Source organism: Anomaloglossus baeobatrachus, chromosome 2 (assembly GCF_048569485.1).
Source record: "Anomaloglossus baeobatrachus isolate aAnoBae1 chromosome 2, aAnoBae1.hap1, whole genome shotgun sequence".
In the NCBI taxonomy this organism is placed as follows: Eukaryota; Metazoa; Chordata; class Amphibia; order Anura; family Aromobatidae; genus Anomaloglossus; species Anomaloglossus baeobatrachus.
This window is the reverse complement of record NC_134354.1, coordinates 222314868-222459046: the sequence shown is the minus strand read 5'-3', so window position 1 is coordinate 222459046 and position 144179 is coordinate 222314868.

The following is a 144179-nucleotide window of genomic DNA, read 5'->3' as shown; positions in this document are numbered from 1 at the left end:
AATGCTTATTAAAAATCGTTCATTTACACGTTAAGAACAATACTTCCAGCTCTTTGCTATAATGCTTAAGACATACTTTATTGGTGTGTTTGTCAGCAGTCGGACCCGTCCTTGATCTAAGAACATTGATGCTTTTGGGTGTGATTAGGAAAATCACGCTGACCTTGTATTTGTTATAGAACAAAACATTCTGCATATAATATTTCTTTTATGCTTATTCACATGGTTTCTATTTTCATAGCACAAAGGTATAAATTAGGAAATAGCAATGTAAGCACACACTGCTTGGTTCTTTTGTCTGGTATGGCAGAAGAAAGAAATGGAAGAAATGTATGATTGGCATTTTCAAAAATCGCTACAACTATTTTGTTTTTTTTTGTAAGTTCAACTTTTTAGAAGTTCTATTTCTCCTCTAAGGTCACATAGGTAATATTTTAAGATTAATGATAATGATGATTTCTTACCATCGGAAACATCAATTATTCATTTTTTTAAATAAGTATTTTGCAGGAAATAGGGCAGGGATGAATGCTGAGCAATGGTAGGTGAGTATCTAACATTAATCCCTTCACCCGTGAGCTTGTTTTCACCTTCCTGACCAGGTCAAATTTTTCAGTTCTAACCAGTGTCACTTTATGCGGTAATAACTCTAGAACACGTCAACATATCCAAGTGATTCTGTGAATATTGTTTCGTGACACTTTGTATGCCATGTTAGTGGTAAGTTTTGGTCAATATTATTTGCGTTTGTGAAAATATCTAAAATTTGACAAAAAAATAAAAAATGTAGCAATTTTCAGATTTTTAATTTTCATGCCCTTAACCCCTTCAAGCCCCCCACTTTGGTGATTTTAAACTTTTTGCTTTTGTTTTTTTCCTCTCCTTCGCCAAAGAGCCATATTATTTTATTTTTCCATCTCCATAGCCATATGAGGGCTTGTTTTTCGCAGGACAAGTTGTACTTTTGAATGAAACCATTCATTCTGCCCCAAATTGTACTGGAAGATGGGAAAAAAATTCAAGTGCAATGAAATTGCAAAAAAAATTTTTTAATCACTATATGATAAAACTGGCCTGGCATTATGACTACTCAGGTCAGTATGAGTTCGTAGATAATAAACATGTATAATTTTACTTTTATCTAAGTGATAAAAAAAAATTTCTAAAGTTTCTAAAAAAACCCCCCCAAAAAAACAGAATAGCACTTTTGTTGCCATTTTCCGAGACCCGTAGCATTCTCAGCATTTTTTGGATTTGTGACTGAGTGATAGCTTATTTTTTTGCGTCTTGAGCTGGCATTTTTAAGTATACCAATTTGTTTGGATGCAATGTTTTGACCATCTGTTATTGTATTTTAATGCAATGTTGTGGTGAGTAAAACAAAACTTAATTTTGGCATTTAGATTTTTTTTCTCACTATGCCCTTTACCGATCAGATTAATTAATTTTACTTTTTTATTGATTTTACTAGTCCCTTTAAGGGGTTTTATGACTGCACTGTCTGATCATTTCTCCTGATCATATGCTTCAGCATCGCTCTGATCTGGAGAAATGTTGTGTTCCTGCCGGTGCTCTCCCAACATTCACAGGAAGTGAGTCATGACAGCGACATGGGTCATCATCTGATCCCACACTGTCATTGCAACCCATTGGCGCCCAGATTTTGACAGCGCAATCTAAGGAGTTAACAGGTATGAGTGGATCTGTAGTCACACATGTCTACTGATTAGATAAGTAGAAATGCATGGGCATACCCAGAGGGAGGCAACCTAGGACCTATACAGTGCGAGAAATAAGTATTTGATCCCTTGCTGATTTTGTAAGTTTTCCCACTGACAAACACATGAACAGTCTATAATTGTAGTGAGAGATAGAATATCAAAAATAAAATCCAGAAAATCACATTGTATAAATTTTATATAAATGTATTTGCATTTTGCATAGAGAAATAAGTATTGCATCCCCTACCAACCATTAAGAGTTCTGGCTCCTGCAGACCAGTTAAAAACTCTTAATCAACTCCTTACCTGTATTAAAGGCAGCTGCCTTAAATTTTTACCTGTATAAAAGACTCCTGTCCACAGACTCAATTGATCAGTCAGACTCGAACCTCTACAACATGAGCAAGACCAAAGAGCTTTCTAAGGATGTCAGAGACAAGATCACAGACCTTCACAAGGCTGCAATGGGCTACAAAACCATAAGCAATGCAATGAGAGAGAAGGAGACAACTGTTGGTGCAATAGAAAGAAAATGGAAGTAATACAAAATAACTGTCAATCGACATCGATCTGGGGCTCCATGCAAAATCTCACCTCATGGGGTATCCAGGATCATGAGGAAGGGGAGTGATCAGCCTAAAACTACAATGGTGGGAACTCGTAAATGATCTCAAGGCAGCTGGAACCACTGTAACCAAGAAAGCCATTGGTAACACATTACATCCTAAGGGCTTAAACTCCTGCAGTGCCTGCAAAGTCGCACTGCTCAAGAAGGCACATGTGCAGGCCCATCTGAAGTTTGCTAATGAACAACTGGATGATTCTGAGAGTGATTGGGAGAAGGTGCTGTGTAGAGTTGAGCGCGGTTCGCGGTTCGAGGTTCTCCAGTTCGTGGCTCGAGTGATTTTGGGGCTGTTCTAGATAGAACTAGAACTCGAGCTTTTTGCTAAAGCTCGATAGTTCTAGATACGTTCGAGAACGGTTCTAGCAGCAAAAAGACCAGCTAATTAGTAGCTGGCTTTCCGCTGTAATAGTGTAAGTCACTCTGTGACTCACACTATTATGAAATTTCAGTGTATACTGTGCGGGAACAGCGCATTCCGATCACTGCTGTATGGATAATGGCGATCGCCATTTTTTTTTTCCTTGTCTTCCTTCCCTAAGCGCGCGCGTGTAGTGGGGCGGGCCAGCATGTCAGCCAATCCCAGACACACACACAGCTAAGTGGACTTTTAGCCAGAGAAGCAACGGCATGTGTGATAGGATGTCCATGTCACATGTCCCTGCATTATAAAACCGGACATTTTCCTCCAGCACGCCATTATCTGCCTTCTGCGTCCTTGGTGTCAGTCATCACTGGCGCAGCTCCTATCGCCGATACTGCTGTGTACGCTCCATACACAGCGCTGTACAACATAGGGATAGAACTTTCTATCAGTCCTTTTAAGGGCTCATACCGGCAGGGTCAGAGCCATAAGTGACAGGTCCGTGAAAACAGAGTTTAACAGCTACACAAGATGACAGCGTCTGTGTAGCTAAGGTCAGGGATTTCCTCGCTGCATTTCCCCCTTAGGAGGGATAGAAAGGCAGGCTTCCTTTCCTCTACCCAGAGACCCACAACCCTGCCACTGTACCCTCCTGCCCTTTGCACACTAAAACTCATTGTTACTAAGCCATTATACTAGTAAACACTGAGTGAACTTAGTGGCATCCTAAACGTGGCTGTTGGACTGCTGTATTGCCCCAGTAGTGCAAAGATATTTGCAGCACGTCTGCCTGCATTGCACACTAAAACTCATTGTTACTAAGCCATTATACTAGCAAACACTGAGTGAACTTAGTGGCATCCTAAACGTGGCTCTTGGACTTCTGTATTGTCCCACTAGTGCAAAGATATTTGCAGCACGTCTGCCTGCATTGCACACTCAAACTGATAGTTACTAAGCCATTATACTAGCAAACACTGAGTGAACTTAGTGGCATCCTAAACGTGGCTGTTGGACTTCTGTATTGTCCCACTAGTGCCAAGCTATTTCTAGCACCTGTGCATGACACCCTCCTGCTCTGTTTTTAATAAGCTATAATGATAGCAAAAAATACTGCCATTTAGTGGCATACAAGAACTGGCTGTTGTACTCCATTAATGCCCCACTGGTGCAAATCTATGTGCAGAACCTCTGCATGGCACCCGCATGCACATTTTGCTACGCTAATTTTATAGCAAACTCAGGGAATTCCTTGCTGCATTTGATCATTCGGAGGGATAGAAAGTGAGGCTTCCTTTACTGTCCTGGTACCCACAGAACACGGCCACTGTACCCACTTGTCCACTTTTGCCATGCTATTTAATTTGCCCAAAGAGCTGACTCTTTTTCTGCCTTCCTAAAATTGTCTGTAATACTAAGTTAGTGTTCCTTTGCTGCCAAGCAAGGTACAACACATGTGCATTCTACACTCCTTTCCATTTCTGGAATGCAATTATTAACTGCAGGTAGTCCAGCCAATCTGTGACGAAGGTGCAGGCGTGGATATAATGTTGCCTTCATCCAATAGTGGTTCTCTCGATGTCTGACAGCTCAATAATACCATCTGTTTCCACTTCCAAAACAAGTGATGACTTGCCAATTACACTCCCGCTTAATTGTAAAAGGGTGGAAGTTCACTGTGAAAAAGCATGGTCCCCACAGTCACAGAGGATGAAGAGCACGCAGATGCACTTGATGGGGCAGGCGGTGGTTGCACAGCCCTGCTAGGCCGCATTGTAGCACAGTGAAATTCCCATTACGACTTATGCTTCATTTTAAGTCTTGTACTTGGTGGGCTCCACAGTATGCAGCAAAACCACGCAACAGGAAAAGGACTCTAGGCAGTTGGGTTGATAAATGATTGTTTAACTTTCCCAAAACAAACAATAAGAACCATGCATAAAATTGAAATAATAGAACAATCTATTCAGTTGCCTACTACCTGCTAGTCCCAGACTAGGCAAGGCTTAAAGCCCATGTGACCTGCATAGCCAACATGACTTATGCTCAGAGGCAGAGTTGTGGCCGAGGATTCAGTTGTTGATGTGCTTCCAGTACTTTGTCTGTGTCCATGAAGACACAATGTAAACTCGTCGTCAGTAGCATCGTCCTCCACCTCCTCTGCTGACGTCATCGACTGGCTGACTTTGGTTTGGCAGTAAGTGGGGTCTCCGACCTCACCATCACCCTGTGTTTTTCATTCCCCTTGTCCTGAGTCCTCCGTGACAACCTCTTCCTGCCTGACCGAATAGCAAAGTTGTCGTTACAATCAGGTATCTGAATCTCCTCATCATGTCCTGGATCCGACTCACCAAGCTTCTGGTTATCTGTGCAAATCATTTCCCCTGTCTCCTGTAACTCGCTGCATCAACACGTCAGATTATCTGCTACACCCGCAAGCTTCAAACGGAAACTGAAAACTCATCTGTTCAGAAATGACTATAACCTTCAATGACCCCCACACCATGCGTAGCTGCCGCCCAACCTACACCCCACCTACTGTCTCCTCCCCAAAATCCTTTACAATATATTCCTGCAAGGGCAGGGCCCTCTTCCCTCTGTACCAGTCTGTCTATTGTTACTTGTATATGTATTCTGTATGTAACCCCCTTCTCATGTACAGCACCATGGAATCAATGGTGCCTATTAGTGATGAGCGAGTACTAAAAAGCTCGGGTGCTCGAAGCTCGGGCCGAGCCTCCCAAGATACTCGTGTACTCGGCCCGAGCACCGAGCCCAATGTTATCCTATGGGAGACCCGAGTATTTTTGTGAAATGACCCCCCGGCAGCATGTAGAAACCCTAAAAATGTCACAAAAGTCTCAGAAGAGTGCTCAAATGACATGGCATCAGCATGGGGAAGACCCCTTGAAGCATTTATCACTCAAAAGTCACAGCTGTGAACAATTTTGTCCAAGTTTTACGCCATTTTTACGGACTCACCAGAAAACCTTCCAAAATGACACCAAAATGAATTTTCATGGCGGAAATGTTAAGGGCACATACCCAATAGTGAGATAGAGCTGGTGTATGTTACTTTTTGAGATTAATACATGAAAGATTTTACATGAAAACCTTGTGTGGCACTCCGATGTCCAAAACGCACGTTTTGTGCTTTTTACTAGCGATGTCGGTCATTTTTTTTTTTTTTATTCTATCTCCCTCAGTCCGTCGGTCTGTCTCTCTCTGTCTTGTCTGTCCCCCTCTCACAGTCTGTCGGTCAGTTCCCCCCCCTCTCTCTTACTTACCGTTCCCCGATCACTGCCGCGGCGCTGCACAGCTGTTCAAACTCCGGTGGCTTTTCCTCTTTTGAAAAAGCCGGCCGCTCATTAATCAATCTCCTATTCCCTGCTTTCCTGCTTTTCGGCGCCTATGATTGGTTGCAGTGAGACACGCTCCCACACTGAGTGACAGCTGTCTCACTGCACCCAATCACAGCAGCCGGTGTGTGTATACTGTGCAGTGAAATAAATAATTAAATAATTAAAAAAAACGGCGTGCGGTCCCCCCAATTTTAATACCAGCCAGATAAAGCCATACGGCTGAAGGCTGGTATTCTCAGGATGGGGAGCTCCACGTTATGGGGAGCCCCCCACCCTAACAATATCAGTCAGCAGCCGCCCAGAATTGCCGCATACATTATATGCGACAGTTCTGGGGCTGTACCCGGCTCTTCCCGATTTACCCTAGTGCGTTGGCAAATCGGGGTAATAAGGAGTTAATGGCAGCCCATAGCTGCCACTAAATCCTAGATTAATCATGTCAGGTGTCTCCCCGAGATTCCTTCCATGATTAATCTGTAAATTACAGTTAAAAAACACACACACCCGAAAAATCCTTTATTAGAAATAAAAAACACTAACAAAGTCCCTCATTACCAATTTATTAACCCCGACAAACCCTCCATGTCCGGCGTACTCCACAGTCCTCCAGCGTCGCGTCCAGCTCTGCTGCATGGAAGTGACAGGAGCTGCAGAATACACCGCCGCTCCGGTCACCTCCACGCAGCTAATGAGATGAGTATAGCGATCAGCTGAGCTGTCACTGAGGTTACCTGGATCCAGCGGTGGATGCAGCGGTGGCCGCGGGTAACCTCAGTGACAGCTCAGCTGATCGCGCTACTCACCGCCGCTCCAGTCAGCTCCATGCACCAACTGAGGTGAGTATAGCGATCAGCTGCTGTCACTGAGGTTAATCGCGGCCACCGCTGGATCCAGCGGTGGCCGGGAGTTACCTGACTGACAGCAGCTGATCGCGCTATTCCCTTCATTAGCTGCGTGGAGGTGACCGGAGCGGCGGTGTCTTCTGCAGCTCCTGTCACTTCCATGCAGCAGAGCTGGACGCGACGCCGGAGTCCGTGGAGTACGCCGGACATGGAGGGTTTGTCGGGGTTAATAAATTGGTAATGAGGGACTTTGTTAGTGTTTTTTATTTCTAATAAAGGATTTTTCGGGTGTGTGTGTTTTTTAACTGTAATTTACAGATTAATCATGGAAGGAATCTCGGGGAGACGCCTGACATGATTAATCTAGGATTTAGTGGCAGCTATGGGCTGCCATTAACTCCTTATTACCCCGATTTGCCAACGCACTAGGGTAAATCGGGAAGAGCCGGGTACAGCCCCAGAACTGTCGCATATAATGTATGCTATAATTCTGGGCAGCTGCTGACTGATATTGTTAGGGTGGGGGGCTCCCCATAACGTGGAGCTCCCCATCCTGAGAATACCAGCCTTCAGCTGTATGGCTTTATCTGGCTGGTATTAAAATTGGGGGGACCGCACGCCGTTTTTTTTAATTATTTATTTATTTATTTTACTGCACAGTATAGACCCGCCCACCGGCTGCTGTGATTGGGTGCAGTGTGACACCTGTCACTCAGCGTGGGGGCGTGTCTCACTGCAACCAATCATAGGCGCCTGTGGGCGTGGAAAGCAGGGAATATGAGATGGCTGTGTACAGAGCACAGCGCGCCGGCCGGTATAAAGGCTCGGTCACGCTGTGCAGGCCGGCCAATCACTGCAATTCCACAACTAACAGGGCTGTGGCATTGCAGTGGTCTGCCAGCCAATCCCTGCATGAGGGCTGGCTCTCAAAAGAGCGCCAACATGCAGGGATGAAGACCACGAGTAAAGCACGAGTATTGCAAAATTACTCGGTACCCGCCGAGTAGCCCGAGTACAGTGATACTCGTGCGAGTACCGAGTAGTAACAAGCATGCTCGCTCATCACTAGTGTCTATAAATAAATAAATAATAATAATAATAATAACTTCTTTGTCTGTACTCACTGCAGCTTTGGAGCAGACCTCTGATTCCCAAGCTATAGTGTGACTGAACAGCTCTGCAGACTCAACCATCTCTGTTACCCCATACTCAGCAGGGCTGGTAGAAACTTGAGAGCTGTTATGAAGCAAGTGCGATTGGGTTGACACCACAGTGGAATGGAATATTTGTGATATTGAACTTGAGGTGGAGGAGAGGCCACTTTATGGCGCACTTGAGATCCATTGAAGCAGATGCTGTTTTGGTGCCTCATCCACTTTTGTTAGCGATGGTCATGTCCGTGAAAAAAGGATTATATCAGATTATCCACGTGAAGAAGTACACCTGTTATTTTTGCTGTTATTTGTTGTTACGAATTGGTGCCGCCGTAAACGCAAGCAACCTGCTGCGGTTCCAGTTGCACCCAGGCGTCTGCTGCCATTTAGGGCTGTGCCTCGGGTTGTCAAGCTGGCTGCTTTCTCTTCCACGTCTAAGTGTAGAGAGGCGGCTAGTGCGCATGCGTGTGCCAATTTACCCCAGCCGCAGCCTAACTCCAGTGTTTCACCTAGTGAGTATGCTCAGCCTGACTGTGCCATTCCTGAGGCTAAGTCTTCATTTTGAAATACAGCACATGCTCTCACACTTTGTGCGAAAAGCCTCTTTGCACAGGTACTTGCACAGGTTCTGGCCGGGTCTAAGTCCTGTGTTGTGCCTAGACAGCATGCTGAAGCTGATAGTCTTTTTTCGGAGACTGTATTTCATGCTACTGAGCATGCTCAGGCACTTACTGCATCAGAGGCTAGGTCCGGTAATGAACTCTTTGGCCCTGCCCCTGATGTGGGGGGCCCATATAGACCACAGGGCATCAGGTGTCCTGACGATGTGGCCAGGCAACTCCCAACTGGCTTGTAGAGGCCCACCCCTATGACTTGTCACCTCATTATTGTTGGTCAGATGATGGCTGGTGAGGTGTTTGGGTCGTGGCTGCCATGAGGTCATCCTTGAAGCTGCAGTTCCGAATAGGACGCTAGTTATGCCACTCTTGACGTGTCACTCTGCTTTTGTCTCCATGAGGTGCATTGTGGTCCACCTTGGTTTGGGGCGTACCCAGGTTAGAAAAGGGTCTGGAGCCAACAAGGAGGTGTGCAGTCTTCTATTATTCTCCGAAAGAGCACACCTCCATGTGTTGAACCCATTGCGGATTTAGGACAGAGGTAGGCAGGGATAGGGCATCGATGCAGGCCGCCACCACAGTTGGTAATGCAGAACGGTTAAGACCAGCTCCTGTCCTACCAGTCCTGCTAGTGCAGCCCAGTGGCATTAACAGGCCTGCTGCTGATGATGCACCTGCTGTCCACAGGTGTGTCACCTATGCACACGGACAGTGTACCCAATGGCCCCAGTGTTGTTAACAGGGAGTTCCTGGGCTGGGTGGGCGTGTGGACCCTGTGACGCTAACAGGGCTCCCAGTCTCCAGATCAGAGTGGCGTCTAACTAGGTTTAGGCTACTATTAGTTTCATAGTCACCCAGCTCTGTATTATCCACCTAACCTTCCAGTTGACAACCTCTCCTTTTCCATCTGGGAGCACGGTGGACACCGACTGGCGATGGGGATATATACCCTTCTCTTTCTTTTCTTCTTAGTTTTTTTATATAGCGGTAACATAGTATATACCACCTTATCCAAATCTGCCAGTCCCACCATAACAGATGTTGTTTCTTCAGAAAATGTTACTGTTGCTTAACCACCAAACCCACGGACAAAAACGTTTTTCCCCTTTCCAACACACCTGTTCCCCTTTCCACCAGATTCTGTCCTTTTTCAACTCATTTTGTATATGACCAAAAGTGCAACTCTGCAGGGACACCGTACTCAATGCCATCTCAGCACAGCAGCCAGCCCTCGGTCCCTCAGATGTGGACAAGTAAAAGACCATTTCCTCCTATCCATTACAAAGCGTTGAGATTCACTCTGTGCAGCACTGGTGTTTACTGATAAAAGCAGATCTAAGAATCCGTACCACCTTCTGCAGATACTCCTGTATACGTGCGTCCCTTTCTATGGCAGGAATTATTTAGCCAAATTTGGTCTTGTACCGATGATCTAACAGTGTGGCAACCCAGTAGTTAGCATTACTTTGAATTCGTACAATCCGAGGGTCATGTTGTAGGTAGTGCAGCAAGAAGGCGCTCATTTGTCTTGTGCATCCAGGAGGACCAAGTCCTTGGTTTGTTGGTGGCAGAGAGGTGAGAATCGTGCCTCCTTCCTCTGCCCTCTCCCCCCAACCTCGCACAACCGAAATGTGAGCAAGCTCTCACTCATCTGCTGAGTCTTCCATGCCCATCGCAAGTTCGTCCTCCATTTCTTCATGGGCTCCTGCACCTTCCTCAACAATTTTTGCTGATACTATGCGCCCTTGTTAATCCCTATCCCCCACCATGACTGCCGCCTAGGTGCCGCTCACCGTATGGACCTTGTACATCTTATTATCCCTTCTGCATATGACTCCTCCTGTACTTCCTCCCCTTCCTCTTGGACCAACACCTGACTCCGAATAATGCTTACAGTGTGCTCCATCTTGTAGATGACCAGAATTGTCACGCTGAGAATGGCATCGCCAGTGCGAAACATCTTCGTCGACATTTGTAAACTGTGTAGAAGGGTGCATAGGTCCTTGATCTGACACCACTCCAGCAGCGTGATCTGCTCCACCTCTGGATCAACTTAGCCCAGGGTATACGTCATACCGTATTTCAGCAGGGCTCTGCGGTGCTGCCACACACGCTGCAACATGTGCAGATTCCAATTCCTGCGTGGCAGAACATCGCATTTCCGGCGTTTAACCGCCAGACCCTATGACTTCAGGAGCGATGAAAGTTGTTGAGCTGCTGGGTGCGAAGGATGAAAGTGAGCACATAGCAGCGTGCCCGCTGCACAAGGCCATGTAGGCCGGGATGGTATTTTAAAAATTGCTGGAGAATCAGATTGAACACGTGAGCCATACAAGGCACGTGTGCCACATTGCCCTGAAGAAGGGTCGCAGACTGGTTTGCATCATTGTCGCACCCGACCTTCCCTGACTGCTGGTTGAGTGTAGACAACCATTGATGAAACTCGGTCTCACTCTCCAGAGCTAACTGTCCACAATTCCTCAGCAGTGTCTCACATTTCCCCTACATTTCAAAGTAAACATTTGACCGCCTGATGGCCTTGAGCTCTGCTGCCAGCATAGTAAGGAGGTGTGTGGGATTCCTTGGGCGCAGTTACAAGGAAGGGTGGCCTGACCACACAGGGTTTGGGCCGAGGTGGAGGACCCACACGAGGTTAAGGAGGCAGAAGCACTGGAGGAACTTGCACATACAGAGGAAGGATTGACACACAAGTCGTGGGGACGGCAAGACTTGTACAGCAAACCCTTCTCCATGTCTCACTATAGTTACCCAGTGCCCAGTCAGCAACATGTAACTCTCCTGTCCATGCTTACTGGTCCAAGTAAATGTGGTGAAATGCACCCTGTCACACACAGAGTTTCTCAAGGAATCGGTGAGGTTGTGTGCAACCTGCTGTGGTAGCGCGGGCACGCCTTTCTTGGAGAAGGAGTGACGACTGGCCATCGGCTCTTGGGGCACTGCAATGGGCATAAGGTCTCGAAAATCCTCAGTCTCAAAAGGGTGTAAAGGCAGCCTTTCTGTTGCCAACAAGTTGCAGATGATGAAACTCAACCTATTAGGCATGTCATGCCCTTCGAAAATCATGTAAAACACAGCGAGGGGACTCCAACCACAGTCTCCCTCGTTGCCACTAATTGGGCCACACACACCCCACTTGACTGGCATCAGTTGACCCCCCTTTTGAAAAAGAAAAAGATGCTTTGCATGAAGCACTCTCAAAAATACGCGTGCCTTTCCCGTCCCCTGGATGACCCAGGGGAAGAAAAGTCCTCTGAGAGCCATGACTTGTTCATCTTGGTTCTTTTAGAAACACAGCAAGGGGACTCCAACCACAGTCTCCCTCGTTTCCACTAATTGGGCCACACACACCCCACTTGACTGGCATCAGTTGACCCCCCTTTTGAAAAAGAAAAAGATGCTTTGCATGAAGCACTCTCAAAAATACGCGTGCCTTTCCCGTCCAATGGATGACCCAGGGGAAGAAAAGTCCTCTGAGAGCCATGACTTGTTCATCTTGGTCCTTTTAGAAACACAGCGAGGGGACTCCAACCACAGTCTCCCTTGTTGCCACTAATTGGGCCACACACACCCCACTTGACTGGCATCAGTTGACCCCCCTTTTGAAAAAGAAAAAGATGCTTTGCATGAAGCACTCTCAAAAATATGCGTGCCTTTCGCCTCCCCTGGCTGACCCAAGGGAAGAAAAGTTCTCTGAGAGCCATGTCCACATTGTCAGTGGACAGACACGTGTGCTTATCTGCCAGCAGAGACCCCCAGCAGCACTGAAGACAGGTTCCGAGAGAACGCTGGCTGCAGGACACGACAAGATCCCCAAGGCGTACGTGGCAAGCTCAGGCAATTTATCCAGATTGGAAGCTTAAAATGAGCAGGGCTCAAGTTGCACAGTAATGGCATCGACGTTTCCTTGCATATACTCATATATCTGTGTGTCCTCCTCTTTTTCCTTGTCCAGCTCTTTTGTTTTCGCATGAGTATATGTCCTTGTCACTTCCCCATGTGTTTGTGTTGTGTTGTGAGTTGTTTGTCACCTTTTGGACACCTTTGAGGGTGTTTTCTAGGTGTTTTTCTGTGTTTGTGATTGCCTGCCATTGTTTCCTATGCGGTTCGAGTTCGGTTCGTCGAACGTTTGACGAACCGAACTCGAACGGGAGCTCCGTTCGACGAACCGAACTCGAGCCGAACCGCGGCCGGTTCGTTCATCTCTAGTGCTGTGGTCAGGTGAGACAAAAATTGAGCTCTTTGACCTTAACTCAAGTTGCTGTGTTTGGAGGAAGAGAAATGCTGCCTATGACCCAAAGAACACCGTCCCCACTTTCAAGCATGGAGGTGGAAACATGTTTTGGGTCTCTTTCTCTGGTAAGGTCAAGGACTACTTCACCGCATCAATGGGACAATGGATGGAGCCATGTGCCATAAAATCCTGAGTGACAACCTCCTTCCCTCCACCAGAACATTAAAAAAGGGTCATGGCTGGGTATTCCAGCATGATAAGGACCCAAAACATACACCCAAGGCAACAAAGGAGTGGCTCAAAAAGAAGCACATTAAGGACATGGAATGGCCTAGTCAGTTTCTAGACTTTAATCCCATAGGAAACTTATGTAGGGACCTGAAGCTCCGAGTTGCCAAGTGACAACCTCAAAATCTTAATGGTTTAGAGATGATCTGCAAAGAGGAGTGGACTAAAATTTCTCCTGACATATGCACAAACCTCATCATCAACTACAAAAAACGTCTGACTGGGTTTTGCCACCAAGTATTAAGCCTTGTTTGTCAAAGGGATAAAATACTTATTTCTCTCTGCAAAATGCAAATAAATGTATATAATTTATACAATGTGATTTTCTGGAGTTTATTTTGAATATTTTATCTCTCATTTTTAAAATTAACCTACCTTTAAAATTATAGACAAAGTCAGCAAGGGCTCAAATACTTATTTCCCCCACAGTATATACTGCCTATGTCAAGAAAGGGTTAAAGCAGTTATACCACGTAGGAGAGTTAATAAATAACATTTGCCGCATATCTACTTGACATCAGCATCATTTTGAAACATCTTTTATTTTGTTGGGAAGTTAAAAGGGTTAAACGTTTATCAGGATTTTTTTAGTTTTCCAATAAAATTTAGAAAACCATATTGGAAGAGCCCCTGATATACCAGAAAAGAAGATTCAACCTGAAAAGTTACCCCACTTTACAAGCTACACCCCTCAACTAATTCATCTAGGGCTGCAGTGAGCATATTGACACCACAAATGTGTGCCATAATTATATACATTTAGGCAGTGAGGTAAAAATAATTACATTTTTACTACTGAAATATTATTTTATCCCCAGATTTCAAAATTTCACAAAGGAAAATTGGTCAAAATAGCCCCATAATTCAACACACATTTTCTTCTGAACGTCAAAATACTGTTTGGCCAGATGGGAGAGCTTGGGAAGAAAGAGCGCAATTTGACTTTTGGAGCATAGATTTTCCTAGAATACTTTGGGGACTCCATTTATAGAACCCCTAAGGGGCACTTTGCACACTGCGACATCGCAAGCCGATGCTTGCGATGCCGAGCGCGATAGTACCCGCCCCCGTCGCAGCTGCGATATCATGGTGATAGCTGCCGTAGCGAACATTATCGCTACGGCAGCTTCACATGCACTCACCTGCCCTGCGACGTCGCTCTGGCTGGCGAACCACCTCCTTATTAAGGGAGCAGATCGTGCGGCGTCATAGCGACATCACACGGCAGGCGGCCAATAGAAGCGGAGGGGCGGAGCTGAGCGGGACGTAAACATCCCGCCCACCTCCGTCCTTCCGCATAGCCGGCGTGAGCCGCAGGACACCTGTAAGGAGATGTTCCTCGCTCCTGCGGCTTCACACACAGCGATGTGACGAGGAACAACATCGTAACATCAGTCCTTCCGAAATTATGGAAATAACCGACGCTACACTGATGATACGATTTGGACGTTTTTGCGCTCGTTAATCATATCAGAAAGGATTTACACACTACGATATCGACTGCGACGCCCGATGTGCGTCACTTTCGATTTGACCCCACCGACATCGCAGCTGCGATGTCGTAGTGTGCAAAGTGCCCCTTAGTGTCAGAACAGCAAAATGCCTCCCTAAAGTGACCCAATTTTCGAAAATACACCACTGTAGGAGTTCACCTACAAATGTAGAGACGATTTTGTTTATGGAAAACATCCATGGATTTAAACTCAGTGAATGTTGTAGAATAAAAATTGCAAATAAGCCATTGTAGTGCCCAGTACATTGTAGTACCCAAACATTGTAGTGTCCATGACATTGTGTCAAGCTTGTGTATCTGGAGACATGGACCTTGTAAATTAAGTGGGTCACCTCACTACAGTAATGTCAAACATGTGGACACTAACTGTGGTTTAGGCACACTGTGATGCTCAGAAGGAAGGGGACATTTGCATTTGGGAGTGCAGATTTTGTTGGACTTTTTTAGGGGGAGGGAGGAAGTGGTGCTATGGCACTTTTGTAGAGCCTTTGTGCTATCACTCACTTGGAAGCTGCCTATATTTCTGTTAAGAGATAACTTAGCTGAGTGGGGACTTTTTTGTTGTAGGATAAATAAAATATTTTATTGGTATCATTTTGGGGTACAGAACATTTTGATCACTTCACATCTATTCTGTGCGCTATGATTTATCCTTTGCTCTGTGCTGAGCACTTACATTGAGGTTTCCATCAAAATCTCCAAAATACGTGATTCAGGTGAAACCTCCAACTGATCTATTGACTAATGAAGCTGGTGGACTTACACTGCACTTCATTTGGTATCTGTTCAGTGGTGTCCATCTTTTTAGACATGAAAAAAACTGTGGTTGACAGCATCATTGTGCTTACCTGATGCATAAGAAGATGGACACCGCAAGATTACAGGCCAGACGGGAGAGCAAAGTGACTCACTCTACCTCATTACAATGAATTTTCTATTGATAGTTTTGTCTGAATCACGTATTTGAGAGATCTACATGTAAACCCTGATGAAAGCGCTCAACGTAGAGTGCAAAATAATTATGGGTCAAGCCTTATTGCGATCTTTTAGGCGGCAGAATGAACATATCATTACCAGTTGAAGAATTGGCTTTATTTGCTTATTTACTGTTTAAGCCAAGGCCCCAGGCATTTTAGAAGGTGTAGTCCACTCCCATCCCAACCCTGATGCATCACATGACATGTCACAAGATACCCTTTTAATAGATCATGTGACAGGTCACGTAATTACTGTTCAGGTGCTATGGTACACATCTGCACAACACAGGCAGCAGGGCGATATGCTTATTGCAGACATTTTTTTTTCCCTTATGTACAGAGCTAGATATAACAGTCTGATACATAATTGAGCAGTGTTAGAAATTCAATTTTCCTGAGAGGTCATATAAGAAACTGTTCGGCCTCACCAACAGAAAGACTGTTGGTGAGGCCGAACTAGTAGGCTGAAATTAATACTGCTCAATATTAAATGTGTACTCCAGGGAGATAAAAAATGTTGTACTGTCCCTGTAGTTATACACTGGAGCTGAGCTGGCCACTGAAGTTCTAGTATCTTTAGATCACTTGTAAATCAATAAAATAGTAGCTGCTCCTCACCTCCCATATGGGATATTACATTACAAACCAGTGTAAAGATCTGTCTTGCAGTAGAGAACAGGGGGTATGGTAGAGGCTTGGCCATAGGTCCATAATCATCCTACCTTCAAACCCCCTGATACTTGCTTCTATCCAGTCTTAGAACAGGGGGGTATAGTGAGGGCTTTGCAGGTAGGAAGAGCATGGAGCCGGCAGCCACTCCCTCACCACGCCTCCTGTTCTAAGACTGTATAAAAGCAAGTATCAGGGGGCTGGCAGGTAGGAAGAGCATGGAGTTGGTGGCCATGCCCTCAGCCCGCCACATGTTCTAAGACTGTACAAAAGCAAGTATCAGGGGGCTGGCAGGTAGGAAGAGTATAGAGTCGACAGCAACACCCTCATCACTCCTTTTGTTTTAAGACTGTATAAAAGCAAGTATCAGAGGGCTTGGCAGGCTGTTTTTCTGCAGTATGAGACTAGTGACAGGTTCAGGGCTAGAGTTTTTCATTTCCATGTAAGACTCTTTATATTAAATGTAGTTTCCTTTCCTTTGGTAAGCAAAGGGTCAGTTTCTCCTTGCCAACAAGAATTCTCATTACCACTGTACAGGTGTTTCTCGTTTGGGACCAGTCCCTATATATACCCTCTTCTCTTAGTAGAGGGTGCCAGTTATTGTGAGTTCATATCTGTAGCTAGGCCTTGAGGTGGAAGGAGCTGCTAGATCCAACATCTTATATATACTGTGTATAATTATATGTTAGCCACCGCTATATGGGATTTACTTGTGTCCAACTAAGTCCAGATTTCTTGATTTCTCCCATCTTGCTCCTGGTATCCAGGGAAAGGTGAGGGTGGTCATTTATGGCCTTCTTGTGGTCATTTGTATATGAGGTCAAATCCTTTGAAATGTGGATATTTCTTTCAGGGGTACACTAATTTATTGGTGTGACATTTGTGTGCCTTTTGCACCTTTTTTATATTTTGAACTGGTTTTGGGAATACTTTTGAGTTGGAAGGAGCTGCTGGAGCCCTTGTTGCTGAGTAGCAGTGTAGACTGCAATCCTGGTGTCAGACTGCAGCTGTGAAGCTGGGCTTTATCCTCTGGTTGTATTCCCTGACTGTTGTACCTTCCTCTTCATGTTGTATTACTGCAGCAGTGGGACTAGTGATCCTTACCTGCCAGCTCACTAGCCAGAGTTTACTGCAGGGTCTCTAAAGCCTGCTTTACACGTTGCAATTTTGCATATGATTTTGTATGCGATTTGCAACGCCCCCATCGTATGTGTGGCACGTTCAATTTGTTGAACGTGCCGCACATACGAGTAACCCCCCCGTCACACGTACTTACCCGTCCATACGACCTCGATGTGGGCGGCGAATGTCCACTTCCTGGAGTGGGAGGGACGTTTGGCGTCACATTGACGTCACGCGGCAGCCGGCCATTAGAAGCGGAGGGGCGGAGCTGAGCGGAACGTAAACATCCCACCCACCTCCTTCCTTCCACATTGTGGTCTGGGAGCCGAAGGACGCTGGTAAGATCTGTTCATCGTTCCCGGGGTGTCACACACTGCAATGTGTGCTACCCCGGGTACGATGAACAATCTGACGTGCAATTCTAGAGACAGGTATGATGTGTATGCGATAAACGTTTTACCGTTCAATCGCAATCGCACGTACCTGTCACACACTGCAGTGTACCTTACAATGCCAGATGTGCGTCACGACGTGACCCCGCCGACACATTGTAAGATATATTGCAGCGTGTAAAGCAGGCTTAAGAGTTTCAGGTATCGTGCTCGGTGACAGGTGCACAACCTGTATAGGGACTGGCTAGGAGTGCAGGGTGCAGCTGTAGGTGAGTGCACGAGGTGTCCAATCTTCACCCTCACTAGCAATAGGGCCCACAGTTGTTTAAGTGTCCCCGGTGTACCCCTTGTTTATTGTGGTTTAACCCATGTTAGTTGTGTGTCTTACCTCACGCTGGATCTTCCCCAAGTACATGAATGAAACCTAACCTTCTAAATACCAACTGTGGTATTGATTGCAGCATTTAGAACGTTAAACAGCCAGGGGCAATGTGGGCACCAGCTCTAGCTGTTACAGCTGGAGCTCGGCTGTCACTTAAGCAGATCTCCTGGCGGTGATCATGCAGGCACTTCTGTGCCAGCATAATCGCGGTGATGTACTGATATGTTGTTTGTCTGCAAGTCACCACAAAATGGGATGAACCAGTACATCATATATTGGGAAGGATTTAAAGAATTAAGGCATAATTTTCTATGAAAAAAAGATCTTTCACAGATATAGTCACATAACTAGAGATGAGCCACTTCCCTAGTGTTCGAGTTCGGTTCGGTTCGTCGAACGGAGGCTCCGTTCGATGAGCCATTCGACGAACCAATTCAAACCCCATTGAAAACAATGGCAGGCAAACACAAATACATAAAAACACATTATACATGTACACATACAGTTAATAAACATTGCCATTACACTTACAGGTCCCCGCGACGCTGTCTCTCGCCGCTTTTCCTTCTGATAATCGCTGCGTCCTCCCGGTAACCAGCACTGATGAGAGGACCTTCCGTGACGTCAAAATAGCATGTGACCAGTCACGTGTGTATTATCTCATTGGCAACAGACTGGTCACGTGACTAGACGTCATGCTAGGTCCTGTCAGTGCACCTCTCCGGTATGCAGTTCTCATTTGAGCATGTCTGTGTACTGGCGAGATACTCTGTCACATGGTCGGCTTCCCCGTTCCTGCATGTGGGCACTCTTTACAGAGTCAGCCCACATGCAAGGACTGGCTGCCACAGCCGGTGAATTGCGGCATCGGGAATCACGTGATCGGAGCACCGTTGCTATAGTAACCCACCTGTCAGTGGTGACGTCACCGCTTACAACCCGCAGCCTCTGCTCACTCACTGAGTTATTAGACTGCACGGGAGCAGCAGCATCTTCCTCCCATGCAGTGCTGTCTGATGTAGCAGAGCTGCATGGGTTGAAGGAGAAAGAAGACAGAAGACCAGGATCGTAGAGGGATGAAAGGGAATAATAAACATGGAGTCTCTAAGTGTGTCTGTGTATTTATTTATATTAAAGTATTTTTTCTCTGTGTGGTGTCTTTTTTTTTTTTAACCTTTTATTGGAGATTCTTAATGGCCGGGTCAAACTTGCCTGACATTTAGAATCTCTGGCTTAATACTAGCTAGTAAAACAAAGCTAGTATTAACCGATTATTACCCAGCAAGCCACCCGGCTTCAGGGTTGCTGGAAGAGTTGAATACAGCACCAGATGATGGCGCTTCTATGAAAGCGTCATTTTCTGGGGTGGCCGCGGACTGCCTAGGGCAGATGGGGTTTGGAATCCGCAGCACAGGTTGACCCGAGCTTTCTGGGCCCCTCTGCTGCGAATTGCAGTCCGCAGCCACCCCAGAAAATGACGCTTTCATAGAAGCGCCCTCATCTGGTGCTGTATTCAACTCTTCCAGCAGCCCTGAAGCCGGGTGGCTTGCTGGGTAATAATCGGTTAATACTAGCTTTGTTTTACCTAGCTGGACACAAAAATGGGGCGAAGCCCATGTCGATTTTTTTTTTTAATTATTTCATGAAATTCATGAAATAATTAAAAGAAGGGCTTCCCTATTTTTTTAGTTCCCAGCCGGGTACAAATAGGTGAGCTGGGGGTTGGGGCAGCCATACCTGCCTGCTGTACCTGGCTAGCATACAAAAATATGGCGAAGTCCACGTCATTTTTTGGGGGGGCAAAAAACTCCTGCATACAGTCCTGGATGGAGTATGCTGAGCCTTGTAGTTCTGCAGCTGCTGTCTGCTCTCCTGCCTACACTAGTGAATGGAGCAGGCTGAGCCTTGTGGTTCTGCAGCTGCTGTCTGCTCTCCTGCATACACTAGTGAATAGAGCATGCTGAGCCTTATAGTTCTGCAGCTGCTGTCTGCTCTCTTGCATACACTAGAGAATTGAGCCTGCTGAGCCTTTTAGTTCTGCAGCTGCTGTCTTCTCTCCTCCATACAGACAGTAGACAGCAGCTGCAGAACTACAAGACTCAGCATACTCCATCCAGGACTGTATGCAGGAGTTTTTTGCCCCCCCAAAAAATTATGTGGGCTTTGCCATGTTTTTGTATGCTAGCCAGGTACAGCAGGCAGCTACGGGCTGGCCCCAATCCCCAGCTGCCTATTTGTACCCGGCTGGGAACCAAAAATATAGGGAAGCCTTTTTTTTTTAATTAGTTCATGAATTTCATGAAATAAATGAAAAAAAACTGACGTGGGCTTCGCCCATTTTTTTTGTCCAGCCAGGTGCAAATAGGCAGCTGGGGATTGGAATCCGCAGCACATTGTGCCCAAGCTGTTGTGAATATCAGTTATGCTTTGGCTGCTGGGAGGCTCCCTCTTGTGGCCAGGAGTGGTTTGGACATAGACCAGGTGTGTTGAGCAATGGGCGTTTCCATTCCTAACTCTCTGCTTATTTAAATCCTGGTCTGAAAGCAGGCTATGCCGGATGTCAGTTGTTCTTTGTTCACCAGCCTGCTTCATTCTGCTCCTCACCACCTCCTCCTAGATACCCCAGATAAGTGCTTGCTCATTATTTGTTGTTTGGTTCTTTTACTCTTATCTGGGTTTGTCATTTACTGTGGTGTAGTTTTCTCGGTCATTTCACCTGATCTGCAGTTGGCACTGGCGGAATTTCAGGGGGATAAACCTGAGAGATGTCCTACAGGGAAACTGTTTGTCCCGGACCAATGGAGAGACCGAGTTGTCTCTGAGGTTCATTGCTCTGTTTTGGCGGGTCATCCTGGCATTTTTGGTACTCGGGATCTTGTGAGACGCTGTTTTTGGTGGCCTTCCCTGTCCTGGGATGTCCATCGTTTTGTGCAGTCGTGTGGAGTTTGTTCTAGGTCCAAGCCCTGTTGTTCACGTTCTAGTGGGCTATAGGTTGCCGGTACCTAAGAAACCTTGGACGCACATCTCTATGGATTTTATTTTAGAGCTTCCCGTCTCTCAGAAAATGACTGTGATTTGGGTGATCTGTAATAGATTCTCCAAGATGGTCCACTTGGTTCCCTTATCTAAGTTGCCGTCTTCATCAGAGTTGGTGCCTTTGTTTTTCCAACATGTCATTCGTTTGCATGGTATTCCCGAAAACATTGTTTCTGACAGAGGGGTGCAGTTTGTATCCAGGTTTTGGAGGATTTTTTGCTCCAAATTGGGTGTTCAGTTGTCTTTCTCCTCGGCGTTTCATCCTCAGACCAATGGTCAGACTGAAAGGGCTAACCAGACCCTGGAGACCTATTTACGGTGTTTTGTTTCTGCGGATCAGGATGACTGGGTTTCGTTTTTACCTTTGGCTGAATTTGCCCTTAACAATAGAGCTATCTCTACCACATTGGTGTCCGCCTTTTTCTGCAATTTTGGGTATCACCCCAGGATCCTCTCGGGGCAGCTTGAGGCGTCTGATTGTCCAGGGATAGATTCGGTGGTAAACAGAATGCAGCAGATTTGGTGGCAGGTAGTGGATAAATTGATTCAGTCCCAAGAAACTTCCCAAAAGTTTACCAACCGGCGTCGGGCTGTTGGTCCCCAGTTTAAAGTAGGGGACATGGTGTGGTTGTCCTCTAAAAATATTCCTATGAGAGTTCCATCTCCTAAATTTAAGCCCAGATTTATTGGACCTTATAAGATTTCGTAGATTATCAACACTGTATCTTTCCGTTTGACTCTGCCTGTGTCATTTAAGATTCACAATGTCTTCCATAAGTCCTTGTTGAAGAAACATGTGGCGCCAACTGTTCCTGCAGCAGCGCCTCCTGACCCTGTTTTGCTACAAGGGGATCTGGAGTATGAGGTTGAAAAAATTCTGGATTCCCATCGCAGTAGGCGTCAGCTTCAGTACCTTGTGAATTGGAAGGGTTATGGGCAGGAGGATAACTCTTGGGTTGTGTCTTCTGACATTCATGCGGACAGGTTGGTTCGCGCCTTCCATCATGCTCATCCAGAGCGACCCGGTGGTGTTGGTGAGGGTTCGGTGACCCCTCCTCAAGGGGGGTACTATTGTGAATGTTAGTTATGCTTTGGCTGCTGGGAGGCTCCCTCTTGTGGCCAGGAATGGTTTGGACATAGACCAGGTGTGTTGAGCAATGGGCGTTTCCATTGCTAACTCTCTGCTTATTTAAATCCTGAAGAAAAAACAAAAAGCCAGCACTAAATGTGCACTTCAGCACTAAACATTCCAAACTGTATTTATTATAAAAATTTTGAGATTTTTGGCAAAAAATTGCAATTCCTTGAGCTGCCTCGCCACGTCACGGCAAATCTCATTTGAGGCAGTCCTACACTAAAATATTTTTATAAAATGTGCCATACGGCCTCACATATGAATAGTAGAACTGCTCTTAGCAGCACTCACCTGGTCTATTTCAATCCCGTACCCATGACTGAGTCATGGCTGTGGGCGGAACAGGTCCAAGCAAATGCTGCATGAAGTAAATAGCCTGTGGACAAAGCCTGATGACTTAATGTGAACAGTCACCAACCGCCAAAATCTAGACAGATGGAATACATCCCAAATTGGGGTGCATAGGCTATTTACTTCATGCAGCATTTGCTTAGACCTGTCCCGCCCACAGCCATGACTCAGTCATGGGTACGGGATTGAAATAGACCAGGTGAGTGCTGCTAAGAGCAGTTCTACTATTCATATGTGAGGCCGTATGGCACATTTTATAAAAATATTTTAGTGTAGGACTGCCTCAAATGAGATTTGCCGTGACGTGGCGAGGCAGCTCAAGAAATTGCAAATTTTTGCCAAAAATCTCAAAATTTTTATAATAAGTACAGTTTGGAATTTTAGTGCTGAAGTGCACATTTAGTGCTGGCTTTTTGTTTTTCTTATTTAAATCCTGGTCTGATAGCAGGCTATGCCGGATGTCAGTTGTTCTTTGTTCACCAGCCTGCTTCATTCTGATCCTCACCACATCTACCTCAGATAAGTGCTTGCTCTTTATTTGTTGTTTGGTTCTTTTACTCTTATCTGGGTTTGTCATTTGCTCTGGTTGTTTTCAGTTTATTTACATGCAGGGATCTTCCCTTACAGTTGCTTAGCTGGGAAACCCCTGCAGTTATGTTTGGAGTATAGCTCCTATTAGTCCATGTGTTTGTGGCTTTTTGAATTTGTAATGATTCTTGTTTTCTGTTCATTGGTATGACAAGAGCGCCTGATATAGGACGGAGTGCAGATCGTGCGATCTGAGGGCCTTTTTGTACTATCAGGAATTTGGTATTTTGAAGGGTTTTTCTCTGGCCACCATCAGCCCCTTTCCTGTCCTTTCCTATTTTAGTCAGTGGGGGCCTCACCTTTTGCTAATCCTATCATCTATCTGTGTATTGTGTTTTCCTATATCCTCGCAGTCTTTGAATGTGGGGGGCTTGCTATTCTTTATCTATTTTCTTAGGCAGAGAGTTATTCATCTTTCCTTCCTTCAGGATAGCTAGTTCTCCGGCTGGGTTCGCGGTGCATAGGATGTTAGTTCACCCCTCGGCTACTTCTAGTGTTGATGGTTAGTAAGGGGATGGCGGCCAGATTAGTTGCCAATGATCTTGTCACCTTTTGCCAATGATTTGTGGTGGTCTTCCATGGTTCCGGATCATAACACCAAGGTTTCTGGGCACCCCTGCTGCGAATTGCAGTCCGCAGCCGCCCCAGAAAATGGCGCTTTCATAGAAGCGCCATCTTCTGGCGCTGTATCCAACTCTTCCAGCTGTCCTGGTGATGGGTGGCTTGCTGAGTAATAATGGGGTTAGGGTTAGCTGTATATTATCAACTGGCCCTAAGCCCGAAATTCCTGGTGTCACACCAATATTAGACATGACCACCATGAATTTCTAGTACAGATAAAAAAAACCACAACACACAGAGAAATATTTTTATTAGAAATAAAACACAACACAATTAGTGACTCCATCTTTATTGAAATAAAGAACCCCCCCTCCGCAGTAATCCTGGGTCAAGGGTCCCGCGCCGTCCAATCTGGATCCAATATCATCTGATCGGTTTGCTGGAAGGCAAAGCGATCAGATGATGTGTCAGGTTCAAGGGCCTGAATCACATGATACAGCAGCTGATTGTTTAAATGGCTTTCATACAATCAGCTGATGCATCAGTGCAAAAAAAACAACCCAAAAACTACATACTTCTGTGCTGACTCCTGTCCGACAGCAGCAGCTGATAGTTTAGCCAGCAGGGCGGTAAAAAGCCGGCCTCACCGCTCGACTTATAGTGTCAGCTGATTCCATCAGGTGACCGCATCAGCTGATCATCGCCAGGTCTGAGTGAGAAAAAAGACAGAGAAAAGAGAGAGAAAAGAGAAGAGAGAGAGTGTGAGAGAGAAAAGAGAGAGAAAAGAGAAGAGAGAGAGGGAGAGAGAAAAGAGAGAGAAAAGAGAAGCGAGAGTGGGAAAGAGAGAAGAGAGAGAGGAGAGAGAGAAGAGAGAGAGAAGAGAGAGGAGAGAGAAGAGAGAGAGAAGAGAGAAGAGGAGAGAAGAGAGAGGAGAGAAGAGAGAGAAGAGAGAGAAGAGAGAGGAGAGAGAGGAGAGAGAGGAGAGAGAGACAGGAGAGAAGAGGAGAGAAGGGAGAGAGAAGAGAGAGAGGAGAGAGAGGAAAGAGAAGAGAGAGAGAGGAGAGAGAAGAGGAGAGAAGAGGAGAGAAGAGGAGAGAAGAGAGAGAGAGAGAAGAGAGAGGAGAGAGAGAGAGGAGAGAGAGAAGGGGAGAGAAGAGAAGAGAGAGAGAAGAGAGAGGGAGAAAGGGAGAAAAAGAGAGAAAAAGAGAGAGAGAGAAAAAGAGAAAGAAAGAGAAAGAGAGAAAAAGAGAGAAAAAGAGAGAGAAAGAGAGAGAGAGAGAAGAGAGAGCAATGCAGCCTCATTCCGTGAACTGCTCCAATTTTAGAGGTGTGGCCCACGGCTCACAGTTGATGTCCGGCTCCTCCCCTCAGTGCATAATTAAATTAAATTAAATTATAATTATAAATAAATAATAATTATAATTTAAAAGTAAATTCTTTACCGGGGCAGCCGGGACTTGAACTCGTGAACTAATGCTTCGTAGGCAGTAGCTCTATCCATTGAGCCACTGCCTCTAATGAGAAACATAGGAAGATTTGGTAGTGTTGACCTCTGCATTGCAGAGTGAAGTCTCCAGAGACCGCGTGGCTCACTTCAGGTGCTACATGGAGAGGACACAGGGCGCTCGTGTTCTATGGGGCTCCCTGTCATCTTCATGTAGCAGAGCTGAAAGCGTCGTGTGGATGACTTCGGACCTGGATTGTTGTTTGGGGATTAATAAAGAGGTAAATGAGGGTTTTTTTGTCTTTTATTCCAAATAAAAGATTTTTCGCTATGTGTGTTTCTTTACTTTCGCTTACAGGTTAATCATGGAAGGTATCTCGGGGAGACGCCTGTCATGATTAACCCCGTTATTAACTTGATTGCCACCGCACCAGGGCAATTCGGGATGAGCTGGGTAGAGTCCCGGGACTGTCACATCTAATGGATGTGGCAATTCCAGGCAGCTGCCTGCTGATATTGTGATCGGTGAAGAGGAAAGAGAGGGGGATTGTGCTGGTGATGCAGTATGCATGCAGATATGCAACATGCGCACATACTTACTGTGAAAAGCCACGCTTTTGGTGATCGAACCGTTCTCGAACTGCCGAACTTTAAGCAAATCTTTCGAGTTCATCGAACGACTCGAACACTGCCCAAAATCACTCGAACATGAAATTGGACAACCGTTCGACTCGAACATAGCTCAACTCTACACATAACTATGAGGGCAGGACCTGTAATTGTTGAAAAACCTGCATAAACATGAGGAGAAGAGTTTGAGCCATCCTTTTTCAAAGGTCTTAGATTTAAATTTGAGTGGGTCTGGTCTAGAAACTAATTTAGGGGTTCTAAAGCCTTTTTTATTTAGGTTCTCAGGGATCTGTAATTAGTTTGGGGTATATTTGTTTTGGGAACAAATTTGGGTTTTTAATTTATTATGGGGTATGTATTTCTGTAGGTAAATATAATGTGGTTTTTCATCTGAGGTACGTATTTATTTACGTGGTTTGGTCAAGATTCTGGATTCTGTTATTGTTTTGTGGGTCTGTGGTTTTTTTAGGATTCTAGTATGTGGCAGGAAGGTATTTTTGGAGTCTATTTTTATTCTAGAAGTGATATGTGTCTGTATTTTTAGAGAATTTAGAGGTCCGTATTTTTTGTGGAGCCTGCATTTTCTCTGCAATATGGTCTGCATTTTATTTTGATGTCTGATCTGAAGTTTTTACTTAGGGCTCTTGTAACGCTGTTGGGTGTTGACCCACTGCCCCATGGGTTGGGCTTACCCTGAAGGGGTGTGATTAAGTGTCTCCTGGTCCTCACTAGAGCTGCTCACTTCAGAGTAGACCCTGGGACTGCAGCAGCTAACTGTAGGCTCAAAGGTGTGGGTACAAGGCGGGTGAAGACAAAAATGTTGTCAGACAATCCAAGGTCAGGGCGAGTAGCACAGGTTCGATTCATGTAGCTAAGATCAGGATCAGAGAGGTCAGACAGGATGGGTAAACAACATGGGTAGATAAAGGGAGACAGAATATGGAGAAATGCAAAAACAAGATGATAGTAGGATAGGAACCAATGTTTAGGACAGGCATGGAAGGTGCAGTAATCTGATAAATCACTTGCTAACAGATGAAAGGCTGGGGAAGAAAATCTCTGTAGGACAGGATGGATACAAATTCCTGCATAGTTTGACCATGCTCCACTATGGGTTACAACCAGAATGATGGTCAGGTATTGGGTGTAGTGAGTAAAACACACAGTGAGTAGGGTGGCGCTTAAAAGGTGTGTGAGTGGCAGGCGTAACAGTTCTGCTCTGGTGTGTTTAATTTTTTTAGGTAATGTAAGGTTCCAATTTTACACTGCAGGTGGGTCTGATATTTGTCTTTATTTTGGGGTCTGATCTGGGTATATACTTTGGTGTGCATTTGTGGGTCATTCTGGATTCTGTATTTTCGGAGTGTATTTTTTCTGTGACGTGGACTGGGGTCTTTATATTTTGAGGTATTATGATGGAAATATGAACTTTTTGTGATTGGAACATGGCAGGTTAGTGGTGCATGGGGATATGGATTGTGTAAATCTGTTAAAAATATTTGTGTGATGTTTATCATATCTTCTTTAGAAATATCGGAACCTGATGTCACCACTCAAAGCTATTTGTTTAACAGGATCCCTTAGGGCCCAAGAAGTAAAGGGGTCAACTTCCATCTCTAAGGTCACATTGAATATTTGGTGAGTTTTTTACCTTAGTATTTGTAAGCCAAAACCAGGAGTGGAACTATCAGAGGAGAAGTATAATAGAGACACGAGCAACTCTCATTTCTTGCGCACTACTGGTTTTGGCTTACCAATACTGAGTTACAAAACTCATCAAGTACTCAACTTGTGAACATGGCCCTAAGTAGCAAGTAGCTTCCCTCACAGTCACCTAAACTGGTACACTATTGAACTGTAAAAGGTCCATATTCTGTTCTTGCACTCCCTGGCGGTGTCCACCACTCAATTCAATGCAATAATCTGTTTAAAATGCAATGCTGCAGTCAGGATACGTGGCTAGTGAGGGATTATGCTCTTATGAAGACAAAAAGCAGATCATCTTCATTCTCATCAATTATCAACATGGAGTTTCTGTTCTCAGAACAACTTTGCTTATAATAAATTATGAAGTAAAATGCTGTTTCTGCAAAATTTAGAAAGGCTAGTTCAGCATGTTCATCTTCCCTGACCAATCTCATTCAGAATGAAAGCTGTGTTCCAGGATGGTGACCTTGTAAAGGAGTTGAGTACCCACGTCACAATGTATAATATGTCTGTAGATCATTTTACCAAGTGATGATATTACTGTCTCATTCCACTGGAACAGATGAAATGTTTTCCTAGAAAATAATATACAATTATAAATTTTTAATTTACAAATTAATTTGAAACAATCACTAAATGAATTGAATTTAGAGGTGAAAAAACTTTGGAAAATGTATTTGGCCAGTGCCGGGTCAATAGGGGACATCAGTTTTAACTCAATGGTGAAATTTTACTCAATAAAACCAATGTTAGATTTCTTCTTTTGCTGTAAAGTGTTGTAGTACTGTATGTACATTAACTTGTTCCTGAGTTTCTTGTGTGCAAAAAAGCACCTGATATCGCAATATTTTTAATAGGAAGGAACCCTAAGTTACAAATTCTTACAGTTTTTTCATTTCGCTAAAAGAAGAAAGGAGAAGTTGTTGCATCTTCGTGATGTGTCTGGATCTGTTTTAGGTCTGGGTTCCATATATGTAATACATACCAATTTTATCACGTCATTGGAGGCTTTATTCAGAATCCCTGTAAGGCTATGTGCGCACTAGAAAATGGGCAGAATACGCACCAGCGGTATTGCCGTGGTTTGCCGTGGTTTTTCCGCGGTATTGCCATGGTTTTGCTGCGATTTTTCCGTGGGTTGATACCTGCAGTTTTTTACCATTATCTATGGCAAAAAATGCAGGTACCTGCAGAAAAGAAGTGACATGCACATTAATTCCTCAGCGGAAAATCTGCGGGTAAATCCGCAGGTATAAAAAAATGCAGTGTGCGCATAGCATTTTTTTTATAACCATAGGTTTTGCTGGGGATTGACTGCAGAAATGTTAGAAACATTTTCTGCAGCAAATCCGCAGCAAATCCATGGTAAAATCCGCAGTAAATCCGCAGCGTGCGCACAGGGCCTAAGGCCTCTTTCACACGTACATGTTTGGCAGTTTTCTCATGTACCGGAGACACGTACACACTAGACCTATGTATTCCTATGGTTTTGGACACATTTAAGTATTTTCGCACGGAACGTGTGTCCGTTCCGTACTTACGTGTGTCCGAGTGTTTCTCACGGCAACATGTCCATTTTATCTCTGGCATCACAGGTGTCACACGGAACGCAAACGTGTTACATGTAATGCAAACGGACCACACAGATGTGTTCCATGTGACACGCACCGGAGAAAAGACATGTGTCTGTGAGAAAAAAAACAAAACTTTACTCACCTTCTCCAGCCCTGCAGTCTCTGCTGTTGCTGTCACTTGCTGCAGACCGCCTCTCATTATGCTCATTGAATATTCACTTCACTGCGGCCGGAAGCAGCAGCGGGAAGTCAGCAGGACCGGAAACTGAAGTTCAGCACCACAAACAGAGACGCCAGGGACAGGTGAGCAGAAAGTTCCCGTTCTCCGTGTGTTATCATGGATAACACACGGAGAACACAAGTAGCCCATAAACACAGCTCACGGAGGGCAAAACGCACTTCTGACACGTCCGTGAAAAACGTGCATGGTTTTTCACGAACGTGTGAAAGAGGCCTAAGGGTGTATGCATACAACGTCTTATTTAGGTGGATACTGCATAAAACTTACCTGAAAAAGTAATAAAAAATAATGAACATATGAAAAGGTAAAACAACTTGCTGGGCATATGTATCTCTTCATTTCTTTTAATTGCTTCATGCTTTGAAAGCCACCACTATGTTATGTATGCAGTTAGGCTATGTTCACATGTTGTGGGTTTTTTTCTGCGTTTTTCAGCGGAAAACCATGCTCTCTTGGCAGTAAAAAAGGTGCTTCCAAAAAGCAGCTTTTTCTACATTTTTGCTGCGTGTTTTGCTGCTTTTTTGTTGTGTCATTTGTCTACATTTCGTCTTTTAGTAGTAAAGTTAGTTGTATTCACCACAAACGCAGTTGTTCTTGCACATTCTCATTGCTTTCAATGGTAAAAAAAACTCAAAAATGCTCAAAAAACGGACATTTAAGAAAACGCAGCAGTTTTCCATTTCAGCCAGGAAAAAAAAGCAAGTGCATGTGTATGGGATTTCTGGAATCTCAGGCTATGTGCGCACGTTGCGTCGTGTCCATGCTGAAATTTCTACAGTGATTTGGCAGTGCATGTGCGCTTCAAATCGCTGCAGAAACACTGCGTAATGGATGCAGTGTTTCTGCAAAGTAGATGCCGATTTCATGCGCTATGGCTGCTGTCTCTCCCATAGACAGAGTGTGATCTGCATCCAAAGCGCATGAAAGAAGTGACATGTTGCAATTTTAAACGCAGAGGTTTTGTCAAATTTTTGATTCTCAAAACGCTGTGTTTAAAAAAGCATTGTGCGCATGGATTATGCACCATTTTCATAGATTGTGTAGGGGACGCAGGATGCATGCATTTACGCTGCAGTGCTATACGCAGCGTAAATGCATGAACTTACGCAATATGCGCACATAGCCTCATAGCTTTTGCTGGTACTAGAAAAAGCAGCTTTTAATTTGTATAAAACCCATGAAAAAAACATGGAAAAAAACATAGCCTTTAAAAAAAATGCAGGTGACAAAGATGTCCAAAAGGGTGTCAAAATAGACGCTGAAAGAAAAACCCAGCTCTGTCCTAAAGTATCTTCTGCTTTAAAATCTAAACTGGTATGTCTGCGTTTAACAGACCTTATGTACACATACCAATGCAGATCTGCTAGAAAATGCCAGACAAGCAAGCCGTAAGCACAGTCTGTCTGGTAAAATGTTGGTGTGACGCCCTGGCAAAACCAGATAGTCACAAATAGACCCCCGCACAACACCGCTCCCTCATTAGGAAACACACAGCCAACCATTAAACCCTAGTCACCCCCTTAGGGACAGATAGACACACTAGTGGGCGTGGCCAGGTGGTTGGTGCACGCCCACCCAGGGGTCTAGACAGCCCAGGGTGGGAAAACCAGTAGTAAGCTTGAGAGTTCAGTGAGAGTGGAGGTCAGGCCTGTGTGTCAGGCCTGAAGTAAACTGACAGGTACCAGGGTAGGAGCCCTGGTGCCACTGGCTAGGAGGCAGACGGTGGTCTCCGTCGACAGGAGACGGGAAGACGGCTCAGTGGAACCGAGGTGGACCGGGCCAGGATTGTAGCCTGCCGGTACCGACACAGTGAACCGACCCGGAAACCGTAGCACAAAGGGGGGTACTCGGACCCTGAAGCCAGAAGTCAGAATCGACTGGAGCTGGTTAATTAACCAATTGAGGCCAGGACGAGAGGTTCTGTCCCACCCAAAGTCCCTCATAGAAGACAACAGCCCACCGATTAGGGATAAGAGGTCACCGCCAAGGCCCATAGATCCCACGGGCCAGCGTCTGTGGGCATGGCTCCTTAGGCCACATCCAGCTGGAAGCGGACTCCTACGTTTCACACTAGGAAGTAATTTCTACTTAAAGCAGTGCAGGACAAGGATAGAAACCACCAGCCAAGTGGGGGACCAGAACACAACTGGCCACGGCACCAGCTACCACCACCTTGGTTTACCAGAGACTTGTGTGTGTTTCTAACTATGAGTACACCAGCATCCCCTGCGGCTGCCATCCCCTGCATGCACCAACCGGGTCCCGGGGCCACCATCCCTGTCCACGGAGGGGTTAACAACTTGTTGCACAACATCTCCCCCGGGTGCCCCATCACAGCAGCGGTGGTGTCCTACCTCACCACACACCGTGGGTGGCGTCACGAACTCAATACGGCCCAGTCTGTAGATATACGACCCCCCATTTATTCGGCGTGTCCGCAAGACCCCCGGGTCCGAAGACCCTCGAGCCACCACCCCTGAAGGTCGGATCCAAGCAGCGTCGGCTGCTGGCACAAGGGCACTAAACCCCGAAACTTGGCGTCACCAACAGGATACTTACCCATTCACTTACCTTGTGGAAGTGCGCCTTGTATTGGACAGTCTGCGGTGATCCGTTGCAAATTTTCCAGAACTCGCTATTTTGGTCGCCATTTTGGCGTGAAAAACTACAGCCTAGCACCCCCTGGAAACGCAGCCGGAAAGCGAGGCCGCGAAATGAAACAAAACTTACAGGCCTGAAAGAGGAGTGCCAGCAAAAGACCAAGGGGGGGCGGTTAAAGATTCTGCAGCATGTGACCGAGCAGATAAAGGGCGAGGACTCCAGGACCCTGCCACCTTTCCCGTTCCTGGATACCAGCCGAGCAGTATGGCTGCACCATCTGGCAAGCCAGCGGTGGAGGAGCCCGCGCCCGAACAGCGGCCTGGGTGGAAGCCCGGACGGAGCAGATGTGCCGCCACTTCCAGGCCCAGGCGACCTGTCTGCTAAGGCGGTTGGCAGCCGAGATGGTGGAGATAGCCACGGCTGTGAGGATTCGTGAAGTGGAGACAGCGTCGGAGGAGCGGATAAGCGACCCACGCCCTTGCGTCCCTCAGGGATCAGCCATTCAGGCTGAAGGGCGCGGTCTGCCCCTGCCCGCCACGCTGCCTCCCTCGCCGGCTGCACCCATGACTGCCTCCCCGCTCGGTCCGCTGCCACCAACATCGGCAGCGGTGCCTGTGCCGTCGGCCCACCAGTACCAGCCCGAGGAAGCCACCAGCAGTAAGCCCGTCACCGCCCCGGCACCAACACCAGCTCTACTCAAGTCTAGCACCTGAAAAGTGTCCCGTCAGGCCGAAGACCCGTCACCGATCCCGGAAGAGACCGCGCCCCAGATGACAACAGCCCCAGCAGTCCACTCGGCCAAAGCGGAGGTGGTTCCCGACCGGAAGCCAGCACAGCGGGCAAAGCTGGCCACTTCCAGGTTTCAAGCCTCGGCTGAGGCGCCGCGGGGTTGCAGCTGCCAAGCAGCCGAGCTGGCCACGACACAGCGGGGTACCCCGTTGCCAAAGGTGTCAGTCGTAGCCGCTATGGAGGGACTCCAGCTGGGCCCAACCTCCGCACAGGCACTCCATACTGGGAGCGGCAGCAGCGCCAGCTGGGCTGGGAGAACGCCACCAGGGAAAAGCAAAAGGCAGAATTCTTGTCCCAGACCTATAATGAAAAGGACAACTTGCGCAATGCAACCTTCTGTGTGCGGGGCCCGGTTCATCAGGGCCAGGTCCGTCATTTTAACCCCCAAAAGGGATGGGGGTTTATTTATGAGCCAGGCATGGAAGCAGAAATCTTTGTCTCCCAGTGGGATGTCTATCCGCCACTCTCCAACCTCGGCGAAGATGAAGAGTATTAGGTAGCAATTCCCGGCTACCCACAAGTTCAGTCCCCCGTTGGGACAGTGTGTCTTTAAAGTTTCCCATTTCAAAAGTTTAAAACCAAAAACAATGGCTGAGAACTTGCAGGCCAACCCATAAACTTTTGGGCCTTGTAAATAATCCTGGACCCTCCTCCCCACTTTGCAGCAGTCTCCGGAGAGGCTGATTGGAAGATGGGCCTGCGGTAGAGTAGGCCGAGGCCCAGTCACCATTGGGACCGGTGACTATCCTCCGGGTCAGGGGTCCCCTGGACGTGGGGCAATTGAAAAGGACTGCCGGGTAAGGAACTTTTTACCCGGCCTGTTTGGGCAACACCCGGACCTAGCTTGGACTTGGGCAAGGGGTACCTACCTGTGTTTTAGTGGTGGCACCAGGGCTTGGTTGTATTGGGTGGTAAAGGCGAGAAGGACCCGGTCCCGTCCCGTCCCGGTTATGTTATGCAACGTTTAAGCAACCTGCCTCTCATAAGGGAAGAAAACCAAATATTCTTGAAATGTAAATATGTTATTATGTTTATAAAATGTTTTATTCTTTTATCTTTTCTGCAGTAAAAATAAACCGGTGGTGGTCGGACAACCCACGGACGGTCTGTGTTTAACCAAGGGGGAGTGTGATGCCCTGGCAAAACCAGGTAGTCACAAATAGGCCCCCGCACAACACCGTTCCCTCGTTAGGAAACACACAACCAACCATTAAACCAGAGACTTGTGTGTGTTTCTAACTGTGAGTAGACCAGCACCCCCTGTGGCCGCCATCCCCTGCACACACCAACCGGGTCCCGGGGCCACCATCCCTGCCCACGGAGGGGTTTACAACTCGCTGCCCCATCACAGCAGCGGTGGTGTCCTACCTCACCACACACAGTGGGTGGCGTCACGAACTCAACACGGCCCAGTCCGTACATATACGACCACCCATTTTTTCGGCGTATCCGAGAGACCCCCGGGTCCAGAGACCCTCGAGCCACCACCCCTGAAGGTCCGGATCCGCGTCAGCTGCTGGCACGGGGGTGGCACACTGGGAAAAAGGTTTTTTTTTCCAGTGTTCCTCATGTCTGGATTCTAGGTGGTCTACCACTTTCACTCACCCTATTTCAGCCTTGCCCCTGGATCCTCCGACCGCGCTCCACAACGGCTGACACCCCCCTTCCGGTAAGACACCACCGGATTATAAGATAGACCCCATATTTTTTCTCTCTAAATTTGGAGTGCGTCTTATACTCCAGTGCATCTTAGAAAATGAAAAATATGGTACTTAAATTGCAATTTACCTCTGGTTAAATTTAAATTGTTGTTTTTAGTGTTTCTGGATTTTATTTGAAAATGTAAAATTTCAGAAACTATCAGACTAAATATATGAAGAATAATTAATTTAACAAGTTTTTTTATTAAGTTCTTTTTTTACAGCATCAGTAAATTCTGCAGCATTGCACAGCTTGTTGTCAGATGTGTACATTCATTCAAGAAGAAATTGGCACTGAATAATTATTGTGTATATATAGTCATTGTTTTTGGGTAACTGACTATTGACCAGTTTTAATCAATAATATATGGTAGAACAGAGAAATTGGAAAAGGATAATTGTGGTCTGAAAGAAATTATTATCTTGATGTCTGTGTGTATAGGAGCTCAAAGACTTTTCAATGGCATTCATTTTGCAAAAAATACTGCATGGAAAATTGTGAAAAACAAGCAACAAAATTCATAATTTCGAAACAGTAGACCCTGTTAACATTTTATAATCTAAATTCATAATTATTGTGCTGGATTATTTTTTTTGCCAGTTTTTGTTGTTCCCTCTAGTAGCAGCTTATCTCCCAGGAGAACAAAAAGATTGATAGTCGGAATTCCAATAATCCTATTCTTCCATCAGGAGAGTTATGGAGCCTTCATAGAAATTAGACTGTCAGTGGTCTGTCAATATCAGTGGGGTCAGTCAACTTTAGTCTAATGTGTAGGGGGCCTTTAGAGCAGAAGTTAATGCCTATGGCATGAATCTGTTCATAATTAGAGATGGGCAGACTCACAGATAATCAGGACTGGTGGGTCCCTGTAATCTTTTTTTTAAAACCTGGTTCCGATCCGGAATCCAATCCCCATATAAGTCTATGGGGAACAGAAACCGGAGATTAAAAATGTTGGTAGAAGGGATAAGGAGATAGGAGCGCGCAATCTACTTACCGAAGATCTGTCATGGTGGCAAGCTGCTTCCAGGTCACGCATTCACTTCCGCAGTACCCATAGACCTGTATGGGTATGAGTTATAGGAGACTCGCAGACAATTTCAGCATGCTGCAATTTTTTTCTCAGTCCGATTAGGGCTGAGGAAAAACTTGCAGATGTGTGCTGCAGCATTATCTTACATGGGTCCGAGTGCAATATGAGATTTTCTCACTGCACTTGTGCGAGTCATACGTCAGTGAGACTCTACCCGTACAGAAAAATAAATAAATAAACACATAAAAAAATTGGTGTAGGATCCCCCATATTACGATACCAGCACAAATAAAGTCCATGGCCATAGGTTGCAGCCCAGCCCTGCGCTTATCTTGGCTGTGTATCAAAATAAGAAGAACTGCATGCGTTTTTTTTTTTTTTTTTAAATTATTTAAATAAATAATTTTTAACAACCAGCATGCGGTCCCCCACAATTTTGATACCCAGCCAAGATAAAGCTCAACAGCTGGGAGCTGGTATTCTCAGACTGGGGAGGGCCATGGTTATTGGCCACCGCCAGCCTAAAAATATCAACTTACAGCTGCCCATGATAGTCGCATCCATTAGATGTGAAAAGCCTGATAATTTACCTGGCTCTTCCCGTTACCCTTGCGCAGTGGCAATCAGAGTAATATAGGATTAATAACAGCACACCGCTGCTATTAAGCCCTAAATTAGTTATACCAAGTGTTTATGAGATCCCTATCACTAATCTGTAAGTAAAAGTAAATAAACGCAGACACCGAAAAATCCTTTATTTGGAATAAAATACAAAAAACACCCTGTTTCACCACTTTATTAACCACCTAAACATCCCTGCAGGTCTGACGTAATCCTCACAAGGTTCCACGGTGATTCCAGCTCTGCTATATCTCAGTCACAGCGAGCGACCATAGACCATGACTGCCCGCTGTAAGTGCAGACAGAGAATGAATGAGCTGCGATGAGCGATGACTGGTTGCAGGCATACACTGTCACACAGGCTGGGGGAGCATTTGACTGCAACCAATCACAAACAACAGGTCAGCTGGTGGGCGGGGGAAGCAAGGAAAGCAGTGCATATGAATGAGCAATGAGGAGCCGGCCAGGGAAGGCGAAGGAGCAGCGTACGGCTTCACAAGAGCAGTTTATAGCCGCAATGGAACCTTGGTAAGTATTCATTCTTATTTTCTTTATTTTTCCTCTAGTTTTTTTTTAGTTTCTTGAGTGTCGGATCCAGATCAAACAGCCAGAATTCGGACAACTTTGAAACTGTGCAGATCCGGACTTTTACAGTTCGGGTCTGCCCATCACTATTCATAATCCATGATATCTTTTAACTCTTTCAGGTACAATTACTACATTACAAGAATAGCTTTCTGTAAGTTGATAAAAAGGATAATCTTTATCAGTCTTTTAACCCATTAATTACTCCCATACTAACTTTAACTATGACTATGAAAAAGAACCTGTCACCAGTTCACAAAAAAGTTAAGGTTTTACCCTTATTTTACCCTTATTTTATTTTTCCTGCTCCCCTAAGTATTAAACTTTTTTAAACAAAAATCTGTCACATGTTTTCATTGATAGTAGCCTTTTTATTTAGAACTAGTTTTTATGGTCTTTCCAAAAGGGGCATTGCTCACAGTATTCTCTTGGGGGGGGGGGGGGTGTCTTTAGATTGCTCTTATTATTACCCTGTGAGCACTGCTCCATTTATAAATACAATAAAAATGAGCAAAAATTAACAGGTTGCAAAGGTTAGCAGGCTAATTTTTAGCTGGTTGGAGAAGACAGACCACTGCTGATGTGACCAGTTTAAAAAACTTTTAGAACAACTTCAAAAGCTTCAGTTTTTTAAAAAGTCAAGTTTTCAATGATTCCAAAATCTACTTTATATATTATAAAAGAAATGTTCCTACCTTAGATAAGCCTGTATTGAGCTGCAGGTGGATACAAAGCGTATCGACTTGTGGAAAATATGGATTCAATAAAAATGACTGTACACTACAGCTTTCTTTGTGCTAATCTACAGGCTATAAAACTCAAATATAACCAAAAACCACAAAATAATTTGAATAATGGGATAGAAAAAATTATAAGTACTCTACGATCCCTAACTTGTATATGACAGTATCCTCTGTAGATTAAATCATGGAACGCTGTAGACTAAACAGTAATTTTTAGTGATTCTAAACCTTTCCATTTGTGTAGTTGAATTATGTATTCGATAGATGCATTTCTGAATGTCAAATACAATCATATTCCAGAGCACAAATAAACTATAAAAAGGAACATGCGCAATTCAGGACAAGGGGTTGATTTTTCAGGTTATATTGAAGGAGAAAGTATTGATTTGCTACTTTTGGATTTCTTTTTCCAGTACAGTTGTAATCGTTTCAGAAACCTTAACACACAGAAGGAGGCCAGCATATCAATCACAAAACCTCAATACTCCTTTTATCTCGCGGATCAATAAGAAGACGTGTAGCTAGCACATTATCTTCAATGCTTTTATGAAGCAGCTAAATTTACTCTCAGGAGCCTATATCTTCACCAGCATAGAAGACAAACAGTTTGAGATGTTAATCTTCGTAGATGTACAGCTTCCAGCACTGGGTCATCTATAACATCCCTTATAATGATTCAGAACGGATTACACCATTTCCCTCCTTTATCATATTAATCGGTCTCTTCATATTCAATCAATCATTAATGCAAGACTACGTTTTTTTCTTTGTTAAGAGTATGATAGCAGAATGAACCAATTATGAGGCTTGCTTGCATTACTACTCCCACCGGGAAGCAAAATGCATAAACTGTACTATAGCAACAATTGTATACATTTAGGAATAGAAAGCCGAGTTATGATTTGTTGTTTTCACCTGGAATCCGCCTGAAAAATTGCTAAAAAATACATCAAAAATTAACTTATTTATTGCAATCTCAAAACGTCTTGCTGTGCATAGGTTCCCTCTTTTGTAATTTCTTTTAACTGCTTGAGGCTTCAAAATATGGGATGTGGCCAAATGTAGGGATCTGACCATTCTTGAGGCCTCTTCCATTTAGAAGCTGCTATTGTTTTACATATAAAATGTAAAAACAAATATACCGGCAGCAAAAACACAGTAAAAACAACTAAAATGTTGACAAAGAATACGCGTTAGGAAAAATACTGCCAAAGTTGTCTTGGTGCTTCTTCTGCGTTAAAACTGTGCGGGTATGCTGACATCTATAAGACTCGTCTTTGCTTACCCTTATTACATTTTTTGTTAATTTAGATAAGTGAAGCCCAACTGAGTGCAGATTCCTAGTGGACTCATAATTAGCACCATATGGTTACGAGCAATTAGGATGCACACTACAAATTTTGGACTGTGCAAAAACTGTAGAAAAAGACATGAATCGCACATCCCAAAATCACACTTTGATCTAAAGCCGCTAGGTAAAAATTAAACACCTGAACATGAGGTTCTTGGTTTAACAATCTGATCAGACTGCATGAAGCCCACTGCCACGTCATGGCGAACCTCTAAGAGGGTCCCTAATCTGTGCCTTAAAGGTGCGGCACCGTGTGCCAACCACCGCTGCAGCGCCGATGCCCCAGCAGGGCAGGTGAACACCATGCTGCAAGGCAGAGCTCCCATGGCTCCAGGCCCCACTGACACAAAACCACCACAACAATGGCCGCCACTCAGCACCAGCACACCATGAAAGGAGCTGTACACTCCCCTTCCACAAGCTACCAGTGTGTGAACTGAGAGCAAGAAAGGAAGAACCCCTCTTTGGAGTCTCCTGCTAATTAAAAACGCCTGTGCCAAGTGGGAGGAGTGCTGATCCAAGTAAAAAACAGAGGGGAAAGACAATGCAATATGCAAGAACTCATGTTCAGTTATTAAATTTTTGCCTAGCGGCTATAGATCAAGTATAATTTTAGGATATGTGATTCATGTCTTTTTCTCCAGGTGTACAATTTTTGGAATGTCTAACTTCTACATAGTACTTTTTCCCCCTGTGTCATTTTTGAGCAGCTTTTGCATGTGTTTTATTTTTTACTTCATTTTTACTTTTTTTTTTGCAGCCAAAATCAGTCATGATCATGTAAAAGCTTGTTCTGTTGGATACTGCATGAAAAAAATGATACAATCTCTAGTGTGGAATTACAGGATAATTCTATGAGAGAATAACTCCAACATACGGTACCATAGAACAACAAAACTTACAGAAGCCTTCGGAGGTCCATTGATTATCTAGCCACTTTATTGCCTGCTGAACACAACTCTGTTGTGCACAAAAAAGCTTTGGTCTATTTCCTTTTTTGACTAATGTTTTAGCAGTAATGTTAATGGCCGCAGCATGCTCTGCCTGAAGTATTGCGTACCAATCCCGACGGCATAGTGGACCACCAATTCAAAGCCTGACATTTCGAAAACCACTTAGAATTATGAGTAGTGATGGGCAAACCCCCTGATGCTCGGCATCAGGAGACTCGCCAAGCTTTTTGTAAAGTTCGACTTCGAGGCTGGTGTTAACGCAACCTTGTGTCCGAACCCCGAGCTTGGACTTTACAGTGATGGGGTGGGGTGGGGGCTGTAAAATAAAGAATATAGTTAATAATAAACATTGCCATTATACTTACCGGTCCTGCGATGCATCCTGCAGACCCACTGTCTCCAGGCCGCTTCTGCTTCCTGGTCCAATCATCCGATCAGCGGTATTCACTGCCCTGCTCGTCACTTGGCAGTCTTCGGCTTTTTTTGGCCGTGTTCACGGGGACGTCAGTATTCACTCGAGTCCATGGCTTAGCCATTAGAAATATCAAAAAACTGACCCGCACATCCAACAAATGTGAACAGGTGCTAACTGAAAAAACATAGTAACTATAAATGCAAACAGTTGCACACTGAAAAAGCCAAACATATACTACGGAAAATATGGCACTGCATTACTGAAAAAGAGAGATATTTAGTTTATGTGTTAGCCAATGCATGTAAGCCCGGAAACCAAACGGCAAGGTATATCTCTGTATTCTGGGAACCCAACTCAAATGCCACTATCTAGGTTAAAAACATCCATATCTTGGAAAAAAATGCCACTATTTGGACTGCAAATAGTCCATAAACTAAATATCTCTCTTTTGCAGTAATGCAGTGCAATATTTTACCTAGTATATTTTTGGCTTTTTCAGTGTGCAACTGTTTGCATTTATAGTTACTATGTTTTTTCAGTTAGCACCTGTTCACATTTGTTGGATGTGCGGGTCAGTTTTTTGATATTTCTAGTGAGTCTCTTTCTGACTGGGCACTCTGCCCTAAGACCTGGCTGTTCATAACCATTATAGCAGGAGCCTAGCTGCCCATACATGGAGGTTTGCAGTTCAAATAGTGGCATTTTTTCCCAGATATGGATGTTTTTAACCTATATAGTGGCATTTGAGTTGGGTTCCCGGAATACAGAGATATACCTTGCCGTTTGGTTCCGGGCTTACATGCATTGGCCAATACATAAACTAAATATTTCTCTTTTGCAGGAATGCAGTGCCATATTTTCCCTAATATATTTTTGGCTTTTTCAGTGTGCAACTGTTTGCATTTATAGTTACATAGTTTTTTTAATTATTTAAATCAATATTTTAAAAAAAATTGTAAGGGCTCCTGCCAATTTTTGATAGCCAGCAAGGTAAAACCAGGCAGCGGGGGGCTGGAATCCTCAGCGCGGGGTGGCCCAAGCTGTCTGGGCCTCCCCCGCTGCGAAATACAGCCCCCAGCTGCTCCCGAAAATGAATCATTTATGGAAGTGCTATTGACTGGTGCTTTACCCGGCTTGTCCAGTGGCCCTGATGGCTGTGGCACGCTGGGTAACAATGGGGTTAGGGTATTACCAGCTGGTACCAAGCCTAAAGTTTATGGTGTCACGCCAAATTAGACATGGCCACCCTGAATTTCTAGTAAACAGTAAAAAAACAACAAATATTTTTTTTTTCTTAGAAATAAAACTAAACATTTTTAGAAACTCCATCTTTATTATGAAAAAATCCTTAGTCCGACGTAGTCCACGGGGAGAGCAACGTCAACTCTCCTTCATCGCTCTGTACAGACAATTGTTTATAAAGAGCGAGAAGCAGGCTGACAATGATAGTCAAAGTTAAATCGAGTCCATGGCTAAGCCATGAACTTGGGTGAACCCTGACGTCACCGCGAACACAGCCGAAAAAAGCCGAAGACTGCCGAGTGACGAGAAGTGCAGTGAATACCGCCAGAAGTTAATGATCAGACCTGGAAGCAGAAGTGGCCAGGAGATAGCGGGTCTCCAGGACGCGTCTCTGGTTTGCTAAGTATAATCATAATTTTTTTTACTAATGTGCTTTTTTTCCAGCCTCTGGACTCAAACTGGATTCGAACTGTAACACGGGTTTCCCAGGAAAACCCATGTTCGGGACCTTGTGCAAGAACAGTACACCGTGTTCACAATTATTAGGCAAGTTGTATTTTAGAGGATTTTTTTTTGATCAACAACTATGTTCTCAATGAACCCAAGAGACTCAAATATCAAAGCTTAATATTTTTGGAAGTTGGAGTGTTTTTTTTTTTAGATTTGGCTATCTTAGGAGGATATCTGTTTTTGCAGGTAACTATTACTGTGCAGAATAATTAGGCAACTAAATAAGAAACAAATATATTCCCATCTCACTTGTTTATTTTCACCATGTAAACCAATATAATACAAAATTTAGAAATAAACATTTCAGACATGCAAAAACAAAACCCAAAAAATTAGTGACGAATATAAGCTACCTTTCTTTATGATGACACTCAACAGCCTACCATTCATAGATTCTGTTAGTTGCTTGATCTGTTTATTATCAACATTGCGTGCAGCAGCCACCACAGCCTCCCTGACACTGTTCCGAGAGGTGTACTGTTTTCCCTCCCTTTCGAACTCACATTTTATGAGGGACCACAGGTTCTCTATCGGGTTCAGATCAGGTGAACAAGGGGGCCATGTCCTTATTTTTTCATCTCTTAGGCTATGTGCGCACTAGGCCGTTTTACCCGCGGATTTACCCGCGGATTTGCTGCGGAAATTTCTTGAGAAAGGTTTGAAATCTTTCTGCAGACATTTCCCAGCAAAACCTATGAAAACAAAAAATAGCTGTGCGCACGCTGCGGATTTTTCTCAAGAAAATTTCTTGAGAAAATGTTCTCAAGAAACTTTCTTGAGAAAATGAGCATGTCCATTATTTTCCGCAGGTACCTGCGGTATACCCCCGGAATTTCACTCCATTCACTGAAATGTAATCGCGAAATTCCGGGGGTATACCGCAGGTAGCAAATGATGTGCGGTATACCCCCGGTATAGCCGCGATTTACCTGAGGTAATGGTCATCGCTCCCTGCGGTTTTCCAGGGAGTGATGTCATTATGCCAGAAGAGGAGGCGGAGCAGAGTAAATACACACGTCACACTCCCTGGACGCCGCACAAAAGCGCTTCCGTGTGATGTCCGGCGGGTGCCCGTGCAGTCTGTGTCCCGCTGCAGCCCCGCCGCTGCCAGCACAGCAGTGTGTCAGTGTCTGATGGCAGTGTCAGTGTCTGCCCGCAGTGTCAGAAGCTTGTCACGCTGCAGCACAGGCAGATATTGACACACAGCAGTGCAGGCAGCCGCGGGGATGACGGGCGCTGCTGTCAGGAGGTGAGATGAGATCATTACCTGCTGTGATGATCTCCTGCCTCCTGACATCACCGCGGTCACTGCTGTCTATGCCCGTCTCTCGAGCGGCCCGAGACTGTCACTAGCGGTGACGTCACGGGCTCTCGCGATACTGCTGACAACTCGGCGGGCATAGAAGGCAGTGACAGCGCTGATGGCAGGACTACAGGAGATCATCACAGCAGGTAATGATCTCATCTATCCTCCTGACAGCAGCGCTCGTCATCCCCTGCAGTGACCTGGGCTATTGATGTAAGCTCAGGTCACTGCATTGCTCTCCCAGCCAATGGGGAACATTCTGTTCTTCATGGACTGGGACAGTGACTATGGTATGGATCGCCGTGGGACGCCCCCCCCCCCTTATTGGATTACGCCGGACGTGGAATTGATTGTTCTTATCAATAAATTGGTGAAAGAGGGAATGTGGGAAGTTTGGGTTTTTTCAAATAAAACTTTTTTGTCTATTTTATATTTCTTTCTGACTGGGTTTGTGATGTCAGGTATTTGATAGATGCGTGACATCACTAACCCCAGGGCTTGATGCCAGGTGACATTACACATCTGGCATCAACCCCATATATTACCTCATTTGCCACCGCACCAGGGCAACGGGATGAGTTGGGGCGAAGCGCCAGGATTGGCACGTCTAATGGATGCGCCACTTCTGGGGCGGCTGCAACCTGCTATTTTTAGGCTGGGGAGTGTCCAATAACAGTGGACCTCCCTAGTCTGAGAATATCAGACCCCAGCTGTCCGCTTTACCTTTGCTGGTGATCCAATTTGGGGGGACCCCACGTTTTTTCTTTTAAATTATTTATTTAATGTAAAATAACAGCATGGGGTGCCCTCTGTTTTGGATTACCAGCCAAGGTGAAGCTGCCAGCTGTGGTTTGCAGGCTGCAGCCATCTGCTTTATTCTAGCTGGTTACAAAAATAGGGGGAATCCCACGTCATTTTTTTTTTAATTTATTAATTTTTTGGCTAAATACAAGGCTAGGCACCCTTTAGTGCCACATGAAAGTCACTAAAGGGTGCCAGCTTAGAATATGCAGGGGGGTGGGACATTATATAGGTCTTTCTCATCTATCTATCTATTCATCTATCCATCTTTCCCTCTATCCATTATCTGTCTATCTATCGATTATCTATCTATTATCTATATTATTTATTTCTGTTCAGCATAAAAAAACCGCAGGGACCAACCTGCAGAAAAACCGCTGCAAAACCGCGGCAAAATCGCGACAAAAACGCATGCGTTTTTCTCGCGGATTTGGTGCGTTTTTTTATCGCAGGTGCGGTAATCTTCAACTCCCAGAAGTTTCTCAAGAAATTTTCTTGAGAAAAATCACTTTTCTAGTGCGCACATAGCCTTAGACCTTTACTGGCCAGCCATGCTGTGGAGTACTTGGATGCATGTGATGGAGCATTGTCCTGCATGAAAATCATGTTTTTCTTGAACGATACCGACTTCTTCCTGTACCACTGCTTGAAGAATTTGTCTTCCAGAAACTGGCAGTAGGTCTTGGAGTTGAGCCCATTCCATCCTCAACCCGAAAAGGTCCCACAAGTTCATCTTTGATGATACCAGCCCATACCAGTACCCCACCTCCACCTTGCTGGCGTCTGAGTCTGTGGAGCTCTCTGCCCTTTACTGATCCAGCCTCTGGCCCATCCATCTGGCCCATCAAGAGTCACTCTCATTTCATCAGTCCATAAAACCTTTGAAAAATCAGTCTTAAGTATTTCTTGGCCCAGTCTTGACGTTTTATCTTATGTTTCTTGTTCAAAGGTGGTCGTTTTTCAGTCTTCCTTACCTTGGCCATGTCCCTTACCTTGTGCTTTTTGATACTCCAGTAACGTTGCAGCTCTGAAATATGGCCAAACTGGTGGCAAATGGCATCTTGGCAGCTTCAAGCTTGATTTTCCTCAATTCATGGGCAGTTATTTTGCGCCTTTTCTTTGCCAAAGACGCTTCTTGCGACCCTGTTGGCTATTTGCCATGAAACGCTTGATTGTTCAGTGATCACACTTCAAACGTTGGGCAATTTCAAGACTGCTACATCCCTCTTCAAGACATATCACAATTTTGGACTTTTCAGAGCCCCTCAAATCTCTCTTCTGACCCATTTTGCCAAAGGAAAGGAAGTTGCCTAATAATTAAGCACACCTTATATAGGGTGTTTATATCATTACACCACTCCCCTCCTCATTACAGAGATGCACATCACCTGATTTACTTAATTGGTAGTTGGCTCTCAAGCCTATAGAGCTTGGAGTAGGACAACACGTATAAAAAGTATCATGTGATCAAAATACTCATTTGCCTAATAATTCTGCACACAGTGTATGTGTTTGGCATGGGTCCAGAACTTTACAGTTCGGGTTCACCCATCCTTAACCCCTTAACGACCCATGACGTACTGGGTACGTCATGGATCGTGTGCCGGTAAGCCCCGCCCCCTGCCACCGGCAGGCTGCGGCGATCCACGCACATATCAGCTATTATCAACAGCTGACATGTGTGCCTGCTAGCCGCGGGTGGAATTGCTTCCACCCGCGGCCATTAACCCCTTACATTTCGCTGCCAAAATCTTGGCAGCGATATGTATATGGGCGCCGCCATGACAGTCACTTACCCCGCCCCCACCGGAAGTCACGTGACATGATCACGTGACTTTCGGCGGTTGCCATGGTAGCACAGGGTCATGTGATGACGCCTGTAGCTAACATGACTCACTTCCTCTCAATGCCGGAATACAGCCGGCATTGAAAGTAAAGCAGCAAATCTGCAGTTCTCAGCTCTGTAGCTGAGATCTGCAGATAGTGCAGAGCGATTGGATTGCTGATCGCTATATCCCCCTAGGGGGACTAGTAAAATTAAAAAAAAAAGTAAAAAAAAAATTTTAAAAAATTAAAAAAATAAAAAAAAACCTAAAAGTTCAAATCACCCCCCTTTCACCCCATTGAAAATTAAAGAGTTAAAAAAATAAAAAATACACACATATTTGGTATCGCCACGTTCAGAAATGCCCGATCTATCAAAATATAAAATCAAAGAATCTGATCAGTAAACGGCGTAGCGGCAAAAAAATTCCAAACGCCAAAATTACGTTTTTTGGTCGCCGCAAATTTTGCGCAAAATGCAATAACAGGCGATCAAAACGTATCATCTGCGCAAAAATGGTACTGTTAAGAACGTCAGGTCGAGACGCAAAAAATAAGACATCACTGAGCCTCAGATCCTGAAAAATGAGAACGCTACGGGTTTTGGAAAATGGCGCAAAACATGCACCACGTTTTTTGGACAAGCTTGTGAATTTTTTTTAACCCCTTAGATACAAGTAAACCTATTCATGTTTGGTTAATGAACAAATAGATAGGGTAACAGATGGATATTCAATACAATGTAAAGGGCCACTCAAAATAGCAATGAATAAATATGGAAGGTTGAGTTTCATATGGCCAAACATAGTTCCAAAAAGATGACTAGTACACCCACGTAAATAACAATGATTTATTACAGATAGTTCACATATAAATAGGGGTACTGTTATTAGAAAAGCTGGATTCATAAAAATGCAAAACAGTGAAGGGTTAAAGAACAAACAGAGATCACCCTTCCAGGGACCCAGACAGCATTAATCAAATGTTCTATATAGGCAGACATACTGCGCAACCCATGGGGTAAAGTCTCTTTAGTGAGGCCCACCAAAAGGTATAACACACAGAGGAGCCCATAGGTTGTGCATAAATTAGAGCAACTGCTTACCCATATTAAGTGTCTATATAGTAGCCGTGTCCAAGGTCCGATAAGGAGAGGGGAGAGAAACGCCCCGACGCGTTTCGCTTGTGGTGCTTCCTCGGGGGGCGATGTGACCCAATGTGGTGTGTCCCATGTATATATACCCACCATAATTGTCTCCAGATAGCCGCCGTCTAAGTGCCGCATGCGCTGTGACTGCGCCCGCACCACGCGCGTCACTTCCGGGTCTCCCGGCGGAAGTGACGTTCACAATGGGAACGTCACCTCCCACCGATCGGAGCTCCTCAGTGCGCGCGCGTCTGCAGGCAGCACAGGGCATGTGAAGCCTGCGCGGCCATCTTAAGTGGTGGTAGAGTCCCCATGTAAGTAACGGGTTTTTGCCCATAGTGTGGGGAGGATATCACATCATGTTAAGGCACGTAAAGTACGCGCGGCCATCTTATGTGCTGGTAAAGTCCGGATATGAATACAGGGATTTGCCCATAGTGTAAAAAGAAAGTCACGTCATAATCAGGTGGAGAGAAAAGCATCATAGATATCTTAAGTGTAAAGATGCTAGCCACTATTCTATGGTAATACCCACAATGGGGAAAACCAATAGAGAATATATGAAAAGATAAATAATAATAATCAAAACCCTCCGGATCCACCACATGTCCCAACTCACTACAAAAGGTAACAAAGGAACACACTGCGTGCCCATGATTAGAACCCTGGCACCAGCACCAGAATGTAGAGCTTCATCCACAATGGCCTGAGATCACGTAGTCCACACATGGAATTTACATAAATCAATCGCTGATCCCAGGTCATAGAAACACATCCACCCTTACATGCCAGTACCACAGCAAAAATCAGGCATAATGAATCAGGGACATGAAGGTGGATCCAAGAGGGAACACTAGGACAATAGACATTCCTATACAAAACAATGTCATCACACAAAAGATGACCCGGAAGACATGGACCATAAATTCCATATAGTGACATACATCGTACTAGATACCCCATATAATCCATAGAGTAACATATATTATGACAGATGTCCCCATTCACAAAAAATAAATAAATTTATTTCATATTTACTTATACTACTATCATTCTCAACAATCACTATTATATCTCAGTGTAATTATACATATTAAACAGTATAGACATAAATATATGTTGCCAGGAAAGGGAATCCATAATCTTGACCGTAGATGGCATAGGCGAGATGAAGTTTAGTATCTCCACATCATATAATCCAGTATGGCAGGGCAATCAGCACATGTAAGCATATAGGGAAACAGCCTTATGGGTCACATCTCAGAAAAAAAGAAAAAAGAAGGGAGCAGGCGCGGCGCATGCGGCACTTAGACGGCGGCTATCTGGAGACAATTATGGTGGGTATATATACATGGGACACACCACATTGGGTCACATCGCCCCCCGAGGAAGCACCACAAGCGAAACGCGTCGGGGCGTTTCTCTCCCCTCTCCTTATCGGACCTTGGACATGGCTACTATATAGACACTTAATATGGGTAAGCAGTTGCTCTAATTTATGCACAACCTATGGGCTCCTCTGTGTGTTATACCTTTTGGTGGGCCTCACTAAAGAGACTTTACCCCATGGGTTGCGCAGTATGTCTGCCTATATAGAACATTTGATTAATGCTGTCTGGGTCCCTGGAAGGGTGATCTCTGTTTGTTCTTTAACCCTTCACTGTTTTGCATTTTTATGAATCCAGCTTTTCTAATAACAGTACCCCTATTTATATGTGAACTATCTGTAATAAATCATTGTTATTTACGTGGGTGTACTAGTCATCTTTTTGGAACTATGTTTGGCTATTCATGTTTGGTGTCTACAAACTCACACCGACCTGAGGCATCACATAGATACCTCAGTTTTACCATATAGTGAACACGATGAATAAAATATCCCAAAAACTATTGTACGATCCCACTTTTTTTGCAATTTTTCCGCACTTGGAATTTTTTTTGCCATTTTCCAGTACACTATATGGTAAAACTTATGGTTTCATTTAAAAGTACAACTCGTCCCGCAAAAAACAAGCCCTCATATGGCAAGATTGATGGAAAAATAAAAAAGTTACGCCTCTCGGACGAAGGGGAGCAAAAAACAAAAACGCAAAAACGGAAAGTGCCCGGGGGCTGAAGGGGTTAATTATGAACTGTCCTATGTTACTGTATTAGCACAGTGATATGCCGGGCATGGGGGTGATTAGTTTCTAGGTAGTAGTTTAATAATATACTACTATTCAGAATTAAAGCATGCTATTTCATCAGTGGAATATTTCTTAACTAGGAACATAAGAGGCTGGTACCAACAAGCTAAAAAATATAGTGTTAATCATGCTGAAATATGACACTATGGGTAAAAAGAGATATCTATTACATATGCTGATACTCATATTTCTAATGTAAGTCAAGGTCAACAGAGATTTTGAAACCACAGCTTTATATGTGCCTATAGTATATAGACAACATGTAAAGTGCCTCAATTACTGATATGTAGCTTTAGTTTTGATGATCAGAATATCCTAAGTAATAGATATACCATGTAGCATCTTAATCAAAAATTGATACCCTTTATATGCTTTTTGCTCAAACATTTTCCTAAGACAAAAAATAATACATAAATGCTAAAGACTTTATAAAAAGTCAAGTAAGACCTATTTAACACCACTAACAAGATTACAATTGTATCAACCGATCCAGTTAAGAAAGTAAAAAAAAATACCAAGAAATCAAGGTATACATATTAAATATACAAAAAAGCCAAAATACCCTCAGTAAAATGAATAAGTAATATTAATAAATAATCAAGAATTATAATTTTATTAGTACAAAATAAACTATAAACAAAAAAACACAAAGACTTGATTAAATATATGGTTAACAGAAAGAGTGAGACGTCAGCAATCTATCAGAGGAAGGTACGAATAAGAATTGTAATGATATAAATATAAAAATCAAGCTAGTGTTGTTGTGCTGAATGGATTATAAATGTGACATATTTTAACATATATTTGTGTTTTGTTGTTTTTAGTTCATAATTATAAAATGTTAATTATTCATCAATATTGTAAATGTATTTATTTTACTAGGGTATTTTGGATTTTTGTGTAACATTCCCATTGTTGCCAATGTAGAGAACATTGCTATATGGGATGCAGAGGTGAGAGTCACATCCAGGAACTGGCATCAGGTGGGGCTGAAATCATTTGTCACCCAGATGATAGCAGCATTATAAATTCATGTAATTATCATCGCTAAGGATACCTCAACCAGATTTTGTGACCAGATTAGAAGTAGTGATGGGAGCGGTCCCAGACTGTAAAAGTCCGGATCCGCGTGGTTTCAATGTTGCCAGGGTGCCGGGCCTGGGATTCCAGGTGTTTGATCCAAATCCGACACTCAAGAAATTAAAAAAAATAAAGGAAAAATATAGAAAATAAGAAATGAAGTGATTGCTTCATACTTACCAAGGCTTTGTCATGGCTGTAAATTGCTCCCACTGTACGCTGCTCCTGTGGCCTCCCTGAGCCGCTCATCATTGCTCACCCATATGAAGTGCTTTACCTGTTTTCCCTGCCCACTGGCCTCTGTGATTGGTTGCAGTCAGACTCGCCCCCAGCCTGTGTGCCAGCATCTGCCTGCAACCAGTCATCGTGGCTCACTACTTCTCTCCTTGGAGCTCACAGCGGGCAGTCATTCTTTTTGGCTGCTAGGTGTAACTGAGATGTAACAGAGCTGAAATCGCCATGGGACTTCGTATGAATGACCTGCAGGGGTGTTTAGGGGGTTAATAAAGTGGTGAAAGGGTGTTTTTGTATTTTATTACAAATAAAGAATTTTTCGGTGTCTGTGTTTATTTACTTTCACTTTCAGATTAGTAATGGGGTGTCTCATAGACACCAGCCATCATTTATTTTTACTGTATGGGTAGAGTAACAATGACCTCTGACTTGCACGAGTACAGTGATAAAATCTCACATTGCACTCAGCCCCATGTAAGGCAATGCTATAGCTCACATCTGCGAGTTTTTCCTCAACCCTAATCGGACTGAGGAAAAGAAATCACAGCATGCTGTGATTGTCTGCGAGTCTCCTATCACTCGCACCCATACAAGTCTATGGGAGCGAGAGAAACATCGGACTGCACTCGGATGTTATCCAAGTGCAGTGAGATACATGCACAGGCTGACAATGGAGGAGATGGGGCATTAATCCCTCCCTCTCCTCCGTAGCTGTCATCTGATCGCAGGATCGGGTCACAGTCACATGACACTCGGACCACTCTCGCAGCAGAGCCTGAGCCAGGAGTCATTAGCATATCACACCCTATACTCTCACACAGACACACACACACACACACACACACACACACACACATGGTCCCGCTAGGCTTACCTGCGGTGATGAAGTCCCGCCATCCCGACCTCAACGCTGTCACTGTCCTCCATGGCCGCCGCTTGTCACATCACCTCTCGCTTCCGACCCGAGACTGACTAGCGGTGACGTCACGGGCCTCTCGCGATACTTGGTGTGAAGGCGCCGGTCATTGAACTCAGTGACAGGTGCTGTCGGCAGTGCAGGAGATCAGCGCAGGTAATGTACCTCGCTGACAGCAGCACTTGTCATCCCCTGCAGTGACCTGGGCTGACCCATTGATGTTAGCTCAGGTCACTGCACTGCTCTCCCAGCCAATGGGGAACATCCTGCTCTTCATTGACTGGGACAGTGTGGATCGTCATGGCAACCCCTTGGATTATACCAGACCTGGATTTGTTTTTCTTTCTAATAAATTGGTTAAAGAGGGAATGTTTTGGGGAGTGTTTTTTCAAATAAAAATGTGTTTGTCGTCTATTTTTTTTTATTACTGACTGGGTTGGTGATGTCGGGTATCTGATAGACGCCTGACCTCACCAACCCCAGGGCTTGATGCCAGGTGACATTACACATCTGGTATTAACCCCATATATTACCCCGTTTGCCACCGCACCAGGGAGCGGGATGAGCTGGGGCGAAGCACCAGGATTGGCGCATCTAATGGATGCGCCACTTCTGGGGCAGCTGCGGCCTGCTATTTTTAGGCTGGGGAGAGTCCAATAACCATGGACCTCCTTAGTCTGAGAATATCAGACCCCAGCTGTCTGCTTTACCTTGGCTGGTGATCCAATTTTGGGGGGACCCCTACGTGCTTTTTTTTTTAATTATTTATTTAATTTAAAATAACAGCGTGGGGTGCCCTCAGTTTTGGATTACCAGCCAAGGTGAGGTTGCCAGCTGTGGCCTGCAGGCTGCAGCCGTCTGCTTTACCCTAGCTGGCTACAAAAATAGGGGGAACCCTACGTCATTTTTTTTTTTTTTCATTTTTTTGGCTAAATACAAAGCTAAGCACCCCTTAGTGCCACATAAAAGGCACCAAAGGGTGCAAAATTACAAAATGCAGGAGAGTGGGACATTATGTGTCTTTCTGCCATTATAATGACAGAAAAGACTGATATGAAGTGCACAAGCACAAGAAAATCACCAGAGCGCTCTACGCTGTGAAAAGCAGTAGAAAATGGCACTGGAGTGAACATATGACCGCCTCATGTAGGATGAAGCTATGGATCCTGGGTAAATTTATGCATTTACCCTCATTCAGTTTTTTTGCAGTACACAAAAAAAACGGAAGGCACACGGATGACAAACAGATAACATACGGACCGTCTACGAAACGAAAACGGATGCCACACGGATGCACCCGTGAAAAAAAACGGACTGTTTTTTGCAGACCACAAAAATAGATCGGTCGTGTTAATGTAGCCTTATTCTGATCTGCCGTTTATAAACAGCAGGCAGAAATAAGTGAATAACGCCCCCCGGCGTCAGAAAATCTCCGGGGTTTCAGGGCTAGCTGAGACCCTGGAGATCATGATTCAGGACGGTTTTTCCGGTCCCCGCTCACGTGATCACAGGTATACAGCGTATACCGATTATCACGTTACAGTAAATGACAGCGCCGGTAAAAAAATATTTATCTCCCATCTGGCATGAACAAACACTTCTCCACTTCTCCACTTCTTCTCCACTTCTCCACTTCTTCTCCACTTTTTCTCCACTTTATCTCCACTTTTTCTACATTTTTTCTCCACTTTTTCTCCACTTTTTCTCCACTTTTTCTCCACTTTTTCTACATTTTTTCTCCACTTTTTCTCCACTTTTTCTCCACTTTTTCTCCATTTTTTCTCCACTTTTTCTCCACTTTTTCTCCACTTTTTCTCCATTTTTTCTCCACTTTTTCTCCACTTTTTCTACATTTTTTCTCCACTTTTTCTCCACTTTTGTTCCACTTTTTCTCCATTTTTTCTCCACTTTTTCTCCACTTTTTCTACATTTTTTCTCCACTTTTTCTCCACTTTTTCTCCATTTTTTCTCCATTTTTTTCTCCACTTTTTCTCCACTTTTTCTCCACTTTTTCTCCATTTTTTCTCCACTTTTTCTCCACTTTTTCTACATTTTTTCTCCACTTTTTCTCCATTTTTTCTCCATTTTTTCTCCACTTTTTCTACATTTTTTCTCCACTTTTTCTCCACTTTTTCTACATTTTTTCTCCACTTTTTCTCCACTTTTTCTCCACTTTTTCTACATTTTTTCTCCACTTTTTCTCCACTTTTTCTACATTTTTTCTCCACTTTTTCTCCACTTTTTCTCCACTTTTTCTCCACTTTTTCTCCGTTCTTTTACTATGGTCGGTCTACCCATTAGCTCTGCCATGCATAGTGTAGCTCTACACCTACTGCACATGTTACTTTATGATTGACATCTCTTTCGTACCAGAGCTGTCTAAGCCTACTCTGACCCCATATTTGTCATTACTATATTGTCCTTGTACTGTATTATGACATTTGTATCATGTGTTTCATTTCTTGCTGTGTTGCAATTTTTTTGCTGCATCCCAATTGTACCTCTACATTGTTCGAGTTTATGTTATTGTTCTCTCACTCTTATGTGATACTGATTATTGTCATTTTTCATGATTACATGCAGATAAGTCCAATCTGACGAAGGCTCAGGCCGAAACGTCATTTGTAACTTGTTTTGGACAAAAACATATATGCTTATGAAAAAAAAAATTTTCTTAATATGGACCAATAAAGAGGGATTTTGCATTACTATCCGTTGTGACTTACTGACTTAGTCTGGGAGATTTAGAGTGCCAAGGTTACTCACTAATTTTATCTATTATTACCTCTGAGCACCTATATACCAGTGAGCAGAGCTTCCTCTACAGTAGTTCTCCTGATTAGGCATGCCCTTACCTCATGAGCAGGGCATTGCAGCTTTGATAGCAACCATTACGACATGGACTCTGCTGCTGTGGACCCGGGGAGAGTGAGTGCAGATTCATTGCACCCACACTCCTGACATGAAGGGTCCGCACTCCTAGAAAATGGGGGATACGTTCCCTGAGTGTCTCCCCCCCATATTCTAGACGGTCCAGAGTCGTCGTGGGACCCCTTTATTTTTTTTCCTACAATAATTTGGTGAAAGATGAAATGTTTTGGGGACTGTTTTTTCAAATAAATTTCTTTTGTCGATTTTTTGTTTTTGTTAGTACTGACAGTTTATGATGTTGGGTATCTAATAGACGCCATGACATCACAAACTGCTGGGCTTGATCTCAGGTGACTTTACAGCTAGTATCAACCCGATTTATTACCCCGTTTGCCACTGCACCAGGGCACGGGATGAGCTGGGGTGAAGCGACAGGATTGGCGCATCTAGTGGATGCGCCACGTCTGGGGTGCCTGCGGCCTGCTATTTTTAGGCTGTGAAGGCCCAATAACTATGGACCTTCCCACCCTGAGAATACCAGACCACAGCTGTCCGCTTTACCTTGGCTGGTGATCCAATTTGGAGGGGACCCTACTTTTTTTGTGTAATTATTAATATTTATAAAATAATTATAAAAAAAGAGCCTGGGGGGACCTCCACATTGGATCCCCAACCCCGGTAAAGCTGCCAGCTGTGGTTTTCAGGCTACAGACGTCTGCTTTACCCTAGCTGGCTATCAAAAATGGGGGGACCCAACGTCATTTTTTTTTAACTATTTTTTAAATAGAAAAAATTAATGGGCTTCCCTGTATTTTGATTGCCAACCAAGGTAACGACAGGCAGATGGGGGTGGCAACCCATAGCTGTCTGCTTTATCTGCGCTGAGAATCAAAAATACCGCGGAGCGCTATGTCATTTTTTTTAAAGATTTATTTTTACAGCACTGTGATGTCAGGCAATCAAAATACAGGGAAGCCCATTTTGTTTTTAGTTATTTAAATAAATAATTAAAAAAAATATATATGGGCTCCCGCTGCATTTTTTGTATTGCTAGCTAAGGGTAATCCAAACAGCTACTGGCTGCTAACCCCCACTGCTTGGTGTTACCTTCACTGGCAATGGAAAATCCAGGGAAGCATTTTTTAATTTTTTGGCCAAAAAACTACAAAAAAAGGACGTGAGCTTCGCCATATTTTTGTATGCTAGCCAGGTATAGCAGGCAGTTGCTGGAAGAGTTGGATACAGCGCCAGAAGATGGCGCTTCTATGAAAGTGCCATTTTCTGAGGCGGCTGCAGACTGCAATTTGCAGCAGTGGGGCCCAGAAAGCTCAGGCCAACCTGTGCTGCGTATTCCAATCCCCAGCTGCCTAGATGTACCTGGCTGGACACAAAAATGGAGCGAAGCCTACGTCATTTGTTTTCTAATTATTTCATGAAATTCATGAAATAATAAAAAAAGGGCTTCCCTTTATTTTTGGTTCCCAGCCGGGTACAAATAGGCAACTGGGGGTTGGGGGCAGCCGTACCTGCCTGCTGTACCTGGCTAGCATACAAAAATATGGCGAAGCCCACATAATTTTTTCAGCAAAAAACTTCTGCATACAGTCCTGGATGGAGTATGCTGAGTATGCTGAGCCTTGTAGTTCTGCAGCTGCTGTGTGTCTGTATGGAGAAGAGCAGACAGCAGCTGCAGAACTTCAAGGCTCAGCATACTCCATCCAGGACTGTATGCAGAAGTTTTTTGCCCACCAAAAAAATGACGTGGGCTTCGCCATATTTTTGTATGCTAGCCAGGTACAGTATGCAGCTACGGGCTGCCTCCAACCCCCAGTTGCCTATTTGTACCCGGCTGGGAACCAAAAATATAGGGAAGCCCTTTTTTTTTTAATTATTTCACTTATTTCATGAAATAATTAAAAAACAAATGACGTGGGCTTCGCCCCATTTTTGTGTCCAGCCGGGTACAACTAGGCAGCTGGGGATTGGAATCCGCAGCACAGGTTAGCCCGAGGTTTCTGGGCGCCTCTGCTGCGAATTTCAGTCCGCAGCCGTCCCAGAAAATGGCGCTCTCATAGAAGCGCCATCATCTGGCGCTGTATCCAACTCTTCCAACAGCCCTGGAGCCGGGTGGCTTGTTGGGTAATCATGAGTTAATACTGGCTTTGTTTTACTAGCCAGTATTAAGCCAGAGATTCTTAATGTCAGGCATGTTTGACCCGGCCATTAAGAATCTCCAATAAAGGGTTAAAAAAAAGACACCACACAGAGAAAAAATACTTTAATAGAAATAAATACACAGACACATTAGAGACTCCATCTTTATTACCCCCTGTCAGCCCAATAAATCCCCAATAAACCAGCGCTGATAAGAGGTTTTTAATAGAGGCTTAAATTATAAGCAGCAATTTCAGCGTTCCAAGTGCCTTTAAATGAATTTGAAGAAACTGCACTTCAGGATTGTAGTGAGGATTGTAGTGAGGATGAGGTGCCCCAGCCCATTACTTGATGGTCTGGGGCACCTCATCCTCACTACAATCCTCACTAGTGTAGTAGTAGTGACGATTGTAGTGAGGATGAGGTGCACCAGCCCATCATGGGCTGGGGCACCTCATCCTCACTACAATCCTCACTACAATCGGGAAGCAGCGTGCAGCCTTCACTCCGTGAGTGATCAGTGCTGCTAGCGGTAACAGCGGTAACGCTGACAGACGCGTTACCATAGCAACGGTGCTCCCGGAGCCGCGGTTAGCGGTGACGTCACCGCTTAGTGCGTTGCTATGGCAACGGTGATCTCCGTTAATGACCGGCTGTGTCAGTCGGTCCCTAACGGAACGGGGAGTCGACCGTGTGCTAGAGCATATCGCCGGTACACGGCGATACACAAATGTGCACCGTGTACCGGAGAGATGCACTCGCAGGTCCTACATGACGTGTCATAGTCATGTGACCAGTCTGTAGCCAATGAGATAATAGCCACGTGACTGGTCACATGGCTATTTTGACGTCACGATAGGTCCTGCTTCTCTGCTGGCAGTGCCGGTCACCGGGAGGATTCAGCGATCATCGGATGGAATAGCGGCAGGAGACAGAGTGCAGGAGGGATCGCGGGGACCGGTAAGTGTTATGGCAATGTTTATTAACTGTTTGTGTACATTTATCATGCATTTTTATGTGTTTGTGATTGCCTCCCATTATAGCCTATTGGTTCGAGTTCGGTTCGTCGAACGTTCGACGAACCGAACTCGAACGGGACCCCCGTTCGGCGAACCGACCTCAAGCCGAACCGCGACCGGTTCGCTCATCTCTAATCAAGAGTTTCCAGGGTGTCAACCAATACCATAACCATCCACAGACCATCAAGATCCACAAACTCTACTTGATCATTCTCCTGCTAGTGAGATTCATATTCAATGTCCATATGATACAAGTACCCTACAAACTAAAAACTATTCAGATGTTTCAATTCAGATCCATTCAAGCATCTGCTGCTTTTGTGCCTCATCTACCTTTGGTAGCAATGGTCGTTTCCGTAACAAAGGGATCATATCAGATTGTCCACGGAAAGTAGTAGACATCTTACTTTGGCTGGAAGATGGTTTTTCTTCAGCAGATGTTACTGTAGCTTTACCACCTACCCCACAGACACAAACTTTTTTTCCCTTTCCAACACGCCTGTTCCCCTTCCCACCAGCATCTGGCCTTTAGCCACTCATTTTGTTTGTGAACAAATTGGACACTGTTGCATTTAAAAATTGGATAGTAGAAATGGAGAGGTGGGGTAGCTTTCTTGACAGCAGTGGTACGTCACTGACTATCACAGACACTGATAATATGCCCCAAAGAATTGCCTGCACTTTTTGCAGTTAAAAATTGTGTTGCAAAAATAGAGAGGTGGTGTAGCTTTCTTGACAGCAGTGGTACATCACTGACTTTCACAGACACTGATACCATGCCCCAAAGAATTGCCTGCACTTTTTGCAGTTAAAAATTGTGTAGTTAGAAATCGAAAGGTGGTGTAGCTTTCTTGACAGCAGTGGCACGTCACTGACTATCACAGACACTGATACTATGCCCCAAAAAATTGCCTGAGCTGATTTAGACAGATGCTGTGAAAAACCCTTGCACAGCGCTGGCACAGACCTGCCTAGCATAAATGGCTATGAACTGCTCTAATCTAACCCTGAAAAGGGCTGAAATTACAAGTAGTCCCTAATCCCTAAACCGATGTGTAGATTGCAATTTTTAAGTGTATAGCGCCCACAGCAGCAGCAGCAGCGGGAGCAGTGACTGACACACACCCGCAGCACTGAGATAATGGCGGCGATGGAGAAAATGGCCGGGTCTTATAGGGCAAGGACATGTGACATGCACAGCCAATGAAACATGCCCTTGCTTGTCTGGAAAAAATCCACTTTGCTGTGTGTGTGTCTGTGATTGGCTGACAGCCTGGCCCGCCCCATTGTACGCGCGGTTAAGAAAAAAAAAATGGCAATTGCCATTCTTTTAGCACTCAGCAGCACTGATCTAAACCCCGTCCCCACCACACACTATACGCTGAATTTTGAAAATATCATTATTAACAGTGACTAACAGTATAACAGTGAAAAGCCAGCTGGTAACTAGCTACGCTTTTGGTGATCAAACCGTTATCGAACGGTAACTCGAACGGTCGAACGTGAAGCAAATCGTTCGAGTTCGTCGACTGACTCGAATATCGTCCAAAACAACTCGAATTTGAAATTGACGAACGGTTCGATTCGAACATCGCTCATCTCTACTCCCTAAACCTCTTCTCCTCCTTAGTCTCTATCTCCTCCTCCTGCTCCTCCTCAGGCTATCCATGCTGGACAGCCCTGAAACTTGGGTTGTCAATCCCATGGTTACCAACTTCAAAGCATTCCTGTTTCTCTGTTCTTCATCATCCTCCTCATCCTCATGATGCTGAGCAAAGGTGGCCTGAGCTTGTTGGCCGAGGTTGTGTGGATTACTAGCAACCATTGTGAAGTCTGGATCCACAGACAACTCGGGTGCATGAACACTTTGGTCAGTCAGACCATCCAGAGAGCGTTTCAATAAACAAATCAGTAGAATGGTAATGCTGATAACAGCATCCTCACTTCTCACAATGTTGGTACAGTAATCAAAATTCTCCAGACAAATGTCTGCAATCCACACCCACTCGGCAGTACTTATGTCTGGCAGCTGCTCTGACGGGCATGTTCAAGCTGGAATTGGGATACTGCCCTTTGCTGCTCATGGATCCTGGCCAACATATGATAGGTTGAATTCCATCTCGTAGGGAGGTCACATATTAGTCTGTGACGAGGCAAGTGTAAGCGCTGCTGCAGCACTAGCAGGGCAGCAAAAGAGGGAGATGACTTGCGAAAATGTGCGCTAATACATCATACCTTGGTAAGTAAGTCTGGTATCCCAGGGTATTTCTTCAGAAAGTGCTGAACTACTAAATTTACAACGTGGTCCATACAAGGAACGTGTACAAGCTTTCCAAGCTTTAAGGCCGCCACCAGATTACGACTATTATCGCACACTACCATCCCTGGACGGAGATCCAAAGGCTCAAGCCATTCATCTGTCTGCTCAGTTGTTGCTTTCAAAAGCTCAGGTGCCGTGTGAGATTTGTCACTGATACAGATGAGCTTCAGTAGAGCGTGTTGACGCTTAGCCAAGGCAGTGCTGCAGAGATCTCAGCTGGGGAATTATGTCAATGGTTGGACACGGGCGGATGTTGAGGAGGATGCACAGGAGCCAGATGAAGAGTAGGAGGAGGGAGTTGTTGCTGTGTAGGAGGCTACTGAAACTGTGATTGAAGTGGGCCCCGCTATTCTGGGTGTGGGATTTTTATGGGATTTTGCCGGCTCAGACTCTGTACCAGCCGCCACCCGGTTCACCCAGTGTGCCGTAAGTGAGATGTAGTGTCCCTGTCCACTTCCGCTTGTCCACGTGTCTGTGGTTAAGTGGACCTTCCCTGTTATGGCGTTGGTGAGAGCCCGTTTGATGTTTACAGATACGTGATTGTGGAGCGAGGGGATGGCACAATGAGAAAAATAGTGGCGGCTAGGTACAGAGTAACGATGTTCTAACACCGCCAAAAGGTCGCGGAAAGCCTCTGTTCCCACAAGCCGATATGGCAACATCTCAAGGGCTATCAATCGTGCAATGTGTGCAGTTATGGTCTCTGCCCTTGGGTGTGTAACAGGGTATTTTTGCTTCTTTTCAAAGGTCTGTGGTATGGACAACTGAACGGAACGCTGGGACACTGAAGCTGATGTCGCTGATGATTGAGTTTGGCCAACATCAGGTTGGGAGAAGAAGGCATCAGCGCCACCTTCTTGCACACCAGTTTGGGAAGCAGGCAGCCCAGGGGAAGTGGCAGAGTTTGGAGTCTGGAAATCGTGTTTTTCACCTAGAGCTGTCAACCACCTAGTGGTGTGCTTGGCTAACATATGGTTTCTCATGCTGGAGGTGCCCAAGCTGGAAGTATTTTTGCCTCTTTTAAGCTTGGTCTGACAGATTTGAGAAATGGCAACCGTTTGGTCCGAAGGACTTTTGGAAAAAAACTCCCACACAATCGCACCACGGACCCTTGGCTCTGAGATGGCTGAGGTGGTTCACAGACACTTGGACTCTGAGATGGCTGAGGTGGTGCACGGACCCTTGGACTCTGAGATGCCACAGGTGGTGCTGTCATGTGCACAGTTGATTGACTTCTGGCAGTGGTCGAAACCCTATGTCTTACAGCCTTATTGCGGCCTATGGGCACATGCTCCTCTGCACTGCTGCTCTCGCAATCCATGCCACCCGTTCTTGTTGGATCAGTCACCTCATCATCGACTATGTTGTATTCAAATTCCTGAAGGTCAATATCTTCGGGAATGGAGGTTTCAGGCTGACCTGAGGGCAACTGTGTCTCATCATCCTCCAACACTTCCACCTCATTGCCCAGCATGTCACGGCCAACAACATGGCTTTCTTCTGGCCTTGGGTGCTCAAAGATCTGTGCATTACTACACACCACGGCCTCACCTGCATTGGTGGTGTTGCGCGGTGAGAGGCAAGAAAGGTCAAAGGGTCCCGTAACCAGTTCCTTAGAGTAACCTGCTTTGGGGTCATATGTTTTCTTAGAATACTGATGTTGTGAGGAAGCATGACCACACTGAGGATGGACCAGCCTCTGGGCTACTCTAGTCTGTCTGTGTGGACCTTTGGGATTTGCTACTCGACAAGTAACTGGAGGCTTTTTCTGCTAGCCAACTCGTTACCCGTTTGCACTGTTCAGGGCGCAAGAGTGCTTTCCCGCGTGGAGAAGAAAATTGGGATAGGAAGGCAGAGGTAGATAAAGCAGGAACCTTTTTTTGGCTCGATCACACTGCTTGGGCGACCACCACTGTCACTACCACCTCGTCCACGGCCCTTACCCCCTCTTTTTTTCATTTTTTTGGTTTGATTATTCAAGGTGAATACTGTAACGTGACCTTTTCTACAGGCAGTGGAACAACACTTATGCCTGGTTGTTAAACTTGCGTTAATAGTTTCTCACGATAGCGGTTTCTGTAAGTCTAAAAATGAAAAGGTACTTTTAATGGACAAACTACCACTTGAAAGAGTCGACAAAGATGTTGTGAATGTCTTTCAGCCCCAAAAGAAAACAGAGTTTGACAACACTTTTCTTTTAGTATTGGTTTTTGGCACTCAGACTGTGTTTTAGTAAGAGCAAGCCACTATGTAGGTGCTGTAAGATATGAAGCCCCCAAAAGTATGCTAGGTGGCTGGTAGGAAGGTACTGGCCTTGAGGCACAATTTCTGACCCTAACACCAAGTATTAATAAAAATTGGCTAACATTGAGACTGTGTGTTAGTTGCAGCAAGCCACTATCTAGGTTCTGTAAGATATGAAGCCCCCAAAACTATATAAGGTTGTTGCTTGGAAGGTACTGGGCTTGAGGCCCAATTACTGACCCTGACACCAAGTATTAATAAAAATTGGGTAACACTAAGGCGGGCTTTGCACGTTGCGATATCGGTAACAATGTCTTACCGATGCAGAAGCGATTAGACACACCCCATCGCAGGTGCGATATCCTTTGATCGCACCATGATTGTCTATTTTGTTTCACATTACATGACCACTGAGGAAGGATTCTCCGGTTGTGATAGTTTACCATATCCCCCCAACTTAACCTAATAAATAACACACTGACTGCATGCGACTTTGGTTAAACAAATTTGCCACAGCAGCCTTTATTACCTATTATTAACATTCTAACACCAGGGAACGCCGTCCAACGGGCGACCCCAAACAAATAATAATAGGTAACACATAAATAATACACTGTACAAGTAACCATATGTAGGTCCGGTCCAGAAACCCTTTCCTACACCAATATCCCTGGCCGCAACACTCCGACCCAGAGATGAGGTATTAATCACCCCACGGATTAATACCCCCCAAACTTTGCAGAACCCCGTGCCTGCAATTTACCGGAACCCGGAGACACCATACCAAGACAGTGCCTCTCGGTCCAGCCACCAATCCCTTACAACCGCCTCTGGACCAGACCTACCCCCGCTGCTGCGACAGAACATATGACCCCATCAACTTCGTCTTCTTTTTGTTATCTGTTTTTTGGTTTTTTTTTGTTTGTTTTTTTTAACTTTCTTCAACCAGTTTATCAATTTAATTATTCATTTATTGTTAAAACGACATAGCCGGAAAAACACTCACAAAAACACAAGGGAAGGTGGGCGGGAATCCTTCGCCGTCCGGAATCACAAGAGAAGGTAAGACCCCCTCCCCTATAGCTTATATACTCCCCCCCTCCCCTAGAGGGATCCTTTTCCACCAATCCCCTACGGTGTCCCATAATCCCCTTATTTCACTTTATTAACCCCCTCACTCCCTCCCTTCCCTTTGGTCATGTTGCCCCTCCCTCCTATGGGGTCCATGGCTTTCTTGACCACTGAGGAAGGATTCTCCGGTCGTGATGGTTTACCATATCCCCCCAACTTAACCTAATAAATAACACACCGACTGCAAATTGGTTAAACAAATTGGCCACAGCAGCCTTTATTACCTATTATTAACATTCTAACACCAGGGGGCGCCGTCCAACGGGCGACCCCAAACAAATAATAAAAGGTAACATAAATAATACACTGTTCAAGTAACCCTATGTAGGCCCGGTCCAGAAACCCTTTCCTACACCAATATCCCTGGCCGCAACACTCCGACCTAGAGATGAGGTATTAATCACCCCATGGATTAATACCCCCCAAACTTTGCAGAACCCCGTGCCTGCAATTTACTGAAACCCGGAGACACCATACCAAGACAGTGCCTCTCGGTCTAGCCACCAATCCCTTACAACCGCCTCTGGACCAGACCTACCCCCGCCACAGGACAGGACACGTGACACCTTACGTGGCCTGGACCCGCCACACACCCAAGGCTTGCTCCACACCCTCACGCAAACCCAAGGCCCATAGATCGGAACCAATCTCATTAAGGTGAACCCCATCACCCCTCCTGAACTGCCACTTCGGCGACTCCAGGTCCACATGCCGTACCACAACACCGCCATTTCTTCTCACGAAACGCGCAACCACCCTGTTCACTTGAGCCCGGGCGCGATTCAGCTTCTCAACCGACTGCGCTCCCCTCCACACCAATCTGGCCACAATATCCAATCACACCACTATTAAACCCGGATACTTGGTCCATAAACGTAATAAATCAATCTTAATGTCCCTGATCAAGTCCCGGGACGCCCGCGCACCCAAGTCATGCCCCCCCACGTGTAAAACCAACACGTTCGGGGGTCTATCCACCCTACAATAATACTCAAACTCCGTCACGACCCGGCTCCATTCCATGCCCTGCACGCCGATCCACTTGACCGACGCCACCGATCTGTCCAGGCCCAGCTGCCGACCATTCGGGCGAGCATCGGCCCGACGAGCCCCACAGAACATGAAAGAGTGCCCCAGAATCGATATCAGGCAACTTCCTACAACAAAAGAAACAATTTCAATAAACAAAATATCACCACTCCCAAAATCCCGCAAAGGAAAAATCAACCAACGGCAAACCAACCGACTCTATCACATCCCTCAACGAGACAACAACTGTGGGCGCACATAACCCTTAAAACGAGAGGATTCCCAACGACCAATCCGTCGCACCATGTCATCTCCCAGGCCCCAACGCGAAACCTCCATAGCTGCACCGATCCTGAAGGAATGGGACCCAAAATCCTCCGGGCACTCCCCCGCCCAGCGCAAACAACTTCACAACACTGCCACAAACTGGTAACGAGACAACCACGTACCGTCCTCGTGCCGTAACAGCAGGCCCGGAAGACCGCCCCGCAAACTGCAAAACTTGCTCACCACCTGCACCGGCCACAACTCCTCCCCCGGCACCGTATACAGCACAACCAACCTGCCTCGACCCATCTGGTCCGTTTTTGACCGCCGAAGCTGACACTCCACTCTCCGTTCCACTACTGCCATGTCCTCAGACAGCAAACCACCCCCTTTAACCCTGGACGGGCTTACCAATTTCCCGATTCTAATAGCCCCAAAAAAGGCTAACACAAAAGCAGTTCCAAAAAGCACCCTCTCATACCCTGAGACACAGATTACCCGCAAACCATCCACCAACCGCTGTAACAACTCAAATGAAATGGGCCGCCTAGTGTCCCGTTCCTTCACCCCTTTTCGAAAACCTTTCAAGGCCTGCCGCACACGAAAATCTCGCAAAAAGCTCGCCTCTGACCTTCAACCAAAAGGCAACAGCCGCCACCCTAAGGGCTACCGCCGATGCCGATCTCCCGGCCCTAAAATCCTCACTCACCAATGCCAGTAGCGCCAATAAATAATCCGCTCGCCCATTACCAAACATCTTACCCAACACTGCCTGCCACTCAACCCACACTTTAGCATAACGGCACCAAGTTACCTCAGTCACCGAATTCCGAATCAAACCCACAATCACTGCCTCACCAGGCTCCACAAGTCCTCTGGACACACTGCTCCGATCTCGTCCGCCCCCCGGCATCAACTCCCGAAACCTGTGGAACTAAAAACAAGATAAAGCGTCAGCCACCCCGTTGTTAACCCCTTCAGCCCCGGGGCACTTTCCGTTTTTGCGTTTTTGTTTTTTGCTCCCCTTCTTCCAAGAGCCGTAACTTTTTTAATTTTCCGTAAATCTTGCCATATGAGGGCTTGTTTATTGCGGGACAAGTTGTACTTTTAAATGAAATCATAAGTTTTACCATATGGTGTACTGGAAAGCAGCAAAAAAATTCCAAGTGTGGAAAAATTGCAAAAAAAGTGTGATGGCACAATAGTTTTTGGGATGTTTTATTCACGGTGTTCACTATATGGTAAAACTGATGTGTGTATGTGTTGCCTGAGGTCAGTGCAAGTTTGTAGACACCAAACATGTATAGGTTTACTTGTATCTAAGGGGTTAAAAAAATTCACAAGCTTGTCCAATAAAAGTGGCGTACGTTTTGCGCCATTTTCCGAAACCCGTAGAGTTCTCATTTTTTGGGATCTATGGCTCAGTAATGGCTTATTTTTTGCGTCTCGAGCTGATGTTTGTAATGGTAGCATTGTTGCGCAGATGCTACGTTTTGATCGCCTGTTATTGCATTTTGCGTAAAACTTGTGGCGACCAAAAAACGTAATTTTGGCATTTGGAATTTTTTTGCCACTACGCCGTTTACCAATCAGATTAATTGATTTTATATTTTGATAGATCGGGCATTTCTGAACGCGGCGATACCAAATATGTGTATATTTATTTTTTTTTTAACCCTTTAATTTTCAGTGGGGGGAAAGGGGGTGATTTGAACTTTTAGATTTTTTGTTTTTTTTTTAATTTTTTAAACCTTTTTTTTTATTTTATTTTACTAGTCCCCCTAGGGGGCTATAGCGATCAGCAATCCGATTACTGATCGCTATCTGCTGATCACAGCTATACCGCTGTAAACAGCAGAAATAGTCACTTTCTTTTTTCCTCTGCTCCGTGCCGAGGAAAAAGGAAAGTGAAACTTAGTAGCAGCAGGCGTCATCACATGACCCTTTGCTACGATGGCAACCACCGAACGTCACGTGATCACTCACGTGACGTCCGGAGGGGGCGGCGGTAAGTAAAAAACATGGCCGCGCGCATATAGATCTCGCTGCCAGACTTTGGCAGCGAGATCTAAGGGGTTAATGTTCCGGGTGGAATGCGATTCCACTCGGAACATGTAGGCACACATGTCAGCTGTTGAAAACAGCTGATATGTGTGCCGATCCACGCCGCCTGCTCGCGGCAGGGGGCGGGGCTTACCGGGACACGATCCATGACGGAAAGATTCGTCCATGGTCATGAAGGGGTTAACCCCCGGTACATGTTTCGCCACCACATGAATGTTCCACAGTAAGCATTTGAGCACCAAATGCCGCAGATATGCTACTACAGGCCCAGACTTTGCTGACAAGCTGTTAATTGCATGCACGACCGCCTGATTGTCGCAATGAAAACACACTTTCCGTCCAGAAAATTGCGACCCCACAACTCCACCGCCACCACGATTGGGAACAACTCCAGCAGAGCCAGATTTTTAACCAAGCCACCCTGCCGCCATTCCTCAGGCCACCTCCCGACGCACCAATGCCCTTGAAAAATGGCGCCGAAACCCGCCGACCCCGCCGCATCCGTATACAGTTCCAGCGCACCATTGGGCACCACCTTCTTCAACCACAAAGCTCGGCCGTTAAAACGCCGCAAGAAGACATCCCAAACCAACAAATCTTCCTTGATCTCCCGCGTGACCCGCACAAAGTGCCCCGGGGAACGTACGCCTGCCGTAGCTGTAGCCAACTTCCTGGCGAACACACGCCCTATCGGCATAATCCTGCACGCAAAATTCAGCTTCCCAAGCAACGACTGCACCACCTTAAGCCGCACTTTCTTTGCCGTCAGCATTGCTGCTACCGCACTCCGCAAATCCGCAATTTTTCTTCCGGCAACCTACACTCCATCGCCAAAGAGTCAATTTCAATCCCCAGGAACCGCATAACCGGCGCCGGCTCCTCAGTTTTTTCCCGCGCCAAAGGTATCCCAAAACGATCCGCCACCTTCTGCAAGGTAAACAACAAACCAGCGCAAACCATGGAACCCACCGGCCCAACACAAAGAAAATCATCCAAGTAATGGATAATAGAGGACAAGCCTGACACGTCCCGCACCACCCACTCGACAAAGGAACTAAACGCCTCAAAATACGAACAAGAAATCGAACAACCCATAGGAAAACAACGATCAACATAAAACTTCCCACCCCACCAGCAACCCAGAAGGTGCTGGCTCTCCGGATGCACCGGCAACAAACGAAACGCCGATTCCACATCCGCCTTTGCCAGCAAGTCCAGCGCCTTGTCAAACGAGACGTAATACACTGCCGACAATGCTTGCTCAATGCCGTCATTCACAGACGACCCTTCCGGAAATGAAAGATGGTGAATGAGCCGAAATTTGTTCGGCTCCTTCTTCGGCACCACCCCCAACGGAGATACCACCAGATTACTGCACGGCGGGCTCTCAAATGGGCCCCTTATCCTGCCCAGCTCAACCTCTTTCCCCAACTTCTCACCCACCACCTCAGGGTGGTCCCTCACTGACTGTAAATTACGACAAACCGGAGGCAATGCCTCAACCGCTGACGGAATCTGAAAACCATACAAAAAACCACAACGCAAAAGCGACGCCGCTGCCCCGTCTGGATACCTATTTAAAAACTGCGCCATTGCCTCTATTTTCACTGGCGTCCTCCCTTTTACCAGATCCGTCCCCGGCCTTGCCCCTCCCTTTTTTAAAACACTTGGACAAACTTTGTCTACCCCCTCGCAGCCGGAGCACTCATGCTTAAACCTACACGCTGCGCCAAATTTGCACTGGCCTTCATTAAATTGCCAGCACAATCCCTTTTTCTGTGTACCCGAGGGCCCGGTTCCCGTTCCTCCGGCACCGCCACGAAAGGGCTGACTCGGGGCTGCCATTAGATGCATCCACAAGGAAATATCCTTATGGTCCCATCGCATATTGGGCTGCAACGCCTTCCTCTGCCTAAACTGCTCATCATACCACAGCCACGCCAAACTCCCGTACATGCGATATGCCTCCCTAATAGCATCCATATAGCCGAAAAGGGCCGAGCAATGCTCCGACTCCTTTTCCCCTATCACGCTAGCCAAAATTGCAAACGCCTGCAACCAATTAGAAAAGGAACGAGGAATGAGCCTATAACGGCGCTTTTCTTCCTCCTCCTTTTCTTTCTTGGAATCGCTCGGCATGACCTTGTCCAGGTTAAATTTTTCCAGGGGTAGCAGGGAAAATATCTCCACATACTCCCTTTTCCAAATTTTGTCCCTCACTTTTTTTTTGAGGTGCGCCCCCAGCGGCCCCTCAAAGCACACATACACCTCGCTCTTAGCCCTGTCATCCAGCCGCACCACCTCATCCTCCTTTTCCTTCTCCTTGTCTACCACTTTCTCACCCACAGGCTCTACTACTCCGCTAACTGCCGCTGCTCCCATCGGTGCTGCCTCGCTGCCGACCGCCACCGCGCTATCCGCCGCCGACCCCGTCCAGGCCGCCGCTGCCGCCGGTGCTCGCGCTAATCCCTGCAGCAGCCCCAGCAACTGACTAAGCAAAGCTGACCCCTCCGGCGCTGCCGTGCCCGCAGCCGCCTCCCCAACACCAGCGCCCCGCACCGCAATCAATGCTGATTCCACGGCCAGCTCACCCGACCATGACGCAGAGATGGAAAACGGTTCCGCGACGTCAGCCACCAGCTGCTCCTCTGATTCGTCTCCCGACCGGATGGCTCCCTCTTCTTCCTCACTGTAGTCGTCCCCTACCTATCCTGCAGCCGATGCATCCCCTCCACCATGGCCACCCTCCTGGGCTGCCACGTGGGCACTGGCGGCCGACATCCTTCCCTTGCTGTGCGGCGACAGCCAACGAGACCGTCCTGTCCCCTGGGTCGCCGCTGACCAAGGCCTCTTCCTGGAGGAGCCGCTCCCTGGACGCGGGGGGCTCCCCACCGTCATTCCTCGCCCTCCAGGGCCTCCGACCGGAACCTCCCGCTGGGTCCTCCCCCGCCCGGGGGAGAACGCGGCTACCGGGCGTAGTGCAGCTGATCTGAGGGACCTGGCAGTCACCGCCGGGCTCCTGCCATCCCCCCTTCTTTCCACAGCCTCACAGGTATCCGGGTGGTGCCTGCCCACACCGGTCCCCCTGCAGGCTGCCTATGCCCGGCCCCCCCACTGTCCTTGGGGGGGTACTGCTGGCCTCATTCATCTGCCGGGCACGGCTCCCGTGTGGTCGCTGCCGCCGGGACGTGCCCCACCGCCGGAAGCCCGGTGTCCAGAGCGGGCCCCAGGCTGGACACGCCCCCTCTCCGGGCCTCCGTCCCGCGCTGGGCATGCCCCCGATCCCAGGCTGCCGCCGGCCTGGAAAATTGAGCCCGAGGCCTGGGACCGGAAGTAGGCCCCAGGCCGGGCCCGCCTCCATCCAGGCCGCCGCTGGCCTCACATCGTCGCCGGGCTCACTTTCGGCTGGGAGACGCCTCAGGGCTTCAGACTCCAGCCCGAGGTCAGAGACCGGAAGAAGGCCCCGGGCTGGCCACGCCCCCTTCTCGACCGCCGCGGCCTCGCCGGAGATTCCTCCCGGTGGCCGGGGCAGACGCAGGGGGCTGCCGCTGCCCACCCCACCGTGGAGGGTCCCGAGGGGGGCTCTCACTGTGCCTCCTTGCCTCCCCTGCGCCTGGGGAATACCGGATAGGGGGCCTGGAACGCCGCCCGCGTCTAGGGGGGGAGCAAGGGGCAGGTGCCGACGGGGAAGCCCAGGCAGCCCTGACATGGGACTGCACTGCCTGGGCCCAATGCACCGCCATCGCCACTCTGAGGAGCCTATCGAGCTTCTGGAGGTCCGCCATGCTGGTTCCTTGGTCCTGGGTCTGAATCATTCGCCGTCCGGAATCACAAGGGAAGGTAAGACCCCTCCCCTATAGCTTTATTTATGTAAAACTATGGTCCTCCTTCATCCAGGATCATAGTATGTATGCTGTTTATAAAGAAACTATTCATTTATTGTCCCATTACTATCTAATGTTAAACCTACCAATAATGTGCATATCGCCATTTCACTATATATAATCTCCGGTTCATGTTTATGTTTATTTGATCATCCTGTTATATGACATCCTAACTCTTCTTTTCTCTATTACAGAACTAGCACCACCTGACAACCACATCCAGCCTGTCACTTGCCCCTTCACTGAAGTTCAGTCTCCGTTCCTGATTCCACCTCCTGCACTATCATGTGACTCACCAGCACGCCCTCCCTGTCACATGTGCGCTCCAGTAACCCACTTCCGCGTTCCACCTAACAGCAGTGACGTGCTTCCTCCACTTTACACTGGACCGATGGTCACCACGCGCGCATGCGCAGTACACTATGCCCATCAAACCGGAAGTGACGTTGTGGCTCATTCCGGGTTAAAAAGGACGGTTTTCCCCTATTCCTGTATCCCAAAGGACACGCGGTTTAGCTCTGCGGCACCACAGGCTCATGGTAAGGTGATTCACCTGGACTTTGCTGGACTTTTTCTGTCGTCATTATCTATGCATTCACTGTCCTCCTCTCCTCTATTACCAGCTGCCTCTGACTTTCTTCATGCCCAACGGACCTCCCTCCAAGCTATAACACAGAAGTCATTAGGTAATGCTGTCCCTCCTTCAAACTTTCTCCTCTTCCTTCTTACCTGCACACCATATCTCCTAGTGACCATTAGATCACACTGGTTATATTCTATGTAATTGACATAACAACCAGGTGCAGTATCTTGATCCCTATTGTGAGCCCTGGATTCTGGTCACATACCACAGGAACTACCTCTTTTTGTTTACCTAAGGCCCCTTTCACACGTCAGTGATTCTGGTACGTTTGTGCTTTTTTTTAAACGTACCAGAATCACTGACATACACAGACCCATTATAATGAATGGGTCTGCTCACACGTCAGTGATTTTTCACTGCACGTGTCTCCGTGCAGCGTACCCGCGTGTGCGTGATTGCTGCACGGAGACATGTCAATTTTTTTCTGGCATCACTGATGTTCCACGGACCACGCAGTGGTGTGGTCCGTGAAACACGTGCCAGAAAAAAACGTGCACTTAAAATAATAAACATTTTAACTCACCCGGCGTCCAGCGATGTCCTCTGCAGCCCGTCCTCCCTGCTGCTTCTAAGCCGGCTGATTACTGTCACGCATATTCATTATGCGCGACACAGCCAACCCGGAAGCAGCTGCTGCGTGGGTCACCGCCGGCCGGATGCTGCACCGCGGGAGGATTCAGCACCATGGAGAGCGGGAGCGGGCGCAGGTGAGTTGTTTTCTAAGTGCAATCACGGGCCACGGATAACGGAGCCCGGATTGTACTTAGACAACCCACGTGTGCCGTGATTCACGGCACACGCAAGGACATGTGCGTGTTTTACACGCCAGTGAAAAACGTCACTGTTTTTCACTGACGTGTGAAACGGGCCTTATGGTTATAATTATTGTATCGCCTTTTTTCATTCCATGTAACTGAAGCAATTACCAGGCATATTACCCCGATTCCAAGCGTGAACTCTGGAACCTGGCTCCACACTGCGGGATCCTTAGATATAACCACAATATCTTCTCTACCCAGTGAACCTTTATCCAGGCTACACCATAGAAATCAATAGGTAACCTCATTTACACTAGTTGTCTTATTTGGTATTTATTCCACATTCTATAGCTACTACTGAATCACCTCATATCTCATTTAACACAGCTATAATAGCAGCCGAGCCCTTTTATCTTGATCCCAAGCCTGAATCCTGGGCCCTGGTACCATTCTGAATGAGCTGCCTCTCCCTGATACCCCCTTGTCCGCAATTTCTCCGGCTACTCTGAACAAGAGACACATATGACTACCAAGGTAATCTACATCCTAAACCTTCATACAGACCCTACATGTGGAATAGTATTACCTTATACAACTCTGCAGGTTTTTTCTTTTTTCTTTTTTTCTTTTTTCCTCATCCTGGATTCTGTTCTATGTTGTCTATTCCAGACTTCCTTTGTCTCACATATCTGCATATGATCTGATTTTATATGCCGGCTTCACCCAGGGACCTCAAACAGGGTATGTCCTGGTCTATATCATCTCTTTACTTCCTTTTCCCTCCCTCCTTCTTTCTCACATATTGTCATCTTTCTTCCTTCAGCAGTCTCTACAGTGTTATCACAGCTATCCCATATATTTACCAGACAACGATTCCAGTATAGGTCAAGGTGAGCTTCCTTACCATGCTCTCTACTCCCCACGGTCACTCCACGTTGCTCGTTCATCCCATATCCACTACACTACGATATAACAGCATTTAATGGTTCCATCTACTCTATATATGACTGATTTCCAAGTTGTATGCATATACTTCTGTACCCTTGTTCCTATGATTTTGTCATCGTCTTTTCTTCTGATGTTCTCTGATATTCAAAGTTTGCCTTCATTGTACCTCAATTACGCAGCTACAATCTCAATGGATTGACTTCCTTTCTTTGTTTTGTTTTCTTGTTTTGTAAATATTGTATCTAGTCTGTCCGACCTGATGAAGGCTTGTTAGCCGAAACGTCGACACCTGGCAGACATTTGTACAGCACTTTTTTTCACGTGTGACACTTACAAAATAAAAGAAAAGGATTTTGATACCCAACTGCTGCGTTCCTTTACTTTCATGGGAAATTCATAGTGTGCCGGAGTTAACCTCTAGTGACTGTTAATTTGTTTCTCCTGAGCACCTATGACAAGAGGTGATGCGAGGTCTTCTCCCTTTTATTATCTGACATGGGACTGCGCTGCCTGGGCCCCATGCACCGCCATCGCCACTCTGAGGAGCCTATCGAGCTTCTGGAGGTCCGCCATGCTGGTTCCTTGGTCCTGGGTCTGAATCATTCGCCGTCCGGAATCACAAGGGAAGGTAAGACCCCTCCCCTATAGCTTATATACTACCCCCCCTATAGGGACCCCTTTTCCACCAATCCCCTACAGTGTCCCATAATCCCCTTATTTCACTTTATTAACCCCCTCACTCCCTCCCTTCCTTTGGTCATGTCGCCCCTCCCCCCTATGGGGTCCATGGCTTTCTCAACTGCTGTTGCGATTTTAACGACCATACAAGTGACGTTGGATTGTTGTACGATTCCTAAGGGCAACTGTGTGATTGTATGAAATCTCTCATAGATCTTTCATGATATACCGGTCCTTGTCTCTTTTCCATACCTTTGCTCGTGTACTTTCTATGACATCCATACCATCATTTATAGCCTCGTTCTACTTTCGTTCACGCATCGCTTTCTTTAAATGAGCATGTCGACTCCTTGTTTTTGATTGGTCTCCATGTAGTATTTATTGTGCGGATGTGTCTTCCACACCTGCTGGTATGTGTTTGTTTTCGGTCGCACGTGTGGTAAGTATATTATGTTCAAATGTAAGGTTGTTTAATAGGTGTGTATAGTCCTTTTTTCTTAAGCAATTTTTTGATTAAGAGGTAATGAAAATGAATTTTTTTTATTTTATGCGATTTTTGATAAGTTAATTTTGTAACGTTAATTTTATAAATATTTTTTTTTTTATTTTAACAAAAAAAAAATTAAGTTTAAATAATTAACAAAATTACCTTATCACAGGATGATCAAAAAAATTCTCTGAAAAAAATATTAGACAGGGTTTCACACCTATAACAAATAGCCCGTGTATTGCTAACGTAATGGATCCAAAATATGGAAGACAGAACGCCACCAGAATAAGTTAAAAAAAAAACCCTTATAAAGCATGTAAGCACCTCCCATACGCTGATGCATAGACCAATTAACACGCAGAAGCCGTTTTCCTAATGAGGTGTGTAGGGCAAACTTGAAATAAATCCAAACGAAGAAAATAAAAACCAACATCATTCTAGACTTTACATGCAGCAATCCGGAGAAAGACTTTGACGATAACACTAAAATCGCATGATCGAACTTCACTATTTTTGGAAATGTCGGACCCTACACCGATCATGCGATTACGACGCTTTTGCGCTCGTTAATCGTATGGAAAAGGATTCACATACTGCGATGTCGACTGCGACGCAGGAAGTGCGTCACGTTCGATTTGACCCCACCGACATCGCACCGCGATGTCATAGTGTGCAAAGCCCGCCTAAGACTGTGTGTTAGTTGCAGCAAGCCACTATCTAGGTTCTGTATGATATGAAGCCCCCAAAACTATACAAGGTTGTTGCTAGGAAGGTACTGGCCTTGAGGCACAATTACTGACCCTGACACCAAGTATTAATAAAAATTGGGTAAAACTGAGACTGTGTGTTGATTATTAGTAGCAGATGTCAGGACAGCTTTAAATCTCTCCCTGCCTGTGAATAAGCTGTCAGTAGCTGTCCCTATATCACACACTGCAGGAACAGACCGTATGCAGCACTAATCAGATGATTTTTTTGCAGCAGTTCTATGATGTACACAGCTGATAGCACAGTGGACACTGTCTTCAGCCCTTAAAAGGACTATTTTGGATTCTGCAGTAGGAACACTATCTCATAGAAAAAAAAACTGCACTGTCACTGTACCTGTTTCTATGATTTACACAGTCCCTAACAACTAATGCTAAATATCTTCGGCCCTTATAAGGACTATTTTGCATTCAGCAGCAGGAACACTATCTCATAGAATGAACTGCACTGCCCCTATACCTGTTTCTATGATTTACACAGTCGCTAACAGGTAATGCTAAATAGCTTCAGCCCTTAGAAGGACTAGTATTAGTTGGCTGGAAAAACGCTGTAACGCACACAGTACAGTCTCACTACACCTACAGCTCAGGAATGAATGCGTGCACACAAAATGGCGGCTGCCTTATATAGCCCCTATGACGCTGTGCGGCCAAGCCAATCACAGTAACACCACAACAAAGATGGCTGTGGTGTTACTGTGAGGGCAAGCAATGTCAGATGTGTTCATTGGCTAGAAAAAGGTGTCAGGAAGTCCAGAAATGAAAATGAAAGTATCGGAGCGAATACAATATTAGCCATCGGATAGCGAATACCTCCAATACCCCATTATCCGTCGATACCGAATAGTGGCGAATACATTCGCTCATCCCTATTTATTTCCTTTCACTTACGGATTAGTAATGGAGGGTTTCATAGATGCCTCTCATTGCTAATCTAGGGCATATTGGCAGCTGTGAGTTGTGATTAACCCCTTATTACCTCAACAGCCACTGCACCATGGCAATCAGGAAGAGCCTGGTAAACTGCTGGGATAGTCGCATCTAATCAATGCAGCAATCTTGGACGGCTGCAGGCTGCTATTTTTAGGCTGGTGAGGGCCAATAAGCATGCGTCTCCCCAGCCTGAGAATACCAGCTTTCAGCAGTCAGGCTTTATCATGGCTGGATATGAAAATCGAGGGGGACCGCACTCAAATTTTTTTAATTATCTATTTATTTAAATATTATTTTAAAAAAAGCCGAATGTGGTTCCTCTTATTTTGAGACACAGCAAAAATACATGAGTGCCTGGGAGCTGCAGCTTGTAGCCGTGGCATAATCTGTGCTGATATCAATACCCTACACCAATTTTAATGTATTTATTTATCACCAGTATAAGGACACAGGCAGCATTTGATATTCCAACTAATCACAGATGCTGTCTCAGAGGGTGGAGGTATGGTCCAACGGCAGCCAATCAGAGACGCCAGTGGAAGGGGAAAGCAGTGACTGTGGATTAAAGATAAGTATTGGACCCAGAAATAGCATTGAATCCATGGGGACTCTGTAAGTCTGTTCTGCGCTAACCCTTTTTTATTTTCTTTCTTTTACAGGCCTCCTACACCATTTTTCAATCAGCAATTTCAGTCATGCTCGGCGATCCTAAACTGATCCAATCCTTGGCAGGATTGCTCATCTCTAGTAGTAGCTTACACATTATTACTGAGGGGTTTTAATATCGTCCTACCACATCCGTTATCTGTGTCATGTTTGGGCTTTGCAAATATTTTCCGCTCAGGGATAAGGAATCATTGGTTCTAAAGTGTGTTGACATACTTAGCAAACAACAGAAAAATATACAAATAAAAATAGAGTTTATTAGTGATGAGCGAGTACTAAAAAGCTCGGGTGCTCGAGGCTCGGGCCGAGCATCCCAAGATACTCGTGAACTCGGCCCGAGCACCGAGCCCAATGTTATCCTATGGGAGACCCGAGTATTTTTGTGAAATGACCCCCGGCAGCATGTAGAAACCCTAAAAATGTCACAAAAGTCTCAGAAGAGTGCTCAAATGACATGGCAACAGCATGGGGAAGACCCCTTGAAGCATTTATCACTCAAAAGTCACAGCTGTGAACAATTTTGTCCGCGTTTTACGCCATTTTTACGGACTCACCAGAAAACCTTCCAAAATGACACCAAAATGAATTTTCATGGCGAATTTTCAATGTTAAGGGCACATACCCAATAGTGAGATAGAGCTAATGTATGTTACTTTTTGAGATCAATACATGAAAGATTTTACGTAAAACATTGTGTGGCACTCCGATGTCCCTGAGAAGAGACGTACATAAAGGCCTCTGAGTCTAATGTGCCCATTTTGAGGAAGTGAGTCTTTGTAGTATTTTCCTTTGCCAGGGCAGTCCAAAATTGTGAGGTTCACCAATGCCCCTGCATACAGACGTGCATGATGGCCTGTAAACCTGAAGTGCCCATTGTAAGGAAGTGGGTCTATTGTAGTATAGCCCTTAGGCAGGGCAGCCAAAAATTGGGAGGCTCCACGTTGTCCCTGGATAGAGACGTGCATGAGGGCCTGTAAACCTGAAGTGCCCATTGCAAGGAAGTGGGTCTATTGTAGTATAGCCCTTTGGCAGGGCAGCCAAAAATTGGGAGGCTCCACGTTGTCCCTGGATAGAGACGTGCATGAGGGCCTGTAAACCTGAAGTGCCCATTGTAAGGAAGTGGGTCTATTGTAGTATAGCCCTTAGGCAGGGCAGCCAAAAATTGGGAGGCTCCACGTTGTCCCTGGATAGAGACGTGCATGAGGGCCTGTAAACCTGAAGTGCCCATTGTAAGGAAGTGGGTCTATTGTAGTATAGCCCTTAGGCAGGGCAGCCAAAAATTGGGAGGCTCCACGTTGTCCCTGGATAGAGACGTACATGATGGCCTGTAAACCTGAAGTGCCCATTGTAAGGAAGTGGGTCTATTGTAGTATAGCCCTTAGGCAGGGCAGCCAAAAATTGGGAGGCTCCACGTTGTCCCTGGATAGAGACGTGCATGAGGGCCTGTAAACCTGAAGTGCCCATTGTAAGGAAGTGGGTCTATTGTAGCATAGCCCTTAGGCAGGGCAGCCAAAAATTGGGAGGCTCCACGTTGTCCCTGGATAGAGACGTGCATGAGGGCCTCAAAACATTAAGTGTGCATTGTCAGGAAGTGGGTGTATTATAGTATAGCCCTTAGGCAGGGCAGCCAAAAATTGGAGGCTCCACGTTGTCCCTGGATAGAGACGTGCATGAGGGCCTGAAAACATTAAGTGTGCATTGTCAGGAAGTGGGTGTATTATAGTATAGCCCTTAGGCAGGGCAGCCAAAAATTGGGAGGCTCCACGTTGTCCCTGGATAGAGACGTGCATGAGGGCCTCAAAACATTAAGTGTGCATTGTCAGGAAGTGGGTGTATTATAGTATAGCCCTTAGGCAGGGCAGCCAAAAATTGGGAGGCTCCACGTTGTCCCTGGATAGAGACGTGCATGAGGGCCTCAAAACATTAAGTGTGCATTGTCAGGAAGTGGGTGTATTATAGTATAGCCCTTAGGCAGGGCAGCCAAAAATTGGGAGGCTCCACGTTGTCCCTGGATAGAGACGTGCATGAGGGCCTCAAAACATTAAGTGTGCATTGTCAGGAAGTGGGTGTATTATAGTATAGCCCTTAGGCAGGGCAGCCAAAAATTGGGAGGCTCCACGTTGTCCCTGGATAGAGACGTGCATGAGGGCCTCAAAACATTGTTCCCATTGCAAAGGAGCGGGTCTCCTGTCGTTGTAATGTCCATTCTGCAAAGAATGGGCGAAAAAATTTACCACTGGGGGTATACCTGAAACAAAGGCCTAACTATTGTAACGGTCATCATGGTGGCGCATGAGGAGAAGGAGGAGCAGTCCAGCGATTATCCAAAGTCCAGAAGTGTGTACCCATGGGTGACTGGAGGTACATGGCAAATTCCCGTTACAAACTTTAAATTCCGCTCTCATTTGCTGGTGGTGTGGTGAAGTCTGGCCCAATCCAACCCTTGTTCATCTTGATCAGAGTCAGCCTGTCAGCATTTTCAGTTGACAGGCGGGTGCGTTTATCTGTAATGATTCCACCTGCGGCACTAAAAACACGCTCTGACAAAACGCTAGCGGCAGGGCAGGCCAGGACTTCCAAGGCGTAGAGAGCCAATTCATGCCACGTGTCCACCTTGGACACCCAATAATTGTAAGGCACAGAGGAATGTCGGAGTACAGTTGTTCGATCTGCAAGGTACTCCTTGAGCATCTGGGCAAACTTAGGATTTCTTGTGGCACTACCCCGCACCTCAGGGGCTGTGGTACGTGAGGGGCTGAGAAAACTGTCCCACATCTTAAAGACTGTTCCCCTACCTCTGGCGGATTGGACTTGTGCCTCTCTCGGCTGTACGCCTTGGTTGTCCACTGATTCCTGACCTATGCCGCTAGCGTTTTGTGAGGGGAATGCTTTGCCTACTTCCGTGACTATGGCCTTCCGGAACTGCTGCATTTTGGTTGACCTCTCCGCCTCGGGAATAAGAGACATAAAGTTCTCCTTGTAGCGTGGGTCTAACAGTGTTACCAACCAGTAATGATTGTCGGCCAAGATGTTCTTAACGCGAGGGTCACGAGACAGGCAGCTTACCATAAAGTCAGCCATGTGCGCCAGACTCTTAACAGCCAGGACTTCAGTAGCCTGACCAACACGATGATTGAACATGCTGTCCTCCTCCTCCTCCTCCTCCTCCTCATCTACCCTGTCCTCTGGCCAGCCACGCTGAACCGAGGATATGACTGGTGTGCATGTCATATCCTCAATTTGGCCGGAGAGTTGCTCCATTTCTTCATCCTCCTCCTCGTCATAGTCCTCCACTGCTCGTTGTGATGAGACGAGGCTGGGCTGTGTGTTATCACCCACACCCACTACTGTTTCTTGCTGCAACTCATCGCGCTCCGCCTGCAATGCATCATGTTTGTTTTTGAGCAGAGACCGTTTTAGAAGGCAGAGTAGCGGTATGGTGACGCTAATAATGGCATCATCACCACTCACCATCTTGGTGGAGTCCTCAAAGTTTTGGAGGATGGTACATAGGTCGGACATCCATCTCCACTCCTCAGGTGTTATGTGTGGAGTTTGACCCATTTCTCGACGGCTTAGGTGATGCAGGTACTCAACAACTGCCCTCTTCTGCTCACATATCCTGACCAACATGTGCAGAGTTGAATTCCAACGCGTGGGGACATCACACACCAGTCTGTGAGCCGTAAGATGCAAACGGCGCTGAAAGCCGGCAAGGCCGGCTGAAGCAGTAGGTGACTTTCGAAAATGTGCAGACAGGCGGCGAACTTTTACCAGCAGATCAGACAGCTCTGGGTATGACTTTAGAAACCGCTGAACCACGAGGTTGAGCACATGGGCCACGCATGGAACATGTGTCAGCTGGCCTCGCCTCAAAGCCGCCACCAGGTTCCGGCCATTGTCACACACGACCTTTCCTGGCTTTAGGTTCAGAGGTGTGAGCCAGTGATCTGCCTGCTGTTTCAGAGCTGTCCACACCTCTTCTGCATTGTGGGGTTTGTCACCTATGCAGATTAGCTTCAGCACAGCCTGTTGCCGCTTCGCCGAGGCAGTGCTGCAGTGCTTCCAGCTTGGGACTGGTGTGGAGGGTAAAGTGGAAGAGGATGCGCAGGAGGAGGAGGAGGCTGAAGAGCATGACATTCCGGAGCTGTAGAGTGTGGGTGAAACCCTGACTGAGGTAGGGCCTGCAAACCTTGGTGTGGGAAGGACGTGTTCCGTCCCTCGCTCAGACTGGGTCCCAGCTTCCACAATATTAACCCAGTGTGCCGTCAACGAGATGTAGCGGCCTTGCCCACAAGCACTTGTCCACGTGTCTGTGGTTAGGTGGACTTTGGGTGAAACAGCGTTGTTCAGGGCACGTGTGATGTTTTATGACACGTTGTTATGCAACGCGGGGACGGCACACCGGGAGAAATAGTGGCGGCTGGGGACCGAGTAACGTGGGACAGCTGCCGCCATCAGGTCGCGGAATGCTTCTGTCTCCACCAGCCTAAAAGGCAACATTTCCAGCGCAAGCAGTCGCGAAATGTTAGCATTTAGAACTGTGGCATGTGGGGCGTTGGCAGTGTATTTGCGCCTGTGTTCAAAGGTTTGCTGAATGGATAACTGAACGCTGCGCTGGGACAAGGACGTGCTTGATGATGGTGTTATTTCTGCGTAGGCAACTGCAGGTGCAGGACCGGAGGAGGCTTGTTCGCAGGCAGCATGGACAGGGGATTGGCTCGCATGCACAACCAGCGAAGACGTAGCAGTGACATCAGCAAGCACTGCTTCTCGACTCTGTTGTACTTCCCACAAAGTCGGGTGCTTGGCTGCCATGTGCCTGATCATGCTGGTGGTGGTCAGGCTGCTAGTTTTGGTACCCCTGCTGATGCTGGCACGGCAGGTGTTGCAAATGGCCTTTTTAGAATCATCTGGAGCCAACTTAAAAAACTGCCAGACTCGGGAAGACCTAACATTTGTACAGGCACCTTGTGTCGTGTTGTTGTTCCGGGGAACGGTTGCCTGACTTCTGCCTGGAGCCACCACCCTGCTTCTTACTGCCTGTTGGGATGCTACGCCTCCCTCCCCCTGTGCACTGCTGTCCTCGCTCTGCATATCCTCCTGCCAGGTTGGGTCAGTTACTGGATCATCCACCACGTCGTCTTCCTCTTCCGCACCCTGCTCCTCTTCCTGACTTCCTGACAATTGTGTCTCATCATCGTCCACCCCTTGTTGAGACACGTTGCCAACTTCGTGAGAACGTGGCTGCTCAAATATTTGGGCATCTGTACATACGATCTCCTCATGACCCACTTCAACATGAGCTGGCGAGAGGCCAGAATGTGCGAATTGAAATGTGAACAGCTCTTCCGAGTGTCCAAGTGTGGGATCATTAATGTCCGAGGACGTGTACTCAGCCTTGTGGCAGGAAGGAGAATCAGGTTCTGAAATGTGCGGTGCAGTATCACGGCTACTGACACTTGACCGTGTGGAAGACAGAGTGTTTGTGGTGGTGCCAATCTGACTGGAAGCATTATCCGCTATCCAACTAACAACCTGTTGACACTGGTCTTGGTTCAAGAGCGGTGTACTGCTGCGGTCCCCAAGAATTTGGGACAGGACGTGCGAGCAACTAGATGTGGCCCTTTGTTGTGGCGAAATTAGAGCTTGCCCACGACCTCGGCCTCTGCCTGCACCACCATCACGTCCACTTCCTTGTTCCTTGCCAACGCCCTTGCGCATTTTGCAATGCTGTGCTGACGTGTATTCACTAGACTTGTGCGTTATATAATAATAGTTTGTGAAAAACGCACACAAGTGCACCTGTACGCTGCCACCGACAGGCACACACGTGCGGTTTTTAAATGCAAGCACGGACGCACTAAGAACCTAACAGGTTTTTAGGAGAAAAAATTACTGAGAAGTCTGACACTATCAGCCACTGCTGACTGACGTGTATTATACACTAGACTTGTGCGTTATATAATAATAGTTTGTGAAAAACGCACACAAGTGCACCTGTACGCTGCCACCGACAGGCACACACGTGCGGTTTTTAAATGCAAGCACGGACGCACTAAGAACCTAACAGGTTTTTAGGAGAAAAAATTACTGAGAAGTCTGACACTATCTGGACTGTTTTAGACTGTGTACACCAGCCCCAGATATGATGAAGGCTGGTATACGGTCACCACTAGGAATGGCTATATACCCTGCCTGCCTGCCTGCCTGCCTGTATACTGCTACAATAGTCCTGACAAGGACTCTTCTGGTCACTAGCCTGTATTCCGACCTGGCTATACCCTGCCTGTATATAGCAACAATAGTCCTGAGAAGGACTCTGCTACTGTACTCCGACCTGGCTATACCCTGCCTGCCTGTATACAACTAGAATAGTCCTGAGAAGGACTTCTGGTCACACTGTTTGCAGCCCTGCTACGGAAATAGCTATAAAGGGCCGCAAACCTTTCCCTGAAGCAGCAACCCTCTACCTGCACTGACTGTCTGGCTGGCTGTGAGCAGAGCACAGCGCGCCCGCCGGTATAAAGGCTCGGTCACGCTGTGCGGGCCGGCCAATCACTGCAATTCCACAACTAACAGGGCTGTGGCATTGCAGTGGTCTGCCAGCCAATCCCTGCATGAGGGCTGGCTCTCAAAAGAGCGCCAACATGCAGGGATGAAGACCACGAGTACAGCACGAGTATCGCGAGATTACTCGGTCCCCGCCGAGTAGCCCGAGTACAGTGATACTCGTGCGAGTACCGAGTAGTAACAAGCACACTCGCTCATCACTAGTGTTTATGTATCAGCTCACCACTTCAGAAGTCCAAAAACTCCAGAAAGACCCAGTGGGTTCCAATTGGCAGGTGCACGGATACCTGTGGGCGATGTCCACATGGAGTAATGAGGAAAAAGAAGGTGAAGAACCAGCACCATATAAAATTCAGAGTTTCTTCTTTATTTCATCATTTAAAATCAGAGGAAAAAAGAGGGATACACCATCTCCAATAAAAACGTCACTCACAAGACACGTTTTGAACACATTGGTGTTCTTGATCACATACAGAAAAATATGACATCAACCTGAAATGTTAGGCACTGTCATGGATCACATGGACAGGTCAACGATTCAATATCGCAGTTGCAGTCTCCCAGCTACTTGCTGACCTAGTTCAAGACAGTTTGCCCTCAGCGACCCACCTCAAAATAATAATCCTAGCTAGGTACCCGGGCCTTTACTGCATTATTATCTGGGCCTCTGATTACAATACTGTCCTGATGACAACCCTGTCTATGCTTTTTTCCTTTTTTCAATATCCTCTCCCATCCCTCGGTTAAATTTGACGTCTTCTGTATTTTTTCAGCCACGTAAATAATACTCTAGATTCAGATGAACTACTTTACAATTTACATTTTATTTATGTGCAAATGTATTATATTTGTAATATTGCAATGAGATTAAAAATATCCCTGTAATAGCTAAACCTAAATATTCAGAATATTATATACTTTATATCACAAAACTGTTGTTATATATTTAAATAATATTGAAGATATGACTAGAGATGAGCGAACCAGCCGCGGTTCGGCTTGAGTTCGGTTCGTCGAACGGAGGTCTCGTTCGAGTTCAGTTCGGCGAACGTTCGACGAACCGAGCTCGAACCGCATAGGAAACAATGGCAGGCAATCACAAACACATAAAACCACCTAGAAAACACCCTCAAAGGTGTCCAAAAGGTGACAAACAAGTCACAACACAACACAAACACATGGGAAAGTGACAAGGACATATACTCATGCGAAAACAAAGGAGCTGGACAAGGAAAAAGAGGAGGAGACACAGATATGAGTATATACAAGGGAACGTCGATGCCATTACTGTGCAACTTGAGCCCTGCTCATTTGAGGCTTCCAATCTGGATAAATTGCCTGAGCTCACCACGTACGCCTTGGGGATTTTGTTGTGTCCCGCAGCAAGCGTTTTCTCGGAATGTGTCCTCAGTACTGCTGGGGGTGTGCTGACAGCTAAGCACATGCATCTGTCCACTGACAATGTGGACAGACTAACGTTCACCAAGATGAACAAGTCATGGCTCTCAGAGGCTCAGCCAGGGGAGGCGAAAGGCACGCGTATTTTTGAGAGCGCTTCATGCAAAGCATCTTTTTCATCTTGAAAATGGGGGTCAACTGATGCCAGTCAAGTGGGGTGTGTGTGGCCCAATTAGTGGAAACGAGGGAGACTGTGGTTGGAGTCACCTCGCTTTTGAAAAAAGAACCAAGATGAACAAGTCATGACTCTCAGAGGACTTTTCTTCCCCTGGGTCATCCAGGGGAGGTGAAAGGCACGTGTATTTTTGAGAGTGCTTCATGCAAAGCATCTTTTTCATCTTGAAAATGGGGTCAACTGATGCCAGTCAAGTGGGGTGTGTGTGGCCCAATTAGTGGAAATGAGGGAGACTGTGGTTGGAGTCCCCTCGCTGTGTTTGTAAAAGAACCAAGATGAACAAGTCATGGCTCTCAGAGGACTTTTCTTCCCCTGGGTCATCCAGGGGAGGTGAAAGGCATGCGTATTTTTGAGAGTGCTTCATGCAAAGCATCTTTTTCATTTTGAAAAGGGGGCTCAACTGATGCCAGTCAAGTGGGGTGTGTGTGGCCCAATTAGTGGAAACGAGGGAGACTGTGGTTGGAGTCCCCTCGCTGTGTTTCTAAAAGAACCAAGATGAACAAGTCATGGCTCTCAGAGGACTTTTCTTCCCCTGGCTCAGCCAGGGGAGGCGAAAGGCACGGGTATTTTTGAGAGTGCTTCATGCAAAGCATCTTTTTCATCTTGAAAATGGGGGTCAACTGATGCCAGTCAAGTGGGGTGTGTGTGGCCCAATTAGTGGAAACGAGGGAGACTGTGGTTGGAGTCCCCTTGCTGTGTTTTACATGCTTTTATAAGGGCATGAAATGGCTTAGAGGTTGACTTTCAGCATCTGCAAACTGTTGGCTACCAAAATGCTTCCTTTCCAACCTTTTTAACCGAGGATTTTCGAGACCTTATGCCCATCGCAGTGCCCCAAGAGCCGATGCCCAGGCGCCACTCCTTCTCCAACAAAGGCGTGCACGCGCTACACCAGCATGTCGCACCAAACATCACCGCTTCTTTGAGAAACTGTGTGACAGGGTACATTTCACCACAGATACTTGGCCCAGTAAGCATGGACAGGGTTGTTACATGTCGCTGACTGGGCAATGGTTTACTATGGGGAGAGATGGAGAAGGGTCTGCTGTACAAGTCTTGCTGTCCCCACGAGTTGTATCAATCCTTCCTCTGTATGTAGAAGTTAATACACTGCTTCTGCCTCCTCAACCTCGTGTGGGTCCTTCACCTTGGCCCAAACCCTGTGTGGTCAGGGCACCCTTCCTTGTAACTGCGCACAAGGAATACCACACACCTCCTTACTATGCTGGCAGCAGAGCTCAATGCCATCATGCGGTCAAACGTTTACTTTGAAATGTATGGGAAATGTGAGTCACGCCGCTGAGAAGTTGTGGACGGTTAGCTCTGGAGACCAAGTTTCATCAATGGTTGTCTCCACTCAACCAGCAGCCAGGGAAGGCCGGGTGTGACAATGATGCAAACATGGGTGCGGCCCTTCGCCGTGACAATGTGACACACATGCCTTGTGTGGCTCACGTGTTGAACCTGGTTGTCCAGCAATTTTTAAAGCACTATCCTGGCCTACATGGCCTTCTGCAGAGGGCACTGTGTAACGCCTTCCTTAATCCACACACTCAGATGGGCTGTAAAGGATAGGCTAGAGGGAAGCCACTCACCAAGCAGGACCTCCAGAACCCTGAAACCCTTTAACCCCTATACAGGGATTAGGAATTACACAGGGCCCAAGGTGATCAATACCTGTGGAAGGCTGTAGTTTCAGAGAATAGTAGTCAGGCAGGGACAAAACATTAATTGAGGAACAGGAACAGAATGGGACGGCCAGGACTTAATCAGAAAACAAGCAGAGGTGAAATGCGGATCGGCCAACGAGGTACATAAACAGCAAGCAGGAAAAGTAGTCAGGTAACAAGCACACAAAATCATAAAACTGAACTGGGGGTAAAAGTAACCAGAGGTTCATAGCTATGTCTGGCAGTGGTCTGCAGACAGGATGGGCATAGAAAGGGTGTGGTGTCTTCCCATTGGTTATAGCTGAATGATGGTACTTCATCTGTGAGATACCCACCACCTACATTCAGCCAGAGATTCTGCATCTGTCAAGGTAATGCAGCCCAGTGGGTGAGCATAACCTGCGTCCACCTGCGCCGCTGGCATCAACTTCTCTCCCATCATCGGCACTATGCATGAAAGGAACACGTTGTCACCTGGCGACCGGAGTACAAATTGACGGAGCGTACTCCGTTGATGACTTAACCGCAGTGTGCGGCAATGATGCAAACCTGGCTGCGGGCCATCGTTAGGGCAATGTGACACACGTGCCTTGTATGGCTCACGTGTTGAATCTGATTCTCCAGCAATTCTTAAAACACCATCCCGGCCTCCATGGCCTTGTGCAGCGGGCACGCTCGCTATGTGCTCACTTCCATCGTTCGCACACAGCAGCTCAACAACTTTCGTCGCTACAGAAGTCTTTAGGTCTGGTGGTTAAACGCCTGAAATGCGATGTGCCGACACGCAGGAATTTGAATCTGCACATGTTGCAGCGTTTGTGGCAGCACCGCCGAACCCTGCTGCAATACGTTATGACATATAGCCTAACTTGATCCAGAGGTGGTGCAGATCACGCTGCTGGAGTGGTGTCAGATCAAGGACCTATGCACCCTTCTACACAGTTTACAAATGTCGACGAAGATGTTTAGCACTGGCAATGCCATTCTCAGCGTGACAATTCTGGTCATCTACATGATGGAGCACACTGTAAGCATTATTCGGAGTCAGGTGTTGGGACAAGAGGAAGGGGAGGAAGTACAGGAGGAGTCATATGCGGAAGGGATAACAAGATCTACGAGGTCCGGATGGTCAGCGGCACCTAGGCGGCAGTCATGGTGGGGGAGAGGGATTAACAAGGGCGCATAGTATCAGCAAAAAGTGTTGAGGAAGGTGCAGGAGCCCATGAAGAAATGGAGGACGAACTGGCAATGGGCATGGAAGACTCAGCAGATGAGTGAGAGCTTGCTCACATTTCGGTTGTGCGAGGTTGGGGGGAGAGGGCAGAGGAAGGAGGCACGATTCTCACCTCTCTGCCACCAACACACCAAGGACTTGGTCCTCCTGGATGCACAAGACACATGAGCGCCTTCTTGCTGCACTACCTACAACATGACCCTCGGATTGTACGAATTCGAAGTAATGCTAACTACTGGGTTGCCACACTGTTAGATCCCTGGTACAAGACAAAATTTGGCGAAATAATTCCTGCCATAGAAAGGGACGCACGTATACAGGAGTATCTGCAGAAGGTGGTACGCAATCTTAGATCTGCTTTTCCACTAAACACCAGTGCTGCACAGAGTGAATCTCAACGTTTTGTCATGGATAGTAGGAAATGGTCTTTTACTTGTCCACATCTGAGGGACCGAGGGCTGGCTGCTGTGCTGAGATGGCATTGAGTACGGTGTCCCTGCAGAGTTGCACTTTTGGTCATATACAAAATGAGTTGAAAAAGGACAGATGCTGGTGGAAAGGGGAACAGGTGTGTTGGAAAGGGGAAAAAAGTTTTTGTCCGTGGGTTTGGTGGTTAAGCAAAAGTAACATTTGCTGAAGAAACACCATCTGTTACGGTGGGACTTGCAGATTTGGATAAGGTGGTATATACTATGTTACCGCTATATAACGAAAATTAATAAGAAAAGAAAGAGAAAGGTATATATCCCCATCAGCAGTCAGTGTCCACCGTGCTCCCAGATAGAAAAGGAGAGGTTGGCAACTGGAAGGTTAGGTGGAGGATACAGAGCTGTGTGGCTATGAAACTAATAGTAGTCTGAACCGAGTTAGACGCCTCTCGGATCTGGAGACTGGGAGCCCTGTTAGCGTCACAGGGTCCACACGCCTACCCAGCCCAGGAACTCCCTGTTAACATCACAAGGGCCATTGAGTACGCTGACCGTGTGCATTGGGGCCACACCTGTGGACAGCAGGCGCATCAGCAGCAGCAGGCCTGTTAATGCCACTGGGCTGCACAAGCAGGAATGGTAGGACAGGAGCTGGTCTTAACCGATCTGCGTTACCAACTGTAGTGGCGGCCTGCATTGATGCCGTATCCCTGCCTACCTCTGGCCTAAAGCCGCAATGGGTTCAACACATGGAGGTGTGCTCTTTCGGAGCATAATAGAAGACTGTGCACCTCCTTGTTGGCTCCAGCCCGTTTTATAACCTGGGTCCGCCCCAAACCAAGGTGGACCACAATGCACCTCCTGGAGACAAAAGCAGAGTGACACGTCATGAGTGGCATAACTAGCGTCCTATTTGGAACTGAAACTTCAATAATGACCTCATGGCTGCCACGACACAAACACCTCACCAGTCATCGTCTGACCATCAATAATGATGTGACAAGTCATAGGGGCGGGCCTCTGCAAGACATTTGGGAGTGGCCTGGCCACATCGTCAGGACACCTGATGCCCTGTGGTCTATATGGGCCCCCCACATCAGGGGCAGGGCCAAAGAGTTCATTACCGGACCTAGTCTCTGATGCAGTAAGTGCCTGAGCATGCTCAGTAGCATGAAATACAGTCTCTGAAAAAAGACTATCAGCTTTAGCATGGTGTCTAGGCACAACACAGGACTTAGACCCGGCACGGAATGCAAGTACCTGTGCAAAGAGGCTTTTCGCAATAAGTGTGGGAGCATGCGCTGTATCCCGAAATGAAGACTTAGCCTCAGGAATGGCACAGTCAGTCTGAGCATACTCACTAGGCGAAACACTGTAGTTAGGCTGTGGCTGGGGTAAATCGGCACACGCATGCACACTAGCTGCCTCTCCACACTTAGACGTGGAGGAGAAATTGCACTTCGGGTGTGGACTTGGAGATGCTGTCTATGAACAGAAGGAAAAGCTAAAGGTGTGTGTTACAGCAAGGAGCCACCGCGGAAACACTTCGTTCAATTGTGAGGGGAGTCATTTTGGAGTTTGGTGAGGAGTACCGTAACGCCAGTAAGCAGCATCCTGTGTCACAGACCAACATTCTTACGGTGCTGTCTATACTGCTTACCGTGAGAGGAGCGTAAAGTCTGTATTTCTGGCAACTGGACATCACAGTACCCGTGTACGGTAGGCTGTGCCCAGACAATAATGCGGGCACGCAACACTTTGTTTTATTAGCAAAACACATATCTGTTCTGGGTAGGCCGACTATATAGACAATAAGACTTGCTGCCTCTGCACTGTCAAATTCTCAAGTACAGTTTAAATCATAGAGGGACAGCGACACATGTTTGCATTGACTGTTGCTTTTCAAGATTTCCATGACTGTGTTGCAGAGCTGTGTAGTTTGCATTCACACTTTTATCATCTGCCTTATCTGTGAGGCTTCAGCTAACAAGGGTATTCAGGGGGGGTCATGTGTTTTGTCTATGTTTAGGTAGATAACTTGGAAGCTCTTGTGATGCGCCACTGGTAAGTCGTGTTCGCACACACACACACACACACACATGCACAAACACACAATTACTGCTACGCAGAGGGATTAGCAGGTAGTAGGCAACAGAATAGATTGTTCAATTATTTAAATTGTATGCATGGTTCTTATTGTTTGTTTTGGTAAAGTTAAACAATCATTTATCAACCCAACTGCCTAGAGTCCTTTTCCTGTTGCCTGGTTTTGCTGCATACTGGGGAGCCCACCCTGTACACAACTTAAAATGAAGCATAAGTCGCAATGTGAATTTCACTGTGCTACAATGCGGCCTAGCGTGCCTGTGCAACCACCGCCTGCCCCATCAAGTGCATCTGCGTGCTCTTCATCCTCTGTGACTGTGGGGACAGCAGTCTCACATGGTTTTTCACACTGAACTTCCACCCCTTTACACGCAACAGGGAGTGTGATTGGCAGGTCATCACTTGTTTTGGAAGTGGAAACAGAAGGTATTGTTGAGCTGTCAGACATCGAGAGAACCATCATTGGATGCAGGCTACATTATATCCACACCTGCACCTTCGTCACAGATTGGCTGGACTACCTGCAGTTAATAATTGCGTTCCAGAAATGGAAAGGAGTGTAGAATGCACATGTGTTGTACCTTGCTTGGCAGCAAAGGAACACTAACTTAGTATTACAGACAATTTTAGGAAGGCAGAAAAAGAGTCAGCTCTTTGGGCAAATTAAATAGCGGGGCAAAAGAGGACAGGTGGGTACAGTGGCCGTGTTCTGTGGGTACCAGGACAGTAAAGGAAGCCTCACTTTCTATCCCTCCGAATGATCAAATGCAGCAAGGAATTCCCTGAGTTTGCTATAAAATTAGCATAGCAAAATGTGCATGAGGGTGTAATGCAGTGGTGCTGCAAAAAGCTTTGCACCAGTGGGACACTAATGGAAGTCCAACAGCCACTTTTAGGATGCCACTAAGTTTACTCAGTGTTTGCTAGTATAATAGCTTAGTAACAATGAGTTTGAGTGTGCAATGCAGAGGTGCTGCACATAGATTTGCACCAGTGGGGCACTAATGGAGTACAACAGCCACTTCTTGTATGCCACTAAATGGCAGCATTTTTTGCTATCATTATAGCTTATTAAAAACAGAGCAGGAGGGTGTCATGCAGAGGTGCTGCACATAGATTTGCACCAGTGGGGCACTAATGGAGTACAACAGCCACTTCTTGTATGCCACTAAATGGCAGCATTTTTTGCTATTATTATAGCTTATTAAAAACAGAGCAGGAGGGTGTCATGCAGAGGTACTGCACATAGATTTGCACCAGTGGGGCACTAATGGAGTACAACAGCCACTTCTTGTATGCCACTAAATGGCAGCATTTTTTGCTATCATTATAGCTTATTAAAAACAGAGCAGGAGGGTGTCATGCAGAGGTGCTGCACATAGATTTGCACCAGTGGGGCACAAATGGAGTACAACAGCCACTTCTTGTATGCCACTAAATGGCAGCATTTTTTGCTATCATTATAGCTTATTAAAAACAGAGCAGGAGGGTGTCATGCAGAGGTGCTAGAAATAGCTTGGCACCAGTGGGGCACTAATGGAAGTCCAACAGCCACTTTTAGGATGCCACTAAGTTTCCTCAGTGTTTGCTAGTATAATGGCTTAGTAACAATGAGTTTGAGTGTGCAATGCAGGCAGACGTGCTGCAAATATCTTTGCACTAGTGGGACAATACAGAAGTCCAACAGCCACGTTTAGGATGCCACTACGTTCACTCAGTGTTTGCTAGTATAATGGCTTAGTAACAATGAGTTTGAGTGTGCAATGCCGGCAGACGTGCTGCAAATATCTTTGCACTAGTGGGACAATACAGAAGTCCAACAGCCACGTTTAGGATGCCACTACGTTTACTCAGTGTTTGCTAGTATAATGGCTTAGTAACAATGAGTTTGAGTGTGCAATGCAGGCAGACGTGCTGCAAATATCTTTGCACTAGTGGGACAATACAGACGTCCAACAGCCACGTTTAGGATGCCACTAAGTTTCCTCAGTGTTTGCTAGTATAATGGCTTAGTAACAATGAGTTTGAGTGTGCAATGCAGGCAGACGTGCTGCAAATATCTTTGCACTAGTGGGACAATACAGAAGTCCAACAGCCACGTTTAGGATGCCACTACGTTTACTCAGTGTTTGCTAGTATAATGGCTTAGTAACAATGAGTTTGAGTGTGCAATGCCGGCAGACGTGCTGCAAATATCTTTGCACTAGTGGGACAATACAGAAGTCCAACAGCCACGTTTAGGATGCCACTAAGTTTCCTCAGTGTTTGCTAGTATAATGGCTTAGTAACAATGAGTTTGAGTGTGCAATGCAGGCAGACGTGCTGCAAATATCTTTGCACTAGTGGGACAATACAGAAGTCCAACAGCCACGTTTAGGATGCCACTACGTTCACTCAGTGTTTGCTAGTATAATGGCTTAGTAACAATGAGTTTGAGTGTGCAATGCCGGCAGACGTGCTGCAAATATCTTTGCACTAGTGGGACAATACAGAAGTCCAACAGCCACGTTTAGGATGCCACTACGTTTACTCAGTGTTTGCTAGTATAATGGCTTAGTAACAATGAGTTTGAGTGTGCAATGCAGGCAGACGTGCTGCAAATATCTTTGCACTAGTGGGACAATACAGAAGTCCAACAGCCACGTTTAGGATGCCACTAAGTTTCCTCAGTGTTTGCTAGTATAATGGCTTAGTAACAATGAGTTTGAGTGTTCAATGCAGGCAGACGTGCTGCAAATATCTTTGCACTAGTGGGACAATACAGAAGTCCAACAGCCCCTTTTAGGATGCCACTAAGTTTCCTCAGTGTTTGCTAGTATAATGGCTTAGTAACAATGAGTTTGAGTGTGCAATGCAGGCAGACGTGTTGCAAATATCTTTGCACTAGTGGGACAATACAGAAGTCCAACAGCCACGTTTAGGATGCCACTAAGTTTCCTCAGTGTTTGCTAGTATAATGGCTTAGTAACAATGAGTTTGAGTGTGCAATGCAGGCAGACGTGCTGCAAATATCTTTGCACTAGTGGGACAATACAGAAGTCCAACAGCCACGTTTAGGATGCCACTAAGTTTCCTCAGTGTTTGCTAGTATAATGGCTTAGTAACAATGAGTTTGAGTGTGCAATGCAGGCAGACGTGCTGCAAATATCTTTGCACTAGTGGGACAATACAGAAGTCCAACAGCCACGTTTAGGATGCCACTAAGTTTCCTCAGTGTTTGCTAGTATAATGGCTTAGTAACAATGAGTTTGAGTGTGCAATGCAGGCAGACGTGCTGCAAATATCTTTGCACTAGTGGGGCAATACAGAAGTCCAACAGCCACGTTTAGGATGCCACTAAGTTTCCTCAGTGTTTGCTAGTATAAAGGCTTAGTAACAATGAGTTTGAGTGTGCAAAGGGCAGGAGGGTACAGTGGCAGGGTTGGGGGTCTGGGTACAGGAAAGGAAGCCTCCCTTTCTATCCCTCCTAATGGGGAAATGCAGCGAGGAAATCCCTGACCTTAGCTACACAGACGCTGTCATCTTGTGTAGCTGTTAAAATCTGTTTTCACGGCCCTGACTGTCACCTATGGCTCTGACACTGCCGGTATTAGCCCTTACAAGGGCTGAAAGAAACTTCTATCCCTATTCTGTATAGCGCTGTGTATAGAGCGTACAAAGCAGTATCGGAGACAGGAGCTACGCCAGCGGTCACTGACACCCAGACGCAGAAGAGATAATGGCGTCCGGACGGGCAGATACTCATTTTTATAATGCAGGGACATGTGACATGGACATCCTATCACACATGCCGTTACTTCTCTGGCTAAAAGTCCACTTAGCTGTGTGTGTGTCTGGGATTGGCTGACATGCTGGCCCGCCCCACTACACGCGCGCGCTTAGGGAAGGAAGACAAGGAAAAAAAAAAAATGGTGATCGCCATTATCCAAACAGCAGTGATCTGAATGCGCTGTTCCCGCACACTATACACTGAAATTTCATAATAGTGTGAGTCACAGAGTGACTTACACTATTACAGCGGAAAGCCAGCTAGTAATTAGCTTGTCTTTTTGCTGCTAGAACCGTTCTCGAACGTATCTAGAACTATCGAGCTTTAGCAAAAAGCTCGAGTTCTAATTCGATCTAGATCAGCCCCCAAAATCACTCGAGCCGTGAACTGGAGAACCTCGAACCGCGAACCGCGCTCAACTCTAGATATGACACTTTATACAATGTAAAGTAGTCAGTGTACAGTTTGTATAACAGTGTAAATTTGGTGTGCCCTCTAAATAACTAAGCATACAGCCAATAATGTCAAAATCACTGGTAAGAAAAATGAGTACACCCAAAATAAAAATCACCAACGTGTAAATATTTTGTGTGCCTCCCTTATTTTCAAGCACTGCCTTAACTCTTTTGGGCATAGAGCTTCACAAAAGCCACCGGAATACTCTTCCTCTCATAAATGATGACATTATGGAGCTGGTGGATGTTAGAGACCTTGTACTCCTCCACCTTCCATTTAAGAATGCCCCACAGATGCTCAATAGGGTTTAGGTCTGGAGACATGCTTGGTCAGTCCAGCACCATTACCCTCAGTTTCTTTAGCAAGGCAGTGGTCAATTTGAAGTTGTGTTTGGGGTTGTTATCATGTTGGAATATTGCCCTGCGGCCCAGTTTCTGAAGTAAGGGGATCATGCTCTGCTTCAGTATGTCACTGTACATCAATGAACAGTAGCACTTCACAGTTGGCAGCACTCATGGAGCCGCAAACCACTCCCATCACCATGCTTGACAATAGGCAAGACACAATTGTCTTTGTTCTACTCACTTGTTTGCCACCACATACACATGACTAGTGACAGAGGCGGACTGGCCCACCAGGAGGTCGGGAGAACCCCCGGTGGGCCCCTGCTACTGATGGCCACGCCCCCCTAACCCCCCTGGGCCCCTATGGGTATGTGTGAGAGGCCCTCCCGGTCGGTAATTTCACTAATCATATCGGCACATTGCCGATATGATTAGTGACAATCCCATTCCCTCTGCAGCGGCAAGCAGGGAGAGCGATCTCCCTGCTGTCGCTGTCAGTGCCAGCACCCAGCAAACCCGGTCAAATGCCGGGGCCCTGAGCTGCCGGGGGGGCCCACTCGTGGTGCCAGGAGTGGCGCACCACTACTCAGGGGGGCCCGGTGGCCGCGCTGTCACCGCCCCCCCCGCCGAGGATCGCAATTTCAATTATATTGGCAATCCAGGTGCCGATACAATTGAGAGCAATGATGAGAGAGTGAGCGGCGCACTCCCTCTCTTATCATTCTCCCTGCTGTAACTGTCAGCGCTCTGACAGCTCTGCAGCAGAGCGCGGTGACGTCATCACTGCGCGACTGCTGAGAGGTCAGAGCGAGTGACAGCAGTGGACGCGCCGAGGAGATCGGATCAGCGGGGGAATGAGGAGAAGTGAGTATTAATCACTGTATGCTGCATGAGGGTGCCTACTGCTATCCAGCTCTGCACTGTGCTGTATACAGGCTGTGCTATATAATAGCACAGTGCAGAGCCAGATAGAAATAGGCACCCTCATGTAGCATACAGCTTGTATATAGCACAGCCTGTATATAGCACAGTGCAGAGCCAGATAGCAATAGGCAGCCTCATGTAGCATACAGCTTGTATATAGCCTATATACAAGCTGTATGCTACATGAGGGTGCCTATTTCTATCTGGCTCTTCACTGTGCTAAATACAGGCTGTGCTATATACAAGCTGTATGCTACATGAGGGTACCTATTGTTATCTGGCTCTGCACTGTGCTATATACAGGCTGTGCTATATACAAGCTGTATACTACATGAGGGTGTCTAATGCTATCTGGCTCTGCACTGTGCTACATACAGGCTGTGCTATATAGAAGATGTATACTACATGAGGGTGCCTTCTGCTATCTGGCTCTGCAGTGTGCTATATACAGGCTGTGCTATATACAAGCTGTATGCTACATGAGGGTGTCTACTGCTATCTGGCTCTGCAGTGTGCTATATACAGGCTGTGCTATATACAAGCTGTATGCTACATGAGGGTGCCTATTGCTATCTGGCTCTGCACTGTGCTATATGCAAGCTGTGCTATATACAAGCTGTATGCTACATAAGGGTGCCTCCTGCTATCTGGCTCTGCACTGTGCTATATACAGGCTGTGCTATATACAAGCTGTATGCTACATGAGGGTGCCTACTGCTATCTGGCTCTGCAGTGTGCTATATACAGGCTGTGCTATATACAAGCTGTATGCTACATGAGGGTGCCTATTGCTATCTGGCTCTGCACTGTGCTATATACAGGCTGTGCTATATACAAGCTGTATGCTACATGAGGGTGCCGACTGCTATCTGGCTCTGCAGTGTGCTATATACAGGCTGTGCTACATACAAGCTGTATGCTACATGAGGGTGCCTACTGCTATCTGGCTCTGCACTGTGCTATATACAGGCTCTGCTACAGTGCCTACAAGTAGTATTCAACCCCCTGCAGATTTAGCAGGTTTGATAAGATGCAAATAAGTTAGAGCCTGCAAACTTCAAACAAGAGCAGGATTTATTAACAGATGCATAAGGCTATGTGCGCACACTGCGTTTTTTTGACGCTGCGTTTTTGTGCGTTTTTGGCCGCTAAAAACGCACAAAAACGCACCTGCGTCGAAAAAACGCGGCAAAAAACGCACGCGTTTTGCCGCGATTTGGTGCGTTTTTTTGCTGCGTTTTGCTGCGTTTTTGCTCACTGCGTCCTTATGCGTTTTTTATCAGTGAACAAAAAAAAAAAGGTCTGATGTCATTTCCTTCTTCAATGTGTTCTTCATTCTCCACTAGTGTATGCAGAAGAGCAGACAGCTGCAGAACTACAAGGCTCAGCATACTCCATCCAATAGTGTATGCAGGAGAGCAGACAGCAGCTGCAGAACTACAAGGCTCAGCATGCTCCATCCAGGACTGTATGCTTGAGGGAGAGTCAGGGGGAGCAGACCTACAAGGCTCAGCATCCTCCATCCAATAGTGTATGCAGGAGAGCAGACAACAGCTGTCGAACTACAAGGCTCAGCATGCATCCTCCTTCCAGGACTGTATGCAGGATTTCTTTGCCCCCCCCAAACAAAAAAAATGACGTGGGCTTCACCATATTTTTGTATGCTAGCCAGGTACAGCAGGCAGGTACGGGCTGCCCCCAACCCCCAGCTGCCTATTTGTACCCGGCTGGGAACCAAAAATATAGGGAAGCCCTTTTTTTTAAAATTATTTCATGAATTTCATGAAATAATTTAAAAAAAAAAATGACATGAGCTTCGCCCAATTTTTGAGTCCAGCCGGGTACAACTAGGCAGCTGGGGATTGGAATCCACAGTGCAGGGTGCCCATGCTTTCTGGGCACCCCCGCTGTGAATTGCAGTCCCGCAGCCACCCCAGAAAATGGCGCTTTCATAGAAGCGCCATCTTCTGGCGCTGTATCCAACTCTTCCAGCTGCCCTGATGCCGGGTGGCTCGCCGGGTAATAATGGGGTTAGGGCTAGCTGTATAGCTGGCCCTAAGCCCTAAATTCATGGTGTCACGCCAATATTAGACATGGCCACCATGAATTTCTAGTAATGATAAAAAAAACACAACACACAGAAAAATATTTTTATTAGAAATAAAACAACACAATTAGTGACTCCATCTTTATTGAAATAAAGAACCCCCCCTCCGCAGTAATCCTGGGACAAGGGTCCCGCGCCGTCCAATCCGGATCCAATATCATCTGATCGGTTTGCTGGAAGGCAAAGCGATCAGATGATGTGTCAGGATCAAGTGCCTGAAGCACATCACACATCAGCTGATTGTATAAAAGCCGTTTATACAATCAGCAGATGCATCGGTGCAAAAAAAAAAAAATAAATAATAATACTCACTTATGTGCTGATTACCGGCAGCTCCTGGAGCGATGGGGCGGGAGTCTGATCCCGTCCGATCGCTGCAGCAGCTGCCGGTAATCAGGGATGAAGTCTCCTGACGCATCCGCTGATACCGGCTGGGCGCCCGCGTCACCGCGATACTTACGATCACCTGATGCGTCAGGTGACTGCATCAGGTGATCCATCGCCAGGTCCTGCATCCATCGGAGGTTTCCCGGCCGTCTGCACACTGCCGGAGCGGGGGTGGCGATACAGTGAGAGGAGATGGGAGCGGGCATGGCACCGGGAGTCTGCAGACAGGTGAGTATAACTTTTTTTTTTTTTCTACTGTTAACTTTTGTTTTCGCAGCCGCTTCCACCTCCCGCCCAGACATGGCACTGCACGGCAGCATACATGCCCAGGACCGGAGGTGGAAGCGACGGTGACGGTACCGGGAGGATTCACGCTTCTGTATATACTGACAGAAGGAATCCTCTTCCTGTACACGTCACTTTACTACCCACCTCCTGCGTTTATAGCTGTGTTTTTGGTCTTAGAAACGCACCAAAACGCAGCTATTTGCGTTTCTCATTGCGTCTTTCAACATCCCATTGAACTCAATGGATGAAAAGCGCAGTGAAAAACGCGGGAATAATTGACATGCTGCGTTTTTGTGGCACCACAAAAACGCAGCTGAAAAAAAACAGATGTGTGCGGACAGCAAAAATGAAAACTCATAGATTTTGCTGGGGAAGCAAAGTCCTGCAGTTTTGAGGCCAAAAACGCACCCGAAAAACGCGCAAAAACGCCGCGAAAAACGCACTGTGCGCACATAGCCTTAATCTTACAAACTAACAAGTTATGTTGCTCAGTTAAATTTTAATACATTTTCAACATACAAGTGTGGGTCAATTATTATTCAACCCCTAGGTTTAATATTTTGTGGAATAACCCTTGTTTGCAATTACAGCTAATAATCATCTTTTATAAGACCTGATCAGGCCGGCACAGGTCTCTGGAGTTATCTTGGCCCACTCCTCCATGCAAATCTTCTCCAAGTTATCTAGGTTCTTTGGGTGTCTCATGTGGACTTTAATCTTGAGCTCCTTCCACAAGTTTTCAATTGGGTTAAGGTCAGGAGACTGACTAGGCCACTGCAACACCTTGATTTTTTACCTCTTGAACCAGGCCTTGGTTTTATTGGCTGTGTGCTTTGGGTCGTTGTCTTGTTGGAAGATGAAATGACGACCCATCTTAAGATCCTTGATGGAGGAGCGGAGGTTCTTGGCCAAAATCTCCAGGTAAGCCGTGCTATCCATCTTCCCATGGATGCGGACCAGATGGCCAGGCCCCTTGGCTGAGAAACAGCCCCACAGCATGATGCTGCCAACACAATACTTGACTGTAGGGATGGTATTCTTGGAGTCGTATGCAGTGCCATCCAGTCTCCAAACGTCACGTGTGTGGTTGGCACCAAAGATATCGATCTTGGTCTCATCAGACCAGAGAACCTTGAACCAGTCTGTCTCAGAGTCCTCCAAGTGATCATGAGCAAACTGTAGACGAGCCTTGACATGACGCTTTGAATAAAGGTACCTTACGGGCTCATCTGGAACGGAGACCATTGCGGTGGAGTACGTTACTTATGGTATTGACTGAAACCAATGTCCCCACTGCCATGAGATCTTCCCGGAGCTCCTTCCTTGTTGTCCTTGGGTTAGCCTTGACTCTTTGGACAAGCATGGCCTCGGCACGAGTGGAAACTTTCAAAGGCTGTCCAGGCCGTGGAAGGCTAACAGTAGTTCCATAAGCCTTCCACTTCCGGATGATGCTCCCATCAGTGGAGACAGGTAGGCCCAACTCCTTGGAAAGGGTTTTGTACCCCTTGCCAGCCTTGTGACCCTCCATGATCTTGTCTCTGATGGCCTTGGAATGCTCCTTTGTCTTTCCCATGTTGACCAAGTATGAGTGCTGTTCACAAGTTTGGGGAGGGTCTTAATTAGTCAGAAAAGGCTGGAAAAAGAGATAATTAATCCAAACATGTGAAGCTCATTGTTCTTTGTGCCTGAAATACTTCTTAATACTTTAGGGGAACCAAACAGAATTCTTGTGGTTTGAGGGGTTGAATAATAAATGACCCTCTGAATAAACTTTTCACAATTTAAAAAAAAAAAATAAAAAAAGAAATAACATTCTTTTTTTGCTGCAGTGCATTTCACACTTCCAGGCTGATCTACAGTCCAAATGTCACAATAACAAGTTAATTCCGAATGTGTAAACCTGCTAAATCTGCAGGGGGTTGAATACTACTTGTAGGCACTGTATATACAAGCTGTATACTACATGAGGATACCTAATGCTATTGGCTCTGCACAGTGCTATATAGGGGCTCTGCACTACATGAGGGTACTTAATGCTATCTAGCTCTGCACTGCGGTATATAGGGGCTGTATACTACAGGAGGGTGCCTAATGCTATCTGGCTCTGCACTGTGGTATATAGGGGCTGTATACTACATGAAGGTGCCTAATGATATATGGGTCTGCATTGTGCTATATGGGGGCTGCTTAATGTTATATGGGGGCTGCGTAGTGCATATGGGGGCTACATAATACTATATGGAGGACAATGGGGGCTTCATAACACAATATGGGGGCTGCATACTACTATACCCCCAGAGCTGTATATCCCCTCCACCCAAGTGCTGTTTACCCCCCAGAGCTGTATGTTCCCTCAACCCAGGTGCTGTATACCCCCTTAGAGCTGTATGTCCCCCCCACCTTAGAGTCACTGCCCTCCTCTAGAGCTGTATGCCCCCCATTGCTGTATACTCCCTTCATCAGTAATATGTATGCCCCCAGTAATGTGTATGTCCCCAGCCTCACTTGTGATGTATATACAGCAGTGTCAGTGTGCTCTATGTGTGGCCATGTCTGTTAGACAAGCCGGGAGGTGAATGAGGCTGTTGCCGGCTTCCCAATATTAGAAATATATATACAGTATAAATATATAAAAATAATGTGTGTGTGTGTGTGTGTGTGTTTGTGTGTGTGTGTGCATGTATGATGTGTATCTATGTATGTCAGTGAATATGACTGTGTCTAGATTTATGTCTATTTATGTGTTTTTGTGAATTTCTCTCTAAATAAGTATGTGTACGTATGCCGGTATTCAGATGTATGCGTGTCTTTCAGGCGCGCATACATTTGTACAGTGCGGCCGGTGACAGGAGGCAGAGCAGCGCTGCTCAGCCCCACACCGCAAAGTACCGTCATCACCGGGGCTGCAGAGGAGCGCGCCTCAGTCCTGCACCGACTTCATCACCACCGGGCCGCAGCTGCAGGGATGAAGAGGAGGACATGCAAGCACAGGTAAGCGCTCCAGAGGAGCCGAAGATGTACTTTTATATGAGCGGCTGCAAGTTTTGGGAGGAGCAGTGTTATTTTACAAGTGGCATTAAGAAGCAGTGGGGGACTTTATGGAGCATATTATGGGTCAGTGGGGGGACATAATAGGGCAGTGGAGGACATTATAATGCAGTGGGGAACATAATAGGGCAGTGGGGAACATAATAGGGCAGTGGGGAACATAATAGGGAGGTGGGGAACATAATAGGGAGGTGGGGAACATAATAGGGAGGTGGGAAACATAATAGGGCAGTGGGGAACATAATAGGGCAGTGGGGAACATTATAGGACAGTGGGGACATTATAGGGCAGTGGGGAACATTATAGGGCAGTGGGGAACATTATAGGGCCGTGGGGAACATTATAGGGCCGTGGGGAACATAATAGGGCAGTGGGGAACATAATAGGGCAGTGGGGAACATAATAGGGCAGTGGGGACACTATAGGGCAGTGGGGGACATAATAGGGCAGTGGGGGACACTATATAGGGCAGTGGGGGACACTATAAGGCAGTGGGGGACACTATAAGGCAGTGGGGGACATTATAGGGCAGTGGGGGACATTATGAAGCAAATTGGGGCATTATAGGTCAGTGGGGGACGTTATGAAAGAAATTGGGACATTATAGGGCAATGGGGGACATTATGAGGCATCAAAGATTGTGGAAGGCAGCATAGTATAATGAGGAGGGGGGGAATTTATACAGGGAAGTAGTTGGGGGAGATATTATAAAATGCAAATTTTTGGGGGACATTATGGAAAGGGGCACTTTGTGGACTATTTTGGAGAGGAGCAGTGTGGGGGGATATTTTGTGCAGGAAGCAATTAAGAACCCCTTCTGATTCCCCTTGTTTCCCCAGACATTATTATATAAAAGGGGCCAGGATGAGGGACATAATTACTATATGGGGCCAGAATAAGGGACATACATTATTAGTTTATGGTGGCACTTGGGGCATAATTACTGTAGGGGCAAATTAGGGGACATTATTACTGATGAAATATAAGTTAATTTTGAGGATACTGACTCCAATGGGGGAACAAGAGTCTGACGTGGTGTAGAAATTGGGGAAATAGTGAGGAATGTGCTCTGGGAGTGATCGGCTATAGGTGACTGTTATTTTCTGCTCAGTCGCATCATGCAGGAAGAAGTGATGGCGGTCAGCATCGGATGAAGAGAAAGCGAAGATGAATAAAGTCAGCTAGAGACGTCACTGGTAAGTCAGTGTGTTACATGAACACACACACACTATACTGTACACTGTATACAGAGCTCCTGTGTATAATGTCACTGGTGAGCACTGTATTACCTATACACTATATACAGAGCTCTTGTGTATTATGGCAATGATGGCAATATTAGTGTTATTAGTGTTGTAGTTTTTATTCATGATCATTATTATAGTATTATATGTCCTTGTGTGGTAGTAATATGTCGTCTGGTCATGTTGTACTGATATTTGTCTCGTGTGTGGTATTATTTGGTCATTATGTGGTGTGGTAATAGTGTCACGGTATTTCTCCCTTATATGTGGTTGTATTCGGTCACTATGTGGTCTGATTATGGTGTGGCGGTATTACTTTCTTGTATGTAGTTATAGTCGGTCATTATGTGGTGTGGTTATAGTGTTGCGGTATTTCTCCCTTGTATGTGGTAATATTCGGTTACTGTGTGGTCTAATTATGATGTGGTGGTATTACTCTCTGGTATGTGGTTGATTTTGATCACTATGTGTTGGTAGTATGTTATCTGGTCATAGTGTCGCGGTATTTCTCCCTTGTATGTGGCTGTATTTGGTCACTGTTTGGTGGTAATATGTGGTCTGGTCACAGTGTGGTGGTATTTCTCCCTTGTATGTGGCTGTATTTGGTCACTGGTGGTAATATGTTGTCTGATCACTGTGTGGCGGTATTTATCTCTTGTATGGGTTGTATTTGGTCACTATGTGGTGGTCATATGTTGTCTGGTCACGGTGTGGCGGTATTTCCCCCTTGTATATGGTATTATTGATTTTGGTATAGTGGATTGTGTTGTGTATGGAGGTCACTTTTTCTCTCTATAAGGGGGAGATTATTTCCAGTAGAAATTAAATAATTAAACATTTAACCCCTCCCTGCCCTGTGACTATTACACTGCAGTAAATATGCACTTACAGAGGTTCTCCAGTGAAAACAAGTAATCACCTTTACTAAGGCCACGTGCACACACTGAGTATTCAGTGCGTTTTTTACCTCAGTATTAGAAGCCTAAACCAGGAGCGGTAAAATCAGAGAAAAAGTGTTATAGAAACACGGGCACCACTTCTGTATTTATCACCCACTCCTGGATTTGGCTACAAATACTGATGTAAGACACTGACCAAATACTGAACGTGTGAACGTGGCCTAAGGATAAGTGATCATTTATTCATCAGTGGGGTCTGATTGCTAGGACCTGCACCGATCGTACAACTTTTATCCCCCATTACACTGGAGCTCGTGTCCGACTCAACCCCTGATCCATTCATTCCCTCAGTGGCTGCGAGCGCTGCGCTTGTTATTATCTGGCAGCTCCACAGAGGATGAATGGAGCTGTGGTCACACATCCCACCCCACAGAGGATGAATGGAGCTGCGGTCACACATCCCACCTGCCACTGCAAAAAGTTCCCCAATCTTCCGATCGGTGCGGTTTCCACTGGTCTGGTTCCACCGATCAATAAGTTATCACCAACCTAACCTGTGGATCGGTGAAAACTTGTTTTCACCAAAGACCCCATTACTGCAAACTACTATTAATTGTACATCCCAGTTATGGTGCACAATATAGATGTGCAGGAGCCGCCTGTGTATACAGTCAAAGCAGCACAATAATGGGGATAACACTAATGGGTGTTTATATTTATCTGTAGGGTGGGCCCCTGGAGTCAATTCCCCTGGTGGGCTCCAGACACCCCAGTCCGCCCCTGACTATTGATGAGCGAGTGTAATTGTTACTATTCGCTACTCGCACGGATAGTACGGTATTCGAGTTACTCGTTATATTGCGAGTTTTTGTGTACTCGCCTCGCTATATTCGTATGTCCCGCCCAGTAGGCTTAGCGCCTTATTTGTAGCCACTAAACATGCTGGGCTTCTTAATGAATCACAGTAATGCCACAGCCTGAAATGAAACACTAAATGACTAAATGGTCCTGTTTCCACAACATTTAGGGGGTCACAGCCTGGCTTGTGCCATCCAAATTAGCCACATTAATACATTGCTAGTGGCCTTTGCAATTACAAAGTAGTACTCTAGCATTTTGTGCTACCTGATACACTAAACACACCTGTCCTATTTCCAAAATATTTACAGGGTCAAGGCTTGGCTTGTGCCATCCACATCAGCCACATTAATACGCTGATAGTGGCCTTTGCAAATACAGAGCAATACTCTAGCATTTTGTGCTACCTGATACACTAAACACACTGGTCCTGTTTCCACAATATTTAGGGGGTCACAGCTTTGCTTGTGCCATCTACATCAGCCACATTAATACATTGCTAGTGAACCATGCAAATAGAATGCAGTACTCTAGCATTTTGTGCTGCCTGATACAGTAAAGCACCGGTCCTGTTTCCACAATACTTAGGGGGTCATAGCCTTGCTTGTGCCATCTTCATCAGCCACATTAATACACTGTTAGTGGCCTTTGCAAATACAAGCAGTACTACAAACATTTTGTGCTTCCTGAAACACTAATGTGACGCCCTGGACCCCAGGGGTCACAGGTAATTACACTCACCTCACACCCCACACTAGAAAGGTACCACCAGTCAACCACAAAGACCTGATTGCCTCCCTCAGAGTCAGACAGGCACACCAGGTGGGCGGAGTCAGGTGGAAAGACACGCCCTCCGAGGAGTCTGCTGGCCTGAGGCAGGAACACAGTGCAGTGGAGTGGAGAGCAGTGGAGTACGGCTCTGCGCGAGGCCTGGGTTGCAACCTAGGACCCCAGATCAGTCAGGCAGGCAGACGGCAGTGGCCACCTGCAGGAGACCGGGAATACGACCGGTGGAACCGTGAGGGACCGGGACAGGGTAGTGGCCTGCCAGAACTGAACCGGGAGCCAACAGGATACCGGAGCACCAGGCAGGGTACTCAGACCCCGAACTAGGCTATACGCCACCACCATAGTCGAATTAACTCATTGCGGTCTGGACCTCAGGGGTTCATTCCCACCAAAGTCCCGATTGAAGGCAACAGCCCAACCCGTCTGGATAGTAGCCACCGCCAGAGGCCAGAGATCCAAGGGCCAGCGCCTGAGGGCAAAAGGGGCTCCTACGACATATACACGCCGGGGAGCGGACTACCAGTGCCTAGGCACAGTGGTCACACTACAAACACAGGTGCAGGAGAAAGGCGGACATTGCCAACCCAACTAGGAAACTGCAGCCGGCAGCGGGCCCCGTCCATCCCTCCGTTTGGTTTACCAGTGACTCTGTGTGGTTTAATCGTGAGTACACCAGTACCATCCAGTGCCGCACCGCAACCCTGCGTCCTGCACCCCGACCCTCGCACAACCGGGCCCCGGGACTAACATCCCCCTACCCTCGGAGGGGTCAACACCTAGCTGCACCACTACATCGCTCCCGGGAGTCCCCGTACCTTCATCGCAGCGGTGGTGTCCACCATCACCACAACCCGTGGGTGGCGTCACGAACAATCATCCCAAAACCGAACACCCGCATTCCCTCCCTCAGCAGTTTGACAACTTCTTGCATGAATCGTCACATGACTAAATATCATATTTCCCAGTGGGAAGCTCACCGTGCTGCAATGTGGCCTAGCGGAGCGGACCATCCACCGCCTGCCCCTTCCAGTGCATCCGCGCGCTCTTCCTCTTCTAGGACTGTGGGGACAGCTGTCACACCTGGTTTTCCACGCACAACTTCCACCACTGTAACCGCAACAGGCAGTTTGCTTGATAGGTCGTCAGTTGGTTTGGAAGGGGAAACAAGTGCGTGTGTACAGCTCTCCCAGACATCGATAGCACCAACGTTGGATGAAGGCAACATCATGTCTACGCCTGCATTTTCCTCACAAACCTGCATTTTTCCAGGGACACCCTAGTCCACACCGTCTACACACAGCAGCCAGATCTCTGTCCCTCAGTTGTGGACAAATAAAAGGCCATTTCCTGCGACCCATGACAAAGCTAAGAGGTTGACTTTATCCCTCTGTAAGCTCTTGGCTACCGAAATGCTGCCTTTCCGCCTGGTGGACACACAGGATTTTAGAGACCTTATGTCTGTCGCTGTGCCCCAGTACCAGATGCCCAGTTGCCACTACTTCTCTAAGAAAGGTGTGCCTGCGCTACACCAGCATGTCGCACACAACATCACCGCTTCCTTGAGAAACTGTGTGTGAATGGGTGCATTTCACCACCGATACTTGGACCAGTAAGCATGGACAGGGATGTTACATGTCGCTGACTGGGCACTGGGTAACTATGGTGATAGATGGTGAAGGGTCTGCTGCACAAGTCTTGCCGTCCCCACGACTTGTGTGTCAATCCTCTGTCTGTCCAAGTTCCTCCACTGCTTCTGCCTCCTCAACTTCGTCTGGGTCCTCCACCTCCGCCCCAAGCCTGCCTGAATATCAGAAAGGCTGTGGAGAGAATAGCGCCCATAGGGTCTTATCTGATAAACAATGCAGGTGTAGAGGATAGGACAGGTGCTCACCTGTGGAAGTTGTGACAGGCACAACTCCTATGAAGGCATAAATTGAATGTAGAGATTGGTCAAGCAGCAGCCCCGATGATGCAATGGAGAAATATAATGGTGGATAGAAAAGTCGGGTTCAACGCTGCGCTAAAAACCACGAAGCCAGACGATGTGATGGATTCTTTTCTTTATTTAGGACAGGTCAACGCGTTTCAAAGGCATGTCCGCCTTCTTCATCAGGACAAGGAAAAGAACAGCATAATACATGTTGCTATCAGGGGATACATATATATACTACTAAAGGGAGGCTCCACGTATACACAGATGACGTCAGCCGGCCGGTGACTGGGCGTCACGTAGAAAAAAGCAGGAAGGAGTAGAAAAAATGAGTAAAAGAAATGAAAAAAGAGGAAGGGGTAAAAGTGGAGTGTGAAAGGGTTAAATTTTACTCAACCCGAAAAGGGAAAAAAGGGGAGTGTAAACAATAATTTAGAAATGTATTGCAAAAAATTGTTTTAATAAAACAAATATGAAAAAAGTGTGTTTTATTTAATAAACATGTGTCTAAATTCACACGAGTATGTAGTGTCAGACCGCAGAAAAAACAATCTGCATAAAATGCAGGGAATACCTCTGGAGATCATCCAGCAGTAGAAGGTAAAAAAGTGTGAGATCCGAAGCATGTAAAGAAAAAATGGAACGCGCGTGCGCGGGCAAACTCCACTGTGTAGTGAGAAGCGCTGAAAAAGGTGAAATGAGTTCAAAGCGTGGGAAAAAGATATTTGCGCATGCGTGCGCCTGAAAGAGCCGCCAGAGCGGGGTGAAAGGAGTTTATATCTGTCTAAGAAACGAGCAGAAACAGAATTCAGTGAGTAAAAAAGAAAAAAATTAATATTATAATATAAGAAGAAGTGAGGAAGAAAAGAGAAAGAGAGAGTATATAGGGAGATAATTATATGGAGAGATAAATCAATTTTATACCCGTGGTACAGGACCAAAGGGCAAAAACAATATCTGATGGTATTAAATATAAATAAAAGAATAAATAAATACATAAAATAATATGATATAAACAATGTTGATCAAATATATAGTGAAGTTCATGAAAATTTAAAAGAAACGCGCTGCAACAAAATAATGAATTACCATATCCACAGCCAAAGGGTAATGGGGTATATATAAAAATGTATAAAGCACAAAATGTGCTCCCACCATATGAATAGAAAAATGGGGGGGGGGGGGGTTAAAATTTTTTTATTTAATATATGTACATACAATTTTTGAAAAAACACAGCTAAAAGGGTTTTTGTATGCCCATCGTATGGAAAAATAAATAGATAAATAAGGGCTGGGTGTATAAAAATTAGTGCTTCATATTAAATGAATTTATATATAATAAAAACCGCATTGGATGATATAGAAAAAAACTATACATATTGGGGGTTTATTACATGTAAAAAACTCTAATAAAATATCATGATTGGGAATGGGGATACAAATGGACAAAAAACAGGGATGAGAAAGGATCAATAAAAAAGATCAGTCAGTTCATTGAGACCATGGGGTTTCAGAGTGCCAAGTTTATGAATCCAAAAGGTCTCTTTCTTGCTTAATAATTCCAATCTATTTGGTATGTCTGGTGGAATATGCTCAATGGGGGTAATTTTGCAGGACATTATTTTATTGTGAAACAAAGCACAATGTCTTGATAAACTGTGTAGCATATAACCAATCCTAACGTTATGTCTATGGGAATTTAACCTATTGTGCAACGCCTGGCAAGTCCTCCCCACATACTGTTTGCCGCAAATGCAATCCAATAAGTAGATGACATGGTCTGTCTGGCAAGTCATATGTTCTTTGATAGGAAAATTCTCAGCACCCACATATGAACAAAAAGATGTCTTATTGTGGCAAATAATCTTGCAACAAAGACAATTTTTTGCATTACATCTAAAAGACCCCATCACAGGGGTTGTAGTATTAGTTTTCTTAATCTCTTTAAGTCTACTAGGGGCTAGTATGTTCTTAATGGTTGGAGCTCTCCTGAAAGTGAAGCCCGGTTGAGAAGGTAAAGTGCCCTTCAAAATGGGGTCGTTTAAAAGTATACTCCAGTGTTTTGAAAAGATTTTTTTGATTCTGAGGTTGTCACTGCTGTAAGTCATAATGAAATTAAGGGCAAAATTATTGGCCATCGAGCTCATGTCATCTACCTTATTACTAGGCTGGCAAACTTTTTTGGAAACTAGTAGATCTTTTTGTTCAAGGGATCATGTGGTAGTGAAAGCTTTTTTAATTAAATTTCGGGGATATTTTTTCTCAAGGAAACGCTCTCTCAAAATGGCAACTTGATCAATGAAATCCTCCTCTGTCGTGCAATTCCTCCTTATCCTTTTATATTGGTTTACAGGTATATTTTGCAACCATTTTCTATAGTGTTCGCTATTAAAATTTATATAGCTATTGGTATCCACCTGTTTAAAAAAGGTCTTAGTAAAAATTCGGCTGTTTTGGTGATAGAGAGTCAGATCTAGAAAATGAATGGTCTTATCCTGAACGATTGGTGTAAACTCCAAACCCCAGGTGTTACCTTTTAACAAACCAAGAAAAGAATCAATATTATTTTGTTCGTTATCCCATATGAAGAACAAATCGTCTATAACGAACAAAATAATATTGATTCTTTTCTTGGTTTGTTAAAAGGTAACACCTGGGGTTTGGAGTTTACACCAATCGTTCAGGATAAGACCATTCATTTTCTAGATCTGACTCTCTATCACCAAAACAGCCGAATTTTTACTAAGACCTTTTTTAAACAGGTGGATACCAATAGCTATATAAATTTTAATAGCGAACACTATAGAAAATGGTTGCAAAATATACCTGTAAACCAATATAAAAGGATAAGGAGGAATTGCACGACAGAGGAGGATTTCATTGATCAAGTTGCCATTTTGAGAGAGCGTTTCCTTGAGAAAAAATATCCCCGAAATTTAATTAAAAAAAGCTTTCACTACCACAAGATCCCTTGAACAAAAAGATCTACTAGTTTCCAAAAAAGTTTGCCAGCCTAGTAATAAGGTAGATGACATGAGCTCGATGGCCAATAATTTTGCCCTTAATTTCATTACGACTTACAGCAGTGACAACCTCAGAATCAAAAAAATCTTTTCAAAACACTGGAGTATACTTTTAAACGACCCCATTTTGAAGGGCACTTTACCTTCTCAACCGGGCTTCACTTTCAGGAGAGCTCCAACCATTAAGAACATACTAGCCCCTAGTAGACTTAAAGAGATTAAGAAAACTAAAACTACAACCCCTGTGATGGGGTCTTTTAGATGTAATGCAAAAAATTGTCTTTGTTGCAAGATTATTTGCCACAATAAGACATCTTTTTGTTCATATGTGGGTGCTGAGAATTTTCCTATCAAAGAACATATGACTTGCCAGACAGACCATGTCATCTACTTATTGGATTGCATTTGCGGCAAACAGTATGTGGGGAGGACTTGCCAGGCGTTGCACAATAGGTTAAATTCCCATAGACATAACGTTAGGATTGGTTATATGCTACACAGTTTATCAAGACATTGTGCTTTGTTTCACAATAAAATAATGTCCTGCAAAATTACCCCCATTGAGCATATTCCACCAGACATACCAAATAGATTGGAATTATTAAGCAAGAAAGAGACCTTTTGGATTCATAAACTTGGCACTCTGAAACCCCATGGTCTCAATGAACTGACTGATCTTTTTTATTGATCCTTTCTCATCCCTGTTTTTTGTCCATTTGTATCCCCATTCCCAATCATGATATTTTATTAGAGTTTTTTACATGTAATAAACCCCCAATATGTATAGTTTTTTTCTATATCATCCAATGCGGTTTTTATTATATATAAATTCATTTAATATGAAGCACTAATTTTTATACACCCAGCCCTTATTTATCTATTTATTTTTCCATACGATGGGCATACAAAAACCCTTTTAGCTGTGTTTTTTCAAAAATTGTATGTACATATATTAAATAAAAAATTTTTAACCCCCCCCATTTTTTTATTCATATGGTGGGAGCACATTTTGCGCTTTATACATTTTTATATATACCCCATTACCCTTTGGCTGTGGATATGGTAATTCATTTGACCATTGAGGAAGGATTCTCCAGTCGTGCTGTATGTGTGTTACCCACCAATACCATCTGTAAATAATACACGAACTGCATGTGACTTGGTTTAAAATTGGCCACAGCAGCCTTTATTACCTATTATTTACATACTAACACAAGGGGGCGCCGTCCAACGGGCGACCCCAACAAATAACAATAGGTAACACAGTAACCAATACAGTAAATATACAACCCTGAGTAGGCCCAGTCCAGGAACCACTTCTCACCCCAGTATCCCTGGCCGCAACACACCGACCCAGAGATGAGGTATTAATCACCTACGGATTAACCCCCCAACTTTGCAGAACCCCGTGCCTGCAACATCCCGGAACCTGGAGCCACCATACCAAGATGGTGTCTCTCTGTCCAGTTACCATTGCCTTCAACCGCCTCTGGACCAGACCTACCCCCCGCTGCTGTGACAAAGAAACAACCCAGACCAAATTCCCCTCGGCATTAAACACAAGGGAGGGTGGGCGGGGATCGTTCCATATCCGGAAGTCAAGAGAGAGGGGGTAAGTCAAAGTCCTTTACTTACACCCCTCAACTGTCCCACCTCTTCCTCCAGGGAACTCCTCCTACCCACCAATCCCTTTACTCTGCCTTATAAACAAACCATTCCTGTTTCCATTAACCCCATCACTCCTTCCCTTCCCTCTAGTCATGTCGCCCCTCCACCCTATGGGTTCCATGGCTTTCTTGACCATTGAGGAAGGATTCTCCAGTCGTGCTGTATGTGTGTTACCCACCAATACCATCTGTAAATAATACACGAACTGCATGTGACTTGGTTTAAAATTGGCCACAGCAGCCTTTATTACCTATTATTTACATACTAACACAAGGGGGCGCCGTCCAACGGGCGACCCCAACAAATAACAATAGGTAACACAGTAACCAATACAGTAAATATACAACCCTGAGTAGGCCCAGTCCAGGAACCACTTCTCACCCCAGTATCCCTGGCCGCAACACACCGACCCAGAGATGAGGTATTAATCACCTACGGATTAACCCCCCAACTTTGCAGAACCCCGTGCCTGCAACATCCCGGAACCTGGAGCCACCATACCAAGATGGTGTCTCTCTGTCCAGTTACCATTGCCTTCAACCGCCTCTGGACCAGACCTACCCCCCGCCACAGGACAGGGCACGTGACTCCTTACGTGGCCTGGACCCGCCACACACCAAAAGCTTGTACCACACCTCCACGCAATCCCAGCGTCCACAAAACAGCACCAAGCACGTGAAGATGCACCCCCATCGCATCCCCAAAACCACCAGTTCAGCGCCACCAACTTTTGGCGCCGCCCCCCCAATAAGGCTCGATTGATACTGCCTATCGCACGAGCCACACGCCATTCCAACCTGGTCACACTATCAAAACTACCCCACGATTAAGCTCAGGTATGTCTTACACAATGCAACAACCAACAATTTTTTTTTTTTTTTTTAAACATTCATAAATAACTTCTCGAGATACCAAATCGCTGCCTCCAATTTACTGGACCAGTACCATCGACCCGTCCAGACCCAACTGGCAACATTCAGGCGAGCCTCAGACCGTCGAGGCCCCGAGAACCAACGAATGCCCAAATATCCAAATGAGGCACACCCTCACCACAAAAACCCAGGGGTTATAAACCCACAGATAACACCAACCTGTTACGCCAACCCATTCCACTCCCAAAAGACTCAAATGCCCCCATTGCCTTAACCCGATAACAACTGAGGCCAAACGTAACACCGAAACAAGAGGACTCCCACCTCCCAATACTTCTCACAACCCCTTTTCTGAGCCCACCGAGGGGCCTCCGTGGCAGCCCAATCCAGAAGGAATACGACCCATAGTATTCCGGGCGCCCACCCCCGCCACCTGCAATCAAGTCTGCAGCACTGCCACAAAATGGTACCTTAACAAACGCTACACAATAATGAGCCTGGGCGCCCTCACAACATAATTCCGCACCCGGGACCGCGTATAACAACACCAACCTTCACCACCCGCCTAATCTAATTCGGTGAGCGACAAAGCCGGCGCTCAACCCACTGCACCACCTCGGACACATCCTCCAACATCCAACCTCCGCTCTTGACCGTAGATGGGCTGACCAACCCCACAATCTCAAAGCCCCCCAAAAGGCTAACACAAACCGTTTTGGACAAGGGAAACAAAAACCCGCTCGTGCTCAGATGAACATAGCCGCCACAAACCACTCACCAAACCCTGCCACAAAACAACGGAGACGGACCCTTGTATCCCGCTCCCTCACACCCTTACGACCAAACCCTTCAAGGCCTGCCGCGCCCTAAGATCCTGCGAAAACATCTCTCCACATCTAATCCTTAACAAGACAGCCACAGCCGCCACCCTCTGCTCCACTGCGGACGCCGGCCTAGCAGCCTGAAAACCGTTACTCACCACTGCCAACGCCACCATCAAATACTCCACCGGGCCTTCCTCACACATTGTCCCAAACGTTATCCGCGCCACCCATACTTCTGAATATCAGCCCCAAATAACCTCAGTCACTGGGCACCGAGCCGCTCCCCAACACAGCCACACCAGACTCCACAAGCCCCTCCGGACACACCGTGCCCACCTCGTCTGCTACCCGGCCTCAACTCCCGAGACCTGCAGAATCTCTCTCTTTATGCTCTCGATTGTTGTATAATTCTAATAAAAAATAAAATTTCTATCTATAAATATATATTCATTAGATAATTAATATAAACACATCCAATTGAGAAACCAACTGTCGCAAGTACGCCACCCTTGGCCCCAGGATTAGCAAACCAACTATTAATCGAATTCTCCACCAACTGATAGCCAGAATGACAGCACACCTTCCTCTTGGAAAAAAAACTGCCAACCTCCACCACCCGACCACTACCACCGATTGGAAGCGCTACCCCACAATGCCCAACCAGAAAACAACTGGACCCGCTGCCTCCGAGTACCGCAGCTACGTTCCATCAGGTAGCACCTTACCCAGCCACAATCCGCGGCCACTAAATCGCCGTAAGAAAAAACCTCCTACACCATCAGATCATCATTGATCTCCCTCGTGACCACACACAAAGGATCCGATGGCTGCACCCTTGGCGCAGCCATCGCCAGCCGTCCAGCAGACACGCACCCCAGCGGCGTAACTCTGCACCCGTGGTTCGACCGCCCCTGCAAAGACTGCACCGCCTGAAACCGCACCGTCTTAGCTGACCTAACTGCCTCTATCGCAGCCCATAGGACCACACCATTACCCACGAATCCTACCCCTCTGACCATAACATCAAACTTTATCCCCACAAACCGTATCACTGGCGTTGGACCCTCAGTCTTCGCCTGCGCCAACAGGCCCAAAAAAGTATCCACCACCATCTGTAATAAAACAATCAACCTCAACGAATCATCAACCCGCCAACCCGATGTAAAGAGAATCAACCTATAATGAATAAGAGGTGTAAGCTGGGACACACCACGCACAAACCACTCCACCAAGAAATAACCGCCTCCAAAGGAACATAAAATGGGACAACAACCCATTAGCACCCACCGATCAACATAATAATAACTCCCCTCCCCACCGCAGCACCAGAACTGCTAGCTAGCAGGGTGGACCAGTAACAACCTAAATGCCGCCTCCAAATTCGCCTTTGCCATCAATGCTCCCCGGCTCACCGCCTTTACCAAATCCCGCCCTCTGTCAAACGACACATAATAAACCGCCGACAATTCTGGAGCCAAGCAGGCATACACCGATGACTCCTCCAGATAAGATACGTTTTGAACAAGCCGAAATATATACATCTATATACGGCTCATTTCCGGCACTACCCCCCAACAGAGAAACCCAATCGTGACAAGGAGGGCCCCGAATGGCCCACCCATCCTGCCCAACACCACTTCCTGACCCCTCTTTCCACTGACAACCACCAGGTGTCCCCTAGCCCAGCGCAAACTTCCAATAAGGAGGCAAAGATCCACCAATATAAATAGAATGACGCAGAATTACTATGTTCCTTACCACAACCCAACACTTATGCTTAAGACAACCGTCCGCGCCAAATCTGCACCACCCATCCTTCTATTCCCACCAAAAAACCCTCATCGTCCGTGTCGCCGGGGTTCCAAGCCCCGAACAGCCAACTACCCCCCAAAAAGGGGGGGGGCTGACTAGGAGCCGCCATCCACTGCAGCCATAAGGATGTGCCCGTATGATCCTACCGCATACTGGCACGCAACACCTTCCCTTGCTGAAATTACTCGGCGTACTGAAGCCAGACTAAACCGCCATATGACCTAACAAGCCACCCCAAATGGATCCATATAACCGAACCATGCCGAACCAATTACCCAATTCCTTCCCCCGATACCCTTGCCAAAAAACGCAAATGCCCGCAGCCACGTTGCAAATGTACGAGGGTGAGCCTCCACCGGCGCTCCCCTCCCTCTACTTATCCTTCCTGGAATCACTTGGCTTAACCTAATCCAGGTGAAACTGTTCCCGGGGGAGCAGCGAAACTATTGCTACACGTTCCCCATTCAAATCTTATCCCTCACATCCTCCAGCAAGTGAGCCCCCCCAGCGGGCCTTTGAAGCACCCATACCTCTCACACTTGGCCACTGTCAGCCAGACGCACCACCTCATCCCCCTCTTAGTTCCTCACCACTCACTCTGTCACAGCCCTTGCCGCCTCTGCCCGAAAATGCTCCCCTGCCGCCTCATGCGCCCTCACTCTGCCTGCCGCACCTGCGCCTACTAACCACCGATCCCGTCCATGCCGCCGGCGGTGCATGCGCACTCTCCACAACCGTATACACCACTTCAGTAAACCCCATATCTGGTCAAAACACCAACCCACTCGGCGCTGCCGTGTCCGCAGCCGCCCCCCCCCCAGCCCTGCCAAATCCACGGCCGTCTCACCCGACCGCGACCCGGCATATCCTGGAATAAAAATCACGCCATCCGGACGTCTGATTCATCCGTCGCTGCTTCCTCCTCCTCCTCGCTGGAGCCGACCGCCTCTGGCTCATGTAATGCAGACGCCGCCGAAGCGCTGCCACCACCACGGCCGTCCTCCTGGTACGCCGCGTGGGCACCATCCTCCAAGCTCCATCTTCTGTCCCGCGGCGACAACCCCGGAAACCGTCCTGTCCTACGGGCTGCCACCGCGGGCCTTATCTTCTGGCCTGACCCCCCCTTGCTACCTGCAAGGACAGGGGGTACCTGTGGCCCGACCCGCTGCCAGCAGACTCCCATCCAGAGCCGCCAGCCTCCTGCCCTCCTGGGCCCAGAAGGCATCCGTCCGCCGGGCCCTCCCCCCCTTGGGGGAGACCGCCGCTGCCGGGAGCTGCACGCCTGCTCTGGGTGACCAGGCGGGGACCGCAGGGCCCCCGCCGTCACCCCCACGTACCGAAGCCTCCCGGGCATCCGTCGCACCATGATCGCCTGCCCTGGTGCCGGACCCCTTGCTGGCTGCAGCCCCCCGGCCCCCCCCCCCCTCCACCCGCGCGGGGGGGGGGGGGTAACGCTGGCCTCCGTCCTCGCCGGGCGCTCTCCTGGCCAGGAGCCGCCGCATCCAGCCCTCCTGGGCCCCATGAAAGCCTCTGTCCGCTGGGCCCTCCCCCTCCTGGGGGAGACCGCCGCGGCCGGGAGCTGCAACCTGATCTGGGTGACCAAGCAGGAACTGCAGGGCCCCTGCCGTCACCCCCACTCACCGACGCTTCCTGGGCACCCGTCGCCCCAGGCCCGCCTGCCCTGGTGCCGGACCCACCACTGGCTGCAGCTCCGCGGCCCCCCCCGCCTTCCGCGAGGGGTAAAGCTGGCCTCTGTCACCGCCGGGCGCTCTCCCCGTCCGGGAGCCGCCGCATCCAGCAATCCAGGCCGCGGCTCGGACCGGAAGTAGGCCGCAGCCAAGCCACGCCCCCCTCCCGGCTGCCGCGGCCCGGACGGAGATTCCTCCCGCGGCCGGAGCAGCAGCTGAGTACTGCCCTGCCCACGTCCTACCGCGGAGGGTCCCCGAAGGGGCTCTCGCATCTCCTCCTCGCTCCCCCCGCACACGGCAAGTACCTGAGATATGAGGGAGGGGGGACGCCGCCCGCAGCTGACAGGGGAGCGAGGGGAAAGTGCCAACGGGTTAACCCCCAGCAGCCAAGACGTGGGACCGCGCTGCCAGGGGCCCGTGCACTGCCATGATGAATCCGCTGCTCCCGGGTAGCAGCCATCCTGTCGCACGTCCGGATCGTTCCATATCCGGAAGTCTGGTGATGTGAGGGGCTGGGGAACCTCCATCATGACGTCCTTGTACAGATCTTTGTGTCCTTCTAAATACTCCCACTCCTCCATGGAGAAATAGAAGGTGACGTCCTGACACCTTATAGGAACCTCTCCAGTCAGATCGTTCCATATCCGGAAGTCAAGAGAGAGGGGGTAAGTCAAAGTCCTTTACTTACACCCCTCAACTGTCCCACCTCTTCCTCCAGGGAACTCCTCCTACCCACCAATCCCTTTACTCTGCCTTATAAACAAACCATTCCTGTTTCCATTAACCCCATCACTCCTTCCCTTCCCTCTAGTCATGTCGCCCCTCCACCCTATGGGTTCCATGGCTTTCTATTTTGTTGCAGCGCGTTTCTTTTAAATTTTCATGAACTTTACTATATATTTGATCGACATTGTTTATATCATATTATTTTATGTATTTATTTATTCTTTTATTTATATTTAATACCATCAGATATTGTTTTTGCCCTTTGGTCCTGTACCACGGGTATCTAATTAATTTATCTCTCCATATAATTATCTCCCTATATACTCTCTCTTTCTCTTTTCTTCCTTACTTCTTCTTATATTATACTAATACATTTTTTCTTTTTTTCTCACTGAATTCTGTTTCTGCTCGTTTCTTAGACAGATATAAACTCCTTTCACCCCGCTCTGGCGGCTCTTTCAGGCGCACGCATGCGCAAATATCTTTTTCCCACGCTTTGAACTCATTTCACCTTTTTCAGCGCTTCTCACTACACAGTGGAGTTTTCCCGTGCACGCGCGTTCCATTTTTTCTTTACATGCTTCGGATCTCACACTTTTTTACCTTCTACTGCTGGATGATCTCCAGAGGTATTCCCTGCATTTTATGCAGATTGTTTTTTCTGCGGTCTGACACTACATACTCGTGTGAATTTAGACACATGTTTATTAAATAAAACACACTTTTTTTCATATTTGTTTTATTAAAACAATTTTTTGCAATACATTTCTAAATTATTGTTTACACTCCCCTTTTTTCCCTTTTCGGCTTGAGTAAAATTTAACCCTTTCACACTCCACTTTTACCCCTTCCTCTTTCTTCATTTCTTTTACTCATTTTTTCTACTCCTTCCTGCTTTTTTCCACGTGACGCCCAGTCACCGGCCGGCTGACGTCATCTGTGTATACGTGGAGCCTCCCTTTAGTAGTATATATATATGTATCCCCTGATAGCAACATGTATTATGCTGTTCTTTTCCTTGTCCTGATGAAGAAGGCAGACATGCCTTTGAAACGCGTTGACCTGTCCTAAATAAAGAAAAGAATCCATCACATCGTCTGGCTTTGTGGTTTTTAGCGCAGCGTTGAACCCGATTTTTCTATCCACCATTATATTTCTCCAAGCCTGCCTGGTCAGGCCACCAGCGTTGTAACTGCGCAGAAGGAATCACGCACCCCTCATTACTATGCTGGCAGCAGAGCTCAACGGCATCAGGCGGTCTTTATCTTGAAATGTCTTTGAAATAAGAGTCACACAGCGGCTGAGTTGTGGGCAGCTCTGGAGACTGAGTTTGGTAAATGGTTGTCTCCACTCAACCTGCAGACTGGTAAGGCCGTATGCGACAATGCTGCAAACCTGGGTGCGGCCCTTCGCCTGGGCAAGGTGACACACGTGCCTTGTATGGCTCACGTGTTGAACCTTGTTGTCCAGCAATTTTTAACACACTATCCCGGCCTAGATGGCCTTCTGAACAGGGCACGAAAACAGTCTGCTCACTTCTGCCGTTCAATCACCGCAGCTGAGCGACTTGCATCGCTCCAGAAGTCTTTCGGCCTGCCAGTTCATCGCCTGAAATGCGATGTGCCGACACGCTGGAATTCGACTCTCCACATGTTACAGCGACTGTGGCAGCACCACCGAGCCCTGGTGCAATACGTCATGACGTATAGCCTGGGCCACCGAGATGCAGAGGTGGGGCAGATCACCCTGATGGAGTGGTCTCAGATCAAGGACCTATGCACCCTTCTCCACAGTTTCGACATGGCGACGAATATGTTTAGCGCTGACAATGCCATTATCAGCAAGACAATTCCAGTCATTTACATGCTGGAGCACACGCTAAACACTATTCGGAGTCAGGGGGTGGGACAACAGGAAGGGGAGGAACTACAGGAGGATTCATATGCGCAAGAGATAACAACATCACCAAGGTCCAGACGTTCATCATCACCAAGGCGGCAGGCATGGGACCATGGGGGACAGGGATCAACAAGGGCGCATGGTAGTAGGCGAAATGTTGAGGAAGGTGCAGGAGAACATGAAGAAATGGAGGACGAACTGTCCATGGACATGGAAAACTCAGCGGATGAGGGAGACCTTGGTCAAATTTCAGTTGAAAGAGGTTGAGGGGAGATGTCAGAGGAAGAAAGAACGGTTAGCACCTCTATGCCACAAACACAGCGTGGACTTGGTCCGCATGGCTGCGCAAGACACATGAGCGCCTTCTTGCTGCACTACCTCCAACATGACCCTCGTATTGTCAAAATTAGAAGTGATGATGAGTATTGGCTTGCCACACTATTAGATCCCCGGTACAAGTACAAATTTTGTGACATAATTCCAGCCATAGAAAGGGACGCTTGTATGCAGGAGTATCAGCAAAAGCTGTTACTCGAGTTTAACTCGGCTTTTCCACCAAACACCCGTGGTGCACGGAGTGAATCTCCCAGTTCTAACTTGACAAACATGGGACTGTCTCGTCATCTTCAACAGTCTACCCATACCAGCAGCACCGTATCTCGTGCTGGTAACAGCAATTTTATTGAATCTTTTCATAATTTTTTTAGACCATCCTTTTGAAGGCCACCAGAGAAAACAAGTCTGACACATAGTCAACGGCTGGAGAGGATGATACAGGAGTATCTCCAAATAAACATCGATGCCATGACTTTGCAAATGGAGCCTTGCTCATTTTGGGCTTCAAATCTTGAAAAATGGCCAGAGCTCTCCACTTACGCCTTGGAGATCTTGTCGTGTCCAGCTGCCAGCGTTGTCTCTGAACGTGTCTTCAGTGCTGCTGGGTGTGTGCTGACAGATAAGCGCACGCGTCTGTCCAGTGACAATGTGGACAGACTAACGTTCATCAAAATGAACAAGTCATGGATCCAAAAGGAATTTACTACCCCTGTGTCATCCTGGGGAGAGTAAATGCTTGTGGATTTGGAATGTGCTTGATGCAAATCAAAACATCGTGTTTGCAACTAGGGCACAAGTGCTGCCACTGAAGGGGTGTCTGTGTGGCCCAATTTTTGGAAAAAAAAGGGAGACTCTGCTTGGAGTAACCCTTGCTGTGTTTTTTAAAAGGAGCCAAGATGAACACATCTGGGATCAGGAAAGACTTTGCTACCTACCCTGGTGTCATCCTGGGGACGGTTAAGGATGGCGTATTTTTGAATATGCTTGATGCAAATCTACCTGTGAAGTGTACAACTGGGGCACAAGTGCTGCCACTGAAGGGGTGTCTGTGTGGCCCAATTTTTGGAAAAAAAGGGAGACTCGGCTTGGATTAACCCTTGCTGTGTTTTTTAAAAGGAACCAAGATGAACAAGTCATGGTTCGGCAAAGACTTTGCTACCTACCCCTGTGTCATCCTGGGGACGGTTAAGGATGGCGTATTTTTGAATGTGCTTGATGCAAATCTACCTGTGAAGTGTACAACTGGGGCACAAGTGCTGCCACTGAAGGGGTGTCTGTGTGGCCCAATTTTTGGAAAAAAAGGGAGACTCTACTTGGAGTAACCCTTGCTGTGTTTTTTAAAAGGAGCCAAGATGAACAGATCTGGGATCAGGAAAGACTTTGCTACCTACCCCTGTGTCATCCTGGGGACGGTTAAGGATGGCGTATTTTTACATGTGCTTGATGCAAATCTACCTGTGAAGTGTACAACTGGGGCACAAGTGCTGCCACTGAAGGGGTGGGTGTCTGTGTGGCCCAATTTTTGGAAAAAAGGGAGACTCCGCTTTGAGTCACCTTGCGGTGTTTTACATGATTTTAGAAGGGCATGCCATGCCTATATCTGTGTCTCCTCCTCTTTTTCTTCGTCCAGCTGTTTAGTTTTCGCATGAGTATTTGTCCTTGTCACTTTCCCATGTGTTTGTGTTGTGTTGTGAGTTGTTTGTCACCTTTTGGACACCTTTGAGGGTGTTTTATAGGTGTTTTTATGTGTATGTGATTGCCTCCCATTGTTTCCTATGGGTTCGAGTGGTTCTCTGAACCGGTTCGCCGAACCGAACTCTAACCAGACCTCGGTTCGGCAAACCGAGCTCGAGCTGAACCGCGACCGGTTCGCTCATCTCTACTTCCCAGTTATGGTGTTGGTCACAGTACGGCTGAGATTCTTTAACACATGATTATTAGGGATGAGCGAACGTATTCGCCACTATTCGGTATCTGACGGATAACAGGCTATTCGAGACATTCGGTATCCGACGGCTAAAACAACATCCGCTCCGATACTTTCATTTTCATTTCTCACTTCCTGGCGCCTGTTTTCCAGCCAATGAACACATCTGACATTGCTTGCCCTCACAGTAACGCCGCAGCCATCTTTTTGTGGTGTTACTGTGATTGGCTTAGCCGCACAGCATCATAGGGGCTATATACTCCAGCGGCCATTTTGTGAACATGCAGTCATTGGGGAGCTGGCGAGAGCTGGCGGTGTAGATAGACTGTATTGTGTGCAGCTATAGGGCTCTCTCTGTCTCTCCCTCTCCCCCCCTCTCTCATACTCACCAATCACTGACCAATCACCGGCACGACGCTGCACAGCTGTCACACTGCCGCGGCTTTTCCTGCTTCTGAAAATGCCGGCCGTTCATTATTCCATCTCGTGTTCCTTGTATCCCCCGCCCACCGGCGCCTATGATTGGTTGCAAACACGCCCCCATGCTGAGTGACAGCTGTCTTACTGCAACCAATCACAGCTGCCGGTGGGCGGTTCTATGTAGTGCAGTACAATAAATAATTAAAAAAATACGTCGTGCGGTCCCCCCCAATTTTGATACCATCCAAGATAAAACCACATGGCTGAAGGCTGGTATTCTCAGGATGGGGAGCCCCACGTTATCAGGAGCCCCCCAGCCTATAAATATCAGCCAGCAGCCACCCGGAATTGCCGCATCTTTTAGATGTGACAGTCCCGGAACTCTACCCGGCTCAACCCGAATTGCCCTGGTGTGGTGGCAATTGGGATAATAAGGAGTTAATGACAGCCCATAGCTGCCACTAAGGACAAGGTCATAGCAGGCATCTGAGACAATCCTTTATTTGGAATAAAAGACGAAAAAACACACCCTCTTTCACCACTTTATTAATCCCAAAACATCACTCCAGGTCCGACGTAATCCACGAGGTCCCACAACGCATCCAGCACTGCTACATGAAGTTGACAGGAGCTGCTGTAGAACACTGCCGCTCTCTGTCAGCTCTATGCAGCAACTGCAGTGAATCGTGCGATCAGCCGTGACGTCACTCAGGTTACCCGCAGCCACCGCTCTCGGGTGGTAGACACAGCGGCCGCGGGTAACCTGAGTGATGGCCCCACTAATCGCGCGGCTCACTTCAGTCACTCAGGGGATTTGCGGTCACCAGTGAGTCCTTCACCTGTGATCGCAAATCAGGCTGCGGCACACAGACAGAGCCGCACGATGACAATGAAGTCGGGGGAAGTTCATCCGAGTTTATTCTGATCGTGCGGCTCTGTCTGGCAGCCAGCCATGCTCTATGGGGATGTAGCAGAGCTGAGTGGGACCACACTGTCAAAAATGTATCCAAGATGCAATCAAAATGCATCCAAAACGCAGCATTTTGGATGCATTTTGAAGTGCACATGCAGTGCAAAGTATGAGGAAGGGAATGTAAATGAGCAGAGCTGCAGTGTAAAGCATGGGAAAGGAAACGTGAATGAGCAGAGCTGCAGTGTAAAGCATGACAAAAGGGAACGTGAATGAGCAGAGCTGCAGTGTAAAGCATGACAAAAGGGAAAGTGAATGAGCAGAGCTGCCGTGTAAAGCATGGGAAAGGAAACGTGAATGAGCAGAGCAGCAGTGTAAAGGGAAAGAGAGAGAGAGAGAGAGACCAGGCATGATTCCAGCACAGCCGCTCTCTGCTCATGTGCCCAGCGTTTATTGTGAAGGAGGAGGGATCGCGAGGCATCAACGCTGCGCCAGGTACAGAGACACCGGGGAACACTGGGGGGGCATGGGGGTGACTTAGCTGGAGCCAGGGAGGAGTTTTCTGTAGTATGTGTCATGGCAGAGGAAGAGGGTGAATGCAGGCGGCGCGATGGTGTGCTTGGATGATCGAGAGGGGGTTGAGGTCGGGGGGCAGAAATGCAGTCACGCACCTTCTACAGGCTGTGCCCAAACTGTTTCTGCCTTTTCCCATCCGTTTCAACCTACCATTCAACCTACCAGGGCTGCTGGAAGAGTTGGACACAGCACCAGAACATGGCGCTTCTATGAGCGGCCTATTTTCTGTTGCGGCTGCGGACTGCAATTCGTAGCGGGAGCCCAGAAAGATTGGGCACTCTGCGCTGAGGATTCCAATCCCCCAGCTGACTAGTTGTACCTGGCTGGACACACAAATTGGGTGAAGCCCACATCATTTTTTTTTAATTATTTTATGAAATTCATGAAATAATTAAAAAAAGGGATTCCCTATATTTTTAGCTCCCAGTCGGGTACAAATAGGCAGCTGGGGGTTGGGGGCAGCCTGTACCTATCTGCTGGGTTACCCTTAGTAATAGAAAATGCAGCGAGAACCCACGCATTATTTTTTTTTACCCTTAACCCTTGGGTTAGGGTTTCTTTTTTATTTTTTAGTGATTTAAAAAAAAAAAAAAATTCAACATGGGCTTCGCCATATTTTTGTATGCTAGCCAGGTACAGCAGGCAGGTACGGGCTGCCCCCAGCTGCCTATTTGTACCCAGCTGGGAACCAAAAATATAGGGAAGCCCTTTTTTAATTATTTCATGAAATAATTAAAAAAAAAAAAATACGTGGGCTTCGCCATATTTTTGTGTCCAGCCAGTTACAACAGGCAGGTACGGGCTGCCACCACCCCCCAGCTGCCTATTTGTACCCAGCTGGGAACCAAAAATATAGGGAAGTCCTTTTTTTAATTATTTCATGAAATAATTAAAAAAAAAAGATGTGGGCTTCGCCCAATTTTTGTGTCCAGCCGGGTACAACTAGCCAGCTGGCGATTGGAATCCGCAGCGCCGGTTGGCCCTAGCTTTTTGGGCCCCCCTGATGAAAATTGCAGTCGGGAGCCGCCCCAGAAAATGGCGCTTCCATAGAAGCGCCATCTTCTGGCGCTGTATCCAACTCTTCTAGCTGCCCTGGTGCCGGGTGGCTCGCTGGGTAATAATGGGGTTAGGGCCAGCTGGGTATTATCAGCTGTCCCTAAGCCCAAAATTCATGGTGTCATGCCAGTATTAGACATGGCCACCATGAATTTCTAGTAAAGATAAAAAAAAAGAACACAAAACAGAGAAAAATATTTTTATTAGAAAATTAGGTCCCACGATGTCCAATCCGGATCCAATATCATCTTATCGGTTTGCTGGAAGACAAAGCGACCAGATGATGTGTCAGGTTCAAGGATCTGAATCACATGACACATCAGCTGACTGTATAAAAGCCATTTATACAATCAGCTGATGCATCAGTAGATAAAAAAAAAACTACACACTTCTGTGCAGACTCCCGTCTGATCACTCCTGGAGCCACCGGTAATCAGTTGATGTGGTCACATGGTGATCAGGTGATGCAGTCAGGTGACCGCATCAGCTGATCAGCGTCAGGTCCTGCAGCGATGGGACGTGTCAAGAGAGTCTGCACAGAAGTGAGTATGCTATTTTTTTTCTTCTGTTTACTTTTGATTTCCCTTTGCAGTGAATGTGTAACGTTCAGTCCAGAGGTGGATCAATGGGACCGTGCACCGGACTCCCCCAGAGACAACCAGGAGCGAACCCCTATACAGGAACTGTCTAGCGGTCTCTCCAGAGGGCCTAGATGCACAGCAGCCGGGACACAAGCGAGTTCAGGTTTCGCGTCCTTCAGATGTCTGTACGGGATATGGCTGTTAGTCCAGCGGTAGACGTGGGCAGGACAGATGTCTGGAACCGGGTACAAGTGCCGAGTGGTAACAACAGACGGAGTCCGGGTCCAGCAAGGAGTGCAGGCTGATGAAGCCAGATGGAATCTAGAACCGGCGATGGGTACAGGCTGGCGGAAGATGATGGAATCCACAGCTGATAGTGACCGGGGCAACTCCTGGGAAACCAGAAGGCTGGACACACTCAGGCTGTCAGACGGACACTGTGGGTAGAGACAGGGTTAACCTGGGTACGAAGCACAGAGGGACTTGAACACTTAGCGCAGGTGGCAAGCTACAAGAACACGTTGAACAGGCACCGCCCACCAGGAAAAGAAAGTCTTATATACCCTGTACTTGTAATCAGCCATATCCAGTTTCAGCGACGCTGGCCCTTTAAGAAGAAGTGAGTGAGCGCGCCCCTACCCTAGAGTGCATGCGCGAAGCGCAAGTGCCGGAGGCCAGTGCAGGATGCAGAGGAGAAGGAGAAGTTTAACTCTGGGTTTGGTTACAAAAAAATTTCAAAAACTTAAAACATCCCAAGGAGCACTGTGCAAGTGATCATATTGAAATTGAAGGAGTATCATACCACTGCTAGTCTACAAAGACCCGGCCGTCCATCCAAACTTTCATCTCAAACAAGGAGAAGAGTGATCAGAGATGCAGCCAAGAGGCCCATGATCACTCTGGATGAACTGCAGAGATCAACAGCTGAGGTGGGAGAGTCTGTCCATAGGGCAGCAATCAGTCGTACACTGCACAAATCTGGCCTTTATGGAAGAATGGCAAGAAGAAAGCCATTTCTCAAAGATATCCATAAAAGATGTTGTTTAAAGTTTGACACAAGCCACTTGGGAGACACACAAACATGTGGAAGAAGGTGCTCTTGTCAGATGAAACCAAAATCGAACTTTTTGGGCACAATGCCAAATGATATGTTTGCCGTAAAAGCAACACAGCTCATCCCCCTGAACACACCATCCCCACTGTCAAACATAGTGGTGGCAGCATCATGGTTTTGGCCTGCTTTGCTTCAGCAGGGACAGGAAAGATGGTTAAAATTAATGGGAAGATGGATGGAGCCAAATACAGGACCATTCTTGATGAAAACCTGTTGGAGTCTGCAAAACACCTGGGACTGAGATGGAGATTTGTCTTTCAACAAAACATAAAGCAAAATCTACAATGGAATGGTTCAGAAATAAACGTATCCAGGTGTTAGAATGGCCAAGTCAAAGTTCAGACCTGAATTCAATCGAGAATCTGTGAAAAGAGCTGAAAATTGCTGTTCACAAACGCTCTCCATCCAACCTCACTGAGCTCAAGCTGTTTACAAAGGAAGAATGGGCAAGAATTTCAGTCTCTCAATGTTCAAAACTGATAGAGACATACCCCAAGCGACTTGCAGCTGTAATTGCAGCAAAAGGTGGCGCTAAAAAGTATTAACTTAAAGGGGACGAATAATATTGCACGCCCCAATTTTCTGTTGTTTATTTTTTACAAAAATTTAAAATAAGCAATAAATATCGTTCAACTTCACAATTGTGTCCTACTTGTTGTTGATTCTTCACCATAACATTAAATTTTTTATTTTAATGTTTGAAGCCTGAAATGTGGGAAAAGTTTGAAAAATTCAAGGGGGCCGAATACTTTTGCAAGGCACTGTATCACAGGATTCAATTCAAATTGCTTGTTATCACCCACAAAGCTTTCCACAGTGTAGCACCCCCATATCTCCACCTTCATCTCTGTCTATTATCCTACCTGTTCTCTACGCTCTGCAAACAACTTTCAACTAACATCCACAATTCCACAGTAATCCGAACCTCTCATTTCGGGATCCAAGACTTCTCCCGAGCTGCACCAATCCTCTGGAATGATCTACCCCAAGAAACCAGGATGAACCACAACTTACTCAGCTTCAGAAGCTTCATAAAAACCCATCTTTTTACGGTGGCCTATCACACTCTCTATTCAATTTAAAGTCACATAGTCCCCCCATAACTACTCACAACATAACTCTCCATCAAACTCCACCGCATCCAAAAGCATCTTAAATATTTTCTGACTGGTTCAGGCAGCCTTTATCTATTCCCCATTTCTTTGAGATGGCCGGATTGTCATTGGAAATGTGCCGCCCCAGGGCTATGGGGTACTCGGTCCCGGGCCGTATATTTACGGGGATGTCACTGGGTGGCCGTTGCCCGGTTCCGTGACCCTGGGATCACTCCAAAAAAAGGGGGGGTTATTTACAGGGGAGATAAAATAAAAGTTTTTATCGTGACACCACTTATGGGTTGCGGCTTTTTAAGTGCACAGTTATCACTACTGGGGCTGGTGTTGGTGGCAGCCTGGATGTTGGGCCCTCCGCAAGTAGGGCCAGGCCACAGAGGAGAGATGATATTGTTGGGCGCGGAAAGAATGTAGGCCACACAAGGGCTTGCAGTGTAACTGGATGCTTTACTCAGAGTGTTGTTATGGCTGGGAACCCGAGGAAGGCTGGTCCTCACCGCTGGCCCCCTTAGTCACAGTGCCGGTTTAGTAACCTGGTGGCTTCTTTCCCCTGCACCTGTCTCTGGTTGGTGGGTCCCCGAGACTTAAAGCATCTGGGGGTCCCCTCCTGGTCCTCGTTCAGTCTTAGTCCATATAACAGGTAGCTTGAACCCTGTGGGGATGGTTTCTCTGGTCCTTTTCCCTGATTCTCCCATTGCTATGTGACGCCCTGGCCAATCCGGTCGTCACAGGGTATTGTGAAATCTGCCCTTCTGTACAATATCCACGTCCTCCTTGGTTATGGGTCCCTGACCTTTTGTGTTGCCAAGAACAAGCTAATCAAAATCCTAGGAACACTCTGCACCGCACCCACCAGACACACCAGTGGCCGACCTGAGTGGAATAGGGTCACCAACTTGGGGGGTTGGTTGAAGGGGAGGTCAGGAGTGTTAGGTGACAGTCAGTTGAGGAGTGACTCTCAAGAGGAGAGGTCAGGAGCTGGGTTCCTTGAGACTACTAGGTGGCAGATGTTGTTCTGGGCCTGGTAGGAGCTGGACCCCGGTCGCAGGGGAAGGTGACAAGCTGCACGGACTGTCGAGGAGGACAGCCGGCGGCCTTGTGCCATCACCGGGCAGGGCCAGGGCACTACAGGGTACGTGGACCCTAGGTCAGGAAGAAGCTTCAGGCATCCTGACAATTTACCCAACGAGGACGGAGCCTTCAAGATCCGTTCTCAACCCGCTCCAAAATCGGGGTACTAGCGCAACGAGGGGGATACGACTTTCCCACTACACGGTCCAGAAAATCCCAAGCATGAACCCTGAGAACAAGCTCACCTAGTTAGCCATACTGGTGAGCGGGACCCGATTAGTTTTACACTAGAGAGACCAACCAGAAAACTAGGTGCCAAGGCAAATGTCACAGGCTAACAGGCAACACCAACGGGCACAGGATCCAGGCGTGCTCCCTCTCAGTGGCAGCGATGTCCAGAACTTTGGTTTACCACAGTTGTCGGTGTCAGAGTTATTGGACTGAGTGAGTACACAAGTGACCCTTACCGTCCCAATGGCACCTCCCTGTCACCATCACCAAGTCCCGGGGCATCCCCCTACCCATGGAGGGGTTAAACACCTAGCTGCCCACACCATTGCCACCGGGTACTCCCAATCGCAGCGGTGGTACTCCATCTTACCATGCAGCACGGGTGGTGTCACAAACTTTAACCATACCATCCCATACAAATACTCCCCCTTTTATCCGAGTGGCCGCGCGACACCGACCCTGGGTCCGGAGACCCCTCAAGCCACTATGGATCCAAGCAGCCTGGCTGCTGACGTTTGGGCAGCACAGCTACTGTGTCCCGAACTTCACGGTCAGTGAGGTCCTGGATGGTCCCCTCACTGTGCAGATTTTATCAGGTCTGCCTGGAGCATTTGCCTGACCTAGGATTCTGTACCCTGTTGGTGCTATCCTTCCGGGAGTACTCCACCATACTCCACCGGCAACCACATGCCTGGGCCCTCCGGTCACCGTTACACTCTCCTGTCAGTGCGGTTACGTCCATCTCCTCTGACTTCCACTTACTAACTGTCTGACCACTCCTCCCTGGTTGTCGTCTAGTGGACTGGATGGGCTCCACCCCTAGGTTCCAACCCTAGTCTGTCACCAGTCTTAGGGAAGGGAAAAACAGGGATTAAAATGTGTTTTGCTGTTACCGGCACTGGTCTTCTGGGTCCCTGGATGTAGGCCCTGCATCTTTGACAGGATGCAGTACCTTGTAGCACCTGATGGCTTCAGAGGCGCTACAGAAATAAGCACCTGTACTTTGTGTACCCCCACCTCATTGTAGTTTGTAAACTCTCATGAGCAAGGTTGTCTTCTTTGCTATATTTATTGTTTTTTCTATAACTGCTACTTGCTTGTATATGAACCTCTGAATTGTAAAGCACTGCGGAATATGTTATAGAAATAAACACTATTAATATTATTATTATTATTACTGGGGTGCTTTACTGCCATGTGGTTCCGCATACTGTTGGTGCTCAGGCTTCCTTTGCCCTGGCTTCTGCTCAACTTAATATGGCAGATGTTACAGATTACAATATTTTTCTCTGATGGACTTTCAGGAAAATACTTCCAGACAGCGGCTGATTGCCCTCTTCCCCTGACTTGGGCCACAGTGGGAGTGCTCTTCGAAACATTTGACCCAGTTCTCACTCTGGGCAAACCACTACCCCTTGGTGCCTGTGTTATTGCTACATATCCAGCTTTCTCTGTCTTGCTGTGCTGGCTAAGCATGTCAATGGTCCAGGTCGGATCAGTGGATTCATCATTGACCACCTCGTCTTCCATCTCATCCTCCTTCCCACTTGAAATTGCAGACTTACCTGATGTCAACTATGTCTCATCATCATCAGCCTCCACCTCTGGAGACAGTAAATCAGATTCCTCAAACTGGCTTTCTTCTGGTCATACTGTAGGTCCTCAAATACTTGCGCATGAATGCACACCACCCCCTCACATCCCTCTTCAATGCGGCACAGTGACAGGCCAGAGCCAACTAAAAGATATGTACAAAACAGATCCTCAGTGTGGCCAAGCTTGGGGTCATATGTTTGATGTGACTGATGATGGGGGGAGGAAAGAGGACCAGGTTGAGGATTGAATGGGCCATCCTTCTGTGTATCCACAGTAGACTGTGTGGTTGTGGAAGATTTCTTGCTGCTTGAGAAATGCGAAGAGACCTTGTCTGCCATCCAAGACAGAATCTGCTCTCACTCATCTGGCTTCCACACACGTTTTCGTTCCAGACCGGGAAATTTGGCAAGGAGCATAGTGAATGCATCAACCTTCTTCTGACCTGACAAAGACTCAGTGCCTTATTGCCCACCACTGACAAAACCATGCCCACGCCCACGTCCCTATCTCTTAACAACTGGCTATTTTGTCATTTTGGGTTTTGCTGACATATTTGCAGATGTTGATGGCCCAAGCCAAGCAAACTTTGACCCCAAAAATATTGTGGAAAAAGCAATAGTGAGTAAATTGTACCAGGCAGCCCAAAATGCTAGTAGTACTGCTTCATATTTGGCAAGCCCACTAGCACCATATTAAGGTGACTGATGTGGACCGCACAAGCCAGGATGTGTCCCCCTACAATGGGTGCATCGTAAATGCCCAAATGTATAAGTAACAAGAGTCCCTCCCAAATGTATGTTACTGGGTCACCTTGGGATGCTCACCAAACTCAGGTTTCCTGACATCTGCATGCCCTCTGAAGACTTGAATTGAGGGCTGCAGAATGACATGGAGGAAGACGAGGAGGAGGAGGAGGAGGAGGGTATAGCCAACCACCACAATGGGCACATTGTAAACTGCTATGGAATATGTATTCCACTATCTGAGTCTCAATGAGGGAGGCACCGCCTAAATGTATAAGTAAGAGCAGTCCCTCCCAAACGTATGTTACTGGGCCACCTCTAGGTGCTCTCCAAATTCAGGTTGCCTGACACCTATAAGCCCTCTGAAAACATGAAGTGAGGGCTGCAAAATTACATGATGAAAGAGGAGGAGGGCAAAGCCAACCACCACAATGAGCACATTGTAAACTGCTATGTAATATGTATTTCACTATCTGAGTCTCAATGAGGGAGGGACTGCAGTAAGAGCAGTCCCTCCCAAATGTATGTAACTGGGCCACTTTGAGTGCTCACCAAACTCAGATTTCCTGGCACCTGTAGGCCCTCTGAAAACTTGAATTGAGGGATTGAGGGCTGCAGAATGACATGGAGAAGGAGGAGGAGTATGGTAAAGCTCACCACCAAAATGGGCGCATTGTAAACTGCTATGGAATATGTATTCCACTATCTGAGTCTCAAAAGTAACAGCAGTCCCTCCAAAACGTATGTTAAAGGACCACTTGAGGCCCCTCAGGTTAAAGATCAACATACCAACACTCACGTTCTAGCTGGCCTTGTAAAGTGCTGGGGAATAGCTAGCTTGCTAACTAGAAATTATGTATGACATAGGGACCTATAAAATGTATTAGTCTGGGCCATCCCAATTGTAAAAAGTAAAAAAAAACAAAAACAAAATAAAACACACTACGTGTGAACAAACGCTAAAATGGATATTTTTTTTTCCTCTGGTTTATTTAACCTTATATAAAAGTGATTATGCAGGAACACCTGTTTTTTAACCTTTTTGGCCTGTAAAATACAATTTAGGTTAGTTTTGGTAGGTGTTCTTGTGCATCTGTAAACGTGGCGTAATAGTATGACATCCATATTCCCAAAAACCATATGCGAGTCAGAAATGCACGCAGGCATATTCTCCAGGCTCTCCCCATTCAGTTTCATCACTTTTCCATCCCTTTCAGTCTTTTCCTTAGGCCCCCCAGACCTCTCTGTTGGGTGCAGCAGGTAATTCACATTTACCATTGACTTGCATTGTACTCACTATTCTGAACGAATACGCGAGTATTACAAAGTCCTCGTTACGAGTATAGCGATAACAAATGTTAAGGTACTTACTCATCTCTACGCTTGACAATATCTGAAATAAATAAGTTTATCTTCTTTTCATCAGACCTGAGGACATGGTTCCAGTAATCAATGTCCTTAGCCTGCTTATCTTCAGGAAACTGTTTGCGGGCTTTCTTGTGCATCATCTTAGAAGATGCTTCCTTCTGGGACGAAAGTCATGCAGACCAATTATGATGCAGTTTCATAGTTTCATAGTTTTTAAGGTTGAAGGGAGACTCTAAGTCTATCTAGTTCAACCTGTAGCCTAACATGTTGATCCAGAGGAAGGCAAAAAAAAACCAATGTGTCAAATAAGCTCCAATGGGGAAAAAAATTCCTTCCTGACTCCACATACGGCAATCAGACTAGTTCCCTGGATCAACACCCTGTCATAAAATCTAATATACATAACTGGTAATATTAAATTTTTCAAGAAATGCGTTCAGGCTCTGCTTAAATTTTACTAGTGAATCCCTCATTACAACATCATACGGCAGAGAGCTCCATAGTCTCACTGCTCGTACAGTAAAGAATCCTCATCTGTGATTATGATTAAACATTCTTTCCTCAAGACTTAGCGGATGCCCCCTGTTCCAGTCGCAGGCCTAGGTGTAAAGAGATCTTTGGAAAGGTCTCTGTACTGTCCCCTCATATATTTATACATTGTGATTAGATCCCCCTAAGCCTTTGTTTTTCCTAACTAACTAACCCCAAGTTTAATAACCTGTCTTGGTATTGCAGCCCCCCCCATTCCTCTAATAATCTAGGTTGCTCTTCTATCTACCTGTAAGATTATGCTATTTATAACCTTCAATACTTTTCCTAACAAGAAATGCATCCATTCCTCTCTTAAATTCATTCAGTGAGTTGGCCATCACCACTTCCTCAGGAAGAGAGTTCCAGAGCCTCACTGCTCTTACCGTGATGAACCCTCTTCTATGCTGATGTAGGAATTTTCTTTCCTCCAATCGAAAAGAATGCCCCCTTGTTCTTGTCATAGTCCTTGGTACAAACAGATCATGGGAGAGATCTCTATATGGCCCTCTGATATATTTGTACATATTTATTAGGTCTCCCCTAAGTCTTCTCTTTTCTAGAGTAAATAGACCTAATTTTGATAACCTTTCCGTGTATTGTAATGCACCCATTCCATTTATTATTTTAGTAGCCCGCCTCTGAACCCTTTCAAGTTCAGTAATGTCTTTCTTCAGCACCGGCGCCCAAAATTGCACACAATACTCCAAGTGTGGTCTGACTAGTGATTTGTACAGAGGGAGAATGATGTTTTCATCTCGTGCCCCCAGACCTCTTCTAATGCATCCCATCACCCTATTTGCTTTGGTGGCTGCTGCCTGACACTGGGCACTCCAATTTAGATTCTTATTCACTAAGATGCCTAAGTCTTTTTCCATGTCTGATTTCCCCAGCAGTTTCCCATTTAGTAAGTAATCGTAGCATCTGTTTCTCCTTCCCATGTGCATAACCTTACACTTATCTGTGTTAAACCTCATTTGCCATTTTTCAGCCCAATTCTCCAATTTACTCAAATCCATCTGTAGTTGCAAACTGTCCTCCTTTGTGTTAACTACCTTACATAGTTTTGTATCATCTGCAAATACTGATATTTTACTCTGTAAACCATCCACCAGATCATTAATAAATATATTAAATAGTAGGGGGCCCAATACAGACCCCTGTGGCACCCCACTAGTAACCCTGGCCCAATCTGAGTATGCACCATTAATAACCACTCTTTGTTTTCTACCACTAAGCCAGCTACCTACCCATCTACACACATTTTCCCCGAGCCCAAGCTTTCTCATTTTACTTAGCAGTCTTTTATGTGGGACAGTGTCAAATGCTTTACCGAAGTCGAGATAAATGACATCCAATGATTCTCCTCGGTCCATGTGAGAGCTTACATCCTCATAGAAGCTGATCAGGTTAGTTTGACAGGAGCGATCCTTCATAAATCCATGTTGATATGGAGTTAAACAGTTATTAACATTGAGACATTCCATAATAGTATCCCTTAAAAACCCTTCAAACATTTTACCCACAACAGATGTTAAGCTTACCGGCCTATAGTTTCCAGGTTCCCTTTTGCACCCTTTTTTGAATATTGGTACCACATTTGCTAGCCGCCAATCCAGTGGAACAGACCCAGTTTCTATAGAGTCTTTAAATAAAAGGAATAGAGGCCTGTCTATCACATTACTTAACTCCCTTAATACCCGAGGGTGAATGCCATCAGGGCCTGGTGATTTGTCAATTTTAATGTTACTAAGTCGGTTCTGCACTTCTTCCTGGGTTAGGCAGGTCATACTTAATGGGGCATTTACATGATCACTCTGCATTTCCCCTGGCATATGCTTTTCCTGTGTGAACACAGTTGAGAAAAAAGTATTTAAAACATTTGCTTTTCCCACATCGCTTTCTATGATTTTACCCTCATTATTCTTTAAAGGGCCAACACCATCAATTTTAATCTTTTTTCTGTTTATATAATTAAAGAATAGTTTGGGATTTGCTTTGCTTTCCTTAGCAATGAGTCTCTCAGTTTCTACTTTTGCTAAATATATTTGTTTTTAACACATTTTATTTTTTTCTCTATATATTTTTAATGCTTCCTCGCTGCCTTCTTGTTTTAGCTTTTTAAATGCCTTTTTCTTATTATTCATTGCCCCTTTTACATCATTATTTAGCCACATTGGTTTTCTCCTGTTCCTAGCCCTTTTATTTCTGTATGGTATGGCTAGCCCGCAGTGGGTGTTTAATACCGATTTAAAAATTTCCCACTTATTTTCTGTGCTCCCATTTTTGAGGACATTGTCCCAATCAATTTGGCGAAGGTCTTCTCTAAGCTGATCAAACTTTGCTTTGCTGAAATTCAGCGTTTTTGTAACCCCCCTCCAAGGCACCTTACTAAAGGACAAGTGGAATTGTATTATATTGTGGTCACTATTCCCTAGGTGCCCATCCACTCGTACGTCTGTTATTCTATCTGGCCTGTTGCTTAAAATTAAGTCCAGAAGGGCTGCCCCTCTAGTTGAGCCTGGCACAAGTTGGGACAGATAATTATCCTTAGTTACTGACAGAAACCGGTTTCCTTTCTGAGATACGCAGGTTTCAGTTTCCCAGTCTATATCGGGGTAATTGAAGTCCCCCATAATAATCACCTCATTGTGATTTGCTGCTTTGTCTATTTGTTTCAATAATATATTTTCAGTAGTTTCTGTTATATTTGGTGGCTTATAACAAACCCCTATGAGGATTTTATTAGTTTTCCCTCCTTGTATCTCCACCCATAGAGACTCCACCTCTTCATTTCCCTCTTGAATATCTTCTCTTAGTCTGGGCTTTAAACTGGACTTTATATATAGACAGACTCCACCCCCTTTCCTTTTTTTACGATCCCTCCTAAACAATTCATATCCTTGCAGGTTAGCCGCCCAGTCATAACTATCATCTAACCATGTCTCAGTTATTCCTACTATGTCGTATTTCTCCTCATACATTACCAGCTCCAGTTCCTCCATCTTATTGGTCAGGCTTCTTGCATTGGTCAGCATGCAGGAAAGAAGTTTTGCTCCCCTTTTCTTAGCTTCCTTCTGATTACCCTGTCTTGGGTCCTCTTTACGGCATCTAGTATCCTTGATTAGTTTGTCCTTCTGTTGCATGTTCTTGTCTGCTGTTTTTTCTCCCATCCCCTCTTCTTCTAGTTTAAAGCCCTCCTGATGAGTGTGGCAAGCCTTCTGGCGAACGTGTGTTTCCCAGGTTTTGTGAGGTGTATCCCGTCTCTTGCGAGAAGTCCATCGTAGAGGTAATTCACTCCATGGTCCAAGAATCCAAATCCTTGCTGCCTGCACCACCGTCGTAGCCAGTTGTTCAAATCTAGTATCCTATTCCATCTTCTGACACCATGGCCATCGACTGGGAGGATTGATGAGAAAACAACCTGTACGTTCCGTTCCTTAATTTTCTTCCCCAGAATTTCAAAGTCTTCACAAATAGTTGGTAGATCATTTCTTGCTGTGTCGTTTGTTCCTACATGTATCAATAGGAACGGGTATTCGTCCTTGGATCCGAGGATAGTTGGTATCCTGTTGGCCACATCCTTGATTTTTGCTCCCGGTAGGCAGCATACTTCTCGTGCGGTTATGTCCGGCCTGCAGATAGTTGCCTCCGTGCCTCTTAGTAGTGAGTCGCCCATAACTACCACTCTTCTTTTCTTTCTGGATGCACTGCATTTTGCTCCTGAGTGTTTTTGAGTGTCTTTTGTTTCTGCTTTTGTTGACAAAGTAACTTCTTTTGATGATACTGTGTCTTCTCCTGTAGAGACGGTATCATCCTGAGCTGTGCCATTTTCGTTCTCCAGCATGAGGGCTTCATATTGGTTGCTAAGCTGTGTGGGTGGTGCCGACCACTTGATCCGCTGGCTTCTTTTGGTCACATGTGTCCACTTTTCAGCCTCTGTATGTGTTCTGAAGCTTTTCTCACTTTCCATATCCTGAATTGTTGCTTCTGCCTCGTCCAAGAAGTCCTCATGTTCTTTAATTAGCTTCAAAGTTGCTATTCTTTCTTCCAGTCCCTGCACCTTTTCCTCTAAGAGGGCAACAAGTTTGCACTTTTGACAGGTGAAGTTGGATTTTTTGTGCGGCAGATCCGTAAACATGTAGCATGTGTTGCAGGTGACCATGTGGATTTTCTTCTCTTCCATAATGCTGATGTAGCGTATGACAGGCGAAGGTTTTGCGATGTCCTCAAACAGCGAGACCCGGCAAGTCCCAGCAATCGATCAGCTTACGGCGACTCTTCTCTTCTTAAACAGCTACAGTTATCACCACTATGAGATTGTGTTAAAACTATGCCACACTTATCTTCAGTCGCCTCCCTTTACTTCAGTACCTCGCACTCTCAGCACCTCGCTTGCTCTGGCTGGTTTATATAGTTCTACAAGGACTACTAGAAGCTGCTAGAAGCTTCTAGAAACAGGTGTGGCTAATACTACTGACTAAATCACTAGACACACTTTTTTTTTTTTTTTTTTTTGCTTTTTCACAGTACCCCAGACAAACACAGACAACAAATCCCTAATGAAATTAAACAGTTACAGTTATCACCACTATGAGATTGTGTTAAAACTATGCCACACTTATCTTCAGTCGCCTCCCTTTACTTCAGTACCTCGCACTCTCAGCACCTTGCTTGCTCTGGCTGGTTTATATAGTTCTACAAGGACTACTAGAAGCTGCTAGAAGCTTCTAGAAACAGGTGTGGCTAATACTACTGACTAAATCACTAGACACACTTTTTTTTTTTTGCTTTTTCACAGTACCCCAGACAAACACAGACAACAAATCCCTAATGAAATTAAACAGTTACAGTTATCACCACTATGAGATTGTGTTAAAACTATGCCACACTTATCTTCAGTCGCCTCCCTTTACTTCAGTACCTCGCACTATGTATGTTCTAAGCACTGATCCCCTACCCCTTTAACCTATTCATTTATTCTGGCAGCACTCCTAGGTCTATTTTAAAAAGACAACCTCAGTATATGACACTGAGCATGTGTACTTAACTTCTTTGGTTAACTATGTCGAAGCTTGTTCTGAATGGAACCTGTTTTGTTTAACCGCTGTATGGTCTTGGCCATTCATAAGAGCAACAATTCTTGTTTCCTAATCCTCAGAGATTTCTCTGTGATGAGGTGCCATGTTGAACGTGAAGTATTCGAGTAGCCAATATGAGAAAGTGTGAGTGATAACACCAAATTTAACACACCTGCTCTAATTAACATCTGAGGCCTTGAAACACTAATGAGTCACATTACTGCGGGGAGGGAATGTCTGCAATTTGCCCATTTTTACTTAGGGGTGTACTCACTTTTGTTGTCAATGATTTTTATATTAATGGCTGTATGTTAAGTCATTTATAGGGCACACCACATTTACACTATTGCTCAAGCTATACACTGTACTTTACATTGTATCTTTGCATCTTCAGTGTTGGACCATGAAAAGATATAATAAAACATATCCAAAAATTTCCAGAGGTGTACTCACTTTTGTGATATTATATATATATATATATATATATATATATATATATATATATATACACAGTACATACCAAAAGTTTGGACACTCCTCATTCAATGAGTTTTCTTTATTTTCATGACTCTGAAAATTGTTGATTCACATTGAAGGCAAAAATAGCTACTGGATAGCAATTCACTATCAATAATAGGTAAATAGCAAAGTGAATCACTTTTTTCACTTTGCTATTTACCCTTCACATTGAAGGCATCAGACCTATGAATTAAAACGTGGAATGAAATACTTAAAAAAGTGTGAAACAACTGAAAATATGTGTTATATTCTAGGTTCTTCAAAGTAGCCACCTTTTGCTTTCATTACTACTTTGCACACTCTTGGCATTCTCTTGATGAGCTTCAAGAAGTAGTCACCGGAAATGGTCTTCCAACAATCTTGAAGGAGTTCCCAGAGATGCTTAGCACTTGTTGGCCCTTTTGCCTTCACTCTGCAGTCAAGCTCACCCCAAACCATCTCGATTGGGTTCAGGTTTGGTGACTGTGGAGACCAGGTCATCTGGCGTAGCATCCCATCACTCTCCTTCTTAGTCAAATAGCCCTTGCCCAGCCTGTAGGTGTGTTTGGGGTCATTGTCCTGTTGAAAAATAAATGATGGTCCAACTAAACGCAAACCAGATTGAATAGCACGCCGCTGCATGATGCTGTAGTAGGTATGCTGGTTCAGTATGCCTTCAATTTTGAATAAATCCCCAACAGTGTCACCAGCAAAGCACCCCCACACCATCACACCTCCTCCTCCATGCTTCACGGTGGGAACCAGGCAAGTAGAGTCCATCCGTTCACCTTTTCTACAAAGACACGGTGGTTGGACCCAAAGATCTCAAATTTGGACTCATCAGACTAAAGCACAGATTTCCACTGGTCTAATGTCCATTCCTTGTGTTCTTTAGCCCAAACAATTCTCTTCTGCTTGTTGCCTGTCCTTAGAAGAGGTTTCCTAGCAGCTATTTTACCATGATCGCCTGCTGCACAAAGTCTCCTCTTAACAGTTGTTCTAGAGAGATGAGAAGGTGTGTCCAAACTTTTGGTCTGTACTGTATATATACCTCTTGAAGCTCAACAAGAGAATGCCAAGAGTGTGCAAAGTACTAATGAAAGCAAAAGGTGGCTACTTTGAAGAACCTAGAATATAAGACATATTTTCAGTTGTTTCACACTTTTTTAAGTATTTCATTCTACATGTTTTAATTCATAGTTTTGATGCCTTCAATGTGAATCTACAAAAATGAGGAGGTGTGTCCCAACATTTGGTCTGTACTGTGTGTGTATATATATATATATATATATATATATATATATATAAAAATATATATATATACTGTATATATATGTGATGCCCCAGGGCTGTGGGGTACTTGGTCCCGGGCGCGTTGTGCGCAGGGGGAACAGTCGTGTTCGCGGCCGATGCCTGGTTCCGTGACCCTGGGGCTCGGTCCGATAAGAAGGGGGTAAAAAATGGGAGAAAAATAAAAGAAAAGAAAATAAAAGAGTTTTTCGACTACACCACTTGCGGTGTGCAGCCAGGTTACTTGAAGCCGCCGCTGCAGGGTCCTGCTGGTGCTGATGAAGTAATGCAGCTTAGGTGTTTTGGGCCCTCTGCAAACAGGGCTAGGCCCCAGCAGTGGATGATGGGGGTTATAGTAAGAGACAGTCAGTGTATGTGTATGGAGGCGAGAAGGAAACAGTCCACACCGGTATTGCAGTTTCAACTTGCCTTTTTACTTGTGGCTTTGTACCTGGACCCACTGGTGCTGGTTTCAGGTGTTCCCGCTCCCCTTGTTCTCCATACCAGCTGTGACCTCGGGTAGCTGTCATCCGTTCAGTCTCGTTTGTATTGGGCTCCCATGGCTTAGAGCTTCTGGGGGAGCCCCTCTGTTTCAGTCTTGGTCCTATTGTACAATCAATCAAGAAATAACGTCTGGAACACCATTCTGAGTCTAAACTGGGTGCAAAAACCTAAAAAATCTACACTATATGGAGAGAAGGTATGCACACCAGTGACTATGTAAGGGGAATATATGAAAAACAGAAACTGCTGTGTGAATACTGACATGAAAAATCCAATAGCTATATGTAAGAATGAAAATATGAAAAAAAGAATCTGCATTACAGCCATGAACATATGAATAAAGAGAAATGTAGCTATTGAATCGATAAATGCAACAGAGTCCAACACTACGCCAAAGTATTTCTCTACGTTGGGGTCCCTAGGTAGTGTGTGTTCACTCATGCAGTTAACAAACTTACCGTGTATGGGAAGCTGAGACGCAGGCTATATATGCGTATAATGTGGACTGGCAATAGGTGTGGGTGGGGCCGGGTTCATAAACGAAAGATTACTTTGGTCCTATTGTAGGCAGCCTGGACTATTTAATGGGTTCAATCCTCGGTCCCCTCTTTGCTGCTGATGCTTCAGACTCTTTGGTTGGCGATGGACCCTGGAGATCTTCTCACCTGGCAGATTTGACTGTTGACCATAAAATGTCCCACTGTCCTAGGGTCTGCACCCCGCCTTGTGCTGAATCCTGTGAGCGTAGGTTCCAGACTTCCACAGGCATCCCGCGGTTCCTGGAGTATTATGTACCACCCCGCGCTCGGCCGCAGCTGAGCCACTCGGATCCGGGCTCGTTGGTGGGTGGCTCGAGCGCCTCTGGACCCGGGGTCACTTCGCTCTGAAAGGATGCTGGCGGTACGTAGGGGGGTGGTAGGTAGGTGTACGCCCAGAGCCGTGTTTGAGTTCGTGTTGCCACCCATGGGATGTGGTGAAGGTGTAGACACCACCGCTGCAGTTACGGGGCACTGTTATGATCCGGACCATGGAAGATCACCACAAATCATTGGCAAAAAGGTGACAAGAGCATTGGCAACTAATCTGGCTGCCCTCCCCTTACTAACCAACACAACTAGAAGTAGCCGAGGGGTGAACTAACATCCTGTGCACCGCGAACCTAGCCGGAGAACTAACTATCCTAAAGGTAGGAAAGATGAATAACTCTCTGCCTCAGAAAATAGACAAGAATAGCAAGCCCCCCACATTCAAAGACTGCGGTGATATAGGAAAAACACAATACACAGGTAGATGACAGGATTAGCAAAAGGTGAGGCCCCCGCTGACTAAAATAGGAAAGGACAGGAAAGGGACTGATGGTAGCCAGAGAAAAACCCTGCAAAGTACCAACTTCCTGATAGTACAAAAAGGCCCTCAGATCGTTCGATCTGAACTCCGTCCTATACCAGGTGCCCTTGTCATACCAATTAACAGAAAACAAGAATTATAACAAATTCAACAAGCCATAAACACATGGACCCAAAGGAGCTATACTCCACACAGAACTGCAGGGAGTTCCTCAACAATCCACTGAGGGGGAAAATCCCTGGAAGGAAATAAACTGAAACCAACCACAACAAATGACAAACCCAGATAAGCAAAAGAACCAGGCAATAAATAAAGAGCAAGAACTTATCTGGAGTGGATGTGATGTAGAGCAGGATTAAGCAGGCTAGAGATACAAAGAACAACTGACATCCGGCAACAGCCTGCAATCAGACCAGGACTTAAATAAGCAGAGAGTTAGGAAAGGAAACACCCACTGCACAACACACCTGGTCTCTGTCCAAACCCTTCCTGGCCACCAGAGGGAGCCTCCCAGCAGCCAAGACATAACTAACATTCACAACAGTACCCCCCCTTGAGGAGGGGTCACCGAACCCTCACCCACGCCACCGGGTCGCTCGGGATGAGCATGATGGAAGGCGTGAACCAACCTGTCCGCATGAATGGTAGAAGCCACATCCCAAGAGTTATCCTCCTGCCCATAACCCTTCCATTTCACAAGGTACTGAAGCTGACGTCTACTGCGACGGGAATCCAGAATTTTTTCAACCTCATACTCCAGATCCCCTTGTACCAAAACAGGGTCAGGAGGCGCTGCTGCAGGAACTGCCGGCTCCACATGTTTCTTCAACAAGGACTTATGGAAGACATTGTGAATCTTAAATGACGCAGGCAGAGTCAAACGGAAAGATACAGGATTAATAATCTCTGAAATCTTATAAGGTCCAATAAATCTGGGCTTAAATTTAGGAGACGGAACTCTCATAGGAATATTTTTAGAGGACAACCACACCATGTCCCCTACTTTAAACCGGGGACCAACAGTCCGACGCCGGTTGGCAAACTTTTGGGCAGTTTCTTGGGACTGAAACAATTTATCCACTACCTGCCCCCAAATCTTCTGCATTCTGTTGACCACCAAATCCACCCCTGGACAGTCAGACGCCTCAAGCTGCCCTGAGAGGAACCTAGGGTGATACCCAAAATTGCAGAAAAAGGGGGACACCAACGTGGTAGAGCTAGCTCTATTATTAAGGGCAAATTCAGCCAAAGGCAAAAACGAAACCCAGTCATCCTGATCCGCAGAAACAAAACACCGTAAATAGGTCTCCAGGGTCTGGTTAGCCCTTTCAGTCTGACCGTTGGTCTGAGGATGAAACGCCGAGGAGAAAGACAGCTGAACACCCAATTTGGAGCAAAAAATCCTCCAAAACCTGGATACAAACTGCACCCCGCTGTCAGAAACAATGTTTTCGGGAATACCATGCAAACGGACAACATGTTGCAAAAACAAAGGCACCAACTCTGATGAAGACGGCAACTTAGATAGGGGAACCAAGTGGACCATCTTGGAGAATCTGTCACAGATCACCCAAATCACAGTCATTTTCTGAGAGACGGGAAACTCTGAAATAAAATCCATAGAGATGTGCGTCCAAGGTTTCTTAGGTACAGGCAAAGGCAATAATAGCCCACTAGAACGTGAACAACAGGGCTTGGACCTAGAACAAACTCCACACGACTGCACAAAACGACGGACATCTCGGGACAGGGAAGGCCACCAAAAAGAGCGTCTCACAAGATCCCGAGTACCAAAAATGCCAAGATGACCCGCCAAAACAGAGCAATGAACCTCAGAGACAACTCGGTCTCTCCATTGGTCTGGAACAAACAGTTTCCCTGTAGGATATCTCTCAGGTTTATCCCCCTGAAATTCCGCCAGTGCCAACCGCAGATCAGGCGAAATAGCCGAGAAAACTACACCATCATTCAGGATAGTAGACGGTCGATAACCTCCAAAGAGTCAGCGCAGAAACTCCTGGAAAGGGCATCGGCCTTAACATTCTTGGTGCCCGGCAAAAAAGAGACCACAAAATTAAACCGGGTAAAAAACAAAGCCCACCTGGCCTGCCGAGGATTCAACCTCTTGGCCGATTCCAGATAGATGAGATTCTTGTGGTCCGTAAGCACCACAACTTGATGCCTAGCCCCCTCCAACCAATGCCTCCACTCTTCAAATGCCCACTTCATAGCCAATAATTCCC